Source organism: Lipophrys pholis, assembly GCF_963383615.2.
Source record: "Lipophrys pholis genome assembly, chromosome: 9".
Lineage (NCBI taxonomy): Eukaryota > Metazoa > Chordata > Actinopteri > Blenniiformes > Blenniidae > Lipophrys > Lipophrys pholis.
The window spans coordinates 27821141-27965319 of record NC_137639.1 but is presented as its reverse complement, the minus strand read 5'-3'; the positions used below and the strand labels follow the sequence as shown (position 1 = coordinate 27965319).

General features: G+C 42.3%; 7 protein-coding genes across 10 annotated transcripts; 3 read left to right on the top strand and 4 right to left on the bottom strand.

Annotated features, from left to right (window-relative positions):
* Positions 1-37280: 37280 nt before the first annotated feature.
* On the bottom strand, positions 37281-41469 carry mcl1b (MCL1 apoptosis regulator, BCL2 family member b). The gene is made up of 3 exons (XM_080472584.1): positions 40561-41469; positions 39843-40093; positions 37281-39699 (listed from the first exon to the last, which is right to left on the bottom strand). The coding sequence occupies exons 1-3, from the start codon at positions 41024-41026 to the stop codon at positions 39583-39585; spliced, it is 834 nt and encodes a 277-aa protein (XP_080328710.1). The 5' UTR covers positions 41027-41469; the 3' UTR covers positions 37281-39582.
* Positions 41470-43531: 2062 nt separating this feature from the next.
* ensab (endosulfine alpha b) lies at positions 43532-51297 on the bottom strand. Its single transcript, XM_080472583.1, has 3 exons — positions 51130-51297; positions 48559-48681; positions 43532-46116 (listed from the first exon to the last, which is right to left on the bottom strand). The coding sequence occupies exons 1-3, from the start codon at positions 51184-51186 to the stop codon at positions 45946-45948; spliced, it is 351 nt and encodes a 116-aa protein (XP_080328709.1). The 5' UTR covers positions 51187-51297; the 3' UTR covers positions 43532-45945.
* Positions 51298-51980: 683 nt separating this feature from the next.
* On the top strand, positions 51981-56825 carry LOC308114443 (HORMA domain-containing protein 1-like; the record flags this gene model as incomplete). Its single annotated transcript, XM_080471316.1, has 9 exons — positions 51981-52041; positions 52545-52689; positions 52786-52849; positions 53317-53353; positions 53592-53612; positions 53769-53795; positions 53888-53955; positions 54873-55021; positions 56542-56825. The coding sequence occupies exons 1-9, from the start codon at positions 52009-52011 to the stop codon at positions 56823-56825; spliced, it is 828 nt and encodes a 275-aa protein (XP_080327442.1). The 5' UTR covers positions 51981-52008.
* On the top strand, positions 55584-60128 carry LOC308115188 (uncharacterized protein). The gene is made up of 5 exons (XM_080472582.1): positions 55584-56863; positions 57447-57507; positions 57862-57911; positions 58535-58615; positions 59801-60128. The coding sequence occupies exons 1-5, from the start codon at positions 56825-56827 to the stop codon at positions 59891-59893; spliced, it is 324 nt and encodes a 107-aa protein (XP_080328708.1). The 5' UTR covers positions 55584-56824; the 3' UTR covers positions 59894-60128.
* A 25271-nt stretch (positions 60129-85399) lies between these two features.
* On the top strand, positions 85400-96336 carry onecutl (one cut domain, family member, like). Its single transcript, XM_080471291.1, has 3 exons — positions 85400-85845; positions 86322-87704; positions 95076-96336. Exons 2-3 carry the CDS (start codon positions 86657-86659, stop codon positions 95384-95386), a joined length of 1359 nt encoding a protein of 452 aa, XP_080327417.1. The 5' UTR covers positions 85400-85845; positions 86322-86656; the 3' UTR covers positions 95387-96336.
* A 6610-nt stretch (positions 96337-102946) lies between these two features.
* Positions 102947-117343, bottom strand: ctss2.1 (cathepsin S, ortholog2, tandem duplicate 1). 3 transcript variants are annotated; one of them, XM_080470723.1, is made up of 9 exons: positions 117017-117097; positions 114480-114638; positions 114184-114257; positions 113341-113463; positions 109917-110063; positions 107095-107319; positions 105432-105597; positions 104012-104114; positions 102947-103266 (listed from the first exon to the last, which is right to left on the bottom strand). In XM_080470723.1, exons 3-9 carry the CDS (start codon positions 114253-114255, stop codon positions 103170-103172), a joined length of 933 nt encoding a protein of 310 aa, XP_080326849.1. In that variant the 5' UTR covers positions 114256-114257; positions 114480-114638; positions 117017-117097; the 3' UTR covers positions 102947-103169. The 3 variants fall into 3 exon arrangements, with proteins under 3 accessions (XP_080326849.1, XP_080326848.1, XP_080326850.1); XM_080470722.1 differs by lacking the exon at positions 114480-114638 and having other exon boundaries at positions 114184-114308; positions 117017-117343; XM_080470724.1 differs by lacking the exons at positions 113341-113463; positions 114480-114638 and having other exon boundaries at positions 114184-114308; positions 117017-117104.
* Positions 117344-119811: 2468 nt separating this feature from the next.
* ctsk (cathepsin K) lies at positions 119812-135772 on the bottom strand. 2 transcript variants are annotated; one of them, XM_080470720.1, is made up of 8 exons: positions 135463-135772; positions 133417-133540; positions 129707-129829; positions 127963-128109; positions 123570-123788; positions 122410-122575; positions 121018-121126; positions 119812-120852 (listed from the first exon to the last, which is right to left on the bottom strand). In XM_080470720.1, exons 2-8 carry the CDS (start codon positions 133537-133539, stop codon positions 120753-120755), a joined length of 987 nt encoding a protein of 328 aa, XP_080326846.1. In that variant the 5' UTR covers position 133540; positions 135463-135772; the 3' UTR covers positions 119812-120752. The 2 variants fall into 2 exon arrangements, with proteins under 2 accessions (XP_080326846.1, XP_080326847.1); XM_080470721.1 differs by lacking the exon at positions 135463-135772 and adding an exon at positions 135031-135385.
* Positions 135773-144179: the final 8407 nt, after the last annotated feature.

Here is a 144179-nt window from a genome sequence, read left to right as displayed (position 1 = left end):
TTTGGTTCGTTCAATATCAGCTGGTGCCACAATTTATCACGTCACAATGTCGTTCACAATGCATTAGAATGCATAATTCATGGTCCCCTGTATATATATATATATATATATATATTTATATATGCCGCGAAAATAAAAACAAGGTGAGGCAATATGTATACCTCACCAGGAGTGAGTGGCCCGGCTGTTAGTGTATTTTTCCATATGTGGTCCTTGGTGAAAAACGTTTGGTCCAGATATCCCACCCCAACAAAAAAAAAATATATATATATGTATGGAAAAGAAAAGAAAGAAAGAAAAAAACAACAATATTTTGGTTTCCTTTATGCTTGAAACAGGCAGGGGTCGGTTCAGGTGCACATCTTCCTCACGTCACCTGCAGGAGACAGAAAACTGCATTGTCACTTTACCATTTCTGTCCATTTGTTTATATTGTTATTGACTTAAGTGAAGGAAGACATGGCGATAATTGAATTTTTACCTGTTTAATTTTCTATTCAGTTACACATTTTTTTCATCATGAAATTAGTTGTGAGTGTAGATGGAGAGATGGAGAGAAAAAATATAAACTGAACAAAATCATGAATGTAACCACAGTTGCAGAATATAAAGACCAAACAGCCTTTACCGGAATAAATCAATAAAGTGCCAAACTGTAAAAACAGGAGGCAGATGATTTTCACATGAAGGAGATTTGTATTCTTAATAAACTATTTCATTCAGTTTCCATCCTCACACGTTTTGCATTTACCTTTTTATTTTCTCACAATCTCGTCGATTGTCTGCGCAGCACGTTGAATAAAGAAAGTCTACATTTTTGTCTTTTTCTGCAAGTTGTGACGATGCATCATCATTTTATTTCAAATCAATAAATGATCCATTAACTAATAAAACTAAACCGATCAGATCGTCTATGTGCTGCATGCCGCCTATCAGGCTGGTTATATCGGTAGATAATCCAGGATAAAGCTCCGGCCCTGGCACAGAAACGCTGCTCGGGGACTTTTTTGTTGTCCTGTCAGCATCTCTGTGTCTTTGGGCGTCGCTTCAATCTTTACAGCTCGGCTCATAGATCAGAACAAATGACACCTGGCATGGTCACACTGCTGCCAACCGTTGGACTTTCGGGTGTGTGCAGAGAGGTGTGTGTGTGTGTGTGTGTGCAGATAAATCTGGTTGGTACAGGGAACCGATCCAAACAATGGGATTATACAAATTAAAAATCAAACAAATGCACAATTGATCTCAGAAGTCGTGTCATGTGAACGCTGGGTTTTCACTTCTGCAGTCGTCGTTCGTTTTCATGCTCACACTCTTTCTCATGAGACGTTCCACAGCTGCAGATCATTTAAACACACATCAATGATCTATATTATTATATTGGGTTGAAGTCCACCTGTTTTTTTTTTTTATTTTTTTTTTTTTTAAAGTTAACATTTTTAAGTCTGTGGATGCATGAAGGGTGTTACAGAATAAAGAAGGTCTTGATAAGAGGTTTGTTTTCCTCCTACTGCACTTTAACACACCAGATTATAAAGATCTGCTTCCGGCAAAGACGTTGAAAACATGCAGCACTGTGACAGAAGTATTTATTCTACTCATTTTCTGGCCCATTTGAAGTCTGTTCATGCGGGTCCCGTCTTTCTGTTTTTTGTTCCATCAATACTTCTTTTTTTCCGCCAGTTTTGTGATAGCAATCTGTTTATTTATTTATTATTAGTACAAAAGTAATTGGATTTCAGTCCGATGACTTTTGTGCTTTCAGACCTTCTGATGTGGATTTTTATTTTTAAAGGTTTTCTATTCTCTCTCGTCTATTGTTCCTCACCAGCAACACTTTATTGAGGTCAGACACAAATCCACATCATCTTTTCCATCTTTGACTCGTGTCTGGTTCTACATCCGTCTGATGTTTTCCTGAGGAAATATTTCACTCTATTTAATATCTAATCCCTCGTCTGATGAGTTGATGCAGGTCGTTTGGTCATTCTGACCTTCCTTCTGCACCGATCATTGACAGAAGCTAATCAGTGAAAGAGTTGTCCATTAATTAGATGTACAGTTGTTACACTGATTTTTTTTTTTTTTAAGTGGGCACACAAAGGGCTCATCCAATTTGTCTCGGTTGGGCCGGTTTCTCCAACTAACAGTGGCATTCGGGGACTTTCCAACAACAAAAATGCACAAGCTGTTTTCGAGACTAACCTTTAAAAAGAATCGTTTCCTCACTCCCCCCCCCCCCAACAATTTTCAAAATTCCTTATCTCATGACCCACCTACGTGCTCCAACCAAGGGGAACAGAGTGACTTTGGGTCATGTGTAGAAAACACTAAATAAAGAACACATCATGGGACCCGAGCAATGCTGAGCAGACGGTTTAGGAAAGGTTCAGAATCAGGCTTTGATATTCAGCTCCTGTTGTTCCAGCAGCAGGAGGCTTCAGGAACATGTCGGTGCTGGGACTTTAAATGTCAGGTGTGTGATCTTATAGGGGGCGTGAGGAACCAGCTACAGGTGCGGAACGTTGTCATTAACAAGCTGTTGAAACGCTGAGTATCAAACACTGTGAGGTCAGTTGGCAGTAGCACGATTTAGTGGTGGTTAGAATTATAAACGACATATATTCAGTTCCATGTTTATTGTCCTGATTTCAGAAAAGTCGTGAAGTTTCAAAAAACTTTTTTCACACCGTGTAAAATTGAAAACGTCTTATAATCAGATGTGGTAGTGATTGAAGCCACGTTTACACGTACACGGGTCTTTGAAAAACTGTGATATTTCTCTGCGCTTCTTGCATTTACTCTTAAACGCAGCTACGGGCCTCCATAAATGACGATTCCTGAAAAGGCCGGCCACAGTGGATATTTAGAAAAAATATGTTTCTCTGTTTGCATCCGAAGAGGGGTAGGCGGAGGTTTACACTACAATTTGTGATGTCATGTTTTTTTTTCCAGGATTCTGATTGGCTATCATGCCTTCATGCTTCTCGCTACACTGCCCCCTACAGGTTTGGCTGCTCATAGCAGCTCTGAACCAAGTCTATATGCGAGTCCGTGTCAATGAAAATTCTTGTAAACAGAGAGTAGGAAATATCATTTTTTATAAAAACCCAGGTACGTGTAAACGTGGCCTGAGACCGGTCCAGGTGTCAAGGCCATAGTTTCAAGATCTTGGCCTTGACTCAGCCTTGGCCCCTTAAAGTCCTTGTCTGGACTTGGTCTTGGGTGCTCTGGTCTTGGTCTTGTCTTGGTCTTGTCTTAGTCTTGGGGTACTCTGGTCTTGGTCTTGGCTCCTTAAAGTCTTGGTCTTGTCTTAGTCTTGGGGTACTCTGGTCTTGGTCTTGGTCTCTGCCCCTTAAAGTCTTGGTCTTTGGATGCTCAGGTCGTGGACTTGACTTGGTCTAGGGTCAGGTGGTCTTGACTACAACGCTAGATAACATAAATCAATATTTCTTACCCGCTTTTAGAAATAAACAAGAGTTTATCACCATTGTCATTATCGTTTCCACTAACTAGCACTGTTAGCATGCTAACATGCTAAGGGCAGATTTGCTGCTGCGGCGGCGTCACACTTTGTTTATTCTACTTAAAACAAATTGTGTCCAACGTCTCTGGTTTAGTCTGCGGACGCTGTGTCTTCCTGTAACGTGCAGGAACGGACCGTGTTGTTGCTTCGCCGACTGTTTGCTGAGTGAACCCGAAAAAAGAAATGCCAGGAAGAGGCAGACATACTCAGCAAAAGCCCTGCTGGTCTAAATATAGGTTAAAGGGATATGGGATGACAGGTAATAGTTCTCACAAGTGGTCTTTAACTTGTTGTGCAATCCCTATTACTCACGATGCGCGAGCCTTTTATTTAGAGCGCATGTTGTCATCCGGCTTTCTGGAGCCGAGATCCTCGCTCAGCTGTCTGGCTCTGCTGCAGCGACAGCTGCACCGACACCAAGGGAGCTGAACTGAGCTCTACACATGAAGACAAACGTGGCTTTTCCCCCAATTCTGTGCAAGCAGACGACGTATCTCCTCATCTTCAGCACTGTCGAGTCATTTTCAGGGAAAAATTTGTTCCACAGAATTCTGAAAGAAGACATATTGTGCTTGTTTTCAAATACATATCAATCAAATGAATCTTTATTTATCGCACACTTGCCAAAAGCCAATCTGATTTAGTCCGATCGTATCGTGGTTCATGTTTCGTGTTGTTTTTGAGATTCTGAGGCTCCGTTTACACGACGTGGTTTTAAGTGAAGAGGCATCGTTTTTACATTTTTCGTTTCAGAAAAGTTTCACGTTCAGCAATGTTCTGAAAACGACGTCCATTTACACGGCAAGTGAAAACGATGTAGTTGTCATGTTGGGCCACTAGTGGGTGCTGTTGTTTGTTTTCATAATGAAACCACACACACTGAGAACAGTACGCTCTAAACATTAACAATGGGAGAACGCGGACATTATAGTGGAGAGATGACCAAGTGGGATTGTTATTACGGTGACTGTCAAAATAAAACTACCACGTCCCAGGAGAATATGGACTTCACTTCCCCTCCTCTTGTCTCCTTGCTGCCCCGAGGTGTTTCATCTGTGCTTGAGTGTGTGATTGTCTTCACCTGGTGATGCGATGTATACACAGGGGTTGGCTTCTGTTTCCTGTGAATTTTCTTTGTCTGTGTGTGGAATAAAGACGAGCTGCTGTTGCACCTGCAGCGGTGTCAGATATATTGAGTCGACCTCTGAGGCAAATGCAACAGATCGCTCTGAAAAAATGCCATTTTGTCATTTGAGAAAATTGAAATGTGAAGTGCAGGAATCGAGACATTGATCCAATCACTCAATCAATCAAGATGTCTGACTAGAGAGGACAAATTGCCCCATGTCCCAGTTTTTTATATATATATATATATATATATATATATATATATATATATATATATATATATATTAGCTTTAACAGACTTATGCTGTATTTCTGGGATAAAAGATGAGAGAAGGTTTTGGATTATAACAGCACATTCACCACCAATCTGATTGAGTGTTTGAAATTGTGCAGACCCTTAAAATTATTGCAAAATTGAAAATAAAAATTATCAATTAAATGATTGCCTGATTGCTATGACACACGTACCTCTGAGCTCACCATGTACAGAGTGTCTTAGCTTCTGTGTCTGTCAGATTTCCACCAAATGACTATTTCCTAGATTTTGCAGACTGAATTGCTTATAGGTTTGAATGTATTTTACGGAAAAAATGGATTAATATCATGTATGCATGTAGAATTTCTTCAGGGAATCTGTTTAGCTTTCTGTTTTTATTTTTATATCAGACATGTGGATCATAGTTTACACATTTACATATGTGCATGCATACTCACATTATCATATATCCCTACAGCTATCATGTGTATAAATCCACTTATACCGCCCATGAACACTAACAGTAATCCTGTCTGAAAAGGAAGGAGCAAAGCGTATTTAATGCTACCCCTTCTTCTATACCACTTTTTTATTTTTATTTTCCCAAATCCGTCTGTTTCACCCCTACAACATTCAGTTAAGACATTTAATAGTAGTAATAAGAAATCATTTTATGGTACATCTAGAGTCTTGCATGAAGAGTCCCTTTAACTGTGCTGAGTCTGAGCACATCCAAAAACTACTGCTGGTAATTTGACACCAGCCTCGTTGCAGTTGGCCATATAAGGGAATCTCTAGCAAGTTCAAAGTATTCACAGCAGTCTAGAAATGAGTTGTTCCAACACGTGGGAGTTGTAGACTCTGAGCAGTGGGATCAAGATAATGTTAAAAAAAACACAAAAACAACAACATGCTGGCTCGATCAAAAGATCAAAAGAGAAATCTGGTGGTACTTTTGAAACTTTAAAGCTTGTTACAGCGCAGGAAGCCTCTGTCTGTGATTGGCTGTTATGTTGTGTCGCCTGGGAGTGACCCCCCCCCCCCCCCCCCCCCTCCCCCCCTCCCCACACACACACACAAATGGCAGCAGCTTGGATTAAACTGCCACAGACTCCGTGTCTCTGCAGCGGATCCAATCGGCACATACGCATGTGTGACTGAGCTCAGATGACAAGTGGAGACAACAATTGAGAATAAACGCGGCACAAGAGAGAGAGGCTCCCGTAATTGTAAAGAAATGTCTTTTTGGCTCGCGCTCCCTTTCTTTTCCTTTATTCGAGTTCTATTAACTTACAGGAAGAAACACACCTCCTCAGATAATAACAAGCCCGGACTGCCAAGAAGCCTTTCAGGCTGCAGCTGGAGCCCTCTCGGTTGCATACAGTCAAATGTTTCGGGCAAAGCAAGGTCACGGTGGGTCAAACTAGTTGTCTGGGTTGCACTTTTCTGTTCGCAGGTTTGTATAACCAAAGGCAACATTTAGGTACTTTCCACCAAATTGACGGATATGGGCCAGTAACCAGCGAGGCACTCCACCCCACTCTGAAACAGTCTGACACACCCCAATACAAAGTGAAACTGGCTTGTTGTAGCTTCATGCAAAGGTTCAAAAATCTTCTTCGTCTCCACAGTCAATCATCCACCTCAGATTAATGGTTTTCTACCAATGGGTGTCCAATTCCCACTGGCACTCTGTAATGTTGGTGATCCAGGCCGTCAAAATTCAAAACAACATGAACTTGATCATAATTAATTCACAGAAATTGCGCATCGAACTACTGAGAACATTTTAATCAACTGACAAAGAAAGAGCACATCTATTTAGAAAAACGAACATCATGGCTCATAAACATTAACATCATCTACATAAGTGTTTTTTATAAATCATATCATCATGTCGTTAACCCAGTACTGAACACGCCTAAAATCTTACCAATTTAGTTGTAATTCTATGCACAAAAACCAGAATAGAAAAAACTGAACTACCAATTTATCAGTAATTATTCATTTTTTCAGTCTTGATCAAACTGGACTTGATGTGACAATAGAATTAGTTTGACTCTTGTGGATTAGACGTACTTTCAGGACACAAAGAGAAGTCTGAACCGGGTTTTCGTTGGTGCCCTGCAGGTTTGTTCATGCAACCGGAGCATCAATATTCAAAGGTTGAATTCAGATCTAGGCAAATGTGGGGCTCCGAGAAGGGTGTTTCCCTTTTCCCCTGCTTTGTTTGTCACCTTGTGACAAAGAGAAGAGAGCAGAGCGCACAGTCGTTCACCTCTCATCCAGCCTCTGCACACGTTTGCTGATGATGAAGCTCTCTGTGTATCATTAAACTGAGATCCTCTTTTTAGTCCGACATCAACACTGCTGCTTTATGAGGGCGAGTTTGAACGACTCTCTGCAGATGCATTGCAGGAATTTCTCGACTATTTCACCTTCACCGTATCGTATTTGAAGTCTAAAGGTGTCTCATATCGCTGGAGTGGCACAAGGTTCCTCTTTCTCACACAAATATTGACTCTTCACACGTATTGCCCTCGTTGGCCCTGCTGTTGCATTACACCCACGAGTATCCACCACAAAAGATGCAGCGTTTCCCAGCGAGATGCCGCAGAAATGACGTCAAGCTGAATCAGGAGTGACGCCAAGTGTCATACCCCAACGGTGGCAGTTGATGGGTAAACTCTTAATCTACAGATATGAAGAGCGTTCGACCTCCAGAGGAGATTAGAACGGAGCAATTTAATAGATATGTTTATGCAAGAATCGCTTTAAAACTCTCACTAGAGCACTAAAAGCCCTCTGGATGTTTTTATCTGTGAGTCTGTCACCATGAACAATAACAGCTTATCATCACAACACACAAACACGACTGGAGAGGAACACACTTGTGTTGAAACATTTACAGGCCGAAGTTCCCTTTTCTAAACGGCCCAAAAAAACCCTAAAACGAAAAGCTGCAGACATCATTCGCACGTCTTTTTCCTGGATGACCTTGAGTCAGCATGACGGTGTTTCCTGCGACGGCCACATAACCGCCGCCATGTGTTTAGCGGGTTTATAGGGTGACGAGGCAGAGCGGAGAGGTGCGACTCGCGCCGAGCGGCGTCCTGACGGCGTGAAGAGCAAAAAGAGCTTGATCGATCGTGACACAAATGAGCCTATTGACAACCTGCAGGGCTGGAAACAGGAATTGATTGTTTTGTAATGGCTTGGCCAACGGTCGATGTCAAGAGGTTTTTCTCTGCAATGTTACAATTTGGGCTGAAAGGTCACGTAGTGGCTCGTACGCTCAAACACTGTCAACAGAATAGAGTCACACAATCCTGACTGACAACGGCAATCCTCTGTTTGTGAGCATCAGGTGTCGGTTCACTCTGAGAAAATAAGTATAGCTCCAGACATGAAAACTCCCTTATGCCATTGCTCTGCTCACTAGTGAGTGAATTTATAAGGGCATGTATGAATGTCGTCCAACGTTACCACAGATTGCCGCTCACCGATAATTAAGTTCGTAGGAAGTGTCCCTTCTCTGATTCTGAGCTTCAGGGCCTTTCTATGTGGAGTCTGTATGTTCTCCCTGTGAGTTCGTCGTCATTTACTTCACTATCCAAGGACAGACTTATTAAGTGAATTGGTGATTCATTTTGAAAACGACGCCCACTGACACGGCGACGGCAGAAACGCTGAAAACAATGCAGTCAGCATGCCAGGCCACGAGTTGGCACTGTTGTTACCTTCGCCAACAAAGTTGGCCGAGAAGGTCATGTTTTCATTTGTGTGTATTTATTTATTTATTGGTTTGTATGTATGTATGTATGCATGTATGTAACCAACTTTTCACAAAAACTATTTACCCGAATTCCATCCATCCATCCATCCATCCATCCATCCATCCATCCATCCACCCATCCAGTTAGAAAACCCTCCACAGCTACTGTTGTAAACAAAATATTCCTCAGAGTGCATATCAATCCTCATTATAACAGCTATGATTCATATTTTTGTCAAAACACAACAACAAATAAAAGCATGGACATTTTCACAGTCCAAATGTGCAGCTGCTCCACTTTCTTTGTTTCACTGTTTAGCCAAGAAGCTGACGCCGTCTCATCACATGATGTTTGGACCTCCTCACACAGAAATGATCCAACTGAAGATCGTTCAGTCGACTGTAAACTACCAACTTCACACCCAAACAGCTACTGAGTCGCTCACAAACACGAAAGTGCAATGAAATCTATACTAGTCTGTCAATGTGACAGACTATTGTTGACTGTCGTTAGTAAAGTCAACACTGATTGGTTCTCTTCACTATTGTTCTTTTTTTTTTTGAACAAAGAAGAGCAGTGTGGAAAGACTGCGAACAGACACAACATTACAGTTTGAGGTTTTGAAACGTGCCATGCAGGTTCTCAGAGCAGACTCGCAGTGACCACAGAGCCCAGACTCAGAGATGATGCCAGTCAGATGCCAGTCAGGCATCTGATCGTGAGCACATGGAGTATTTCATGGGCCACATACCTGCTGCTCATCCCACAAATGCACGTGCATTTTAAAGTGAAAATGACTTTCCGACAACATCTATAGCAGCATTGTCAAAACAAAGAAAAAAACAACTGAACACAAATTTCTCTACTTTCTGGGTTGAGTTTATGTGTTAAAGTTTCTGTAACGCAGTTGTTTTCTTTTTCCACAAATGGGCTGAAACTTCAGTTGCTGCTGCAGCATTGGGGACAGATTGTACTTAAAGTATAAAGAGCTAAACGCTGACGTCAACAACAAACTAACGTTCCGCTGATGGCCCTTTAAATGGACTGCATTTACTGTATATAACACCTTTTCACCTGAGGAGCTGAGCAATTCCATTCACATACCAACCAACGACAAAAGCTGCCTCGCAAGGTGCACGGGAGCCGTCGGGGGTAACTTGGAGTTTAGTGTCTTGCCTCAACATATTTGGAAGCAGGAAACCTCCAGATCTCCAATCAAAGAACAATCTGCTCGATTCCCTGAGCCACAGCCTCTCCACACACACACTGCACATAAAACTCTGCACTTCATCTGGAAATGTGTTTGGAGTGAACCTGTAATCTCAATTTAAAAACAAAAGTGTCAGTAAATGTTGTTAAATGCTTTAGAAGTTGAGTTTTTTCCTGTAAGCTTGTGGATGTTGTGCGTCGCTTCAAGCTGTTTGCCTTCAGTCAGCTGAGATTGTTTATCTCTGCGGCGGGAACTCGCTTATGAGGCTTGTTTACCGAGGAAATGCGTGGGAATACCATTCCCTGGAGCCTCACACGCACACACACACACACACACACACACACACACACACACACACACACACACACACACACACACACACACACACACACACACACACACACACACACACACACACACACACACACACACACACACACACACACACACACACACACACACACCTCCCTGTGTACACAAAACAAACGGGAAACTGGAAAAACTGAACTACCTCTAAAGAGAAGAGCAGGTTGGTTCATGACTTTCATGGTAACGACGGTTGCACTGCTGCCAGCTGGGAGTTGGATCATTTTCAGTATTGTGTGTGTGTGTGTGTGTGTGTGTGTGTGTGTGTGTGTGTGTGTGTGTGTGTGTGTGTGTGTGTGTGTGTGTGTGTGTGTGTGTGTGTGTATGTGTGTTCCCAGGTCAGAGCTTCAAAGTCTACCTTACTATTCAAAGCAGGGAACAAAGGCCAAGGCTGAAAAGCTCTCTCGCAGCTGAAGTAAGCATTCGCTATTCCTGTTCCACCATGCAGGGCTGCAAACAAACAAACACACACACACACACACAACACATGATCCATTATTGCTCCCGATCGAGTCGCACTGGACACAAAACCCTCGTGCATTCGAGCTACACTCGCACTCCAATGTTCCCAGGACACATATTTTCCCTTCTCTTTCCTCCCTGGACCAACGCCTGCATGTTTCCAAACCCTCATTCGTTCCATTGCTGCTCAACAACACCCACATTAACCCTTTACTCGTGCAACTGAGTGTATTTGGTCTCTTCTGGAAAAGGTCTGTCCAAACTAATAATAGTAAGTTGTGTTTGAGTTATAGCTATGGCAACATGACAATACAACACTTCCCATAGAAACAATCAGATGAATGTTTTGCCTTTTAGTTACTCCCAGTCATGCTCTTGTCTGAAAAAAGACAAAATGTTCCATCACATGTGTCTTTCCTCCTTTCACTCCTTTCCTGGATCTTCTACATGTTTGATTTGATGCAAGCGTTGAGCTGCCGCCACCGTTTATCCAGGCTTTGGGACCAGACAAACAGGAAGTGCCAATCTGATCATTGTATTTGATCAGGTTGTATTACAGAAGTCGACCGTAATGACAAATATGAGTGTGCAAAACTTTCTTCTTTCTGGATATCCAAATGTACAAGTTCTGCTTATGAGAAGTATGGAAGCCAAATCAGCAGCTGTCAGTTAAAGGGTTAAAACTTTAGAAATGACAGAAATGTCAACATGCAATGTGAAAGAAAAAAAAAAAAAGAAAAAAGCAAACACCATTAAAAAAAAAAAAAGTGACGTTTTGGGACTTGAAACAGACGGGATGAAAGGCTGAGTTGTGGGCTGACATGCATTTACAGGTATATGGCTTTGCCAGAGACAAGCCCGCTCTTGTGCAGCCCAGAGTAAATTTACTTTGGGAGGAAGCAAACAGTCAGCTGACTGAGGCGCTGGGAAAAACAGCCACGTCGAGGACCGAGGCAGCGCGACACTCCACATCCTGGTTTTAGTAGTTCACAGGTGAGACGAGAGGAGAGAGAGCACCATGGCGGAAGCAACACAGTCAGCAATAACGCTGAACAAAGTCTGGGCTGTTGTGCGGAGGGCAGCAGCAGATGGTCCTCGTTGTTGGGGAGAGACGACTGAAAACAGGAAGTGGACCTCGGGCAGCGATAAATAAGCAACATTCATTCATCTGTTTTCTGAGTTTAGCCGGAGAGGAGAAATGAAACTGCATAGATGAGTCAGATGAGTTTAGAAATTTCAAAAAAAAAAAAACAGCTGACGAAGAAGTCAGCTGAGAGCGTAAATGTTCAGACCGGGTGTCATTTAGCCGTGAGGTCATCTGTTTCCCAGAGTGGGCGTCCGAATCCATCGGATAATCTTATATACAGGGGAAGGGAGGGAGAGAAAGTCTGGGCAGTGTTCGGCACCGGCAGCAGCATGAGACTAATCCCAGCGTCTGGCCTGACCACAACACACAGAGGAATGTTAATTACAGTAAGCAGGTTGGAGTTCACATGGGCAGCAGCAGCACCTGACTCATCAAAACCAGAAAGAGAAGGGCAAAGGGTGAATCACAAGGCAGCATGAAAAGGCACAGAATAGACTCCATTCAGAGCCGGTTTAAAGATAGCAGCAAAATGACTGTTTTCACAGAGAACGAATGATATGGTCACTTTCGTAATCACACTGCCTGAAATTGACTCTATTCAAGTCGCAAATGGCGCTCATTCATTCGTCCAATTCAAAAAGATTGGTTTGTCAGGTCCACATAAACATGCGGAAATTGTTCTCCACTCTTGGCACAAACAGTTGTCGGCTCTCTTATTGGTCAGATTCACACAATGAAACAGAGAGGAGAAAACAAAGAAAAAAACCTTTTAGATTCAACACAATTACCTTTAATGTTTCCTTTTTAATGGGGTGATTAGCATGGAAACGCTGTGATCTCCGCGATTTGATGTAGAAACAAACTCAACGCAAACGGTAACGTGATCAGGCGCTACACAGGGACGAGCCTCAAGGCTGAGCTTTTGTTTTTAGAAAACTAATTAATTACAACAGCAGCCAAACAAAGAGCCAGATTTAATTTCTTCAGCTTGCGCCAGACTGCAGTTGGCTGAGAGCCTGGATGGAGGATCTGTGACCACAGGAAAATAAATAAATAAATAAAAACCCAGAAAGACGAGCAGAAGGCGACTCACGTGTCCGACAGGTTGAAGGAATCTGGACTGGCGGAATTTAGCAACAAGTCAGCCAGTTTGAGCCCGCGGGTGAAATTCTACCCCTCAACAAAGAAGGGTTAACAATCAAGAATGATTTGGATTTTCTCCAAAAGAGAATTGGAACGCAGCCCGAATGGAGACACAGACTAACACGAGTTGACTTGTGAATAACTGGAGCTAAAATAGTTGACATGGACTGTCTCAAATTGAGAAAATCAATTGCAACTGCTTCGAAATATAATAAAAAAAGTATTAGGCCTGTATAGGATTTGATCTGTGTAGGAGAGTTGAAGTCGATCCTCCATCCAGATACACCTTGAACAGGTGACCAGTCCAACACACGACAACCAACCAGCCACACACACCTGCAACCAGCTTGGAAACACTAATGAACCAATTGACGTAACAGGCATGTCTTTTAATTGTCAGATGGAGAAAACCAACACAGGTGCAGGAAGAACCGGAATCAAAACAGAGTTTATTTGCAGTGGCAGTGCAAACCACCACCGCACTGTACAGTTCTCATCTTCCTCAAGTCATCATCAGTACCCAGTTTAACCAGGTGAGACTCACGTGAGGATTGAGATGATCTCTGGTGATGATTAACGAAATAAAGCCGGGGAGTCAAACGTTTTTCTTTGTTGTGGCGCGGAGTATATGTGATGAAAATTTTCACAAAACCAAACAAGTGCTACCTAAAATTAATACAGTTTCAGCATACAGCAAATTGTATTGAGAGTTTCTGGGGTAAAATACTGTGAAATATCCAAAACACTGTTGCATTATGGGTGTTTTTACAAACTCACCCCGACTGCATGGCTTTGAGGCTAATGCTAGGCTGCTTGCAATATTCTTGGGAACCGGGTGTTGTGTTGTGTCCATTACTCTCCACAAATTTATTACAAAAATAAATACAGAAAAATAATTGTTTTCTTGGAAATGTTCCTGTTTACTTGGTGGTTTGGCCGGATTGGAGCCTCGTGCGAGCTGGTTTTGGCCCACGGGCCATAGGTTTGACACCCCTACAGATGAAGTTCTTTTGACATTTCACGGCATTGGGTATATGGCATATGGCTTCATGTTGAGATTGTAGTCATTTGTCACAAGTAATTAGTTTTGGTAAAATATCCACATTTTCATCACGTCTACTTTAAAATTGAAATTTAAAGGGGTCATAATATGCTAAATTCAGTTCCCAATGGTTTTCCAACAGTAATATGTGAATAAAGTCTGTCCTCTCTCTCTCTGGCTTGTTTCAGTTTTTAAAAAGTGTGTTGCTCCAACCAGCCAATCAGAAATCAAACCCTATATAGTGTCATCGGGGGTTTAGCCAATCACAAGCAAGGTCGGCCCTCCCTTTGACCCTCACACACTTAGACAGCTCTGCTCTGGCACATGGCACCACGAGAGGAAGTACTTCCTCCTCTCCCCAAAATGGGCATGTGTGGGCGGAGCCAGTCCAGTTCGCACAGACACAGCAGATTCTGAATGCAGCTCCTATGAGCCAATATTCAAATAGAGGAAAATCAAGGAAAAGCTGGATTTGGGGCAACACATTTTGAAAACAATGTTTTTGGACCAATGAGACAATAATATGACTCCTTTAAAGGTTATTTTGGCACTAGTTACCGGTCCGGATCACACAAGATAAAATTGGGCTAAATGTGGCCTCTTAACTAAAATGAGTTTGACACGCCGGAAGCAGACGTGTGTTGGAGCAGACGTCATATAACAACAGTTGTGGACCTTGTTAGTCTTTCTTGTTTGTGTCTTTCAGGATATAACAGTTGCATCTACTGACCAGATTCAAAATGTCTTGAAACATGTGCCGAACCAGAGATTTGTGTTTATTAATGCACCAGTTGAATGTAACCTGTTGTCTCTTTAAGGAGGAGGAAGAAGAAATCTTCTTCGCTGGCTGTTCTTGCTTGTAGGCTAACAAATGTTTTGGAGTTAAAATTGCAAACCATACATGCACTGATGAGTTTTTTCAATTCCATTTTTCACATAGTTTATTTGCCGTGCTCTCAATGTTTAAAGACTGCTGGCTTGAACTGTTTATGACATAAATACAGAATTGGTGCCGCTTCGTTCCATCTGTGATGCTGAAACTTTGAGGAATTGCAGGCAGATGTCTTGTTATTGCAACGAACGTTTCACTTAACACTTCTTTTTTTTCTCATGACGAAACTGAACACTAAAGTTTTAAATGACTTTTCAAGTCCGGGGGGGGGGGGGGTGCTGCCTTCCAGACTGAAAAGATTGATTTTAGCTGCAATATCATTCTGACACAGCTGCTCTTATCACCAAAGGCAAAGACTGAAACTTGTGTAGGAGTGTCGTTCTGCGGTGCTGCAACATGAGACTCAGTCACTGTTTAGCTAAGAGCGTGGGCGAGCGCAGAGAAAGAATGTGGGGAGAGACAGCCAAACAACTTAGCCGTGTAGTTTCCCTGTCCACGCAGACTGAAAGTCAGGACCTTTTCATTAAGTCAGATATGTGCGTGGGATGGAAATGTTGGCCCGTCTTCAATCAAAACACTTTTTTTCCCCCTTTCTTTCAGGTAATGCTGGGAAGTGGTTGCGTGGAGGCAGATATGTATGTATAAAACAAAAACACAGAAGAAGACTCAGAAAAACATTTTTCCTTGAATGTGACTTGAAAGCATGACGAGAACCTGTCTGTGACTTGTAAAGCCCCGCCGTGCCAAAAGGCAACAGAAATGTGTTGAGACGGGTAAACAAATCATGTTAATTGGTTGTATTTACATGTTTGCAGCCCGAGGTGCATGCCATGCATACAGCCTGGGATATTCGGTGGGTGTTATCCATGCAGCCACAAAAATGATCCTTAAAAAAAAAAGAAAAACAGCCAGAGGGAGAAAATGTTCTTTTAGGCCACAATGAGGAATCTTTCCTATTCCTAGGCTGGCTTCAGTGCAAAAAAAAATGTATTTATTTTTTCTTAATTTGCAGCCAGAATCCCTCTTGCTCTTCAAGATTTAGGCCCAAGCCTTTCACATGGACCGATCAGCTTCATGATATCGGACTTGTGCACGAAAGACTAAGCAGAAACACGTTCACAAGCATGATAAATTCATTTGAAGGGGAGAGCAAACTGAAACTCCGACAGAGAAGTGTTGCTGCTCTCCCTGTGTGAGCTGTGGAGCCTCTTAAGGGTCCACTGAGAGGCTCTTTGCATTCCTTTGCGCTAAGCTCTTGTTTTCCTGGACTGAAGGACGGGGGAATTTACTGGACTCACATCAGTGAGCTCATGCACTGGAGTTCACACACACACACACACACACACTTCAAACAGTCCTGCATTCGACCACGTGGGCTTATCAGAGTCCAAGTCCAGGGATGAAGGTTTGATATGATCGCCGGTTGGCCCACCAGTGTCAGGCCGGAGGTCAGATTTGTTTTAGCTTGAGGAGATATGAGAGAGGATTCACACTGGAGTCGCACTGTGTAACAGCTATAGTGTCGTTGTGGAAGCGACTGTCAAGGCGATACACCGAGAGATAGCTCTGCACTAAAGCTCCGTCTACACAACAATGTTTTCAAATGAAACTCCAAATCTTTTGTTGCGTTGTTCGCGTCTGTTTAGACAACAACGGTGCTCAGAGTCACTGAAAGTGGAACTTTTTGGAATCCTCCGACTCCATCTCCGTATAGACAGCGGGAAAGCTGCTACTGTGAGCATGCGCACCACGTACATAGTTAATCTGCACATGCACCGATGCGGATAATAAGAACAATAAGAACAACGTTTCCCCCCAGAGTGTCATGACTCTCAGTCCATGTTCTCCTGGGACTTGGTGGTTTTCTAGTTGAGAGTCATCATAATAACAATCCAACTTGGTCGTCTGTCCACGAGAATGTCCGTGTTCTCGCATTGTTAAAGTGACTCCACCAGAAAAAATATCTTTAAAAACTACTTCCAATAAAAGGAATCCCTTCTGTACAGAGAATAAACCAACACCCCAAAACAAGAACATCACCACTCATTTCCAACCTGCCTAAATCGATCTCACCAAAGTCAAAAAGTTTACAAACAAACACGACTTTGCAGCCATCGAGAATTATCTTTATGTTTCGCTGACTGAGGTATTCTTCGGAAACCTGCCGCAAGGGTTTCTGGGATATCAAAGATGGCATTTCAGCCCAGAAAAAGCCAGACTTTCTCAAAGAAAGAGTCTTGAAGTCACGAGAAAAGTCTTAAATGAAGTCAATCTGACTGTTCATTGTTTTTCCAGTGCGAATCGAGATCTAGGATGTTGACCGCACGATGCCTCGGGACTCTTCGGGGGTTTCCATGAAGGTACGTAGCCAACAAACCCCTGGGAGTTTCCGAGAAATTTAAACGCTGGAAATGCATGTTTGTACAAGTGTAAAGACCAATTTCCTTCAGAAAGATATTGACAACGTATTATAGATGTACATCAACAACTAAAACGAGGTCCTAAATGTTTTCATTTTCCCCGAGTGGATTCTGGAGGAGTAACTTTAATGTTTATAACGTACCGTTCACTGCACACGTGTGCGTGTGGTTTCATTAGGAAAACAACCAACAGCGCCAACTCGTGGCCCGGCATGCCAACTACACAATCTTCAGTGCTTCTGCCTTTTCCGTGAAAACAAACATCTTTGTCAAAATGTTGGCGCGTAAACGCCAAGCCTTTCCAAAACAAAACCTCTAAAACGATGCGTTTTGACTATATTCTGTTTAGAAAAAATATTTTCCATCCATCATTATCCTTTGAGTCTGGGCTGAGACGTACCGTAATCACTTGATGAGGTCATGCTATTTTCTTTGTGTGTAAATAAAGTTGTGAACGTGTGGAAACATGAGGCCATCGGTTCCCACGAGCAGTTCCCACCAGCGCTCCTCCTTGACCTTGTGCGAACGTCCTTGATCACGTGTCGCCGCTGGCCTGAGAGAAGCGCCTCTATTATTAATCGCTGCGTGTTGCACCGAGCGTTCACGTGGAACTGTGGGACTCTCAGGAGAACTCCTTCCCTGTCTCACGCCTATCGCCTTTCAACGCCTGAACGTGACGGAGTCTCACTTAACACCGGTCATACTGTCCGACCTGGGCGCTTTAGCTGGAGGCCGGGGAGGCAGATAGACTTACTGAGCTGTGAAGGGAAGTACAGACGCCCCCCAAAAAAAGTGGATTTCGATGAGAACGGAAACTTAGTAATCGTTTACGGAAATACCGTTTAGTGAGAGTGAGCAAAAATATCATTCATTTGAAATTGCTCTTTGAAGCTCGTTTACTATTCTGGTCAGATTGAAACATTGGTTGGTGCACCAGACTTGAATTCTAAACTCACTCAGGTCATATTGAGGTTAAAAATAACTCGAACTGGCTGATTTCCAAAAGACAGTTTCACTGATGATAGTGTAGAGATGGAAAACCTTCCATTTAGAAGACGTTTTCTGAAAAGACGAAACTGCATCTCGGTATGTGTTTGTCGACATGAAAACAGGAGAAACGCCGTAGCGGTGTCGTAGCGTTGCCGTAGCGTTGCCGTAGCGTTGCCGTAGCGGTGTCGTAGCGTGGCCACAGAAACAAATTACAAGAGAACATTAACATTTTTCCACGAACATAATGGGTTCCAGAGTGGAACATTTTTTAAACACCGTCCTCGGCATCAAGGTGTGGACGGACAAGACGTACTTTTGCGGGAAACGATGATGTCATGGCCCCACCTCTCGACCTGATAACCCTGCGACCCTCTCCGCAACGTCTACAAATAACAACAATGGCGGACTGCCTGCTCCAGATTGAGCTGCAGAAGCTACTGATGCTAGTTGTGAGGCCAGATGAATATGATAAAGCAAAAGAAATACTTGGATTCTATACTATTTAGTCCCAGTCTACACAACAAACTTCCGTTGTGTTTTAGGGGTCTGTTGATATGACAACGTCAAGTGTGACTTTTTTTGAAAACGCTCTGTTGGTGAAGACGGAGGGAAACTAACCTTTTCTGAAACGCTGCTGCTGCGCATGTGGACCGTGGCGAATAGTTCTTCTGCACACGCTCAGTCGATGGACAATAAGAGCAACGTTTCCTCCGTCGTGTCAAGACTCCCAGTCCAGATTCTCCCGGGACTTGGCAGTTTTATAGTATAGTTATTAGTCACCGTAATAACAATCCAACTTGGTCGTCTGTCCACTAGAATGTTTGTGTCGTAATTGGACATCATTTTCATAACGTTGCGGTGTGAACGCAAAACTTTCACATTTTGACTCAAAATGTTGTGTAGATCGGGTCTCAGTTAAATTAGCCAGCCTGCTGTGGTCTAGTGAACGGCATGAACTGATGATGTCAGTTGCTTAAGAGCAAAACATCTTCCGGGACATGCAAACATACAACCACGTCCAGTTGACCCGATTCGGTTCGCATCCAGCCTCCTGTGTGGCCTCAGTGGAAAAGTGTGATGAAGTGAACACCAAAACCCAAGAAAACTACAAAAAAACAACAACCTCCGGTTAATAGTGACCGCACGAGAAAACAAGAGCGTGGTAACACAAAACCCAAACAATTATGAAACATCAGGGGGTTTGAGCACCTGTTTCCGTCGTACATTTTTAAAATGCCAGAGCTGAGTGGAGGGATGACGACAGTGCAGAGCGGGTGTCACATACGGTGAGCAGGACTGTTTACTCACACGCAGCCACGAGTAGGAGGTGTCTCTCTGTTTCCTACCCGGGTGTCAAGTAGGAGTTTGAAGTTTGACACCCGCTAGATGTCTCTCATAACTTTCCAAAACCTTCTACCGCAATTCAAGTCTGCAAAACAACCAGAAATTTAAATACTTTCCAAGTGATGATAGTGTGTTCTAAATCCCCTGCTGCTGAGGTTGATGAACTTAAACTTTAATACTCAATGTTATTTTGGGGGGTTTTCATTATCCTGTGAGAACCATGAATTAGGCTGATTGAGTTTTAGTGAAGGTTAGTAATTGTACTTGTGCTCGTCCTTTAAAAAAACTAGTATCGGTGCTACCATTTATTAGTTCTTCTATTTCTAGGATGACTGCGACTCGGTTGGTAGAGGATCGTCTTTGCATCATAAGGTTGGTGGTTTTTCCTACAACTCCATGTCTCACAAAGTCCTTGGGCAAGAAAGAGAACCCAACAGGTCAGTGTTGAGTGAATACTGTGAAGTTTGATATCGCCGTTTTCCATTCCGATCCGATTCCAAATAAAACCATAAGCAGGTACTGCTGACAACCAAAACGATACTGAAGCAATACCAATACTTTGTTCAAAGGCAAATGAGAAAATATCTACAAACAGACATCCGTGGTATCAGACGTATTAATATTTGTGAATAAATCGGAATACCTGAAGTGAATGGGTGAATGTGTGAGTTAATGAAAAATGTGCTGTATCTGTAAAGTCGAAAAACCATTGATAGATCAGCTGATAATATAGTTTTTTGTTGTAGTACTGAAACCAAACACTGAGAGAAACTACGGCGACTCATGATGAACTGCAAAGACCAGAAAATAAGGCCTCTGGGAGAATTATGGATGTTTTTTTAATAAAGTTTGCAAGTGAAGTACAAACCAGTTCTTCTTTGTTGTGGAAAAAAAAAAAAAGAAAAACCAATGGTGACGCCACAAGGAAACAGTTTTTTCGGTTCGATTTCCCTCCGACGGCTCATTTTCACTGTTTACCTCCCAGTTCCTCCGACCGACATCATTAACTCCCCGACAGCGAATGTGAACAAAACAGAATGTACTCGAACCTGAAGGACTCCATAACAATCCTTCAGCCAGCAGATTAAAGTGGGAAAGCTCCCCTGTTATTGAGCCTCGCCACTCTGCCAAAGTGTTAAAAACACAAATCTAAAGATGCTTGTTTGCAGTTCGGCTGCAGTGGCGGGAGGAACAGGATCGACTGAGTTTGTAGATTTATTTCTGCACAAACACTACGATCGGGTGACACACTGCAGAGCCGACGGTAAACACACACACACACACACACACACTTCGTACGACGGACAGCATCTGACAGTGTTTTCACTAATGTTCAATATGCACACAGGTGAAATGAGCAGCTCAGGTGTTCTCTTGCTTCTGGAAATATCTCGAGTAGCACACAGCTGCTGCTGTGTTTGCATTGACCTTTAAGTCAAGTGAATGATTGACTCCTTCTTTCATTTCAAGATAATCCTATTTCTTTGTTGTGCTCCTCTGATGTGGTGAGCAGTAACGCAACCAATCGATTTCAAAAGAGAAAGTAACCCTGGAGGCCAGCCAGAAACCGTCTTGGAAAGCTTGTGAACATATTTACCAGGAAAATCCCAAATTCAAACAGCCACGCCAGTGATCTGATTAGTCTTTAGCGACACCCACGCTGTAATTTTCCCTTCACGCGGCCAAACGACGCGATTTACAACACTGATAAGCTCGATTTAGCAGAAATGTTCTCACAGCAGATTGAAACTTCCTGCCAAAACAGTTGATTGCTTGACTGAAATGCTAGTCGCTGAGGTGCAAGAACGTTTTTACCGCAAATAAACATTATTCATTATTATCATGACATGACATAACAAAGCATACTATATAAACATGCAAACCCTGTATAACTAAATCCACATAAATGCATAAATCTATATTCGATGTACAAAGTATACAAATATTCATAGAGAATTACACATTTATGAAAAAAAATAAATCAATATATTTGAATAGCAGGAATATTCTCGAGAGCGAGAGCCACTAGTTATAAAGGCTGTTGGAGATTTGATTGGTCGATTGTTTCACACGCGCCTGATTTATTGGATCAGTTTTTAATGATGTCTTTTCCAAAGCAGAGGTCCATGCTGCCTTCCCCCCCTGTGTTGGCAGTGGAATGAATCATTAAACTGCTGGACAATTAACCAATAAAAACATTAAAATGTCAATGTTGAGCCGACGGAGTTAATGGGACTAATTAAAGCGATAAATCAGGCGAAAAACTTCCAATAACCCCAACCACATATGGGAATATGTCTTTAATGTAATTGAGAGTATTTGACTTTTAGATGATGTAATACTTGAAAATGTAAGTTTGGAAGAATAAAGTCAGTGTTTGTCACCACAAAAAGACCAAAAACAACAGCGTATTATTCTGTCTGCGACGCTCCGTCTGTAAACCCATTGTTCTGACAAAATGCTGCAAAGTGACTCATGAATGTATTCGCTTCACGTCTCCAGAAATAAAACCAACAAAAAAAAACTCTGCGACTCCCATCAGAACACTGTAGTTTTTAACAAACGCCAGCCGAGCGGGAGTAAACAAGGCATTAGTGCAGGACTGTTTTTCGGCGGTGGATTAAGACACATTTGGTGTCGCGGCTGTTTGCAGGAGGGCTGGAGTCAAAGTGAACTACTACTTCTGTTTGTTCCTGGTAATGGAAGCACAAAGTCCTCCGGTTCGACAGCGTCGCTCTCTGATGTTTTTAGCACCAATGGAAGCACAAAGGCTCGAGCCAAAAGACAGCTGGCGCTCGCTGGATTAATTCAGTGACAGGTTTTGTTCCGCTAATTGAATTTTACAGTCAGACAAAATAGCGTCAACAGTCCTCACGGAGGAACGTCAGAGATGTTTGTTGGACACATCTGATCTTTGGCTGAACTGCTAAACCTCTTTTTCCTGGTTTAAAGGAACTTTGATTAAATTCAATCACCACCGGATTTGGACACGATACAGTGGATTAATCCACTGGCAGACAGGGCAGAATATTACAAGTATCTATAATTCAGAAATCCTTCAGATCAGCGTTCATGGCAGAATTTAAGTGGATTATCTTTTTAAATTGTGTTTTCTGTAAAACAAAGCGCAACCTTTTCTTTGTCTCGGTGAAATGACAGGCGAGCAACACGAGGATCAACACTTTTTATCAAGCGGATTCCTTTCTGGTAATGTGACGGCGACATGCCGGAGCTGGCAGGCCTCTTTGTGCCGTCGGTTATCAGCTGAGCGCTTATTTTGTCTGTGCGTTAATCCCTCATATCGTCATCTATGGGGGAGGATGAAAGACACCAACCCTGACCCAAATTCACAGAGAGGCCTTGAGACAAAACAATAGCGGCGCTTATCAAAAAGCCCCTAATTATGGTTTTGGTGGGTGCGCAGGTAGGCCGGTAACCGGGGGAGACGAAGCGCTGAAAACATTCATTTGACTGGCTTCATCAAAACCAGGACAACACGTATCATCATGGAGTACAAGATCAACACCGACACACCGAGATGCGAGGTCGTGAATAAAAAGAATATTCTTTACAACTCAAACATGACTGATGTGATTGGTTTTGCAGAAAAGTTTTAAATTTTATATAAATTTTATTTATAAATTTTGAAAACGACGTCCGTTTACATGAAAACAACAGACATGCTGAAAACCTTGTAGTGAGCATGCCAGGCCACACGTTGGAGCTGTCGTTGGCTTTCGGAATGAAACCACACACACATGCATCAGAGAACGATACACTATAAACACTGACAAAAGGAGAAGACGGACGTTCTAGTGGCCAGACGGCCAAGTTGGATTGTTATTACGGCGACTGTCAAAATAAAACTACGAGAGTCGTGACACTCTGGAGGAAACATTGTTCTAATTGTCTCTACTGCACATGTGCAGAAGGACTAGTTTCTACAACCGTGGTGTGCATCTGCAGTAGCAGCGTCTACATGGAGACGGTGTTTTCAAAAAGTTTCGTTTCCCCCCCCCCCGTTTCCACAAAGTCGGAGTGTTGTCAAAAAGTTCCACCTTGGGAACCGTTTTCAAAAAGTTGCGTTTTCAGTGGCACCGTTGTGATGTGATTTCAGCTCCTCCACGAGCCTCAGCCTGGCAGAAACAAATCATTGATACACTAAGAAAAGATCAAGTTCACAAGATCTAACCAGCACTTTAAAAAAATGTTGTAACCTTTCACCACATATATTGGTAATCAGTCTCCTCTCACCGAAAGTAATTAAATATTTACAACAGAGCCGGGGAGATTGGAAGTGTCATTTATAGAATGTGATTTGTGAAATTAAAAGGGGGAATAAACTCCTTTACGAGTAACATGGAAATTATTAACCTGACCAAAAGTACCGATATTTCACAATCTTTTAAAAGTCCTCCAACGTGGACAAATACATTTTTGTGGGATCCATCGTCACTGTCGTACTTTATAATGTATTATCTGATGCAGATATGACTTATCATGGGCATGAAGTGCATCAGTTGAACGAGAAATATGGTGGCAAGGGTTAAAGTACGTGTATTTATGTTGACAATCAACATCAAGCAGATGGAATAATTTCATTTTTACTTCTTTAAGAAAGTTTTTCCACTTGTTTTTCTTTTGTTTCCCTTTAAAGGGTTTACTAGGGAGTTCTTTGAACCGGTGACCTGTAAACTGAATAAATCATACCTGCATTTCTCTGAGTGACTCACAGATAAAATGCCAATGAAAACAAAAATAAAAACTTTTGGTGACTTTTCTCATGCCAGTCGATGACACAGTCACAAGAACAACAACATCTCCGAAGTGAGAATCGCTGTGAAGCAGCAAACTGGACCGATGTTCAGGTTACATTTATTCCAACAAAGTAACAGGAGGGATTGACTATAATCAACTCTGCTTTTGTGAGTCCGACTTCTTACACCGAAACAACTGGGGGGGGGGGGGCTGGAATCTGGCCTTCGCCTGATTCGCACTCTTCTAAAGTTACATTTGTCCTCTCGCTGAAACTCCACGTCCTTGTCCTTTTTAAATGTTGCAGTGAAGCCGCTAGTGTCGTGCGAAGCGCGGCGGGGATTAAAGGTGAGGGATCGGCCTCACCGGTGTCGACGTCCGCTGCTTTTTGATGATGGCAGGTGTGAAAATGAAAGAAGGTTTTTTTGGCGGAGCTCTGTAATAGTCCCATCATCGCTGCTCGAGGCTACAGAGGCTCCACACACACACACACACACACACACACACACACACACACACACACACACACACACACACACACACACACACACACACACACACACACACACACACACACACACACACACACACACACACACACACACACACACACACACACACACACACACACACACACACACACACACACACACACACACACACACACACACACCCTGAACTATGACGTGATCCAAGTCGAGATTTCGATTTAACAAAACAAGGTATGTATGGAATCGTAAACAAGCTCTGCAAGCTCTAAAATAAAGTCCTCACGAGGAATTGTTCAGGGAAAACATCCGACAACTTGCAAATATAGTAAAACGGGACTATTGTCCGGTAAAAAAACCTTCATCTCCATCCAGCTTCACTATCGATCCTCTAATCTGTGAATCCATCCATCCCTCCTCTGCAAATGTAGTGCTACTGCGATACAAATATGCACTATATACACAAAAGACGGGTCTGAATTGAAATGAACTTCATTCCTACACAGGGCGTGCATTCACGCCTATAGAGTTTCAAATATGGAATTAAAGTTCAATCAATCGTGAAAATTAGAACTGATTATAAATGATAAGTCAGCTGTAGTTATTTCATACCTGATGGTCACATTGCACGGAAATTTAGAAAAAAAAATAAACGGCTCAGTTTTTCTTTAACGACATTAACGTCATCTTCTCAGCGTTTTATCCAAATCACGTAGTTACTGCAATACTCAACAACATTACTGCAGTTGTGCGGTTGGTAAAGTGGTCGTCTTTCAATTGGAAGGTTGCAGGTTCGATTCCCCATCTGTCTACGTGGCAAAGGTGTCCTCGAGCAAGACAGTGAAAAGAAGATTGCTCCCAATGGATGGATTGAACGCCTTGCATGGCGGCCGCCTCCACCTTTCATATGGATCCATCCATAGAGATAGACACGTAACTACAATTCTGTTATAAACAAAAAAGATCAGAACCCAGTTCATACTGGCAAAAACCTCAAATTAAAGCCAACCTTGATGAGTCACCGGTGCCGTACAGCCAAATCGACTTTTCATTTCTTTTTTTTCATCTCTGTGGTTTAAAAGTGTCATTTTGGAATTTTCTGGAGTAAACACAAAGCTCAACAGAGGTCGCACACTCGAGACCCAGAAAAAACCCACAAGCTGCACCAGAGCGTGACAATCCTTTTAATGCCTGCATGTGGCCGTGATGAGGTTCAGGTTAAAATGAGGTTAACACCACAGCAAAGTGTGAACACACTTTGTCCTGCTGAAGCATGTAACTAAGTGTACGTGAGTAAATGTTAGGACATCGGCAAGAGCTTGGAAAATTGGTTTATATTGGGCTTAGGACTTGATTTAATCGACCTATGACTCCAAATGGCATAAAGCTATTTTAAAGGTACATTTAAAGTGCTTTTAAGGTTTATATTTGAAATCACATTCTTGACCAACATCAGTTTTGTATTTTGTATTTTGTAATTCTCTGGAGCTGAACACGTTTCTGAGAGCAGAACTGGACAAAAGTGACATTAAAAAATTGTAATGGTTAAAATCATCTTACTAAATATAAAGTACATTTGTTTTGGCGTCGCGCCAACAACATTTCGGTTCACTTACTTCATTTAGGACACAAAGAAAAGTACATGAAAATGAACGCTGACCCCACCTGGTTATTAATCCTATTCTCTTAAATGACTGGCGAAGGATCGGCTCAGTCTCATTAAAGAATAAACGAAGATAATCGAATATTTTTTTTAAATAACTCCAGCAATTATTTTATTCCAGTCACATGGTTTATTAGTGTGTGCTCTTTAAATGGCAGATTTAATGTATTGTGTACATTTAAATGTACATTAAAAACTATTGCAGGCCATTTTATATGTTGTCACATGGGATAAATGTATGACTTTCTCTCTTGTTTAATATACCTGTATTGCCTCTTTTTTGTATATTTCCGGGCTTCTCTGGTGTAAGGAAATCCCACAAAGTGACCGGTGGCAAACCAACACAACTTAGATCGATGATTTATGTGATAATCAATGGCAGAATGTAGTTAAGTGAACATAACAGTAAAACAAATAGAGAACATTTTGTAGACTTTGTAGATTAACTAAATGCTTGTGGCAATAAAACTGGCTGGAGCAGAAATTTTGGGGAAAGAAACATCGAATTGTGATTCTTATGACAGATATTGCAATTTCACTTGTGATTATTTATTTATTTTCAAAAAGTTAACCTTTTAAATTTTGTACAACTTTTCCAGTAAATTGTAAAGTTCAGAGATCAAATCTTTGACCTTTGACCTCCATCTTCTCTCCAGGTATTGCACTGTGGCCGCCAACCACGCCAAGCTTGTACAGTTACAGTTAACAATGGATAGGAGGGGGTAAACGCAGAGAAATGATTTCCCACAATGAAGCATTCTTTGAAAATATTAATGCAAGTAACAGTGAAAAAACATCAATTCACTCAGTTTAACGGCACCAGAGTTCAACTGATTTTGAACTCACGTCGAACATATAAATAACAATAAATAAATACTTCAATAAATACTAACCATAAGTGAAAATGGAAAACTTCGGTAGGGTTTGGGTGTCCAGTTTCCACGACAACAGCACTCGGAGTCATTGAAAACACAACTTTTTGAAAACTTTTCTCAAACGAAAACGCAAAACCGACACAGGGTCCGAGGTAACGCCGAGGGGACTGAACACCACTTTGTAAAACCATTTGATTAAGAGAGAGTTTGATTGATTTTTCATTGCCTTTTCCGTCAGTAAATCTCCAAATAGCGACGTCCCACATCGCACTTTGACTTCACATTGGATTAATCGACCAGAACTGGTTCCCACCATCGCAATCAAGGCCAGGCAAACACAATGTGGTAATGCTTCTCAGTAATCCAGCTGGAATGCGTGCTTGCACACACACGTCTTCTCACTCAGCCTCTTAGCAGACGACGGCGTGTTATAAAGTGGTAAAAGATGAGCTGGGCTGTTGCGTGGGTTTTGTCGGTTCCTTAGTCTCCACCGTGACATGATCACAGACCTGACTCATCGTGTTTGTTCGCTCGGGAAGCAGTGATACAGATCATGCCCACCTGAAATTTGTGGTTTTTTTCTTTTGATCCCTCGAAGCTCCGCGATTCATTACCGAGGGTTCAGAGGGCTTTTTTTTTCCTTTTTCTGCTGACCGGGTGCTGATCTCAGCCTGAGAGAGGAGAACACAGGGCGCGTTATTATCATGCTGACAGTGAGGTCATCGCTTGAACTCCTCTCCCGATTCACCCGCTTAAAGCTGAATTTCAACACCCCCCCCCCCCCCCTTTGGCGAACGCCATTGCGAGGAGCATGTGATCCCAAAATGTCATGACTACACATTCGCCGTGGCGAAATTTTAAACGGTCATATGAATATTGGGGAGCCATATGTAGAACTTCCCCAAATGACTTCACAGAAGGATGACTATCAGCTGCACTGTTGTGTGTGTTTTTCTGCTTTTTAGCACAAAGACACCCATTCATGTGGTCTCTTGACCTCTGAACCTCTGTTGCGTTGGAAGTGAGTCTCCATCCAAACAAAAGGTGAAGAATGGCAGCGGCGGCGGCGGCGGGGGGGGTTTAAGCTGTAACTGACACTGACCATTTGACCCACCTGAGAGTTCCTCCAGACATAACAACATCACACCTTGGAGCACTCAAGTCAGACAAGCCCGGGCCTGCAGCAGCTTGACCCTGAAAATACCACGAGTCAACGTAAAGAGATGCCGCGCAGTAAAAGTCACAAAGTTTCTGCAAACACGGCGTGAGGGGGGGGGGGGGGGGGGGGGGGGTCCACAGCCAATGACACGGTTACGGCAGGTTCAGGCACTAAACCAGGAAGTGGATGACCTACTTCTCAGATGTTTGCCACCTAGTTTCATGTTTCCCTGACATCTGTGTCATCAACACAATAAAGGCTAAATGTATATATGTGGGAGGAATCCTGAATCGTTTGCATGTTTTGAAGATAAACAGATTGGTAGAAATCAAACCAATCAACAGGAAATCGGAGGTAGCGGTCGGGGTTAACTCTGTGGCTGATGAGTGTCGCAATGCAGCTGATTTGGAGATCGCGTTCTGATCAAATCACATTTTTATGTGGCGCCAGTCGCAAAGCACAACAAGCTTCGTGCTGCAAAACGTGTCCCAGTTTCAATCAGGACTGGAAAACCCACAACTCGTAGCTGAATTATGTTCATTTCGTCGTTCTTAAAACATATACTATAGAGTCTTTTGTAACGACAGAGTCTATAATCTAACCCACAACCAGGCTGTGACACTGGAGGTGATCAGATCATCCAATCAGCATCCTGCGACAAAAAGACGATCCGACCGCGCGTGAAGTAAACATTCAAGCCCCTTGAAAGTTTAAGACCCCATTTTATATTTCAATACGCCTGAAGACTGATGACACACTCACTTCTTCTAAATCAGGACTTAAACATTCTTATTTGCACAGGCTTCTGAATAAAAAATAGATTTTACTTACTTTATTAAACTTGTCTTAACAAATCTCTTACCTTATTTATTTAACTTTTCTTCATGATTTATTTTAATGCATTTCTTCGAAAGCTTTAATGTATTTCTTTCATTCTGTATTTTTTTAATTTCTTTGTAAAGCACTGTGAATTGCCTTTTGTTTGAATGGTGCTCTATAGATAAATTTGCCTTGCCTTGCCTTGAAGTGAAAACGCATCGTTTTTGTATTTTCATCTGGGAAAGGTTTTGCGTTTACATGGCAACGTTTTGAAAATGATGTCCACTTCCATGTAAATGGCAGAAATGCTGAAAACAATGTAGTTTTCATGTTGAGCCACTAGTGGGTGCTGTTGTTTGTTTATGTGATGAAACCACTCACACATGCAGCAGAGAACAATACGCTATAAACATTAACAATGGGAGAACAAGGACTTTCTTATGGACAGACGACTAAATTGGTTTTATTTTGACAGTCACCGTAATAATAATCCGAGTCCCAGGAGAATATGGACTGGGAGTCATGACACGATGGCGGAAACATTGTTCTGATTGTCCTTCTACTGAGCGTGTGCAGAAGCGCTATTTACTCTTCACTGAAGACCCCTCCCACCCCCTCATGCTGCTGTCATCAACGCCACTGGCCTGGAAAAACATCTACAAGAAATCATTCATCCCCTCTGCAGTAACTGTTCTAAAACGGCACAAAATAGGCTTCACCGTTTTTATCTGTTGTGTTTGTAAGTGTGTCGGGTTTTTTTTTTGTGATAAACTGTCAAAGAAAAATTTGTGGTTTTACTAAAGAGTCAAAACAGTTTTCTCACATTTACATGAATACAAAGTCGGTCTGTTTTCGAAAGGTTCCAGTTTCTGAGCCATTTTCAAAAGGTTGCTTTCAGTGGCTCAGAGCAATGTTGTTGCGTAAACAGATCTCCAAAACGCAACAAAGATTTTGTGTTTTCCCTTGAAAGCGTCATGCAAACGGGGCCTGATACAAATTGGGTGCGATCGAGCAGGAAAAGGCTAAACGCCCCTCCTTCACAGGTAACAACAATCGATTTATCTTTAATTTAATAGAACAAACGGAGGCGCCGCATCTTCACTGTCATCAACAGAGAAGTTAAAATTTTGTGACTAACTACTTTATAGAGTAATCTTTTGATCGCCCATTTCACTAAATGAAGACGAAACAACCATCAACAGAGACAATGTCCATTGACAATGACAATTTCAATCCGACCCCTGACTGTGTTCTATAAACTGTGGCAACTAGCAGAAGTTGCCACAATTTGCCAGGAAACACTTGTAAAAGAGATTATTAATCTCAATGTGGCTCTCCTCGCTATATAAAGGCTAATACATTACAAGTACAGCTCATTTGTGAATCCAGGACACTGAAACAGGTTAATCCCCGATTTGCATACACAGGTCTCCTTTTAAGAACACAAATAAAAAATGGGTTACTACAGAAGCTAATCTGTTTACTTAAATGTGTATTTAAACACAGACTTGGGAGCATATATGCTAACAAAGCCTCAAGGTGTACTTTTAGTGCTGTTTCCATGTCCAGAATATAGATTTAGCCCAATTTCTTCTGGAGATGTTTTGTGCATTTAAAATCAGAGAAAAAGAGAAATATTAGAACTCTGAAGAGGTTTTAATGGAATAATAACGGGTTCCGAGTGAGGAGAGGCACGACTGCGCCGCCGAGGCCCGCGAGCGTTTATTCTTAGACCCAACGTCCGGCGACTTCCTTCCTGTTGCTAACAAGCCGGGAATTTCTCTCCCTGAGAACATCCCGTCCTGTTCTCGCAGAGAATGACGGCTTTGTTGCTGAAATACTCCCTCCGCTGCGTATAAAACAAAACGTGGAAAGCCTGGAGTGACCTAATCCGGGGTCGGCGACCTGCCGCAGTCTGAGAACACGGTGTACCGAGACGGAGCGTCTGCTGCAGCCAACAAATCAGACGCAGTCAGCCGTCGCACGGCAACCTGATTGCCCTGATAGGAGCAGCGCTGGAACATCCTGATATGTATTTAATATTTCACAGCCGACATCACATCACGCCGGGGGAGGAAAAACACAGACGCACGCTGGATTTTCAGTGCAGCAGATGTCTTTCACCGTATTTTTAGAAGTGTGAAAATTGGATTTCTTTGAATAAAAAGCACCTGTTTCCATAGAAATGTGGGATTAAATGCGGTTATCTGAACATTTACTGGGATAAAATGCCAGGTCCGTTATAAAGTACACCTAAATAACTGCATCAACAGGATTTTTCTTGATGTTTTTAAGTAGCAGCCTTCATACTGATTTCAATGTTTCAACTTTGTTTGAAACTCTGATGGAAACATTTCACTCTTCAAAGGCTTCAAACATCTTTTCAACTACCATGTTTAATTTTTCTTGCTTTGTCAAAAGATATACAGAATACCGATACGTACAAAAAGAAACAGATCTCTTGATACTAATAGCTATATGCGTGTGTGCGTGTATGATTGTATACACACCTTGTAAATAATCTAAATCCAAGTATACGTACTCGTATTACATATCTAATTCAACATGTCTGAAAACTGATTTAATTCTACCCCTTCTTCAATATTCAATAATCAAATTCTATAATTTTCCTGCTTCCTGAATCCAATCGATTAAAAGAAATATAGTTATATATAGTAATGAAGAACGTCATCTAATATATATTTTATCGTTTTACAGTCACACCCTCATTGTTTTAGTTCTTGGCCTTAAATTAAAGTCTCTCTCTCTCACACACACACACACACACACACACACACACACACACACACACACACACACACACACACACACACACACACACACACACACACACACACACACACACACACACACACACACACACACACACACACACACACACACACACACACACACACCCTCCCTCCCTCCCTCCCTCAAACCGGACTCATACAGGGGATCCCACCGCTGTGAGGCAGCTCTAACCACTACACCACTGAGCAGCAGCTTCATGCTATTGGTAGTTTGTGTTACGCAGCACAAAGTGTCCAGATCAAATATACAAATACGCTTAATATTTGTTATATAAACTAGAACAGACACAGAAACATCTAAAACCTGAACTTGTATATATTGTGCTATTATTTGCATGTGTTTACTTACATGCTGGAACTTGACTGAACCGCTCGATTCATTACAACAATAATAGTGGGTGATGTTTATGTATGAAAAAAAAACAGATTGTAAAGAAAGTAATATGGTACATTTTGTACTAGTAGAATAAGCAGATGATGTTTGAACAAATCAAAACTTAACGTTTGTACAGTTTTTACTATATTGAATGTTAAGAAAAAGCGCAGTAGTGCTTTGTGCGTCTTGCCAGAAGAGAGTTCGTCCATTAAAATGCTTCAAATAGGTTTTTGAAACGGGAAGGAAATCTCCTCTTATAGTTTGCGGTTTTGCTTTTAGGATTTAAAATCAGCAATCCATGAAATTGGGACTCATTTTAATACATGAATGTGTCTTTTAGTACAACACGAATACTGAGGTGACCGTCCAACGAGACGGCAGCGCCAGCAAATCGCTGTTTTATTGAGTTTGGTGTTAATTTAAAGTCGAGGATCCAATAAGATTAATCTATGATAAATCATGTCGAACAGTACGTTTCCAAGTGAAAACTTTCATTGTGCTTTGTCCATCGGTTCACATGAAAACGGTGCTCGCAGTCACTGAAACCGCAAACTTTTTGAAAACTGCTCAGAAGGTGCAACTCTTTTAAAACGCTATGACTCTGTCTCCGTGGAAACCTACTGAAAACAACCCCTAAGGTGTAACTTTTTTTTAAAAGCGATCTGACCCCATGAGAACAAAAGAAAACACAAATTATGAGAATGTCCAATCTCCATGGAAACGGGGAAAAATGCAACATTTGGTAACTTTGTATTACAAAAACTATCAACGCCGGCGACTTGTGGCCCGGCACGCTAACTACCCTGTTTGCAGTATTTCTGCCATTTCCGTGTAAACGGACGTCGTTAAACTCAAAAATTCTTTTAAAATAAAAATGCTAAAAATACACGTTTTTACTTGAACCGTCGTGAGGAAGAAGGCATTCAAAAGAAGGCATTATGAAAATTTGTATTCATTTTTAGATGAATGTGTTACACTGTGCACATTATCTAAAAGCACCTATTTACATAGTATATCGCCAACTAGAGGCCTGGCATGCAAACTGCAGTGTTGTGAAAATGCTGCCCTTTACTTGTGCAACTTTTCTGAAACACAGAGAACTGATGCTGCTTCCAGCTGATTGTTCCGGTGTAAACAGGCTCTAATCAAGACATGAGCTGTGATGACAACACTGTTCCCAGCAGTGAGGAACGATCGCGGCCTGCCAGATCATCACAACTCCCCACAAGGATAAGCAGCCTATTAATACTCCGCTATGGTCATCGGTCGGAGAATAAAGTTTCAAAAGACGGGATGACACCGCTCAGAAAAGAACACAACATGCCACATCACCCAGAGGATCGGATTTGATCCACGATGAGTATCGACTTAAAAAAAAAAAAGAACAAAAAAAAGAGTTCAGACGAAGCCACTGATGAATGGCAGCCATTTAACCTCCGATCTCGTGTTCAAAAGGTGTTTTTCTGCTCCGAGTTCAGTGACAATGCGAGGCATTGTTCACCGACTGTGAGCTCATGAAAGCTGGAGAAAATGCACGAGGCTGTGGTACACCATTGTGTTAACAGTCTCCAACAAAGGAGGCACAGAATCCCCCAGAGTCGGGGCAAAATAACTGCCGGGGTTTAAGTGGTACCGAGCAATGGCGATATTTTATTACCATCTGTCAATGGTTTTGGAAAAAAAACATTCGATTAGCTTTTCACCAACTGCCAAGCGAGCCAATCCAGCCGCCGCTTGTGTGAATGTTTGATTTTGTTTTTTGCCTCAAGACGCGACGGTACGTACCAAGCACTCCGGGTGAAGTTTGTCATTGTGTTTGTCGCCAGGTACTCATATCATGTGAGTGCATGAGATTGACTTATCTCTTTGTGTTTGCCCGAGTTTTTTTTTTTTTTTTAATCGTTATATATAGCAACACGTTTATTTTTATATGTGAATCCTCAATTGGTTCGGTGCAAATGTACATGGAGTTCTCTGCGCACAAGGACAAGCAACAGATCCACGTCAACAAGAGCGCCGAGGAAGAGACATCAACAACCCTGGGCGATGCAACTGTGCAGGTCGCAAGACGTCTTTTTTTAATCCAACTTTCCACCAGATTAGATTTCACAGCCACAAAAGTGAAGATAACACAGCTCATACACTTTTAAATATATTTTTATACACTTATTAAAACATTGACGTTTCAGAACTAACTACTAAATTTTTAGTAGAACGCTGCTTTACCTATTTTAGCAATCTTAGCTGGGTTCTTTATTGTTTAGTAATTTTTAGCAAATTCCGAGCAGCCGTAGGCCTTGTTTTACACGTTTTCAGGTGAAAACGGAAAAACTTTTTGTTGCTCGTTTACACGTCAACGGTGCTCGGAGCCAATGAAATAGCAACTTTTTGAAAACGGCTCCTAAGGTGAAACTTTTCGGTAAAAAAAAACTCTGGCAGTGTCTCCATGGTAACGGGAAAAATGCAACTTAAGTGAAAACACTTCGATTCTGCACCGACTAATGGCCCTGAATGAAAACGACATCATTTTCAGCGTTTCTGCTGTTTCCTTGTAAACGGACATTGCTTTTCAAAACGTTATCGTGGAAGCGTGAAGCATTTCTGAAAATGTTTTCACTTTAAACATTGAACAGGGCCTCGGTTGGTTTTCTTATGATTTCTGGCTATTTTAGCCGTTTCACTTTCTGTTTTACCGGTGGATTGGGGCATTTTTGAAAGATAGTCTGGTGTGCAAATGAAATATAACTGATAATGACAATGTTTATTTATGTCACATTTTCTGAAAGCTTCAGGAAGCTGCCATGGGGGCCGTAAAGACCTGCAAAGATATTTGAAGCAGCTTAATGCATCAAGTGTTATTTTTGCAGGCAGATCAGTACACGTCTGCATACTGTAATACCACGTGACGACTGTGGGGAAAAATGCTGGAAAAATATTTGACAACCTTGTGGAACTTTGTGGAATTATTGCAATTACAAGATTGTAATTTTGTGATCACGTGTATGAAAGGTCAGAATGGCTACGAGCATGAACACATTTTAAGGTTACCTCGTTTTAATGTGTTTGAGATGGATTTGTGTCTTTTTCTGTACGAAGGGCTGGATGTTTTTCAGTATAATGTATGCTTTTTGTTCACCTGTGTGCCATTTAATGTTATGTAGGAAATGCATTATTCCACCTTCATATTCTTGCATCAAATGCAGTTTCCTTTGGGGACAATAAAGCACATTTTATGGTATCTTTGTACCAATCATTGTTTCTTTGATTGCATTACTGCTACGGGTTTTGCCGATTACTGCAATTTTGCAGGATTCTTTTGGATTAAAGTTTGATGAGTTACGCACTTCCGAGTGCTTTCATCAGCCGAACGATTCTGACATGTGCAAACATCAATGTTTAATCTGGCAGTGAGTGTTTGTACTCGCATGTCACATGTACCTCATTTGCATTTAATGAATCAATTGGATGTGTGCGATCAGAACTGACTGGTATGCAGAGAAGAAAGAAAAACAGGATAACGTCTACAACGCAGTTGAAGGCTTGAGAGTATCTAAATAGAGCAGCCATAACAAGGAACAAGACGTTTTCTTTTTTAATCAAGGTTGAAGTATTTTCTGCTTTTTGGATGAATCATTGTGGCCGTCTGGCCTGCCAACAGGTGCTTCCAGGGGAAAAACACTGCAGACGATCCCCAGCCGCTCAGACCAAATAATGAAAGAATAAAAAACCCAGACGGTTTAGCCTACAAAGTGGCAGTTATTATAGTTTCACTAACACTCGGAAGAGTAAAAGCTTAATTACGCCAAAGATATTGGCTTCTTTTGACTGATAAGTGACTTCCGAAGACACCCTCAGGGCCACGCAGCTTTTTAAATAAAAGGAGCATGTTTGCATATTTGTGCAGACCAAAAGGCTTCGCTTGTAATTAAAGACTTCCTCTGGAGCTCAAGAGTCACACAGCAGGCCTGTAATTCTGCACCAAGCAGAAACTTCTGCTCCCCGCAGCAAACATGCACACACGTTTACCACTTGCAGTTCGTTCACACTTCGGGGCTTCTTCTCGCACAGTGATGCTGCAAAAAGCACAAGCTCTCACTATCTCTGCACGTCAGCGCCTCAATTCTGAGTATCCGCCGCTTCTGGCGAGTAACTGCGACAAGTATTACCCCTGTTACAGATTAACCCGTGCGTCAGCTGACTTCCCAGAAACTGTTGCTTTTTTTGAAATAAGGGGGCGGGCTGTTGCTACGGGGAAGTGGAGAGGCTCGCGGCCAATAACCCGCACTGTGGCTGTTCCCCAAAGCTCAAGTTACCGAACTGCAAAGGGCCAGTTTAGGTGACTGACACACACACAGTTTATTTAGTCCTGAACCTTAACCCGGTTTACTTTTTTTGTTTCCTAATTGTTTGTTATGGCTGACTTCTTTCACAGGAGCAGTCAGAGAACAACTACTATTTTGGAAATTTGATGGTTTCATTTTGTTTCCTCCCCTTTATATATAAAATCTTCCTGTCTGTGAAACTGCCAAAGTACTTGAGTCATCAAGAAATCCAGTTTTTTTCTAGGCTGGGCAGTTCCCTGGCTGGTTATCTATTCTTAACATAATCAATGGCAACTCTTAAGTTACTGAATGTTCAGTATGCATTCATCAAGACACTCCTTAGAACTAACCCACTGAAGGTATTCAGGTAAGGTGCTGCAGTGCAGAGGTCACACTGCAGGAATCACTTTATTCACAACAGGTAATTTACACTTTGGAAATCAAACCGCAGCATCTAGAAAAACAAAACAAAACAAATCAGAAGTAGTTTTTAAGATATCCACTACTGTTGTGTAGTATTCTTGAAAAACAGTTGGTGATTCAGATGGTGTCGAAGTTGCAAAAACAACTTTTCAGGAAGCAAGATCTAATCTGACAGGTTCAGTCCAGTCCCTGAATAAACATTTTAATCAACCTGAATTTGTTTTAATTGTCTTTCATCTATTTTATAAGGATACACGTGAGCTTTCTGTATGTGTTCAGCTACTACACCACGTTTATATACTGGCTGTTTGCAAGAGACATGAAAACAATGATGACGAGTGAAGAAATAAACATCTTCCTCCAGATATCCCCCCCCCCTGCAACGCACACACATAAATTATGGATCTCTCTAATAACCCGCTTATCAACGGCAGGGTTGTTCAAAGACTTTGTGCGCTCTGCAGATTCAGCCCCGAGACACTGTGCTGCTACGTGTTTGCTGCTCTCCCAATCCACTTGTGGATTGTGCAAACGGCTGTGTGAGATTGCCTCAGCCTCAATTCCCGGTTGTCTCAACAGTCTGTTCTTCACAATGAACTGTGTGGGGGGGGGGGGGGGTAACCACACTGGAGGCTAGCATCGTTAGCGAGCCGCGAGCGTGGCTATGGGGAGGTCTGCTGTGGACCGTCGCCATGGAGAGGCGCGACTCCATTTCCTCCCAAGACCTGGATGAGTGTTGTGTTTGTTCTGTAACCCGAGACGACAGGAGGGATCCGTACAAACAAGGGTGCAGCATCACCAAGGATTCCCCTATTCTGGGTTTGATATTGTCTACATGGAGATCTGGGGTTTTTAGACGACACAACGGACTGGGTGTCAATTAGAAAACTCAAAAATATGCATATGGCCAGGACACAGAATGATTCAAAGTTTGCATGACTGAGGAGCAAACGTTAAATTCAGATGACCCCTTTCAAAAATATGAGACTTTGAGCTTCGAAGCAGCTAAGATTGTAAAAACCAGGAAGCAAGCGTCATTATGCAATGTGAAAACAGTTTTTGCCCTAGTTTCACAGTCTGGCTGCTGGTGGTTGCATTCAGCTGCTGTGCACCGCGTTTCTGCACATATCAGCTTTTGCAATTTGCAAAACTGCGGAAGCAGCTGAGGGATCGGCGAGAGAGACGCAGTTTAATTTAACTTCTAGGAAACTGCAGCGATTACTCCGTCTTTGGGTTGTGGTGAGAATAAACATCAAAGGCCAATGAGTGCAGAGGCGTCAGAGCGCCACTTCAACTCAACACAACTGGTATGGGTGGAGATAGATGGTATCTCCGACTTCTGCAAAGCTCCACAAGCAGAAAACAAAAAGTATCAGAAGGCCAGACGCTGTAAATCAAGTCTCACTTTGTTTATTCTTCTATACAGATGAGTTTAGCTTACAACTGGATCTGTACTATTGATCATTGTCCGTTTTTTCACTCTTGTGATGCCTACGTTCCATTCCCAGTGACTGTGAGCTTTGGTGGAGTCATTTAGTCCAGCCTGCTTTGTTTTTCCAACTCTCAGTCCTCGTGACTTTTTCTCCCCCAAACAGACTCGGAGCCGTCCAGGATCTTGTACAGTCAACAGTCCAGCGTGTGGTCGGCCTCATTTCCTAATGTAGATCCAACTCTCTTTGCAAACAAGGAAGTACAGCTACGCTCATGCAAATCCCCCCCCTCTGCTCCTCGCTTGAAGGAGAAGTCCAGAAAGAGGATCCGAGGGTGATTAAAGGGCTTCATGGCTGCACAACAAGGATGAATGCAGCTCGCTCTTCCTGCTTTGGCCTGGGACTCACTTGCAAACCTTTACCACTACAATTGTGATAGAAATTTCAAAGAAAATTCAATATAATTAAGCAAAAAATATAGCAAAGATCAGGTCAACTGACTCCCGATAACCATTTCAATTTCTATAGAACATATTTTACACTTATTACAAAAATAAATTTATTTGTAAATTAAATAAAGCCTAATTAAGGGGTTGAATGGTGGAAGCAAAGTCTGTTTTTCATGCATCTTTGACCAAAAAAACTGGACAGTTGATGCAGGTGTGGCTGTGGGGTTGGGGGCCAGAAGAAAATGAAAGGAACTACTAAGTATGACAATAGCAGTCAATGCTTTCATTTCCATCTTCTGAAGTCCAACATGAAGCAGTGGAGCTGCTCGAATGAAGAGTCCAAAACAAAAAGTTCTGAGTGTCCAAATTCACCTGATCAGCAAGGCCAGAGTTGCCCCGATGCCTGCAAATCCTGCAAAAGCCATGAGCGTGTTCCTGACTGTAGACTCAGGGTCTGCTACTCGGAAGAACTCTACAAAGCCATCCTGGAGACCAGAAAAAAACAAACAAAAAACACATCAGATTGCAATCTGGGGGTGAAATGGGTGCAAACGCTGGACATGTTGCACAATGGAGGCAGTTATGCAACCAGCTACATCCGGTCCTTCAGCCATTGGTCACAACTTACCCAGGAGTTGTTCTTGATCAGCCAGTCTCTCTGTTCACTCAGCAGGTATGTGGAAATCTCTTGTCCCACCAGCTCTACACAGTTCGTCCTGCCTTGCTCCTTCATGTGCTGACACACAACCGCCCCGAAGGCCACCAGGCTGGCGATGCGACCCCAGTTGGTTGTCCCGTCTCCAAAGAGGCTCTTGGCTACAGATTGGATGAAGCTCACATCCCCCCCTCTCTCTTCCATGGAGAGTTTGTTGATCATACCTGTTGGCAATAAATGTGTAAGAACATGCTTGTAGCTTCATATACAACTTACTTCCTCAGATAGGAGCCATAAGTGGCTGAGATAACTTTAACAACAGTATCGTTTCCTCGTTGAGAGAGAAAAGGCTCATAATGTGTAAAAACCCGCACACCCAGACTGATGGAGGAATTAGCCGTTAGCAGGCCGATGCTAACCCTGCGTTTCGGGTTAAGTGGTAACCCACTTCCTTTAGCGTCCCCTACTGCTGCTAGTAGCAGCATATGTTTAAAGAAATCCGCATCTGTCCCGTTTAACCGCATTTAAAATAACGTTAATAAATTTATATTTTGCGAGTCTCACTTTAACGTCTGCTTTTACCAGCAAACGAAAGCTAAAGGAAGTCGATCACCAGTTAACAGGGAAACCAGTTAATCCGAAACACCGGGCAGCCTTTGTGTGAAGTCCCCACACTGCGGAGGCTACGTACCATTGTATGCGTATCTGTGCTTCGCCAGGATGTCCTCCACAACCCTCCTCATTGTGGATAAGGGTTTACTTTCGCCCCTCTGATTCTGTGAAAGTCCAGTAAATTCCGAGAAGAAGCGGACGAGGAGCTGCCTCGTGTCGCTCTCCAGCACTTGACTCCCCGCCTCGCAGTACGACACGTCGGCTTCACTGTCCGACTGCAGCTCCGGGGTGCACGGCAGAGACCCGTCGTCCACGTCCTGGCTGTCGTCCCGGAGGTTTTTCGACGCGTACCCGTTCACCGCAGGCACGGCGAGATTCTTCGGCCGCTTCGGGGTCTCTCCGTGGCCGTGAAGAGAGTCTAAACTAGCGCCCATCGCGAGCTGGTGGGTGGGATCCTCTGATCCGTAGTGCCCGACTCCATTTTGAGGAAAAATGAGGCAGCTCATTAACCCGGCCCTCTTCGTGTTCTTCGAAATAATATTCATTTTTGATAGTTGGCTTAGAAAGTTACGTTTTTGTTTTAGAAGAAAAGCAGTTGCGTAAAAGACTGAATTAACTAAAAGAAAAAAATCTAGGATAGGCCCTTACGTCTGCTCTTCTACATGGTAGAGACGCAGAGGAACGGAAACACTGCGACGTTCCACCCTGCTTATATCAACTCCTGACGGGGCGTGCGTCAACGTGACGTCACCGCGTATATTTCATACGCTTTTGTTTATTGTTTCCCGTGGAAGATTTCCGAAAATGAATCCGAAAAAAAACCCAACCACGAGAACTCGAAAATATTGAGGATTCTGAATCTAAATATATAAATTTGAAAAAAAAAAAATCCAAGCGTGGAATAAATTTTTTGTAATTTTCCACAACCACGTACTGGACATGAATCACACACACACACGCACGCACACACACACAAAAGAACATGAATGGAAATAGTTTAAAGACAATGACACACATAAATGGTATCCTAGCATCAATATTAAAAATTTTTTTTTTGACATATTTGATGTTTTTAGCACCATAATATACTTCACTGTACTCAATTTGTTCATATAGTTTTGATAAAAGAATAAGAATCAGGTCAGTCCTGTGACTCCCTTAGTGGCAATGCACAACGATTCAGACTACTATCCGAGGTGGCCTTATCATTTTATCATTATTATTAATATTATTATTTTTTCTGCCACTTTTTCTCACAGTAACTCGTCCTGCACTGTTGGGAGCATGGACACAAAAAGCACATCGAAACGTGCGGAAAGTTCGAGAATACCTCAGGATTTGGCTCACCGTTTGGGAAAAATATGTCCCATGCAAAGCGGATAGGAGAGGCACCTCATTGCGGAGATTAAACGGGATCAAAGGTGATCAGATCTGTTGCCTTGGAGATGCTGAAATCAGAGGAGAATTCTCTGGAATTCTCTAGTTTATACCTGCTGCTGTTAAGCTGCAAACACAGAAACCGAACATGTGTCAAAACCAACGTCCTAGCACAGCTGAACACTGAACAAAGTAATTATTGTACATATTACTGCGAGTGTGTGTATTTTCCCTCCAGCTGGGTTTCCTGTACTTTATGTATATGCATACATATATTTATCTAATTATTTAATGATATGTACATATTCTATTCTCGTGTCCGACTATTCCATCTTTAATTGTGCAATTGCTGCTGTGATGACCGAATTTCCCCATGTGGGATTAATAGTGTGATCTAATGTAATCCCAATTTTATATAAGTGGAATAAAGTGTGCAACTAATCAGTAAATCATCAAAAAAGCAACCGTTTCCACCAAATAAAGAAGGAACTGTGTGTAAGACGGTTAAGAAAGGAAGAGGACTCCTTTCATTCCACCTTTTTAACTTTCTTTATGTAAATATATATATATATATATACATATATAAAATTACCGTTTTATGTAACGTTAACTTTCGGTTCCTCATTGCCATGTATGACAATAATACACGATTAGGCTGCCCCCTGGTGGTGAAATGGAGCTTGTGCTCCCCTCATAGTAAATTCTAGATTTTATCTGAAGTCTCTGGGATTTTCCATGGTCTATAAAAATCACAAAACTATACTAATTGGTGTTCTCATACAAAGTTTTCAAGCATTTCTCACATTTTCATTGTGACGGTCAAAGAAAATAAAGTCGGTCAACATCAAATCTCATGGCATATTCAAATATTTTGAGACTGTATTGTCGAAGATCTAGAAACCTATGTTGTTTAGACGTACCAGCAACAGAGGTGTCAAAAAGTTCTTCACTTATGTCGAATTAAAGATATTCGTGTCAATAAAAAAAATGATATATTTGTGTTGAAATAGGGGGAGCAAACAGAAAAAAAATACCTTAAAATACATAAAAAAAGTACAAATTTGATCATTTTTATCTAATCACATCTCTTAATATCTACCAACCATAATAGACCCAGAAGTCTTACACACACACAAAAAAAAAGACATTTGAGTCTTATTAATGTAAAAGTTTATTTCAAATACTGACAAAAATCTTCTCCCCTACTCCCACACAACTGAAACATTCCAAGTACCCTCGTACTTTCTGAAGTCTTAAAATCATTCCTGTGTTTTCCAGTCATTCTTTTATCATGTAAACCCTTTTATTTATTTATTTATTTTGGAAGCAAGGGTGCCTCTGATTTCCCTGCAGTTATCTCGGGCCAGGATGAAGATAGTAATTATACAACAAGAGAACACAAGAAAAAAGAAAAAGAAGAAATATTTACTTGCAAAACAAGAAAACAGATCAGATAAAAGCAGCACAAGAAGTACTCGAGAGCACACAGCCTGTCATTTGTTTTATACATTCTGGCACGTGTTTAGAAGAGCTGAGCGAGAGACACCCTGCGTGTCGGGGCTGAGACGTTGACCCCCGACACTTCCTCCCGTCCAATTCCCCGTGCAAAAGCCAAAGTAGCATCCGAGAACTCCTGTTCTGTCGTTTCGCCAGACATCAAGCATATTCACACGTTTCTTTTTGCAGGAAAATGATGGCTTGTACACACAATACAATGCTGAATCGACAGGTTTTTTTTTTTTGTTTGCTTTTTTTTCCCCTTCTCAATCGTAAAGCTTGAGACTTTAGTCGGACTGGACGCCGGGTGCGAACCTGTGGAATCTCCAGCAAAGCACTTTGAGACCTGCGGTCAAAAACCGAGCTGCAAAAGAAGCCAGAGGACTTGGGAGATCGGAGACGGGCCTTCTCTCTTTACAGGGTATCATCGCTTTAAGATTTGTCTTGGAATCAGCAGCATTTACGCATATTTTCATATGATACAGATTCACATAGCCTCCGCGAGAAGATGCGGCAGAAGTAGTGTTGAAACTGAAAGGAGAGAGGGGAACCGTGAAATCAGAAAAGAGGGGAAAAAAAGAAACCATTTCCTGTCGAGGTCTATGTACAACAGCTGGAACGGACAGAAAGCGGCGCATTCATCCGACACCATCACAGGCACGTACGTCCACATCGAGGTCTCTTTCACTCACTTGAAATTTGACACATTTTTAAAGTCTCAACGAGAGAAAGAGACGGAAAGGAAAAGACCGGAGAGGTTAAGGATGTGATGGTGCATGCACCCTGTCAGCGAGCCTACGAGGCGGAGTGTGTGTGTTTGTGTGTGTGTGTGTGTGTGTTGGTGAAGGTTCCCTGAAGCTGCTTCTCAGTTCAGAGTCTGGAGACGTGGTGATCTGCTTCAGAGCGGGTGGAATCCGAGCGCAGAGCACATCGATGTCCCCTCCCCCGTCGGGTTATCAAATCTCTCCGGCGTCCCGGGTCGCCCGCCGTTTACCCTCCGACAAACCCCGAGATCAAAGATCGGTGTGCGTCGCTTGTCGGCTTAAAAGAAACTAAGTACTTCTCTCTATGCTGGTAGCAGACGGAGGATAAAGTAGAATTAGTGTTTTATGATGCAAACTGTCATGGAGGTAAAGAGAACCGGCGTTCTGATTGGGACGTGGAACATCACGGTGAAAACGATCTCAGAAGACGTCATTCGTTTGGTCGGTTACAAACTCGCCAACTCTGAAGGCTCAATAGGACTTTTATGTTAAAGCCCCGTTTGGCTCCTGGTCGGGGGGGGTTAAGATATGTGGACGGTCACGTCACTCCTCCACTCTGCGTCATGACACGGCGATGTAGGCCAGGCGATTACACCGCAACGGTCACACTGAAAGGCCGAGCGCATCCGCAGACACCGAGTGAGGCTCCGATGTAAAAGTGGAGAAATCCCAGAATGTAATCCCGAAGAGAGCGGAGGCGTGGTTAGGCAAGGTCGCCGGTACGGTCTGATGTGTGACGAGCTTGATGAGTATTATTTACAGGAGCAGTTCGCTTCTATTTCCCCACGCGGAGTAAACACACATCTTGAGACTGAGCTCACACACCGACGAAGCTCTGAGCTTTTAACCAGAATACAACTACAGACTCTGCTGAGCGTGTGTGCGTGTGTGTGTGTGTGTGTGTGTGTGTGTGTGCGTGGATTGTCAGAACAGCAATAAGCAAAAGCGAGGAGGGGGCGGGGAAGCATTTCAGGGCTTCTTATATCGATAAGCAAATGTTGATTTCTCTGTCGTGTCACGTTAGTGTTCTCGTCATGCGGCACATCGAGAGCGAGCGGGAACAAAAAGGGAGTTTGAAAGCAGACGGAGGAGAAATGCGCTTCACGTCGCCGGCGGGCTGATGATGCTCAAGTTATATTTAATGAAAAGTGACCGGAGCGCGACGCAAAACCCTCCGTTCGTTTACTCAAAGCGGGGGTGTCGAATGCGCGCTAAACTAAGCAAGCGCCCCTCACAGATTTGGTATGCAAGCAACTATTCACACAACTTCGTCCAACTTCACTGAAGCCAGCCACTAACATGGGAAGGGAAGGACAGAAAGATCAGATGAGATGTTACGGTTCCCGACTCCCTCACACACATCATTTGGTGTCATTCAGGATGCAAAAAAAAAAAAAAAAAAACCCCAACAGAAAAAAAAGATGAAAACATACTATACAGAATACAAAGTGCATTATCTCACCCATCCAACCCTCTGCACGGTGACGCACAACCTACTGTGATGCATCTTGGAACACTGAAAACCCAAGATATAAGGGAGGCGGCAGAGCGGCGTGCGCAGGAGAGGCAGAGCTGTGCGCGGTGGGAAGGAAGGCAGAACCAAAAGGCAGCGAGATGCCTGAACCTCCACCCTGCCCACCCCACCCCACCCCACCCCACCCCACCCAACAAGCAAATGGGAGTTTGAACCTTACAACTCTGCCCGATATGTTAAAGCCAGTGGTGCCTGGGGATGAAGAGGGACGAGCGGGGGAAGGAGTGGACGTACTGGGGACGCGGGCGAAGTGCGACGGGGACGAGTCCCGGTGCTGCCGAGATGACGGAGGCTAGCCCACTAGCTTGCTGGTCACCAAGGAGGACTTCCTCTGGGGCAGATCCTGCGGCGTGGGGATGTGGTCTCCCGTCACCAGGTTCTTGTCGGCTCCCGCCGTGGGAAGCTGCTTGTTCTTCATCTTCGCCTTGGCCATGTTGTAGTCGCCCGAGTCGAAGTACTTTTGCTGCAGAGACAAGGAGGCGTTCCCACGTTTAGATTCGACTCATTCAGACCCGAGATAATGTGGCCGTGTCTCTGTGACGACTCTGAGTTTGTCCATGTGGACTTTCTACCCACTCATATGACAATCAATCAATTATAAAGAGGTTCTCATCTGGCAGAATTCAAGAAAAATAACAGCGCACACACCCAAACATAATGCAAACTATAGTAGGTGCCATGATCATCAAAATTGGGTGATAAGCTGGGAAAGATTAAAGAAAAATTTAAACAAAATCAATAAATAACAAAAAAATAATAACCAAATTTTTAAAAAGCTACAAAGTTCTGCTGAAATGAAGTAATAAATCATTAATTACTGAAAGTCAAAGAGAATGTATAAAATTCAATTCAGTCAAAATAAGAAATTCTACAAAAATAAAAAAAAATTAAATTCCATTGACATTAAAAAATATAATAAAAGTCAGAAACAAGAAAATCTACTAAATAAAAACCCCATAAAAACGTTACATTATGTAAAAAAATGTTAAAAACGTTCAATTAAAATCGAAGAAAACATAGAATTTGATTCAGTAAAGAAGAAATTTAACAAAACATACAAAATATGAAAGACTCAATTAAAAATACATAAAATTATTTTAGAAACCAAAAAAAACTATAGAAAATCTAACACAAGATGTCAAAAGAAATCTGTAAAATTCCATTAAAATCCCAAAACTTAATACTAAAAGGTTAAAAGAAATTCTGCTGTAAATAAAAGGATTAAAAAAAAATTTAAATCCCCAAAATAAAATAAGAAAAAGTCAAATCCAAGAAACCCTACAAAAAAAACATGTAAAATAATGTATGCAGAAAAAAAATGTAAAAAAGAAAAATAAATAAAATTAAATAAAATAAAGCCTAAATTTCTATAAAAACAGATCCCACACGTAAAATGATTTCAAGCAAAAACAAGAAAAGCCTTTTTAAAGCATTAAAAGTATAAACTCGGGTTTCCATACAGACGTCGGCTCACTGTTGGTTTTCTTCGACCTTTAGGTGAAATTAAACGTCTGTTATTCAAAGACGTGAAGGTTCAAACTGTGATCGATCTGATGAATGGATAATAGACTGGAAGAATGACATGAAAACAAGTGTGCGATTTACAAATTCAAGATCATTAAGGCAAGTTTGAGTTTAGTTTAGTTGCACTTTTAGCACATTTTGACAAACGTATTGATTATGTGGGAACATGTAGTGAATCTCAGAAGATCCTGCTCCTCTCAGCTGTTTTCTTTGCTCACTTTAGTTTCAACGTGGAGAAAAAAATAGCAGCTCCAACCTTCAGCTCTACTCCTACAGATACGTAATAATTAGCGTGGACCCAGCTGGAACATCAGTGGAGGAGAAGGTGAGTGGGAAGGCAGCGGCTGCTCCGCCATTTATCTTTAGCTCTTTAACGTAAGAACAGCGAAAACGAGCAGAAAGAACAATTGTACCATTTCGTATAAAGATATATTGGAAGGGAACTTGAAGAAATCTATGGTTCAGTGCTTTTTAACCTGTTAATGAAATATTTACTGATTCACTCAAAATCAAAGCCGTAAACTGCTCTCCCCAGACCCTCCGGCCGTCCCCGTATCATAAGTCTCTGATGATGATGTTCATTAACTTAAGATGAAGTGCTGCAATTTCTTTTTTGGCTTCCCCCTCTTTAAGTCCGCCTCGGCAGAGATTTCCCACGATGACTTTAAACAACCTCCAGAGGTGGAGGTCCTCCGTCGCATGGTGGGGAGAGCGACTGATTCTATTGGCTTATAGGTCTCTGCCATGCTGCTCACGATATTGAGGTTCAGGGTACATTTCATACCGACAGCCCGTTTACATGGCAACAAATTTTCAAGTGAAAATAGAAAACTTTCATCGCGTTGTGTGTCTATTTACAAGACAATTACAACGATCAGCCCAAATTGGATGCTAAAAGAAGATCTGTTTGATCATGTCTGGTAGACCAACTACATAATTGTGTGTGTGTGTGTGTGTGTGTGTGTGTGTGTGTGTGTGTGTGTGTGTGTGTGTGTGTGTGTGTGTGTGTGTGTGTGTGTGTGTGTGGGGGGGGCTCCTAGATTTCTCCGTCCACTAAACAGAGATTAACTGGCTCGTCTAAAAAAGGGAAGTGCTCATAATTTTTAGCAGCAGTGATTCGTTCCTGCAGGCCGCCACCTGGGTTTCAGGTTTTGGCTGAATTCTCCCACGGCCTCAGGGAGTGGGACTGCTGTCTAAATACTGACAGTTAAATGGTGTAACTAACCAGCGAGGGCACACGTCCATAGAACACAAACTTTGAGAGCCCGACATGCCGGCTGTAGCTGCTTCATAGTGTTTTTCAGTCACACTGGTGCTCACATTCTCTGTCGGTATCAACTCAGTGAAGAGACAAACAGTTCCGATGGCATTGGTCACCTACCCCTCTCGTTAATCTCTTCATCAGGAGGTCGGAGCCTCCGGGCTTCTGGCCCAGGCCGGGGTACTTGGCCTTCAGCTTGGCCTCCTCTGCTTTCACCGGGTTTGCATTCTTCTCCTGAGAGTCCTGTTCACACAAGAAGAAAATCAATTCAACACTTTTGTTTAGAAGAAAACATCGAGCCCTCAAAGTGTCGGCTGACACAGTTTCGGGAACAGCGATCCCACATTTCCCAAACCTTGACGGCTTCTACAAAAATACCACTAATTGTGCAGCATCGGAGCCACTTTAACCAAATGTGCGACACTAAGTTTATTTGAACTCTCCTCACAGCTGAAAGTGAGAAGGCTAAAGACAAACGATGTCTAAAAGCATATACTTCAAGCTTTGATTGAAAATGAACACAAACATCACGCATGAATCATGGAACTCGTCGTTCGAGAAATATCTCTGACAAGCCCTAACATGTTGTTTCAGCAAATGTCAAGTTAAGACACGAAAGATACCACTTTAGAGAACTTCAAGCATTTTGAAACTTTCCTGTTTTCTACTTCCGTGAATACACTATGTGCTGCTTTTAGTAAAATGTGGGAAACACGTTTCAACACTAAACTGACTGACAGCGCTTGCCAAATACTTACACCAGTCGGCGCCCATTACAAAAGCTTGAGGTGGTAGTTACTGTAGACAATATGAATATTTGTGTTGTTGCCTCTGAACACTGGCCGAACTGGTCCGACACGCCATAAAGCTCTCCTGCCAGTTAGCGTTTGAGGACACTTAATTGGGTCACCGCCTTGTGTACATAGTGTGAACAAGGTGCTTTTACAGCACGTTAAATCCATCTGGCTTCACAAGTGTTGTGAAACGCACCTGAGAGCAGAAAGGGCAAACTCCAAAGCCCATGGATAAACTCCTTGTACACACACCTGGATGGAGCTTCCTCTATTCTGACACGTTAGGGCCCTCGCTCTGTGTGGGGAGAAAAATTTGACTGTGGACACAGATTCCCTCAGGAGGAGGGGGAACGAGCGGCACACAGTGTGCTTATTCACTTGGGGCCACGAGGAGAAATTTATGAGCTACTATATTTGCTCCCAATGCAGGGAAACTGCGGAGTCTTAACAACACAATCCGAGTGCTGCTTGGATAAAACTCGCAAACACAATGTTTGCAACTGCAGACGTGAAGCAATGATTTCAGAAAGCTCCAACTATTCCTGACTGAAGCAAGAGTTCGTACAGAGTTAGAGCAATACTGAAACATCTAATGTTTGTTAAACCAAAATGTAAACTATTACATGCATCATTTAACTAAGCCATCAACATTCTACACGACGGTTTGGTAGAGAAGTTACACATTTTGCTGAATCAACTCAAGTTGATCGTATCCATCCTATTTCTAAGATATGGAGGGCTTCAACATTAGAGTGCTTCGAGGAGCTGATGGGGTCAAAGGTCTTGATTAGTGACGCTGAGGATCTGCAAACTCCCGATTCCAAGTCTGCTTTTCTAGCCTACCTAAACAACTAACACCTAGTTACAATAAATTGCTCCCTTGTTTGTTTCTTTTGCCTTTTTGAGAATAAGAAGTTCTGTCTAAAACATGTAAATACATTTTTTTTTTAACTGGATTTAATTTAAGTGAATCAGTTTCGGGGTAACTTTTAAGGTCTCCAATTCCTTATATAAACCTTAACAATATTAGCTTTTATGAGTTTGGTTAAGAATGTAACATAAGAGCCATATGAATGTACCATAAACATGATCTTTGTCTGACCAATACACACAATCTCTAGTCAGTCTTTGCTCATTTTTGACGAATTAGTGCATGCAGGTGGGATTTATGGTTTCAAGTTAGTTTGTTGCTGCTTGTAAGCAACTGTATTTCTAGTTGATGCACCATGATCTGCAAAGCATTAAATGTTAGGATATCTATAACAACAAGGATCCATTTATTTATATTAATAATAACTCAAACCTGCTTTATTTGCCATTATCTCACGCCCTGTTGATATGTAAACAAACTAGGCAGGTACATGCATGCTGCCAACGGTCAAATCTGACATTAATGTGTTAATGTGACATCAGATCTGCGTTAATATGAAAAATTGTTTAATTAAAGTGTTTAACTTTCACATGATTGAGGCATATTAGGAAAAAATGAGGAAGCCTACTGCAGTTACATGTTTTTGTCGGGACAACACATAAATCACACAGTAATAACGTTAGAGTGCATTTGTCTCTTGTTGATTTAAGAGCAGATTAAAGGTAAAATTGTAGGTTTTATTGGAGGCTGCAGGCCGTTCGTGACACCCTTTTAGACCCGCCATGCAAACCAATGAGGCCCGAGCTGCGGTGGAACCGTCAGCCAATGACACACGACAGGGGACAAAAGACAGTGGAGGTCTGGATGCAGTGACAGCTTCAGGAAACTGTTTTTTTTGTTTTGTTTTCAACCACACAGGGCAGCTAGTTGTCGGACTGTCCGTCCTCCTGCTTCAGCCTCAGTACAAACACTTCACCTGAGCTAGCTGCTGTTAGCCACCTCTCGCTAACAGCCTTACAGACCCACCTGCTTTTCGTCCTCGTAGTCCACCTGAGTGTCGGGGTCCAGGTTTTCTGTCGACATGGTGTCCCGTTAAGCCAGACAACTCAAAGAGTTGAATGTACCGTTTAGTGTTGTGAACCTGCTCCCGCTTTTCTCAACACGACTGCTGCCTAACAAAAATGGCGTAACGAGATGTGACATCACCATTGGGAGGAGGGAGGGACCGACTTGCGACTGACATATACAGTAGCCAATAGAGGCACGATACCGCTCGAGTCTGAGCCAATGGGATGCTGCACACTGCGCAGATCGCTTTGATTGACAAGGCAACTGGCCAATAGAATCACAGAATGAAAAGTGGGGGCGATGCGGGGGCCGCAGTGCATCAACACAAATCTCCAGAATATTAGAAGAGGTACTCGGTGGTTGTTCATTTAATATTATACACTTTAGAAAACAATCACACTAAAACGAGATTATCTACAGTCACTAAAGTAATGATTTGATGCCTTCTAGTACGCTTTGGAAGGAGTCTGGTCTGATCTGATCGGTTGGACCGCCTGTCAATCAAACAATTAGCGGGCTTTTCGGCTCACTCCCAGAGAAAGGTTAGCATTAAAATCTTTATTTACGAAAAAACAACACCGAAATCTGTTATTGAAAATACTTCTATAGCTATTATGTAAGTACAGATAACTATCACCAATGTAGCCTGGGGATAGCTCAGTCTTACTGTTGGGGAAAAAATGGTAATCAAGCTTGCAGGTAGCATTTAAAAGCTAACCTCTTAAAAGAGCCGATTTAAACAACGTGAAAGCTTAAATATGACAAAAAAAACAAATAATGTTATGGTTCCCACTCTCTTTTAGTGTTTATATCTGGTGTTTCTTCCCCCCCAGAGAAATGATGACTGCACAACAAACGAGGACTTCACAGGTAAAAATAGGTTGAATTGTGGAATAAATAAAATGCTATTTTATTAACAAACATTTTAAAGAAATTTTTAGTTCAATAAAAATTCTGAGTGACATTAAAGGTATTCAGTATGGTTATAGATAGATGGATGGATGGCTAGGTTTCTCAGGCATGTTGGTATCTCCAAACAGGGTAGTGTCAACATGTATTTCAACTTACAAACCTGAATATCGCCACTTTCACAATATGAATTGATATTAAAACTTGCGCCAAAAGAATTGTAACTATAAATAATAATAAAGGTAAGCATATCCATACTAGCAAAATATGTTGAGATGAATCTTGGCGGATTGTTGATTAGTTAACCTTAGAATAAACATATGCTGCTTAAAAGCACTCATTGTGGTCTCAAACAAATCCTAGAAAAGTATAGTAAACCCATAATTAAGCATATTTTAACTGAAATCTTTTAACTGTGTCTCTGTATTGAGATTTGAGCTCTTGTTATCTGTTTTCCTGTGCAGGATACTCAGCTGGCTCCGAACCAGGTGGTGACGGAGCAGCAGTCCTTGGTCGTCATAAAGAAGCTTCTGGCCATCGCCGTGTCCGGCATAACATACCTGCGAGGTATTTTCCCAGGAAGGGCTTACGGGAAGAAATATGTCGAAGGTTAGATCACGTCTCACTCTGCTCATGACATTGACTGTCAGGTTAGCGATGTTTACAACGACGGGTTCTTACCTCTCTTTGATTTTCTTCTACCAGATCAAAAAGTGATGATCCTCCGAGAGGAGCACAGCTGCCCCGGTGCCATTCAGATTCTTCAGTGGTGAGGAAGAGTTACTGTCGCCCATTTGTGGGCGAAACGTGGCAAAAGTTCATTCTCGTTTCCACGATTTTTTCTTGTGAAAACGCTAAACTTACTTTGCGTTTTGGTTTTCTGTTTACACAACAGCGGTGCTCCGAGCCACTGATCATTTTTTTAAAGTGGAGTGTGTGGTTTCATTTCAGAAACACCCAAGAGCCCCCACTAGTGGCACCAACATGAAAACCATTTATTTGCAAATGGACATCATTTTAAAGATGTTGCTATGTAAACACAAAACTTTTCTGGAATAAAAAATGATGCGTTTTCACTTGAAACGTCATGTCAATGGGGCCTATTGGTCATACATGTTCATCTAATTTTGATTCAAGGCCGGCGAAAAAACTGAACCATAACTGTGTAATCAGGGTGGAAACACATATGATATTTTGTGTACTAAATCTTTAATAAACTTTTATTCATCTTCCCAGGATGCAGGGCTGCTTCGAGGCCATCCAGAAGAAATATGTGAGCGGCGTTCAGTCTTTTTTATTCTCCAAAACATTTGTAATATTTCCATATTCTGCCATTTAAAAACAAGAAAATTTTGTGACATTACACGTAAACTTAAACATGAAAATCTCGGCTATATGTATTAAAGAATCAGCTCAATTTTAAAGGATTAAGGGTTTTGTGAACAAATAATGTATATCTTTAGTTCCATTTTCTTTTGCGTCTTCATGTGTGACTATTTCTTTCTTTCAAGCTGCGGAAAGTCATCATGTCTGTGAGTACTTTACTTATGTTTTATTACCTCTCTTCTTATCTTGAATATTCAACACGAATCGAGATGTTTCACAACATGTAGGTTTCTCTCTGCTGTTCTCAGTGTTCCACACACATTTATCATGCTAATATTCTTCATTTTGGACATATTTTTCAGATTTCTGCCGACCCCGATAATCCCCAGGTGATCCTCACTTTGTGTTTGTCAGTGCTGAGATGTTAAACAAACACACACAGGCGTTCTGCATACAACTCTTGTCTTTGCTTCTCTTTCAGAAAGTGACGGAGTTTTACCAATTCAAGATCCAATATTTTGCTGGAGTGGCGCTCATGGACTTTGAAAGGTAGCTAATTATTATAATTATAATTATAATTATTATTATTATTGTTATTCAATTTGTCAGTCAAAGCTTGAGCGAATGTTTTGATTTCTTTATTTTTCAAATTGCAAACCTGAAATACAAACTCCATGAAACAAAGAGGTGAACCAAACCTGGAGTGACACTTATTTACACAGTTTCGCAAAAATCCATTTTAGGCCATTTTGACATTTCAAGTGAAATTGCACACCTTTTAGGCTTTCGTTCCAGAAAGGTTTTACATTTACGTGGCAACTTTTTGAAAACGATGTCCGTTTACACAGAAATGCTGAAAACGATGTAGTTAGCATGTTTTGCCACTAGTGGGTGCTGTTTTTTGTTTGTTTTTGCAATTAAACTACACACACTCCCAGCTCTAAACAACAATGGGAGTAGCCGGACATTCTAGTGGACAGGCGACCACCTTTTTATTGTTATTAAGGTGACTATAAAACTACCAAGTCCCAGGAGAATATGTACGAGGAGTCATGACACTCTGGAGGAAACATTGTTGTTATTATTCATCCACTCGTGCACGTGCAGGAGAATTATTTACTATGGCCATGGTGCTCATGATCAGTCGCAGCATTTCAGAAAAGTTGTCTTTTAATGAATATATCACCATATTTTGATATTTTAAACCTGTACTATCTTTAAATAATCTCACCGTAATGCATGCTGTTGATAACAGTTTGTCTCAACTGTTGTATTGCATGTATTTACTGCAGAATAGTTACAAAGCTGCAGCACGACTGAATGTAGCGGTGGAATTGTAAATGTCCCAGCAGGAAAATAATGCACACATCAGCATGAACACCTGCTTCACCTCAGAGAGATTTAAAACACTTTTAAAGTGGTTTTCTTGCTGTATTTATTTTTGTTGTTGTTGTTGTTAATACCAGTAACAGCAACAGCAAAGTGTCGATGTCCAGTGGAAACACAAAGAAAGCCAGCATCCTGCTGGTCAGAAAACTCTACACACTGATGCAGAATCTGGGTCCGCTGCCAGATAGTGTCTGTCTCAACATGAAGCTGGCTTACTACGATGATGGTGAGGCACACACACACACACACACACACACACACACACACACACACACACACACACACACACACACACACACACGCGCATGTTTTTTTCTCCTCCTTTTACTCCTTGTCAAGTCTCTGTTTTTAATTTCTCTCCCATCCCAAACTACTCGATAAAATCAATTATTATTACGAGACCTGGCGTTACAGGGATCGCAATGTGAATAATCAATAGCTGCATTAGTTTGGCCACATTAGATGTGAAGGGAGAAAAAAAAAAGAAAGAAGATGAACCCATAAAGGATTATAATATCGGTACAAATTAACATTTGTGTGAACTCTCCATATTGACGCACACGGCGTGAGGCAACCCGAGTGAGGTGTTATCCTGGTTTCACTGGGTAAATATGGATGATCTGTCTCATCTGATCTGTTATGCAACATTAAAAAAAATAATGATTGAAATGATGCAAAATTAGCTTTTCTGGTCTTTTTTTATTTTTTTATTTTCCCAACTTCAAAATGCTTTAAATGAACACAAATCAACAAACATGTCCATGAATAAACATGTTGTCCATCTGCAGTTGTCATAAAGCAGGAAGTGAAAGCAGTGACCTGGTTTCAGGGGCAAGGGGACCAAGAGAGCTTCTGTCGCTCTCGCTGCTGCAGACTTTACTGCTGGATCTGATAGAAAAGCTCGTGGAGCTCACGCCTCGATGGATCGGCCATGTTAAAGACATATTCTGTCTGTTTTGCTGTGAAGACATCTTGAGGCTTTCCCCCGATCCACATAAGGATTGTTTTGAGTGAATCTGCCTTGACGAACACTGTTAAAGATGTCAAGCTTTCAAAACAAGCCACTTTGTGTTATTAATGTCTGTTTACGGATATGTCCATAATGAGCTTCGGTGTTTACATCCAGTGCTGTACGCAGAGATACAAACCACAAAAACAAACTCTTATCAACTCTTTTTTTTGTAAAAGCAGACATGAAATTGATTAGAGAGCATATTTGTTTACAGCAGTTGTGTCAGACATAAGGTCCGGGGGACCAAAACCGGCTCCGATCCGGCCGCCAAACCACTGAAAATAATGTAAACATTTCAAAGAAAACTGATTTTTTTTTTTTTAAACAAATTTCTTAGAGCAGAAGACACAACACAACACTGAGACCCGAGCTGAGATATCGGTGATGCTGCTTTGAAAAATAGCAACCTCGTTTCTATCAAACACCCAGAATGCAACAGCTGAAGAAGTTATTTAGACTTTTCACTGTATTTTGGACCGGAAGGTTTCATTGTAATTGGCTTTATTTTGAGATTGTACTCATTTTCTCTTGTAATTGTTTGGTTTTGTGAAAATATAGACATTTTCATCAAATATACTCTGCACCACAACAAAGAGAAACTTTAAAGTTTAGATTTAAAGGTTATTATGACACCATTCTACCAGTCCAGGCCACTTAAGAGGAGAAATTATGCTGAATGTGGCCCCTGAGTGAAAAGTCTGGTCCATTTCTGTCTTTTTTGTGTCTATTTTCAGTGACTCCTCGGGACTACCAGCCGCCAGGCTTTAAGGAAGCCGAAAGTGGGACTATGGAGTTTGAGTTGGAGCCACTCAGAATGGCCATGGGTGAGGTGGTGACTCCGTTCCACTCCCTGAAGCTGGACATGACCACCGAGAGGCACAGACTGGACCAGGTGGATGTGCCGGAGTGGCGGCAGTTAAAGCTCACGCACTCTTTAATCCTTCCCGAAGTCAGAAGGCTCGACTCGCTTAATGTTTGCAGGTCAACAACGGCGTCGGTCCGACAGGCCAGTGGGTGATGGAGGTGGGAGAGGAAGAAGAAGAAGACTTCATGCAGGTCGTTACACAAACAGCTCACACAGAAAGCTTTTTATTCTCCTCAGCAGCGTGATCATGGGGTCACTCATACAGTACGCACTCTCTCGTCATTTCACACAAGAAATGTCTCAAAACTACATGAAACGGTGTCAGACGGGGATTTTCTTCAATTTACAGTCAAAAAACGTCAAAATAGAAAAGGCCCACAGAGAGATGAATGTACAATCCTATTGATTACGTGTGGAATTTGACACCAGCTTTACAGGATGAAAGAAGAGTGGTGGGAAAAAATAAATAAAGAACAAAAATGACGAAGACCAGAAGCTAAATGAACAGTAGGAGAATAGATTGAAGTTAAAAAGCTTTGATGAAAAAATGCTTGAAATGGACTGACTAGTTTTTGAATTTGAGGATGGGGCTCAGGGTCCAGTCCCGTGTCAGATACACTTCATCAACACCATCCAATGAAACGTCCTGCGAATGCAGACGCGGCTGCAGGTCACGTGTCCTGAGTCATTGTGTGTTATCAGCGGCAGTTTGTTGTTGTGTGTCGACATCTTCCAATCCTGTTGTCCAGATAAGACGTTTGAACCTTTTTTTAGAGTCACGCGCCTGAAGCTGTGGGGGAGGCTGATAATGCGAAGACTGACGTCGATAACACCGGTAAGTTTTCCCTTGTAACTTCTTCAAAGTCCACTTCGGCGTCAGCGTTCGTGTCGTGGTGTTTTGCGGTTGGGGGGGTGGGAGGGGGGGGGGCAGATCCCAGCGGACTGTCTCCACTCCGGTCCATCGCAGTGCAAACACACAGAGACACTTACTATGTTTACTCTGATTACCCTTCAGCCACCTTTGAGCTGTTTTAAAAGAAAACATTGCTTTCTTCCGACCCACATTAACCAATTCACAATTCAAAACTTCTGCATGCACAGGGAGAACATGCAAACTGCACACCGACAGGTTTGAGCGCTGGCTGAATTTAATGAAAGTCAATAAGTACATGTTTTCTTTTTCTCTTAGAAATTCAAGAAGTCCAGATGAGAAGCAAAACCCAGATGATGTACGCAGAGGTAAGTGCGACTCGGCGCCCCATTTCCACGACGACGTCTCAAGTGGAAAAAAAATTCATTTCGGAAAAGTTTCGCGTTTCCACGGCAACACTTTGAAGACAATGTCCGTTTCCGTGGAAACAACAGAAAGGCTGAAAATGGTGTAGTTAGCATTTCATCCTACATGTTAGCGCTGTTGGTTGTTTTTTAATTGAAACCACACACATGCAGTAGGAAACAATTTGCTATAAACATTAACTAGAGCTACACTCGGTAGAGCGCAGACCTTCACCAACGCCACATTTGTTCGCGAAACTGAGTTAGCATCGCTAGCATGATAGCCGTTAGCTCATATCGACGCTAACTAGGTAGGTCAGGTAGCTACATCACTGTGTGAAGCACTGAGCAGGCAGCGTCTCCATGGTAACAGACGTTGATCTCCTTCGATCTCCATGAAATGCCTCTCCCATCTGCACATTGGTTCACAATTTTTGGGGATTTATTCGGAAACGGTTAGCCGTTAACGTCCCAAAATCTAATCGATTGGTCCTTAGATGATGACAAATCTTCTCTGAAAATTTCATGCAGTTTCATGAGAGTTTTTCATTGATTCCCGGCGTTATGGACCATCTGTCCCCCCTCAGATTAAGGCGGCGGTGACGACAACCTCCGACGAGGGGCTGGACGTGAAGAGGACCCGGAGTGGACGCATCATCAAGTCCACGGTGGCCAGTCACACACTCCACACTGTCGTCTTTTTATTACTCCTGTTTCCAGTGGCTTGCGGCAATTGCGCAGCCCCTCATACCTACAATAGGATTTGGTACAAAGAAAAATGAATTCCCATGTGGAATTCGTAGCCAAAACGTGGGACGAAAACAAAAGACAATAAAGTCACGAGTATACCAGTAATAAAGTTGCAGAGGCAACATAAACAGATGTTGTTACCTTCATCAGCTCATTATGTTGAAATAAAACGAGCAACAGTGACGACAACAAATATAACAAAATGAAAATGACAGTAATCAGAATAAAACAACAGCAAAGGAGAGTTTAAAAACGGGATGTTTACAGTAGGGATGCACGATAACCGATCATTATCGGCGGAATATTTGAAGAAAACGGCGTCACACAGAGAAATCTGGTAATATAATTGTTGACTGATAACGAGATCCAATAATAAATAGCCATCATTGCCTTGATTCTGCTCATTTTCAGTTTGTTTGTTTGCTCTGTGACGCTGCTGTCTTCTGTTGTCGTGTGCATTGACACGCCACCTGGAATATCACCGCCGTGGGCGTTCTCCACTGTTTCCGAAAAAGACGACGGGATTAAACAGCAAATAATCTTCATCCGAGACGCAGTAAAAAGTCGACCAGTTTCAAAAAAGTCCACCTTCATCTTTGTCTTTCTTTACCTCAGGTGTGTTTTTATAAACTATTAAAAATGTCATCAGTTATCGGCGGCAGGTTGGGGAACCATCGGTTATCGTTTCATTGGGGGGGGGGGGGATTATCGTGCATCCATAGTTTATAGGGTATTCCATGTGTGGTTTCATTATGAAATAAATGAAGTAAGAGCGCCAGCTAGTGGCCAGGCATGCCAACTACATCTTCTCTGCTGTCGTGAAAACAAAAAACTTTTTCTGTAACAAAAAGGCAAAAACGATGCATTTTCACTTGAAACGTTGCCGTAAATGTGAAATTATAATGTCGAAATAGGTTTTGTGCTCCTTAATTACACAACAGCTTTAAAAACAGACGGTTGATGATGAGACAGATGTTTGTGCTTCTGAGGATAACATGCGTAGGAGCCTGTTTGTTGGCGCAGATGAGTCAGCGCTGATCGTCGTGGTCTGCCAGAGTGGGACGAGGCTCTGAAAAATACCGCGCTTCCATCCTTCTCTTCAGGTTTCTGGATTTAACGTTCCCAACAGCCAGGAGACGAACGTCCCCGCGTCCAAGAAACGCAAACTGAGCGAGCCCAAAAAACGTCACGAGTGACGGCCAGACGATGTCACATCAAGACTCTGTTCATGATTTACATTCCTCGTTGAGTTTTAAGCTTTTTGTTACTGACATACGGTCGTGTAAGAGTGTCGTTACGGTTCAGTGTTTTTTTACTGCGGTATATGAAGAAAAGTGTGTTTTGTTGTTGAGTCTGAGTTCATTTTAAGATCAACTGTTTGTTGTACATTTAAACGTGATTTCAAACGTGAATAAAACGTGAAAGTTCGTCCAGCGTGTGTCATCTGTTGAAGTCACGATCGGAGCAGATCCCAGCGTTGGGTGGAGGATAAAGATCGTTAACAATATAATGGGGGCGCTGTTGAGGCAAACGCTGAGGATGATACGCTGATGCTATTTAATAAAATTGTGCGTTACGATTAGATGTTAAATGTCTTTTGTCAGAGTTGCACTTGCATTTTTAAATATTAGTGTTTAAAGTAAATTTACTTCAGCTCAGTTTGATCCCAAGTGTTAAATAATAGCATTACAATATAAAAAAAAAACACACCTGGCACCGTAGATGTATGTCTTTGTGTGAGTATTAACAATAGAACTTGGTCGTCTGTTCATACGAATGTCCGTGTTCTATCATCAGTGTATTGTTCAGGTGTGTGGGATTTATTTCGCCATTTCTTTTATTCTTTTAAATATATATTTATTGTTTTGTTTGCAATTTACAGCAAAGCAAACGCTAAGATATTATTACATGCAGTAAAGCAACCCCCTTCCCTTCCCCAATTAAATGTAAGCAATCTTTTTAGAACTATATAAATGAGATCAACAAAACAAATTTAAAAAAAATAATAATAGTGATGCTTGATGACAATAAGACCCTGGATATGGTATACACACTACGCATGAAAACTACATCATTTTCTGCATTTCTGCCATTTCCGTGTAAACGTGAAACTTTTCTGAAACTAAAAACAAAGCGTTTTCATTTATAACGTTATGATGTCAATGTGGCCTTAAAGATCACAGTGTTTGTTTTTTTTAATACTATATATGTCTTCAAACGCATAAAACATTTGGCCACAAGAAGCTAGAGCTCAGCAATACAGTCACCGAGTTCATATCACGATCACATCACCTGAATCGATTCAAATACAGACTAAAATGCGCCCCCGGTGGTCAAACAAATATACTGCAGTTACTGCCACAATTTCTAAAAAATGTCATCTTTTGGGCCGGATTGGACTCCAGCAGGCCGGTTCTTTCTGTACGCTCGACCCCCCCAGTGGTAAAGTGACGCACAGCAGCTGCTGATCGTCACTAAAGCTAAATGCTAAAGCTGAAGCTAAATGCTCGTCTGCCTGACTTTAAAGATTAAACCAATCCACTTCCAATCTGTAGCGATAGTTTCAGGAAGAAGATAGAACCCCCCCCCCCCCCAGAAAAAAACAACAACCTTCGCCGTCATCTTTGAATAGACCCCGAAATGCCACTATTTGCATGCGAGGTGCCTTAAATGAAGCTGTTAAGTGAAAGTGGATTATATCTGTACACAGTGACCTTTGGGCCCAGATAAAGGCCCATCAGCAGCCTCCCGCCCGGCAAGCTGTGTGTTTTTAATCTCCCATTGTTTTTCCCAGAGAGAGGGACATTTGCTGATAGACTGCCTTAACCCACTGCCGATCAATACTGCAGGAAGCCTTTGTGATGCATATCCAAGCAGCCCCCCCACCCCCACCCTCCAACCGCCTCCCCACGTCTGCAGCAGGCCAGAGGGAGGCAGAGACAGAGAGACTCCATCAAATCAGACGCTCGCTTCCTTAACGCCGCCATTGTCTTTGTCATCACATTTATTTCATAGTCTCTTGTGTTTTTATGGGCATTTCTGAAAACGGAGACGCGTAAAAGCCAAGTGGACAGGGGGAAATCCATGGTGGACAATACCCACTCACCGATGTGCTGCCGCTCTTTATGAGCTGTGAAATGAATCAGGGTTTAACCTAACCCTCCTTCCCGCCTGGCTCCACCAGCATTTTACAACACTTTTCTTTTTTTTTTTTTTCCTTTTAATAGCAGAGGGTTCTCTAGATATCGATGTGATCAAATTTAGTGACGGTAAAGACTCCTTCGCAGGTGTATTCATGCAGTGGAGAGAACCCGACGTTATAGAGACGCTACAGCTGCGCCGTATCGCAAAAAATGAAAATGATAAAGTGTGCCCAAAGGACAAAAATGTGCCCAATGGCTTGGAAAAAAAAATAAGTGTACATTGAAAAACGTACGCGTTGAGGCATTGTCTTGTATGGCACCCGGAGGAGTTCGACCTCTGGAGATTAAGATGAGAATATAGAGCGCATGCTATCACATTATAGCAGAAAATGAAAAGGAAAAAAGCAGTTTGAAGTGTACTTGTGTGGTACGATCCAAAAATCTAAAGATAAAGGGGGGAGAGAGCCAGAGAGGGAGAAAGAAAAAAAAGAAAATCTAAATTGCAATTATACTTGGCCTCGGTCGTCAATCCTTCACTCGGATCCCGGGACTCTACATCATTTCTGTACACACACGTCTGCCCAGAAATGAATTCTGAAATTAAATTCAGGGACACACGTCCAGCGGCCAGTGTTAACAGATCAATCAGCTGGTCAAACAGCGGGAGGGGCCCACCGGACGCCTCCGCGGGCCAATCACAGACCCGGGTCCGGTCTCCCCGAGTCGATAGCCGAGGTCCGAGACCGCCGGTGTGCACGGTCAAGGCAAGACACACCGACAGGCTGATGGACAGACAGCCGCAGTCCATCCCAGGGCTCCGCGTAGATTAAAGAGAGCTGCTGTGAGCCTATAGTCGCGCTGCGGTGATTGTGCCTGCAGGGCCTATAGGCCCCAAAGGGGGGCTGGGCTTTACAGCGGGGGAGGGGCGAGGGGTGGACTGGACATACAGCCCAGGGACCGTGACCCCGCTGACCTTGCCAGAAGGGCAGCAAATGCTTCCGAGCTGATTAGCGCTTCCCCAGCAGTGCACCCTGCTCAGCGTTAGCCCTCTAGGAATCTATAAAACACCCCATCTGAATATGTTTTGGGGTCAGAAACAATAAAAAAAAGAAAGAAAGAAAACAATCAAGTTGAAACAAGCATAAAATCAATCAGAGGACATTTTCATGCTGTTTAACAGATAAAACATCAATGCTGTGGCGGGCCACGAGGTCAAACGAAACATGTACACTCATTTTATTTCATCCTCACACACGTTTAATGTACTTTTTGATTGTTAAATTTGTTGTTAAGCCTGTTTCGATGTGGTTTGTGAACCATCCTGTAGTAACAGTAACAAAATTCTTCATTACATCAAATATTTACTACATATGACACAGCATTTGAAAAAAAATATAATACTTTATAACTATAATCTGCACTTGTAAAGTAGATTTTTCGAAGGTCAATCAGCATTTTACACTTTTTTTAATATTATTTTGTGACATATAAAAACTCAGGAGTATTTTTCAATAAATTAATGAAGGTCAGTGCTTGTGCATTACTCGCGCATTACCATGTTTACATACATTTTTTATTCTTTTTTCCCTGTATGGAGTAACTGCTTAAATAAGCAGGGATAGAATATACTGAACGGCCACAAGAGGGCGATAAGCAGCCGTGCTTTCGTCTGCCGGCGCGAGGCCTCCATAAATAACTCCTGGTACCTCGTGTCATGACAGCAAGGCATCTTCCCTCTCATGCACGCCTTAATCAGCTCGTACAGTTGGCCTCCACTCGGCGCACAATTTAAAAAGCATGCGATCCTCCTGAACAGCCAGCACAAGGCTATTCAACTTGTCTTTTGAGAGATACCGCAGTGGAGTCAACGGTATTGATCCGAATGGGGAATGATAAAAAGGAGGGGAGGCCGAGAGCAGGTGGTGGTGGGATTTAGTCGCACACCGTGCATGTATGGTCAGCGCTGCCGAGCGGCGAGGGGACCAATACCTACTCCAAGCAGATGCTCAAAGCAATGGGATGTACCCCCATTGTGATCAGAGTGGACAGCTGAATTGTTTACCACCAAAGGGCCCTTTTCTTCAGTGGCAGGCCCACGCACAATGGGACCCCCGCCGCACTGACACACTGAGGGTTTCTGCAAGGGGGGAGCGGGGGGGGGGGGGGGGGTGGAGTAGTGCGTGTGCGGCGTGTACTAGGGGGTTTGTAGTGTGAGTCTTGTGTTCGGACTCCCTGTTTTTTCTTCTTTTTTCTTTTTCTGTGCTCATATGGACCTTACTGCCCCCCCCCTCCACAAAGCCCCCCTAAAGCTACCGCAGGGCAGGGGTTTAAATGTCACGCTTGGCCATCAGAGCGCCCAGCCCCCGGCTCGTGTCTCCAGGGGGAAGCACGCCAAGAGACAGGGTGAGGGAGAGAGGAAAGCTGAGGGGAGGGAGACACTTGCCCTTGCCCCATTGTCCATTACGATAGGCATGAGCTGCTAACTGACTCCAAATCAAGTGTATCCTCTCACCACGCGCCCGAGCCTTGTCCTGCTCCTGCTCAAACACAAAGGCCCCTCTGTGTTTTTACGTTTTTCAGCCATCCATAGGTGAATAGCGGCTTTGGTCATGGTATGTTTGACAGAGCGGCTTAAAGGAGGCTGCCGGGTCTAAATTCAGCTGGCCACCGGGCCGAATGATAAACACAGTTTGTCATCCCGAGACGCTCGGGATCCGTCCGCACTGCACTCCGGCGAGCTCTTACGTGACCAAAATCAATGCAAACTTTTTTGCGTGGGGTCACATAGGAGGGACTTGGAGCCCTTAAAGCGAGCGGAGGGGGAAGACGCAGGCGGGACGAGGCGTCGGGTGGGGGGACAGAGCGCCGGGCTTGAAATACAAGTACGGGACAGAATATACGAGCGGCCGGCCAACTTTATCCCAGCCCAAGGTCTCGGCCCATACTTTACCCACACACACAAAGATTGAGTGTTTTATGTATCTATTTGTTCAAAATAGTGGCACACTTGACCTTGAGGCAAGATGTGTGTGCTTTGCCGCTCGGCCCGGGAATCATCCCTCCTGTCAGGGACGGGAGGGAGTGACCTTGAACCGCCGAGGCGCAGGCGTAGCTGAGTGCACAAACTCATTTAACTCTGGGGTTTGTTATCGACATGCTGTAATCGTTAACATTATGGATGATGAATAACTACTGACGGCCGTATACCTGTGCAATACGTCGCCGTGCCACGCGGGCTCGGGGCCCGACGGTGGCAGAGCTGACGGTCAGGTGACTGGAAGGCCACATTACTTAAGACTTGTTTTTCCACCCAGTCACAGCGACAACTCATCAAGAGCGCCAGCAAAGCACAGCGAGGTGCTTAAGGACATAGATCACTTCTGTGCTTTATGCGCCCCCCCCCCCTTTTTTTTTTTTAAGCACTCATACCTCTATGTGTACTCAGGAACACTTAACCTCTAGCATCAGCTGTTCAGGCATCTGCACTGGGTTTTTTTTTTTTTTTTTTACTCTGACTTTCTATTGATTGCTCTTAAATGGGTGAGTTTACTGTAGTTTCTGAAAAACACAGAAAATAGACAAAGCAAAGCCTATGGACAAACGCTGCCCCAGCTGGAGGCATGAATTTGGGATTTTAGGATTTTCAAGGAGGAAACAAGTGAATTAGGGAGAAAGTGACCGGAATGAAGTGATACTGTTGTAACCTGACAGTGAATCAAACGTTTTCTCACATTTATCTTCGTGATGACATTATTTCCAGTTGCTAATCTAAAAACTACATTACTTAAACTTTTATATTTGTCAGATTTTAGCCCAGATAAATAGCAATGTATTTTAATCCGATTTAATTGTTGAAAACTTTCACAATATTGTCAATTCTATAACTTTATAGACTGATAGCACCTATATTTTTATAATAATAATGTATCTGTTGTTTCTATTTTCCAGAAAAACACTAATCGGTTGTTCATTTTCTCCTATTTCTGTCAGCCAGAAACTTTTTAATGTCTGGTGAATTTATTATTCACTTAAGTGCAGTCAAATTTCCAAATGGAACTTACTATATTTATTTAAAAAGCGTTTCCACACAACCATGGCGGAAAACAAGTGAGATTTAAAACATATAGGATAAAAAAAAAACTAAAATCGGAGATAAAACTATAAAAATGCAGCTGAAACAGGAATAAAAAGACTAAAAGAGAATTCAAAAAACCATATAAGCAATAAAACAATTCAAACCTTATTACTTTGTGGGTTGAAATCCGGTGAGTAAAAGTAGATTTTAAAATGTGTTTTAACAACTAAATACAATTTACTTCGAAATAGTTTCAATTGATCATAATCCTGCATCAACTTTTTAAAAGGTTTTTGCAGTAAAACAAATGACCTTCATGCTTCTGTAACTTTTTTAGAGGGTAAATGTTGAAGACACATTAAATATAAAGCAGTTGACGGGTGTGGTTGTATTAGATTTATTTGGTGTATGTGGTGTCTTTTGTAGCTTTGTAAATTTGCTTGAAAAATTCGTTTTTATCAATTAAAAAAAAGGCTTTATTAAAAGTATTAGTGCAAGTTAACAGTCTGGATTTATTTTATATTTTATGGTTGTAGAGAGAGAGAGAGAGAGAGAGAGCTTGAATATAACAGTTTATTTTTCTCTTCTTGATAGTACTACTGTGAAACTCGTGTGACATGCTGGTTCATCTAGTCTGTGATCAGTCTGCTAAAGTCCTGGCAGGAAGCATAATGTGTGCAAAGCAGAAACGCTCTAATTCGCTGCTTTCATGTAATTTCTTTTTTAATTTATTTAGTTTCTAGCTATCATTAATGGTTATGAGAAGTATGCATGCCAGATCCTGTCAGTTCTGACAGGATGGGGAATATACGGCCCCGGGTTAATGAGGCTGTGTCTTACATTACTCATGTCGCTTTATATAAGTACACATTATTATGTATTAAGTCTCACTTGACTAAACAGTGAAGGTGAAAGCTTTTTTTAAACAGGCACCGATCCATTAAGAGGACGTTAAATTGCTGCATTTGTTAATGATTGTCTTGTCCACCTCTGAAAGCTTCTTTTTGGAACTGACGTTGAATTAAAAAAGTACTTCACGGAGTAACGCCGCAGGCAAATAAAAAAAAAAAACTGTGGAGAAAATTCTCAGGAAATGTATCTGTCAAACTTGACGTGCGGTAAAAAAAACTTTAAAAAAACCAAAACAACAACAACAACAACAACAGTGAATACAAAACCAGGTCACTGCAGTCTGGCAACATTTCACAAGTTGCCCAGAAGTTTGAATGTACATTTCGTATACAATAATTCAGTTTTCACACACCAGGTCCACAGTTTGACCACATACACAATGTGCCGGAGGGGAGAAGTAAAAAGTTTGGTAGTTTTTCCCTCCCGTTCTCACTCTCTCTCTCTCTCTCTCTCTCTCTCTCTCTCTCTCTCTCTCTCTCTCTCTCTCTCTCTCTCTCTCGCTCTCGCTCTCTCTCTCCGACAGCCTCGGGACTTTGACTTCTGCCCTGCCAGTGTTTTCCTCCTCTCCAGGCTTTGAGGGCTTTTCATCTCACCAAGGTGCAAGGGCAGCCACTTCTCTCCTCTCCCAGCCATTTTCCTCCCGTCCGCCATGCACATACACATGTGGATTTCCAATTCAGCTATAGCGTGAGATTAGCAAACCCCCACTCCTCGCCCCCCCCAAGGCTGGCTTAAGACGGCAGGGCAGGCATCCAGCAGTGTTGGTGGGATGCATGCGGGGGAGATTCTCCCCCAAGACTTATTTGAGGCCACTGCGGATTCTGTGGACGGATCCTGGAAACACACATGTGCTTGTTTTTGGATGAGCTGCGTTGTGAAGTGTCAATTTGCAGTCGGCTTGATGGCCACACATATAGATCTCTGTGCGCCGCGTGAAGAGAATGGAATTTCAAAAAGCTAGTTTGTTTACACGCCACGGTGCCATATTCTTCATTTCTAATTAGTGAGAGAATGAAATGAAACAGTAAAACATTGGCTCTGTCATCTTTTTCGCCGATGATGAAGTTTGACCTGCTGAACTTGAGTTGACCTGAAGAGCTTCTCTTTACATACCCAATGCAGAGTTGGGATTTAACAGCAAAAACGAAATGGAACGTGAGTTTTGATTAATTTATTTCAGTTGAAATATTGTTTCTCACGTTTCACTTTACTCTTTAGACAAACACACTTTAGTTCAGGGGCCAGATGCAGCCGAATTTAATCTTTAGTGGGCCGGACCAGTAAACTAGAGCCATAATAACTTTAAATTTAAACTTTAAAGTTTTTCTTTGTTGTGGTGCCGAGTATACGTGATGAAAATGTCAATATTTTCACAAAACCAAATAGTTTTGATCAAATATGATTACAATCTCAACATAAAGACAATTGTAATGAAATACAGTGAAAAGTCCCCAAAACTGTTGCATTATGGGTGTTTTTTACAAACCCACCCTGAAAGCAGATATTTCAGGCTAATGCTAGTTTGCCGTGTTTCATGGAAGCATCACTGATATCTCGGCTCGGGTCCTAAGCGACGCTGAGGAAATTAGTTTTTAAAAAAGAATCAGTGCCTTCGTTTAAATTTTTACAATTTGCTTGGTGGTTTGTCTGAATCGAAGCCTCTTGCGGTTCAGTTTTATGATATGACTTATGTTAGACATCCCTGATTTAGACAAACATATTGGATTAGTGTTGCTGGAAACTGAAAACGTACAAAAAAAACCCCACCTCATTTAAGATAAGGGTCCTCATTCAGCAAACAGTTTCACTAATTTCAGGACCAGAGCAGAATTATTTTCCCCCAAATACATTAAATATATAGGATTATCTATAGTACAATGGACAATAAAAGGTTTTCACAACACTTTGGACATCTCCCATTCCAAATTGCAGCTGAAAGTTGCAGGAAAGAAAACCTTTCCTTCCTCTTACAGACACACTCGTTTGAATACGTTACTCCAGTCTAACGCATACGCCGTAATCTACGGCGATACATTATTCAGCAAAGCTCAACAGGCTTTCGTGTGGCTCCACATTAGTCAGGCTACAATGGAAGGACATTCAAGCCATTTGGCCACAAACCACCGACAAGCCCATCAGACAGTAGCGCCCGTTACAACTGACCCGTAACATGTGGCCCAACTACAACTAAATTGTGGCTGAATTATTGATACAGTGGCGTCGGCCGCTTTGCAAGTGGGGGCATGAAAGGGAGCCAACTTGGGAATGGTCTGCTAATTTTATATGGGAGCCTCAGGGCACATTCCTCCCAGTGAAGACCAAACATATTGACATATGTGTGTAGGGGGAGAGACTGTATATAATATCGGCCTGTGCTGAAGGAGAAAAATGGACAATGCGACTCTCCTTATAGACTCACGCTCAGTCTACGTGTGTTCTGTCCTTCATTTTTCTGTAAATATGGCGATAAAATCTCCGAATCTGAGCGGCGAAGTGATGCATGCATGGAGAACTTGGCAGCTCGGAGTAAAAATGTATGCAATATCCTCTAGTGTTTTTGCTCCCCTCTCCTTTAGATTGCTCCTCTGAAATCATTACAGCTAAACCGTCTGTTTCACATTCATTTGTCAGTGTAATATCAATACTGTACGGAGAAACGGTGAGATGAATTGTGATGTACGAGATCAAGTCGTTTAGAAGAGGGTCTACCAGGGGGGGTGTGGGCGGTTTGTAGCTAAGCCAAGGTTGTTGACCGTCAGCGAGCCGCCCGGCTAATTTCTCCAGAAGTGTCCAAAAGCCTTTGTGTCCTCAGTGCACTTTTATTTCCACCTCTCTTGGAATTGTGATGACCGTGCCTCGGGGCGACAGAGACACCTTGAGGAGTGCCCACCTTTAAATCCGCTGCTCCATGACTTCAACCATGACCCCTCGCTGGAGGGATCCCTCAGGCGAGATTTAAACGAGCTCCCCCAGGTCCGCAGCGGCTCCTCTATTCATCGTCACGTTTTTAAAGACATGAATCGGCCCTCTCTGACGGTTAATTGTAAATTGTACTTGAATTAAAATTTTTTTTTTAAAAAAGACAGAGATTTAAAGTATCTGATATCAAGGAAAGACTCGGGCAAATCTGAAACGACGTGCGCATAAAGGACAGGAGGAAAAGGAACATTTTGAAGTGATTGTGATAGAAAGACGAAGGAAAGCTGATGGCCACGTTTATTTCTCTCCCTCCGTTTATTTATAAGAGGTAAAAACAAAACAAGCATCTTTACTGCATTTACATGTCATCCGATGAGAGACGTTTTTTTTCCCCCATTTTTTTTGTCTTTTTTCTGTAAATACTATCACTTACATTTTTACAATACCTCTCTCTCTTTCTCTCTCTCTATCGCTCCCTCTCTCTTTCACTATTATGGAGGACGAATGGCGAGAAAAGCATACAATATACAGGCTATTGATCCACGCCCGTCACTGCAGAAAAAAAGTCGGTACAGGGGGCGGGGGGTGCGGGTGGGGGTGGGGAGGGGGGGACGGAGGGGGACTGGACACAGCGATCGATAACCTACTCTATCAGCCGTTTCCATGGCAACCGGTCGAGCAAGGACAGAGGGCTGCCATGCATTTTGCACCTGTCTATTTCATATACCTATCGTGATAATGAAAGTGTCAAGGAAATGAATGCAAAGGTGACGTTAGGCTCCAACCCAGTGTCGACTCCCACAATTAAAGAAATTACATAGAGGTTAATAGCTCGCTGGAAATAAGAGGTGAAAAATGAGAGGCCGGGCAGAGGACTGGCGTCGGACTTTGGTGACCTCCTTCGCTTTGCGATGCTGGTTGAAGGACGCTGAGAAAACTAGGCTGGGTATCCTCGTGTCTGGCTTGTTTTGTTTTTTCAGGGGGGAAGGATTTCTTTGGCAGGGATGACAGTTGAATTCAGTTTTCTGACATGGGAGTCAGGGCCTCTTTTGTGGTTGACCCCAATTTGGAGGTCGAGCAAACATGATCAATGTGCTCGCCATTAGCCCACCATGAGGAGCAAGAGTGGTGAAATATCGCAGGGTAGATCCAGAAAGAGACGAGGGGAGAGAGGAGGCAGACAAGGAGGGTGGGAGTGGTGGTGTGGTCTGGGCTCGCCGGGGCTTTCCTCTGCTCAAAACCCAACAGGCTGAGCCAGACAGACTGTCAGGGGAACTTGACACCCAGACGATCGTCGGCTCTCCGTCTGTCTGACTGTGGTGGGCATTGAACTTCCAACCCCCTTTGAACGGGAGGCTCTTTGGCTCCAGAGCCGCGGAGCTGATATGGGTCGGCCCTAAGTGAGGAGGATGGATATCATGATCTGGGCCCCGTGTTGATCATGTGCCGTATTGATCTCCAATCGAAACTACTGCTGAAAACGCAGGATTGAGAGTGAGAGAGAGCAGCAGAAGAGAGTGGGAGGGAAGGCAATCAGCTGTGGCTTCTCGCCACGGTCAGCGCCCCTGTATCGGGCTGTTGTGGTTGCCGACGTTGCTGCAGAAGAGGAAGCGGCGGGTTTTTCTCACATCGCCGAACGCAGCAAAACCAAAACATGAGTGTTGCATGCATTTTCTATGTTCCTCTCAGGGTATTTTCATTGAAGCGACAGTCATGAATGACAAATTCGCAAACCGCTGTGGATTTGCTTGAGTGACGGCAGAGTGAAATCCAAGCGTGGACACAGCATGTCGGCGTGTGCAAGCTGCACCGCCGTGGACACAGCAGTTGTCCTCCAGCACCAGAGGCATTCTGTGTTTTGTGAGCTGTGACAGTGAGCTATTGACAGGCACGTGGCTCTACAATGTTGTTCAGGGGCCACTGGCCACTGCGCTGACCTTTGACACCCCATCTATATACTGGCCTCCATTGTTAAGGGAGGAGCAGGAAGAAATGAGAGCAGGAGGATCAGGGAGTAGAAGGAGGAATAGATGACCCCTGGGCTCCTTGCGTTTGGATTCTCCCTCCCCCACATCCTCACCCCTCCCATCCCAACACAACCCATCCCTCCCCCCTTACCCCCCCCCTCCCCTTCACACACACACACACACACACACACACACACACACACACACACACACACACACACACACACACACACACACACACACACACACACACACCCCACCTTATGCCGATCAATGACAGTTTCATGTGGCTTCTCTGGGCCTGCAGTGACGTGTGTCCTATTGATTTATCGACATTACTCCAGGCGAGCAAACCCAGAAGCCCCTTCTCTCAGTAGGCAGCCGGGCTCCAGCTCAGCAGAGGTGTACCCCTCCCACCCTCCACCCCCCCCACCCCCCCATGTCGGGTGGGCCCATGCCAAGTCATCCAACTGTACCAGTCTGTGGAGGCAGCTGCACACAGCTGAACTGTATCTCTGTGTGGATGCATGTGTCACTGAAAATGCTTTTAGGCATGACCCCCTCCCACACTCCCCTCATGCACTCCATGAGACATGTAATGGGGACAATGAATGGGGCACCCTGGCACTCACAAACACATTTGCTGTCGCCTCTGATTTCCAGAGGCGACTATACCACTTTTATGGTTAAAAGGTTCTTTTCTTTGGTTCGTGTCAATGTCATGCCTGTGTGGCCATGGCTCGTCCTCGTGGCTATTGCCCTCGTCTGCCCCTCTTCCTCTCGTTTACTCTGGGTGTGTGTGTGTGTGTGTGTGTGTGGGGGGGGGGGGGGGGGGTCAGACTGAGCCACACTTTTAGGCTCAGCTCCCACCCCTGCGGGGTCTCCTGTGTCCAGTGAAAGGCCAGTGGCTGCAGAGGGGTGGGGGGCAGCTGGACACTCCCCATGGCCTGGCTCGCCAATGATATGGGGTTGTGGAGGGAGGTGGAGGGGTGGGGGTGGGGGTGGGTGGGCAATCCAACACCATTAGGATTGGACTGTGGCGATGGCAGCTGGCCCTAAAAAGGAGAAGGAGGAGGGGGGTCAAGGGAGGCCCAGAGATCAGTGACCTGGCCACAGTGTCCAGCTGGGGGGTCATTTCACAGCCCACCTCCAGCCACGTGCTGATGACCATCTGGGGATCTGGCAAACCCCACAACAGAAGATGAGTCATCCCCTTAGTTGCCGAGATGAACAACAACAAAAGTCAAGAAATCTGTCAGCCTAATCTGGAGTGAGGTGGGGTGGGGGGGTGAGGGGGGGCATGGCAGCTGCCTTTTGTTTGGTTGTGAATATCAACTGTTTAATGCATACAGTGCAGTGTTCCTATCTGATAATGTGCTTTTGAATAAAATCAAGTGTTAACCCCACCAACGTTCTCTCTATCGCAGATTGTATTATTCATTCACAAAAACAACACACGCTTTGTTCCACCAGCCTTCAAAGATGTTTTACTCTGACCTAAAATGAAGAGAAGTACCCAACCTATATGTTATGAAGTGATACCAGAGCGTGTTTTGGTGTAGTTCATGAAGACATAATCAAAACTAGTTTGGGTATTCTTCCGACTGTACAACTGAATCGATATCCTGAGGATGATTTTAGATAGAGTTTCTCCTCTAAAGTGCCGAAGATCACAGCAGGGTCACTCCGCAGTCCAGATGGACCACCAGATTCTCTTTTAGCTGAGCCGTTCATTTTAATGACTCTGATCGCAGGACAGATTAGCACTGGTTTGTTCAGTTCAAACCTCACCCCTCCTCTTTCCCCACCCCTTTTTCCTTTTTTTCCTCTTCCTCCTCCACCCGCTGTCCTCCCCCAATTCTTTCATCATCCCTTCATTCTCCCGGAGCCTTCTGTCTTAAACTGTTTAAGGTGATCGAATTTTGCCCATCCTCCCAATGTGGTCGGAGGGGATCAAAGGTTGCTGACCCCGGCCGATTGTAAAGGTCGACATGAGGAACCTCCGTAATAAAAAGAGGTCCTGCTAAACGGATCTGACCTTCGAGATGCTTTATGAGCTTTGAAGAATTGCATCTCTTTTTTGGAGGTTCCTTTAATCCCTTTAACATTTATCATAGTTCTGCTAATGAAAGTGATCTTTGCGTTCGTGTCTGATAGATTTCTAATTAGATTCACATAGACCCGTGTGGAAATGATCCAAGAGATGAGCTAAGGGAGGATTGGAGTGGTGAAGTTATTGCTCTCAGAAACACCAGTGTGCTCCAATGTGCTGAAAGAAATTCATAAAAGTGGTGGAGGAGGGGGGGGTGGATGGGGGGAGTTGCGGGGTTGCAATTGTGCACCAGTGTAATCTTTGGTCAGCACTTCTTCATGGCCGATACTGTGATGGGAAAGAAATCCTCTTCTGAAATTTGATTAATTGCTGTCTCTCCGCCTCTCAATCCAAACATTGGTGGAAATGGAGGCCGGTTGACAGGACAGATACATCAGCCCCGAGAGCCGCGAGCCCCTGGCAAGCAGAGGCATTTCTTATCCTGTAACAGGATATCCACATACAGCGAGGTGTGGAAAAGTGAGAACTGCATCGTCTTCATTTGGCCATAACAAGGGAGGCGGGGGGTTGGAGGGGCGAAGAGGAGTGGGGGAGTCAGCCAGCCAGCCAGGCAGCTCTCTAGGTTGGGCTGAGGCGTATCGATTGATTTCCCAATAGCCTCTGGTCCATGAGCGGCGAACCCTGGCCCCGGTTGCTAGGTGACCACACCATCCAAGATGGAGAGCGGGGTGATGAAGGGTGACAGCAGCTCTGAGGGTCACCGGGGCCACTGGTCATTCTGCAGCCCCTCTGGGACGCTCCGGACATGCAGATAATGCAATGAAACTGGACCTCGGTTCGCAGAGAGGCAGAAATATAGAAAGGCAATATCGGGGTGGAGAGCGCCGGCCGACATATTCGTTCTGCTCGGCTGTGATTGGTGCAGTCGGCAGACTGCGCCGCGGCTATGCGTCTGTTTACCACTTACATCACGGCAGAATAAAATTGCAAAGCAGTTGTTTGATCAGTTTTTATGTGGGCTTTCAGGTCTCACGTCACAGAATCTTTCGCACAAGAAAGATTCCCTGAAAATTATTTATGGCACCCGAGAGACATCAAAAGGCCCGTTGAACATATATGAAGATATTGATTCGACAAACAAAGAGCCATTCGAATAGTCATTGTGCAAAACATATTGCCTAAATTTGGAGATGGAGGCTATTGTCTTTTCACAATTACTGTAAAAACGCATCGTCGGGCAAACCAATTTACTCAAATGCACAATTTACTAGATCGCAGCGGAGGCCGAGAAATTTATTGTCACAGTTCTGACAACATAAATATGTGACGCAGAGGTCGTCAGGTCACTGCAAGGAGGGAAATCTTGCTCTTCATGCAGTCACACTGTAAATAAAGTGCTCCTGTTAACTGATCGCAGGCCTTCGTGTTGAATATTTTCCAGCTTTTTCTTCAGGTTTGACTTCTGACAAGGCATTGAAAAAAACAACAACTAATATTACTCATGCAGGGTTCTGTTTTAAATAATCAATCACAGAGGCCCTTCAATCCAAAAGAAGAATAAATCGTCGGTAAATGTGGGCTACGCACAAAACAGCAACCAGCACAAAAGAAAAATACTGTAAACATGAAGTGGCCATAATCTATATCACATATTCTGCAATGATACATGATACCATCGCGCTTTTCTACATATCGATTGTTCCAGTTCGCAAGTGAAAAATGATACGGAGGGCAAAAGAGAAGAAGAAGAAGAAGAAGCAGGATGAGGAGGAGGAGGAGGAATAGAAGAAAAAGGAGGGCGGGTGGATATAAACTGGGAGACAAATGTAAAAAGATCTACATGTAAGCTCTGCACTGAGAGAGAAGTTACCAGAAGGCAGGAAAGCAGCACAAGAAGGGGTGCGTGTGTGTGTGTGTGTGTGTGTGTGTGTGTGTGTGTGTGTGTGTGTGTGTGTGTGTGTGTGTGTGTGTGTGTGTGTGTGTGTGTGTGTGTGTGTGTGTGTGGGTGTGTGTGTGTGTGTCGGGGTGAGGGTCATGGGGAGAAACCCATTCAGTCGGCCCTGAAAGGCCACCTTGCATTCCGGCTGCTGCCTGTGTTGTTCCTGTATGAAGGATTTCCCTTCATCCTGTGCCATGCCTCTCATGTCCTCCTCAGAAGGAGCTCGAGCGTTTTCATGTCTGTTGGAGTTCCATATCCTGAGGAGGGAGGACTTTCGTGTCTCTGTGTGTGCGCCTGTGTATTTTCCTCCCTCCTATCTATTAATAATATTGGGGAGAGAGACGGGGAGATAGAAGTGGATGTTTGCTTTGGTACAAGGCGAGATGTTTCTCTGTTTGCAGCCCTAAGCTGTGCGAGTATTCAGCTCTTAAATATTCCCTTCCCTTGTGATTTCAAACTATCTTATGCCCTAAAGGGCTTCATGGACCTCCCTGGCCAAATATCCACATACCTTTAACTGCAACTGGCAACTGAAAATGTTAAATGGAAGGATTTAGGGCCTGGGTGGCTGGAGAAGGAGTGGAAGAGGAGAGAAAGGGGAAGAGGTGCAGACCGAATCCAGTGCCAATGGTCATTTATTACCACAGATAGTTATCTCCCACCCTCAAGACTCAAAATTGCCGTAACTGAAGGTGCTGACAAGTTGGCCGAGTATTTTGAAAGCTCTGCCAAATCTCCCGGTGCCATTTTTGATACCGATCTCAGCTTGAAGAAGCAAAGTTTTACCGTTGGATCGAGTTAACGGAGGAATGTTCGCTTCATGCAGTGTAATCTAGTTTGTAATTCCTTGTCATCGTTTTCAAATTTTTTCACATTTGTGATAATATTCATAGCTCATGCTCGCTGACTCTTCGAGGTATTTTGGGCGAACGGTGCCAGCGGGTTTTTTTTAAGTTTTCTTCCAGAAATTGTTAAAAATAACCAGATCCTTCGCAATTATGACAAAAAATCTGCTTTGCTTTTAACCCCAAATGACCCACGTGTATCTGTCTCCCACTGGAGGAACAGCATCTGCTGAAAGTGATTCATACGCCTGACTCTTTCTGTTCGCTAAACACAGGATTCTCACTCAAACAGCTCACATCCAGAACCGGGCGTCGAGGCTCCGACCCCACCACTCCCTGCAGGATTTAATTTGCGCAGAGATATTGGAGAGTGATGAGTAAATATCTGACCCCTCGCTGTGTTTGAGGCTGTACCGGGCAGACAGCCGCACAGCGGCGGAGAGGAGAAACGAGAGCTTTCTCTCTCAAACGAACCGACGCATTGTTACAATGCATTTGGTAGTTGGCGTGCAGAGAAAAAAAACCAAACAAAACAATTGCGGGTGAATGCTGAATGTACAGCAGAGCAGCTGGAAATCAATGCCTGAACTACCCTGGTAGTCAACAAATAACAAATACTGACTAATTATTCCCATAATAGTTCAAAGACACCACTTGTGTGGGAAATATACGGTGTAAACAGCCACCTCATGCTTCCACACGGTCTGAATTTCTCCCTCCAATCTGTATCCGAGTAAAATGACTAGTATACCAACGGGAGGGCCTTGTCTGCTCTGCATCTTTTTAGGAATTTATACTGACAAAACCAAGCTGTCGTTGTTTATCGTCGCTGCAAAGAAACTGTAATATAGAGCTTTCTGTCATGGATCAACCTGTGGAAAGGCTTTGCTTTTAATACTACAAATATCTACATCAATGAAAAAAAATTAATCCAACTTCAATACCATTTGATCAGTTATATTTCATAGTTAGTGAACTTGAATCACGTTCACAGTTTCAAATTCGACCTGGTTGCACAAGAGAAGCACATCGATTCACCAGATTCTCATTTTAACTTTTTGTTTTTTTTCAAGCGTGCTTTGTAAATGAAGGAACATTGCGAAGGGCTTTTGCAACCACAACCACAACCGTGTGTGTGTGTGTGTGTGTGTGTGTGTGTGTGTGTGTGTGTGTGTGTGTGTGTGTGTGTGTGTGTGTGTGTGTGTGTGTGTGTGTGTGTGTGTGTGTGTGTGCACACAGGCAAGGGGGAGGTGGATGGAGATCGTATCAATCGCCAAGCCAGGCCATTGAATGTATTGATTAGTTACCTTTCTTATTAACATGCTGATTAAAGAGAGAAGGCAGAGTGAGAGAGAGAGAGAGGGAGAGGGAGTGAAAGAGAGGGCTGCACACACTCGCCTCGCCTCGGACGGACGGAGAGGAAGCAGCAGCAGCCGCCATCGAGGAAGGATGCAGAGTGGATTTAACAGCCAAGCAGGCGAAGGAAAATCAGGGAAGAAGGAGGAGAGAGGGAAGCCAAGAGCGGATGCAAAGAGAGGAGAAGAGGAAGAGGAAGAGGAGGTGGTGAGGGTGGCGAGGGGGGGTGGTGAAGGCAAAGGGGTGGGTGAGGGAGGGAGGGGATGGATGGAGGGAGGGCGGGAGGGAGGGAGGGAGGGAGGGAGAGAGGGGGGCAACCCGACTGGAAAACCATAGATGGAAAAAGAGAGAAGCCCTGCTGCCTTTGATCCCCCACCGAGTTACACTGACTGGAGAGACTGACACACACTTTTCAGCTGTGAGACACACACACACACACACACACACACACACACACACACACACACACACACACACACACACACACACACACACACACACACACACACACACACACACACACACAAACATACACACACACACACACCTGCTGAGACTGACAGGCCCGGGCGAGAGTGTGCATTATCGTAGCAGAAAATAGCTGCGAGTGTTTGCGTGATCAATATGTAGATGCTTTTTAAAAGGGTATTTTTATCAGTGAGTGACCATGTTAAGCAGCGTGCGGTGTGGGATTTCTCAAGATGAACGCCAAGGTTTTCTCAGAAAGGCTTTTCTTTATTCCGAGAGGGACCAGAAGGTGTGGAGGGCAAGATGGAGGGAGGGGAGGGAGGGAAAGAGAAGATGCAGACTTGTTTATTTGTATGTTTGTGTTGAAGCGGTTGAGTGGGAGTGTCGGCACGTTTGTCAGTGGGTTGTTGTTGTTTTTTTTTCCTTCTTCTTTGAGCTGGAATGAGCGTGCATGCAGAATTACGTTGGGGCACAAGATGCACGATGTGTTGTCATCTGAATATTTGTTTGTCATTTTGCTGCAGCTGCACTTGACGCCTGCTGCGTTTAACGTGGAGGGTGACGCTGCCCGCCGTGATAATGCTGCAGGCCTGCGGATGCATGTGTGTGGCGTAGGCCTCATGTTGTGCCTGTCCTTCATTATCTGTGATCTGTGGGTTCAACTCCACTGCTTGTTTTTTTAGTTGTTTTTTTTTGCAAGACAGAGGACAGTAACAAAAATGACTACAGTTTATTTGCATATATAAAGAAAATCTGGATTTAATATAATTAATATTTACCTATTTATATTCATAAATGAAACGTGAAATAATAAAATGTCAATATTAAGTGGAGCTATATTGGAAATGATCAGCAATCCAAGAAAAAAACATGAATGAAATGTTTTCTAATAAATGTATTAATAACAATATATTGACTAAACTTGCAGGGAAGAAAAAGTGTCACGCTGTGCAGCCACAAATTTTTTTAATAAAACCTAAACTGCTCTGTGATTCCTAATGAGCATCACTAATTGTTTAACTTTCAAAAACTTACAATGAGCCCTGACTCAGACGGAGAGAGAGAGAGAAAGACAGGGGAAAAGAAATAAACTCAGACAACTCCCAACTTATCGACCTTTGCGCCCCCTTGAGCTCCATTTTGCATAAATTAAACACTTTTCTGTTCTCCCAGCTCGACTCGGGTCACCACATAATTTCATTTGCATAAAGAGTGCGAAGCCAATTACTGAGGGATGCATTTGCATTTTATATGAAAAATAGTTGTAGGGCAAATGGGAGGCTGTTTAAAAATGCGCGGATCGATACATGGCTCTTGCGCGCTCCTGCCCGGAGCGCGCGCACACGCTCACTAACCCACAGCCCCCTTTAATTTATCTGTTATAGTTTGGGTTTTATTTTAACAATAATTTTCTTAAAATTCAAAAGAGTTATTTTCCATAGAAGCGTTTGATATAAGTTTAGAATAAAACCACCTCGTTGTGCCAAAACGCGCAACAGCTCCAAAACGCGCACTGCAATATTCAAAACAACTTTCTCTCATTTATTGTCTGATTTTTAGAACTTGAATTAGTCCCAGTGTGTTTTCTTTCTTTCTCTCTCTCTCTCTCTCTCTCTCTCTCTCTCTCTCTCTCTCTCTCTCTCTCTCTCTCTCTCTCTCTCTCTCTCTCTCTCTCTCTCTCTCTCTCTCTCTCTCTCTCTATCTGGCTGCTGCTGCGCGCAGGAGCTGAAAGAAAGCAGTGAATTAAAGGAGTAAATTTGCATTAATCCAGATATGATCGATAATAACATTATTCACGCTGCGAAGTCAAGTTCCACATCACGGAGTACACGATCATTACTGCAAGCAAAACCTGCAAATAATGGCAGAAAATAATGTGATTATCATTCACACTAAGTTTCCAGCAGCAGCTCCATTATTTCACATTTTCGAGCTGATGAAGGCAGGTGGAGTCTGTAGAGAGCCAGAAAAGCTCATTTACACTCCATTTCTCACACTTTTATCAAAGAAGCGACTCATAATTAATCTTCAATGTTGTATCTGGCTTGTCAGTTTCCCAAAATACTGAGATGTCAGACACAAATGGAATATAGTTTCTTGTTAAATAGTGTGAATCTCAAAGAGGTGATCAGTTTTTAATTGTGATCATTCTTGAATATGGTGTGAAGTCAATCAGTAATCTGGAATATAATCAAATGAAAGGCTTGAAATAGACTTTAGTATTTAATATTCTAAAATATTGTTTATATTAAGCTTTTTCTATTCTTTTTAAAATAAATTGTCTCTTTTGAAATTGAGTTAAATTGAATCTTTCTTGGATAAAGTGGCTGATTATAGGTGATAATATAATCTAGTTTAAATATATAATATTGTGTGTTTATATTCAGGTTTGTTCCCTTTTATCAAAGAAGCAACCAGATATCAAATAATTATCGTTATTGAATATGAAATCTGTCATATTGTGATAATAAAATGGCTCCAAATACACTTTACTGTTATATAATGTGTGTGTGTGTGTGTGTGTGTGTGTGTGTGTGTGTGTGTGTGTGTGTGTGTGTGTGTGTGTGTGTGTGTGTGTGTGTGTGTGTGTGCGTAGGCCTGCAGCTACACGTTTGTTGATTTGTGTTAAATTAAAGACATTTTGAAGAAAGAAAAAAAACCCTATAAAAGCAAATTTTGCATCATTTTAATGGTTTTATTTTTACTATTCGATAACAGATCATTTGAAACTGATCAAAGTCCGTTTTAAGTCTCCGAATCGTCCATATTTATAATTTTACGCACAGTGCGTCACTCAGGTTACCTCACGCTGTGTGCGTCAATATGGAGAGTTCACATCAATGATGATTTCTACCATTATTATAATAATTTCTAAGTTCTAGTTTTTTCTCTCTTCACATCTAATCTCACCAAATTAATGCATTATTGATTATTCACATTGTGATCTGTGTAACGCCAAGTCTCTATCGATTTTATCGATTAGTTAGGGGATGGGAGAGAAATTAAAAAAAGGAGTTGACAACAAGAAAAAGGAGGAGAAACACAGAAAGGAAAATTATCATATGATGCTGTGAATGGAAGTTTTAATCTGAGATTACAGGATGAGGTATACAAACTCATCAGACGCCTACATTTCTATAAATATAATTTATTAATTTCAAATCCCATTGCACCTACTTTTATTAATTAATTTGGAACCCTACAGCCTTTTCTGCAAAATGTCTATTATAATTTTCTTGTTTTTAAATCAATTCAAGCAAATTTGCGTCTCTGGGCAGCCAAAGAGAAAATCTCGTTTTAAAAAACAATTCTGATAATAATAAGAAATGTGATATTGTACAGAAATAAGACGTGTAATTTAAATCAACATATAGTTTACAATTTTGCAGAAAATATAAACGAAATGAAAGTTATATGTGTAACAGTTTGGCTTATTTTGTTTTCTGGGTGTCATACAGACGTTGCGCACTCCTGCTGCACAAACTCGTATTTTTAATTAAATTTAAAGACTTTGTCGAATTAGAAATTGTTTTAGTTGACTTTGAACACCCAACTGTTACACAAGCTCTAATATCACATGTTATAAATAATTAAACCTTTAATGATTAGGACGCTTTATGCACCAGGTGAAGGAAGTTTAAAGCACATCTGCTAGTTTGGGAGGCAGATTAAATTTTTTTATACTATATTCATTAATTATTTAAAAGCTGGTTTAAACAAAAGAGTTATTTACAACAACAGATCACAATTTATTGGAAACTGTTGCTTAAATAGTGTGTATCGTCATAAATCTCATTATTCATTCATATAACATTCCTGTTCTTTTCTTTAAATGTGATTTAATTTGCATGACGTATATTGGACGTGCAGTGGTGCATTGGTTGCCCAGAAACAAATAACCATAATGAAGAATTGAGAGAAAAAATATATTAATTTCAGATGGAAATCATTCGTTTTCTTCATAACTGTAAAAGGTTTTCTCTGTGTGTTTTACAGTATTCTCAAGTTGGTCATCTTCAACTTATTATGCTGTTTATATTTGTTATCCAGTTTTTTTTTTGTTTTTTTTTTAAATGCACAAACTTTTGAAAATGTTTTCGAAGCTCAGTGTGTATTTGATGACACGTGACAATAAATAACTTGGAAAAACAACTTGGGTTTCTGTATTGTGTGTGTTGATCTAGATAGGTGTGATTTAGTCATTTAAAGCCTAAAAAGCCATAATATAAATATATATTGGGCTATAATATAATATATATATATATATGCTAGTGCGTTTGTGTGTGTGTGTGTCAATTAAGCCTCTCAATAATATTCATCATATATATATATATATATGATGAATGTTATTGAGAGGCTATATATATATATATATATATATATATATATATATATAGTGTGTGTGTGTGTGTGTGTGTGTGTGTGTGTGTGTGTGTGTGTGTGTGTGTGTGTGTGTGTGTGTGTGTGAATCAAGCCTTTCAATAGCATTCTCATTCATCCTGTATATTTAAATATTACCTCTCTTAATTCCTATCTTAATCTTAATAAACATTAGAACCTTTGGATTTATTTATTTATTCATCCTCAATCTACAGAATCAGAAATATTCTCTTTTGGCTCTTTTAATTCGTCTTCACTGCGTAAAAATCTTCATTTAATGTTTTGTTTTTTTCCTCCTCTTTCTCTTTTCCCTGCAAACAGAGAGTCGATATCTCATTCAGAACTGCGCTCTGCGCGTGCGCTCCATCCATTATCATTTACCAATAAGTGATCACGTTTACCCGGTGATTAAACGGAGGATTTGGGGGGCGAGTGTAAAGTACAGCATGAAAAATGTCGCTGTGTTTTCCTCCTGTTGCTGCGTGGAGTGTTTGCAGGCCTTCGGGTCCCGCATTCGCAGCACGTCCGCACTGTTTTCTCCTCCAATAAAATATGAATTTATGAATCTTAACAAGGCTCCCTTTTTCATTTCTCCCATTTCCCAAATCAGTGCAACACCTGGATGGAAATATAATGTATGTCCAAACACATGCATGGTCATCTTAAGGTCACAGCGATGCACCCCCACCCCCCCACCCCTCCCCTTGACCCTGCTTGTAATATTGGACATGCTGTGAACGCATCAGCTGAATGCTTCCAATCTAAACACGCTGCTGGTTTCAGATTAAAAGCTGGAGTCACTTTGGATAAGAGCTGCGGTTTAATGGGCAGATTCCTCAGTATATTTATTGGTAATGGAGGAATTGAAGCTTCCACTGTTTCTCCCACAGCAGGTCCCAGTGAGAGCATCAGCTAAATGGCTGAAATGTAAATGCTTTGGCTGTAATGTTGCTGATCCTGCTGCTGCTGCTGTGAGGAGAGTGACTCGGAGGGCATCAGCTAAATGCTCGAAATGGAAATCACCTTATTACTGGTGATCAAAAGATTTAAAATCTCAAACTCATCAGCTAAGCAGATGAGATGTGCAGTGTTTTCATATTTATGCATGTGCAGTAATAAATGGTGATGGCTGCATGCGGCCGCGCGCCCTGAATACCCATCCACCTATCCATCCATCCCTCCCTCCCACCGGGTGTGAGTTTCTCTGCCGGCCCGCAGTGCTCGGAGTTGGGGCGCCGCGCAGCTCGGGTGTCGGCCTGCCTTCTCGGGTTTTCCAGCCACAGAAGGTGAACTTTCACCCCCCGACCTTCGAGAGGACCTTTTATTTTCGCTCTGAGGCCGTTGACCAGTTTTACCTCCAGCTACTCGCCATCCATGCACGCATCCCTCAGTCCTGGCTGCATGCGCGCGGGGCGGATCGATAGGGCAGCATCTGCTCCGGGAAGCCGGCGGTCCCACACCGCGCACCGCTTCGCTGTTTCCAAACGCCAGAACTGCTCATCTCTGAAAATTAAACTGACAGACAGATATGATTAGTATGCGCTCTGCCTCCCTGCTTCTGTCTGCTTCTGTGTTTCTCTGAGGCCGACGCGCGCGCAAACACGCACGCACAACAACACCCCCCCCCCCACCCCTCCCCTCCCTCGTGCACCATGCAGACGAGATGGTACGCTCATACGCACGTAGGCGGAAATACGGCCCCTGTAAACAAGCGTGCACGCGCTTTACGCAGAAATGCACAACGAAAACACGACGTCGTGTGCACGCAGGTAATACTTGAACACTATTATTATCCTTGCGTAATTGCTAACTTCTCAAGTGGAATGAGGTGGGCACTTTTGCGCACTCACGCACGCGCGCTCTTGCCGCAGCAGCAGGTCGAGGGTCTTCTCTGGAAAAAAAAAAAGGGGGTCACATTGATTCTGCTGTGGGACTTTCCAGACTGAAGTGTTAGTGAGTGCGGATTAAGAGGACATAAAGGCCACTTGACTGCATTTATATCCTGAAAGGTGCAATTTAACATGAGTTTTAATCCAACATGATGCGTAAAACTGAAAAAAAGCGCACAACTGGATTGTTATTTTTTTAAGAGGTTAGATGGTGCACAGCAGTTTAAATTTGCTTTTTTTCTGCAGTCAATAACTTAGTGAGGCGATTCCCATAATTACATACTCATACCTAATTCTGTTTTTTATCATCATGTATGGAAATTAAAAATAAGCAGTCAAATCCAGCATATGACGAAAAAAAAAATCTAAAGACAAACATGCGATGCTCCTGTACTATCCCTTTCCGTCTTCGTGATGTGGATAATGTTTTCACAGCAGTGGCCGCGTCACTTGTTACATAAACAGGACAAAATGACATTAAAGTCCATTGATCAGGCGCGCGCTGCGGGATGTGCGCGCATCATTCAGAAGTTGTGCATGCAATCAGCTGAAGGAGGCTTAACCTGTGGGGTTGTGAGAAGAAGAAGAAAATAAATAAATAAATAAGAGGAGCATCTCCACCTCCACACCTCACCCGCCCAGTCACCCTCCATCCCGCCCCACCCTCCCCCCGGAGAGAAAGGGTTAATTGGAGTAGGAATTTCATCGCACATCTGTCAGATTTTTAAGGCCGTGACGCACTGAAAGCAGAGAGTCAATGTGAGCAAAGGGGGAGGAGGAGGAGGAGGAAGAGCAGGAGGAGGAGGAGGAGAAGGAGAAAGAGTTGGTGGTGAGATCGATGAAGTGGCAGGCAGAGGGAAGAGGAGGAGGAGGAGGAAAATCTCACGAGATAATGAAAGAAAAAGAGGAGAGCTGCTAGTGTAGAAGCAAAAAAAAAAAGAGGCTAGACCTGGAGATTTTTTGGAGTGGGAAAACAAAGAGGGGGAAAAAAAAGGGGGAACGAAGAGCGAGGGAGACGTTTTGGTTTGTAACCGCAGATGTGTTTTTTTTTTTTTTTTCGCTCGCTGGTTTTGGTTGAATGTAGCACCCCAGGGCGCAGCGGACCAATTGTGTGAATCTGCAGCGCTGCTCGGCGACACAATCGGAGAGATGCACAGGACGGACAACAGCCGCGGAGGCGCTCTGAGAAGTGGATAATAAAGGTAGGACTTTGGATTTCCTCCACGAATCCACAGACGTTGGCTTCTTTTTTTTTTTTTTTTCCATCTTCTCCTCTTTTTATCCGCGAATAGCCATCGTACTTCGTCAGCGCATCGTGCGCACGGGGTAAATATGCAAACGCACCGGTAATTTGCACCCGATTCATACGCGCGTTACTTCTCTATTTTTTTAACTTTGCATGGAAAGGGTGATCTCGTTTCTCGACGTGTGATTAAATCGGAGTGATCTCAACACTGATATCGTTGTGTTTTCGCGTGCGTCCAGCAGGATGTGTGACGCTCCAAAAACACTCCATCTGCTTCCGACGCTGTTATTGTTTGGGATGCTGGTGGAGTAGATTGGCGATAAAGATTGGATTCTTAGGTGTGTGTGTGTTGTTTTTTTTTTCTTCTGTTTCTCTGTGTCGATGAAAGTTGAAATACTAGTACAATAACAGCACCTGTCTTGTCTCACGCAGGCACAAAAGCGAGGAACACAGCTGAAGCACCAAAGACCCAAGCTGAGTGCTGATGCACAAGTGAGAATAAAATCTCAGCTAAAACCTTCCCCATGCGCTTGTAAACTCGTTTTCTGGGAGTTTGAGGGAGTTTGAAGACAGTACTTAACGTTATCAGATAATTAATTAGACACCCCATAAGCCCGGAAATCAATTAATTCACAAATCAATAAATCCATAGTCTGGTGTAACAAGAGACCTTCCAGACTGTTGGCCTGGCTGTTGAACAACAATAACAAGAGCAGAGCAACAACGCAGCGGAAGAAGAGATCGAGGTTTATTTGGCGAGATTGAAGATGGATGGGGGTCTTGGGGAGATGTCCCTCCACAGCCACTCGGAGCTGGCTCACAGCCAGGACGGCCGGGCCATGCTGCACTCGCGGGACCTTTCAGCTGCTTTCCCCAGGCCTTCCCTCGGGGGCTCGTCCATGTCTCTGGAGCCGGAGCCCCGTCCGCCGGGCTTCGACCACTCCATGTCGGCGCTGGGCTACAGCGGCGACTCCCCGTCCAGCTCAGGCAGCACCTACACCACCCTGACCCCCCTGCAGCCCTTTGACGACAAGTTCCACCACCACCACCACCACCACCACCCCTGCCTCCCCGTCAGCAATGTCATCGGCAGCTTCACCCTCATGCGTGAGGATCGAGGCCTCGGCACCAACTTCTACAACCCGTATGGGAAGGAGCTGGCCATGTCTCAAAGTCTGACGCCCCCTACCACCAGCTCAGGCCTCGGTTCCTCCATGCACGGCTACGGCAGCCTGGGTAACAGCCCCAATGGCAACGGCAGTCAGATGCTCCATGGCGGCTACGATGTCCACGGAGGGAGCATCTTCTGCCGGGCATCGGATTTCGGCCGGGAGATGTCGCCTCCGGGCATCGGAGCGGGCGAAGTGTCGGTGGGGCACCAGTTGAATAAGATGGAGGCTCACCAGCACGCCCCCAGCCACCACCCACACATCTACAGCCAGCACTACCAGACCCATCACCACCCGAGCCAGCAGGCCGCCAAGATGGGCGAGCACCTGCACTCCTCATCGTCCGCCTCGTCCTCGCCCGGCGAGGGCATGCTGCCAGGCTCGCAGGGCAGCGGAGGCGGCTCCGGAGAGGAGATCAACACCAGGGACGTGGCCCAGAGGATCATCACCGAGCTGAAGAGGTACAGCATCCCCCAGGCCATCTTCGCCGAGAGGGTTCTGTGTAGGTCACAGGGCACGCTGTCTGACCTCCTGAGGAACCCCAAGCCCTGGGGCAAGCTCAAGTCCGGCCGCGAGACCTTTAAGAGGATGTCCCGCTGGCTCCAGGAACCCGAGTTTCAAAGAATGGCTTCTCTCCGGCTGGAGGGTAAGATCTGGCTTTACTCTCTATTTGCCTCACACACACACACACACACACACACACACACACACACACACACACACACACACACACACACACACACACACACACACACACACACACACACACACACACACACACAGAAAAACACAACAGACACGCTCTCTCTCTCTCTCTCTCTCTCTCTCTCTCTCTCTCTCTCTCTCTCTCTCTCGCTCGCTCCTTGTTTTCCCCAAACACCTTCTTTCTCCATGTCTTCCAAAAAAATTCTCCTCTCCAGCAATCAGTATGCTGCTCAGGTTGAAACATGAGGAAAAGCAAAAGCATCACACTGATGCTTCTCTTCTCCACGCCAGTGTGAGTGCACCACTGGTCCACCTATTGTTTCATCAGCCAGTACAATAAGAACTTCGCAGCACATTGTGGACAGTTTGAGCGAGAAAAGAGGCCATATGTGCCGTTCCTTTGTTTACTTAGCTCCCAAACAGCTCCTATTGATTTGTACAGTAGCTACACTAAAAAAAAAAAAAAAAGCCACAGACATTTGCCCTCCTCTTAAATGAACCATGAAGATCAGCGTGAGCAGCGGTTGGCAATCTAATCGCTTTTGAGCCACACAAAATAATTTGTGCAGATATGCCATTCTGGGAGCGATTGATTAATGTGAGCAGTGATTTATATCTGCTCAGCGCCTGACTGAAGTCGAGCTGGCAAAAGGTAGCTGATGCAAATGAGACTTGAGCGTTTGCCAGACGTCTTTTATCAACGTCGTCACCGAGGCAATTACCGCGAGGCTAAATACAAATGTTGCTTTGGCTCGGAGGCGAGCACCTTTGCAGGTTTGTGGGCTTGTCCACATGTGAGAAGGGGAAAAAAAATAGGAGGTTGATGCTGGATTGATAAGTCAACTAAAAATTTTACCCATTTGTGAAATGTGAAGATTTTTCTGCTTTTGTGTTTTTGTTTTTTTTATTTTTCCACTTTTTTCCCCACTCAGTTTGGAATCGCATGACACAAGTATTGTGGATATTTTCTTGAAATTTAACCCTCAAAAATCTAATTGTTGTAGGCCCTTATGCCTTCATGGGTGAAAGATCTTTTTCTTTTTTTTTTCTGAAAGGCACATTGTAATCTGCCACTTGACATTTAATATTCTTTGGGGATGAGGATTGAAGACGCGACAGCACGCCGTACAGTGCCGTGTTACAGTGTTGTCCCTCCACAGGGACCGAGGGCCCATCTGATACAGAAAGAGATCCAAGTGAACACAGTAATATGAGACGAGCACAGGCGACGTGGAGTGTGTGTGTGTGTGTGTGTGTGTGTGTGTGTGTGTGTGTGTGTGTGTGTGTGTGTGTGTGTGTGTGTGTGTGTGTGTGTGTGTGTGCGCGAGTGGCCTGCCCGCTCACTGCGGGGGTCTGCGAGCTGTACGTGTGTGTGAGCCTGCACAGTTGATCACTGCTCCTTCGCTCTCTGTCAGCAACTCGACTGATTAAGCCCAACAACACAATAGGGTTCATAGGTAATGATTGTGCACTCTTGCAATCCCTTCACAATTATTGATCTTTGATTGTTCAACTCTGAGAGCACATGTGTACATCCTCCATTCAGCAAAACGTTACAGCAATCACCACCAAAAAAAAAAAAACCCTTATCTAAAGACGAGCTATCTCCAAGGCTTGTTTGTTTTTCTTCCCCGTTGATTGTGGGGTTAATCTCATCCCGAGGATGTGTGAGTGTTTTAAACACGCCGACACCTTTTTTCCCCTTCCTCACACAGGCCAAAAATCTCCGCGATTAAAGTGCCCTTTGTTCTGGTTTTAAACCGATTCCCACTCATTAATTATTCCCTCTTTCTTCCGCGGCATCTTTGTTTATTCATCTTTACTAACGCAAACATTATTTTTAACGAGTCAGTCTGCCAAGTCCGAGCAGCCGATCAATCAGACTCATAAAAAATTGAAGTCCCTACACAGAGAAGTGTGCTAATGTTTGACAATGCTCTTCTCGCTCCGCTCCCACACACTCCGAAATTGCATATTTAGTTCTTGGCAAAGCCACAATTTGGACAGCTCGGCACTTTTCTACATAACCTACTTTCCGAAGGGGGTTGTTGTGTGTGTGTGTGTGTGTGTGTGTGTGTGTGTGTGTGTGTGTGTGTGTGTGTGTGTGTGTGTGTGTGTGTGTGTGTGTGTGTGTGTGTGTGTTTTTCCCCCCCTGGCCAACCCCCTTTTGTTTAATTACAAGCCTCTATTGATTTCCATGGGAAAGAGCAGCACGCTTTGCCCACACACACCTCGGCCGCATCGGCAAATCGAGACTGGAATTAGAATGCGCGGTGCCCTGTGCTCCCCAGTCTGAAGATAGCTCAAGTGCTCTCTGCTTCACGCCTCAAGTTTTAAGATGATCCTCCTTAATGCAGCACTCCCTTAAATACATAGAAGGCCCTTTAGTGTCGTTCAAAAGCACCCCCCCAACCCCCCCGTTGTATTTCCATAACTGTGTCTCCTCCACACCATAATTATGAAACGAGCTGCTGCCATTTTGTCTTTTCAAGTAACTGTCTTTCTGCAGAGACATTTTGCTAAACATGGAGGAGGTGATCCCTCGGATTTATCTGCAGTATCTCGCTTGTATGTGTGTGTATGCTCTATGGATTACTGCACTGTATATGAGATGCATCTCGAGCCCAACCTCGGGCTGTGGAGGAGGCAATCAGGATTTATCCGGAGAAGAAGGCGGGATAAAGACCACACAGCCGCGCTCCGACACTTAAAGTCGAGGAGGAGGGGTGGGGGGTGGGGAGGGGTATAAGAGACTATAACTTTAAAGATGATGGCCGAAGCCCTTGACTAAAGGTCTAAATGAATAAGAAAGGTCAATGCGGTTTACGTGTCGGCTCCAGTGCCTGCACCACCCCCACAGTAATGAAAGCCACAAAGCCTCGTCCACCTCTCGCCGCGTACAGTCCACAATCGGCGAGCCGAGGCGCAAAAGGTCACCGCTGATTCCATTTGCATGTCGGGAGTTGCGAGCCGAGGCCCGACGTCGCCGTATCAAACAAACGGGGAAATGGGGGGTGGGGGGGCATTGTTTTTGTTGTTGTTGGTTTTTTTTTATCTGACTCCTGCAGCTCCCCCCACTCTGGCGCTGAAGGGGTTAACCAGCCTCTGTGGGTCGAGGAGTCTGAGCTGCACAGATTTAATCAATAATTTCTATCAGCCCCTGGCCCAAGAAATCAGCAGGGGGTGGGCTGGGGCTGGGGTGGTGGTGGTGGTGGAGGGGGAGGACACAGAGGGAGGGGAAGGGTGGGTGTCGGCGGGGTGGGGTGGGGTGAGGATCTGGCTGGGAGGGGGGGTGTAGGTTGAGACGCCGGGGGGTAGGGAAAGGGCTTTCGATCACGTTTCAGCAACACGAGACAGGGGCATACATCATGATTAGGGGCTGTTCCCACGATCATAAGAAGCCTATAGGGGAATATTTATGTCTCGGGGAGTCGCCCCGCTGCCTCGGATTTATAGCATGGTAATTGTGAGCCTTTTACACATGATTACAGCATAAGGAAGCATTTACTTAATGGCGGGCGTTATGATCGTCAGTGAGGGAAGAGAGCCGAGGACGAGGAGGAGGCGAGCGGCAGGACACGGCGACTCCTTTCTCCAAACGGCCATAAATCCACGCTACAAGCAAGCTAGCCGGCACTATCATGTCATTTCTTTCATTACCACACGAGCTGAGAGTGCACCACTGTATACACCGTCTGTAGCTTCACCCCACCCCCCCCTCCACCCAGAAATATTGATGGTCGGGATGGTGTAACACGCGTGAAAAATGAAGCATTTGGGAGAGGAGAAGGAGAGAGAGAGAGAGAGAAAAAAAAAATTATTTCACTTGTGGTGATATTGACACGGCGCTGACATCTCGGCCTGTTCAGATTTTAATGAGACGTCGTTCGATAACTCTCAGAAATGCAAACGAGATCTGGATGCCTAAAAGCTAACAGGCCCTTGTAATCTCTAGTTGACAAGAGTGCATCCCCGAGTCAAAACATTTCCTTTCAGATAATGAGTTTGGAGGAGAGCGATTGCCGGGGAGATTTATTCACGTCCACTTTTGAGTACTTGAGTTTTGAGAAACTCGGCGGGACGTCGCAGCGGTTCCGAGTAGCCGGGCGGCTCTCGGACCCGGGCCCCACGTTTCCCGCTGCATGGAAGACACAGCGGTTAAGGTCGCCGTTATTTCTCAGCTAATGAGAGAGATTTGAAGAGTGGAGAGCCGGTCATACAGTAAACATCAACGGCAGTGCTCGCCGTGTGAGAGGTTTCTCAATGGGAATCTGTAAGCCAATCAATTGAATGTGTCAGCGCTGTTGTGAGAGCAAAAGGCAGCCTCTGTGGTTTATATAATGTATGTTTGGAGCGCGTGTGAGATGGATTGTGTCTTTGTCTGCGTGTTAGGCTCTGAAATATGGGATTTCAAGGTTATTGTGAGCTGATAGCTCCATTTAATCAAGTCATTTTTGTCAATAACAAGAGCTCCACAGTGTTTTGTTTTTTTTCTGCTTTCTTAACACAAGTGGAAAGAATCTGCCAGAGCAGAAATATCATTTCAACCAGTTTACAATTATTATTTATCTTTTTAGTCAGAAATAGTCTTTAAGAAGTTGGATTCAAGTTCAGAGCAATTTAGAGTTTTTTTTTTTTTTCTTTTAATGGGAAAATTTGTTTTGCAAAATAAAAAGAATCATGTTACTTTGCAGTAAATTATGTTTTAAGTGGATGTAGCTTGGCTCGGTTGGTAAAGTGGTCGTCACCCAGTCAGAAAGTTGCAGGTTCAATTCCCCATCTCCCCTTGTCTGCATGTTAAAGTGTCTTTGGGCAAGACTGAGAACCTCAAACTGCTCCCATTGACTGGATTGAGCATCTTGCATTGGTGTGTGAATGTGTGTGTGAATGGGTGAATGTGATTTACAGTATAAATCACGTTTTCGGTAAGCTACGCAGTGGAAAAGCACTATAGAAGTGAAATCCATTCACCATTTGAAAACTACTTGAACGCATATTTATCTTTTCTTTCAGAAATAGTCTGGGGGAAAAAGTTAGATTAAAGTTGAAAGAAATTCTTGCAATTTGGACTTTGTTTTAATTAGTGAGAATCTGTTGTGTACGATTAAAAAAAAAAAAGAATGTTAAAATACAGTAAATGGTGTTTTAACTGTGAAAAGAAACTTGATTATAGCTTTAATAGTGGAAAAGCCACTCAATCTGAATGTCTAATACAATTTTAACACCATAATGATCAAATGTTTAGTTTTGACAACCACTTGTGATGACATAAGAAAAAATAATGAAAAAAAAGTAGGAAAAAAATGTCCAGTTTGAGCTTCAATTCCCTGGCTTCACCTCAGTGCTAGTGTGTGCGTGCCTGTATGTGTGTGTTGCGTTGTGTGCACAGTGCTTACACTTAGAAAGGCATTTGATACCATCAGCAAAACAGTCGCCCAACAACCGCGCGGCGCTGATTGAAACCTCTTAAAAGTGTGCATTTAGGTAATTGCAACGACTCCCCTCCCCAAATATGTTTTAGTCCACTTAAGGCTTCTAAACACCCGGGGCAATGCCGACTCTGCTTGTTTCACTCACCCCTGACGTAACCCGCCTTTAATAGAAAATAAATTAGTTCCCCCTAAAGTGATTATTACTCACTCACTGCCGCCACATGTAAATGACTTTTATGAGAAACTAATGATGTTGAAGTGTCCACTAAGGGAAAGAGAAGAGAGGATGTGGAGGGAGATGGATGGGGGGGGGGGGGTGTGTGTTGCTGTGTTGGTGGAGGGGAGTTGGCTCGGTACACAAAGGCAGAGGTTGGTGTTGTGTTTCCTGTAAATACAGAATTACAGCGTGTTGGAGGTGAAGGGTTCAGCGATGGATATGCAGAGGAAAACATGCGGCCTGCATTCAAAACGCTCGTCTGATTCTCAAAATGGATCTGAGCTCAGCCCACACACATCAGCCTATTTCTCCTCCTCACGCAGCACCACTCGCCTTTTTTCTTATATATTTGCAGGGTAATTTTTAAATTTGAGACTTTTTTTTCACGAGCGAATATTGATTATATAATTGGGCGGGCTGCCACAGCTACAGTGGTGTTTAACCCAGACCCCGAGATTTCAAAATATCTGTTATTTTGTCGTTGGTGTACTAAAGTCCGACGTATACAAGAAGGAAAAAATAGGAAACATTACCTAATAACCTGTGAAACAGCTTAGACATTTAAATAAACGGTTGACAACTAAGAAATTGATAAATATAATTGCTATAAAATGTTGCTGAAATGTAGATTGCAGTTTAAAACATGAATCTAGTGCAGTAGGACTAATTAACCCTTGAAAGGACTCTCTAAAGTATCTACAAGCTGAGGACTCCAGAGTGTTATTGGAGGGTAATTCCAGACTTTGTAGTCAGTATAAATATTCACCACTATATACATGGCAATTACACAATCACATCTCTTGCAAGGTAAAAATGATCATTACTTAATAATGCATTATTGAGTTGTACTGTCCTGCACTGCTATGTGTTATTTACAAAGAAAGTACATTAAATATGACTTACTGTGGTTGTTTTTGAACCTGGAGTTGACTCTTGCAGTCGCGTTCTGTGTTCAAGCAGTTTTCTTTTCACAGTTTTAAGATAAGTGCGTCGATTAGACGCACAAACTGGGAACATGAGATGCCAAACGAGACTGTAAAAAATTACTTCAGATAATAACTCATCCATTTCCTTCCATTGACCATTAATAGTTTATAAGAAAGCGTAAAGAGACACAAGATACTCTTTATGATTACTTGGCCAATAAAGAGTTAAGTGAAGAAACGGTCAAACTCAGGTTTGATGAAATATTTGATTGTTATTCTTGTTAAAGGACTTGGCTCAGCATCTGTTTTCGTGTTTGACTGTAATGAAAGACTCGTCCATCATCAGTGGTTGACGACCACAGACGTTAACAGACCCGTGGACAAACTGTTTTCCAAAAAGTAATTAAGCACACTAATGAAAAGCGTCAAGGAAACCGTTCTCCGGGACGCCGCTGTGCATTTCTCCTCCACAGCCGCCTGCAGCAGCTCACTGGCAACAGGATGTGATAGGTTGAACATCTTGATTCCTTTACTGCACAATGAAGCAAGTTGCTGATTCATCTCTTTTAACTAATCAAAGTTGCTTAGCTAATCTGTTTTCTTTCAACAAATCCACTTTCGCTCCGCTTAATCCATTTGTCCTAGTTAGCCAGCCAGTCTGTTAGCTAACCTGTTTCCCCTTCCCTTTTTAAAATAAATAAATAAATAAATTTTATCTCTCGCCCGTCTGCCCGCAGCCTGCAAGCGCAAGGAGCAGGAGCAGAGCAAGCTGGAGCGCAACCAGGGCCCGAAGCGCACCCGGCTGGTGTTCACGGACCTGCAGCGCCGCACCCTCATGGCCATCTTCAGGGAGAACCACCGCCCCACCAAGGAGCTGCAGGTCACCATCTCCCAGCAGCTGGGCCTGGAGCTGTCCACCGTCAGCAACTTCTTCATGAACGCCCGCCGGCGCAACCTCAACAAGTGGGCAGACGAGGGCCGCCCGTCCTCCACGGGCTCCTCGGGCTCCAGCGTCTCCTCCTCCGCGGTGTCCTGCAGCACGGCGTGATGACGCGGCGGGAGAGGGCGCCGAGGGAGGCAAGGGGGGCACATAAGACTGGTCTAGGCAGAGATCGGCCGTCATAAATGTCCTCCTCGTTATCAGAAGGAGCGACGGAGCCAGCTGTTGTAGATGATTTTATGAAGATGAAGCATTTTTCCCAAACCAAAGTCGATCGCTCCCTTGAAATGGAAGGGGAGCGATGCCTCGAGTGATACGACCGCGGGACGCGAGGTTCCCGCTTGTATAGTCAAGGGTGCAGAAATTATTTGACTCGACGGAGAGTCGCGCCCTCACATAGACGCCATCTCATTGCATTATTTTGATTATGTAGATTAGAGATAATGAGGGTATTGCAAATCAGGAGGAAGCATATTATTTTTTTGGTGTACCTTCAGATCTATTCCCATCTCTCCAAACGTGAAGAATCAAGAGGTGCCGTTGGCCCACAGCTGGAGAGCTCCATCGTGTTACTTCTTAATCAAACGTGGTCACCGTTCATCCAAAGACGTTAAGACCTCCCCAGATCTTCCCTAAGTCCTGTTTTTCCTCGAGAATCAAGGTGAAAGAGGAAGAACAGGCTTTGTTTTTATTTTTTTCTTCTTCTGAAGAACCTAATTACTCCCTTTCTTAGCATGGTTTCCAGGACAGTACGGCGTTGTTCCGAGGTTCGGAGCCTGGAATTATCAGGAGAGTTCTGTTGCGTCCGCGATCCTCAGCTGTCAATCATTTACCATCAACCGGAGCCTTTTACTACGTCTCGTCAAGGGTCTCGCCTCGAATGAATCAGAGTTTTCAAGGGGGAACCGCATTGCATCTCGCCGTATGCCAGGACTGAATCAATAAACACAAGTAGGACGCAGAAAACAGACTTGTTTGGTGCAGCCGTCTAGCTTTGAGACTCTCACCGAGCTTCCCAAACGAAAGCTCCACAGCCATTTTTGACGCAAAATCAAGCCAAAAAAAAAAAAAAAGATCGAAGAACAAAAAAAAACGGCTCCACGGAGGAGAGGTACACCCGACACAATGTATAGTGACATTGTAGTATTTTTTTTCCAAGTCATTTCCAAATAAGTGTACACACCTCTGCTCCATTATGAAATCTTTTTTTACAGATGTCTAGAGAAATGGAGGAATGTGATTCGTTCCGCCCTTTTTGTACAGATTTCAAGCACATCGCTCTATTTATAGAAACACGTTGGAAGTGTGGGGCAGTTTGTTTCAGCCCTGCTGACGTACAAGGTCATTTTTTTGGTCCACAAAGGAACGGCTTTAACATGCCTCCTTATAGCCAATAGTTCAAATCAAACCAAGAACGTTTCAAATGCAATTATCTGATCTGATCAACGTATTTATTACTGCATTTGTGTATTTATTGTTTTTCCTTTTCCTTTCCTCTCTATTTATTTGGTTATTTATTTATGCTATCTATATACTGTAAGTATTTATTTAACAATGCTCTGTATGTCTGTGTGGAACTGAAGACTTTTTCTGATGGGCACTTTTAGCTGTAGAATCCCATCGTAATACCAAAGATTACCATTGCCTCCCTGAATGTACGGCCTGAATCCCTACACCCAGAACCCAATCCCGTCCCAATCCCACCCAGTGATGTTATGTATCTCTCTATCTTCAAGGCCTGGCCTCTTTTTGTTTCTTTTCTTTTTTTTTTGTTGGTTTCTTTGTTTATTTTTTTTGTAGGATAATGGGGAATTCTTTACTCTTGCAAATGTCTCTGCTGTCAGCTCTTAATGCCAAGGCCAAAGCTTGTTTGAATGTTGTGATAATATTTATAATTAATGATACTAGGAATAATAAGAAGAACAAAGATGATGTGGCATCCCATAGGTTCACAAGTTGCTTGTAAAAGTTGTGTTCAGACCAATGCCATCTGGTGGAGTGTGTCAAGTGTCTGGGGACCCACGCGAGTCTGTCAGGGGTCACATGTCGTACAGTGCATCTGCCTGGGGGAAATCCATCGCTGTGACCCCCCCCCCCCCCCCCCCCTCCTCTCTGTACCTCACCCTGTCCCGTGTCCTTCACCCCGTCCCCAGTGCAGTGCAGACACTCTTGTCTACGTCCAACTCCGTGTGATCTCACCGTCCTCCACATGCCAAGCCCTTCTGCCAGTTGTCTCAGTTCCAAGAGAGTACCGTACTCTTCTGTGGTTCCTCAAACCTTTCCCTCCTCTTCTGAGATTCTTGGGGGTTTGTTGTCTGGAGGTCTAGGAATTTTTACGGGTGTTCCGTCATCTTTTGTTGCGGCCTGATTGTTTGGGATTTTAGGGGTATCCCCAGGGCTTAGTTAGCTGTAATTTGTTCTCAAGACCTTAGACGTTTGTATTGTTTTGGGGTTTTCTTCCCGAGTTTGTCAGGTTTGTACCTGGCCCTACAAGAGCTTTAGGAACAATTTCTGGTTCTTGGAGTTTCCTCAACATCCTTGAGGGTTCCCCTGTGAACCTTGCACAGCACAAGCGGTTTGATTTTCCAGCGTACTGTGCGGTGGCTGCCTAAATCAGGAGAAAATCAACCAAAGATCTCATTTCCTGACCTCCTGTGTAAATGCTGCCAAAGAGTGGCAAGGCCAGCTTGGCTGTTTTCCACCCTCTCTCTCTCTCTCTCTCTTTCTCTCTCTCTCTCTCTCTCTCTCTTGCTGTCTCATTTTCTCTCTCTTTCTCTGTCTTTAACGTTGGAAGGGGCGGATTGCCGGGGCCCCTTTCACAGCGTGCACTTGAAAGACGGGCGGTCATGAAAGAGGCCATCGACTTTTTCGCAGACTTCAAAGGCCAGGCTTTTTTCATCCCGTCTCCTCTCTGGGTATCTGGTCTGGGGTCCGCTCTTGGCCAGACCTGTGGGCTTTAGGGGCATTCAGAGGGGGCGGGAGGAGATCAGAGGGGAGGCTGAATCATCCAGAATGAGGACGGCGGTAGTAGTGTGTGTGTGTGTGTGTATGTGTGTGTGTGTGTGTGGTGGTGGTGGGGGGGGGGGGGGGGGGGGGGGGGTTGTTTGAGGAACAGGAGGTGTTGGAGTAGTGGGGCATGGAGCTGAATTAAACTTTAATGAGCAACAATTGTAAGCATGCTGAGAGCGAAGGGAGGGAGGTGCTGGAGATGTGCAGTGGAGTCTGTGCCGGGGCGGAAAAATATAAAAAATAGAAGAGCTGGAAGGCGCTAGTGCCGACCTCTGCTCGCTGCTGTCATGGTATCAAAGCGGAGGTGACACCTTTCAGCTTCCTCTTTGTCTCGCCGACTGGGAGCCTAAAATGGAGACTTTTTTTGCATGGAGCCACCTTCTGCTTCATGTCAAACGGGGGGAAGCTCCTCTTCATCAGGCTGCTGCAGGTGATCCGCGTTGCCATTTTAGCCTGCGGCACCCCCTAGTGACTTTTCTAGAAACCTGACCCTGAGAGAGACGAGACCTGCACAGCCGAGGCCGCTGCAACTCTGAGGAAAATACTTAAATAGCAGAACTGAGAGCTAACGTACACTTTCAGAAGTAAAAAAGAAGAAAAAAAAAAAGAAAATTAAAAGACAAAAAAAAAGAATGTTTTTTTGATGTGTAAACCAAAAAAAAAAAAAAAAAACAACAACAAAATTCAACCAAAGATTGATGGGTAACTGCTGAATCATGATGTAATGTAGGTAGTTTTAGCAGTTCCCTGTCAGAACCACCGTAGCACTCAGAGGATTCAAAAGAGCACTCGTGCTGATTATTTATGTTGTATAAAACAGTATTATGTTGAGCTGGAACTGAGAAACTGACACGAGGCAAGTGTCTTCAGATGGAAGTCTTTTGACTCTGTAACCCTTCCTTCCCTCCCTTCCTCCCTTTCCCAGTGTCTCCCTGTCTGCCCCCCCCATGTGTACATGAAGACTTTACCCATCTACCTCAACTGTGTGAAATGTTGTGTGGCAAAGATATTCCTTAACCAAAGAATCCATCCTGTCAGGGTGTCTGTCCTATCTATCTATCAATCTATTTTGTCTGTCCATCCATCCATCCGTCTCTTCTTCATGCCTTTTACTCAAAACCAAATGTGCTGGAATCAATCCCGAACAGGAGCCCTCGCCCGGGGCCCCCGTCCAGCCAAAGCTGACGTCCAGTATGCTAGAGAGTCCCATTGATCCATGTTCTGTATATAGAAATAAAATCATTCTCAAGACCAAAAAAAAGAAAGAAGAAGGAGGTGACAATCCAAGCAAGGAGGATCTTGCTGTAATCAACGTTGCCTGTTCCTTGTTTTCCAAATACTAGAATTATGAGACTTGCTGTTATAGAGAAAGCCCAAAAAATAAAAATAATCGAGCACCCAAAATAATAATTAAAAAAAAAAAGGTCAGAGGAGACAGAAGCTATTTTTCCACATTTGTAAGCCACCCCCTCCCACCCCTGGTTTTCTTTCTTTCGATTTTTTTTTATTTTCTTTTGCCAAAATGTTTAGTGTAGTTGAAATACTGTTCGATCCCACTGTTGTAAGTAGGAATTAATGAATCCATACAAAAAGCTTTAAACGGGGACGAGCCGAGGGAGATATTTGACTTGAGTCTGGGTTTCCTCGGCTCGGACTCGACCCCCACCATGCTTTATCGTGCCATTCTTGTCCATGTGTTAGACTTACTAATGAATGTGGCTAACCAACCAAAGGCTTTAAAAGATACACAACACTTTAAACGTCAATCATGGTGGGACATTTTGTATCAACAACTAAAGAAAAATCCCTTTGAATACCTCATGTGAAAATTGTTTGTTGTGATGTTGCACTAAAAAAAAATAAAATAAAAATGACTCATTTGTAACCCAACGCTGTTCTCCGTCCACTTTATTCTGACCTTGTTGGAGGAGTTAGCGCTGAATCTCTCCAGGATTTTAAAGGCTAACGCGGGCATTTTTTTTTTTTTTGCTTGCGGTTATCTAAGACTTGCAGACAGTTCTCACATCGTTACTCGATTTCTCTCAGATCCATTTCTTTCCTTTGAAGGTTTTTACATAGAAATATATAAAATGCCCCGATTTCAGTTCTTCCACGGCTTCGTTCACTTTCATCTTCTTCTCATTAAATGTAGATATTTTTCACTGATGGAAACTTTAAGAACATTTCTGAGACTAGATTTAAACTGAGAGTCATAATATTAATTTTCAAATATTTTACATTGGTTGGAAAATAAAGATTTTGCCTGCTACGCTAGTTATTAATGCTAGTTTTTGCGGTGGAGAAAAAGCTTTAAAATCAACAGATAAACTCGAGAATTAACTTTACTCACATATTTAATGTTGATTTTTCTTCCCCTTTAGAGCAATGTACTAAATTATTCTAAACACAGAAACAACTATTGACATCTTCACCGGAGCTTTTGTTCTCTGACTTAGCATTAGCTTTATCCACTGTAACCACATTTACATCATTGTTTAGTTTCCCCCCAGTTTTTACATCAAAACTCTCACCTAAAAACTGTTTGCTGGATTATTTATTCTGATATGAAAAGGTGCGTTTTAACAATTTCACATTTAACATAATCTGACTTCAATTAGCATGTAAAAGTTAGCATACCTGTTTTCCACGTGGCTCCATGAAGCTTAGCAGTTTTGTTTTGTTTTTATTATTATTACTGTTTTCTTGCAGCTTTTTAAATCATTGTAGTGCCAGTAAATCTAATCATGGGTGAATTTTCTCTAAATAGTTTATAACCTGGCCTTACAGTGAGCAACACAAGCCACAAGCAGCTTGTGCAGCTCAGTGAGGTAATTATATGCATGTAGGTAAAACACGAGCACACACACACACACACACACACACACACACACACACACACACACACACACACACACACACACACACAAATATATATATATTATGTCATTGTTACAAAAATTTTATTAAGATGGCAAGCTATTAAATGTTGACTTATTCCTTTGAATTGACTGATTTGAATTTATGTGAAAACTTTGATGTTTTTATGAGTTGAAAAAGCCTTTCTCTGACCATGTTACACACACGCCAGCATGGCCTCACATCAGCATGTTCACAGGATATTTACCAGAGACACAAGTATTGATTTTTAGCCTCACTTCTGTCCTAACATGTAGAAGCTAAATTGACCAACAAGCCAATTTCCCAAAGAGTCAATGGGATCCTTTCAGACAGTTTTTATGGTGAGTTTAACATCCAAACCTGAAACCAGCGGTCCCATTGTACTTAGACACTGACATTACATTGATTTTAGCCAGGCTCTCTTCCTGCTTAGGAATAACAACTCACTTTTTGCCTCTCATCTAGTGCTTTAAGTGCTTAATGTTAACATTAATAAATGTTGATACTAGTGTTTATTTAGAGTTTTTGCAACATGAAAAGGACTGACAAGGATTCATTTTAACCATTAAAATATAGACACAATTGTATGTTTATGCAGAACAATATACAATATTCCATTAATGAATCACTTATTATTTAGTGCAGCATTTCTTATGGTAAAATTATATCTCTACCAAAAAACAAAAAGGAACATTAATCAAATTTTGGGGAAATTAAAACTACTTAAATGACCCAATTTTTAGGATATGGACAAGATTTTTTGTTTTTTTTTTGTCAGTATAAAATACACTCTGCATTGAGTGCTGAATATTAACATATTAAAGGTTAATATCATTGTGTACTTTTATTGTTTTTGCGATATTAAAATGGCTTCTCTCTGACGGGTTCATTTCAACCTTTAAAAATGTACAGAATTGTATGTTTATACATGATATAGAATTGTTCTCTGCCTGCTTTCAATTAATCACTTATTTAGTGCCAAATGTTATGAGTGAAATCAAAAAATAAAATAAAATAAAACTACTAAATTGATACATTTGGAATACATTTTGAGAATAAGGAGATTTTATTGCTTTTTGTCAGTAAGAATTCTTTTTAGAAATTGATGAGTGACTAATATCTTCAGCCATTCCATGCAGTGAGTATTGGCATGCGTCCTACATAGTTTTCAGTGTTTCTTTGTAAACAGACATCGCTTTTAAAATGCTTCCGTGTACACAACAAGCTTTTCTGGAACAAAAAGGTAAAAACGCTGCGTTTTCACTTTGTGTAAATTTGCCCTGAGGTGACAGATCAACTTTCTGGCCTCGTCTCACGAAGAAAGAAAAAAGTCTTTCCAAACAGTTGCTCATTTTCCTTTAATCCCTCAGGCTCCCGATTGGCCGACCAGGAGCTCTGATCATGTTCACAGGTGAAATCAATCTCCCTTCCAATGGAGCTGAGGAAGACTCAACTGTTAAGCAGGCAAAAATATTCCTGGTGTCGGTATTAGTGGAAATACACAACTATATTTAAAGTATTTCAATAAAAATGTGATATAATCTGATCTAAAAATAACTTTTTCTACTATATGTCTCAAAAAAGCAAATATGGAAAGCTTAGAAAATGTCATAATATCAGTAGAAATATAATAATTCTGGAAAATATCTTGTCTTAAGAGATAAACACGACAACATATTGATTTTAGCCAAAATCTAAAAGAATTGATTGAGGCTTTTCAGGCTGTTTTATTTAATTATTAAAGTCCTTATATATTGACACTGAGAGTAAATCTTCCTCTTTATTACAGAATCAAAAACACAATAAAGCACACGCAACCACACGAGGTCATTAAAAGTAGGGAGAAACCCCGAGCTGCTGCTCGAGCCATGTTTATCAAAAAAGAAAATCACCCAAAAGCAGATTTTTAGTATTTCCAGACTAGAATTTCCAGACTTGGCACCGAAGCGTCACCTCCTGTGTTTTTCAGCAGGTTGAGGTTCATCTAAACGGGGTAGACGCAGTACTGGGCAATGCCACACTGGTCGCCTTTGTTTCGAGCCATTAGGACGTAGCCGTCTTCCCCGTAACTCGTCCCCCAACTGCATGAAGAGAAAAGATCAAAACATGAATAGAAAACAGCGATGAGATGATGTATTATCAGTGAAAAAAACCAGAGTAAATAGGAAAATCCATACACGTAATGGGATTTCTGCCTTCCTCAGATTAATGACTCACTTGCTATTATTCAGTACAGTGAGGATTAGTATGTGTTAAAGATCAGATTTTTCTCAACAAATATGACTATTCTAAAGATTTTCTTTTAAAGGAAAATGTAAGCAGATGATGTGTAAGATTTGTTTTAGGCAGAAAGATCAGACACCTTGAATGGAAATTCTGATTTTTTGTGAGAATAGTTGAGGTTTATTAAGATTTCAATTTTCTTTATTTTCTATTAATAAAAATGTCAAAAACTTTCTTGTTATGTTTTTTCAGTTCTTTGAATTGAAAATGTTACAAAACGAAACTTCCCAGCATCACTTCTCTGTCTGATTCTTGGAATTCGAAGCAAACCACAACTTATTTTCATCAGCAAAAACAGAAAATCACCAAAGTCTGAACAGAATGTTTTTGTCTTGTGGCTACGGTGTGTTTTCTTTCCCTGTTTCACTTCTTGTTTGTCCTCCAGAGCTCCCACAATGCACCAGGAGCAGGGCGAACACACACTCACACACACTCGCACACACTCGCACACACTCGCACACACTCGCACACACTCGCACACACTCGCACACAGCCTGGAAGCAGAGCGGTGGAGCGTTGTGAGGGGAGGGCGGACCGTCTCACCTGTTCTTTATCAGCCAGTAGTCTTGTCCGCCCAGAGTCCCGTAGCCCACGGCTAACACGCCGTGGTTCACGTTCTGGCTGCAGCCGGGGTCCACGTACACTCCTGAGGAGAGGCGGTGAAACAACACGCCGAATTATTCACACGGTGGTTCGGAATCTGGACAGAGATTTTTTTTTTTTTTTACTCGGCCTTCCTCAGCTTGAGCTGATATCCCCCAAAATTCTTTACATCCAGATGGAAGCAGCGTTGTTTTTAGTTTCAGTAGGCACAGAAATGCTGTAGTTTGCGTGCCAGCCCACTAGTTGGTGCCGATATTCAGCCACACATGCAGAAAAAAAGCAGGACAGAAACTCTCAAGCTTCTTCAAACAGCCTTTCGTCCTTGTATAGGTGCACTCAGGCCTCGTTTATGTGACAATGCTTCAAGTGAAAAGTGCATAATTTTAGCTTTTTCCATTTCAGAAATGTTTTGCATTTACATGGTAATGTTTTGAAAATGTCTATTTACATGGAAACGGCGGAAACGGTGACTGTCAACTATAAAACCACCAAGTCCCGGGAGAACATGGACTGGGAGTCATGACACTCCCGAGGAAACGTTCTTCTTATTGTTGGGTTTCTCTGTTAAAAGCACCTAGAAATGACTGTGTTGTATGTGGTGCCATTTAAATAAAGTTGAATTGAATTGAAAATTCTTATTGTCTATCTACTGAGCATGTGCAGAACAACTGTTCACTACGGCCGTGCTGCGCATGCGCAGTAGCTGCGCTTCAGAAAAGTTTCCCTCGTTTCCACGGAGATAAGAGTCAGAACCGTTTTAAAAAAGTTGCATTGTCAGTGGCTCTGACCGCTGTTGTCGTCTGAAAACAGAGCAGAAGTTTTCCATTTTCATTTGAAAACGTTACCGTGTAAACGGGACCTAAAACAGAAAAAGTTAAAAAGGAAAGCACAGCCAAAATGGCTTAAAGTGTTAAAATTGCTGAAACCGGTAAAGTGGCCAAAGCAGGTAAAACAACAGAAGTTGCAAAACAAAAAAAAATCTAAAAGAAACAAGAAAAGGCTAAAAGCCATCTGGAATTGCTCAACAGCAAAAAAAAAAAAGAAAAAAAGAAAAAAAAGAAATTAAAAAAAACATCTAAAAAGGGGAAAAAAACTAAATGGCTAAAGTCATTTAAAAAAAAAAAAAAAAAAGCCAAAATTGCTACAATTGTTAGAAATAGCTGAAAATGGCCATAATGTTGAAAAGAATTAAAACAAACAAAAAAAAATCACTCACATTTAATAAAAATGGCCAAAAAGGTAAAATCGCTTCAGAAGCTAAAATAACTTAAAATGGAGAGTAAGTAAATATATAAGTGTACGTTTTGTGCCGGTAAATAAACCTACATCGACACGGCAGTGTATCTGAAGTGTGACTCACCGCTCTTGTAGAGCAGGAACTGCTGCCGTGAGGCGTCGATGGCGACCGAGATGGGCCCGACGGTGGCCAGCGCCGCCTGCAGAGCCGCTTCGTCGCCTTCGGGGAGAACCTCGTATCGGGAGCAGTTAGCGGCGCTGTAGGCCGGGTCGTAGTGACACTGCTGCACCTGGAGGTCAGAGTGCAGAGCCAGCGGGGTCAAAGGTCAAAGGTCAAAGGATCTGGACCAGAGGTGTCACGCTCGCCTCAGCTCAGAGGCTTTAGAGGAGGGAGTAGAGATACAACAACTGCTAATTAAGCTTTGACTGAGCATGAAGCTGACGGAAAATCTAACGTTCACCACAAACACTGAAAATGCATCTTCACATTTCCGATGTGTGAGTGAAAACTGTAAAATCTTTGATGTGTGTGTGTGTGTGTGTGTGTGTGTGTGTGTGTGTGTGTGTGTGTGTGTGTGTGTGTGTGTGTGTGTGTGTGTGTGTGTGTGTGTGTGTGTGTGTGGTTCAACCAGCAGCCACGGAGGTTATTCAGAGAATCTTCCACTTCATTACAGTTGGAAGGTTTTTTTGGGGGGTGATTTTTTTGTTTTTCGTGGAATTAAAAGCGAGACACCTCCGCAGTCTGTGAGACGGCTCAGAAGTGCCCTCCTCTTCCTCCTCCTCCTCTTCCTCCTCCTCCACACCAGCAGCAGCGAACCGCACGAAGCCCGCAGGACAAACATGTTGTCCGCTCACATTAATTTATTGTTGCTCCAAAGAGACATTAACAGCTGACCACAGACAAGATAGGAGAGTGTTTGTGTCTGCCGCCCGGAGCGCCGGACTGAACTTCTCGCTGCTGCTCGTACACCCACACCGGCGTGTGTTCACTGTAAACCTGTGTTTAGGCGAGATTACTGCCTCCGCGCTCTCGAAAGGAGCGACGGGTCTGATCTACTGAAGGTTTGCACGCGCAAAGAAACGTGTGGAAGCGGCAAAGTAGTGTGTGCATGCGTGGCAGCGTGTGCATGCGTGGCAGCGAGAGAATTCCAGGTTCTAATCCGTTTGAGTTTCAGAGGCCCGACTGCGGAAGCTACATGTTTGAGTGTGAGGCTGTTTCCACGACGTTTCAAGTGAAAAAAGCATTTTTTTTTTTGCTTCCGAAAAGTTTCACGTTTTGAAAACGACGTCTGTCTCCATGGCAACGGAGGAAATGCTGAAAACGGAAGTGGGCACCGTTGGTTGTTTCTGTTATGAAAGCACACGCATGAAGCAGAGAACCATACGCTATAAGCATTAACAATAGGAGTACGCGGTCATTCTAGGGGACAGACGACCAAGTTGGATCGTTATTACAGTGACTGTCAAAATAAAAGTACCACGTCCCAGGAGAATATGGACTGGGAGTCATGACTCTCTGGAGGAAACATAGTTCTTATTTTTAAGTTTTCTGTTTCCACTGTAAACAGGGCCATATACTGTATATATATGTGTGTGTTCAACTTCTTTTAATCACATAGTATCTTTTACTTTATCAAGTACTAAAGCAGTAAGCCATTTAAAGTCCTAATTTGAAATCCTTTTTTTCCTGCAAAATGCACAAAACACTGAATCTGTTTGTGTTATCGTTGATTTTAGACTTCCACAACAGTTTCTAACACTATTTCTGTATAAGAAAAGTCACTCACCTCCCCCAAATAGGGGTAAAAAGCGTCCGAGTCGATGCCCTGGTTGTCGATGACGTAGTTGAAGGCCTTTGTCATGAATCCCCCGTTGCAGCCGCGGTTGCCGTACTTCCCGGAACAGTCCACCAGGTTCTGGGGACTGAGGTCCACCAGCTTCCCCGTCGTCTTGGCCAGCAGGCCCTCCAGGGCCCCCGCAGCACTGAAGGCCCAGCAGGAGCCACAGGAACCCTGGATCACAAACACGTCATGTAAACAAGACTTCGCTCACATCATTTAGTCACATTCACCCGTTCATGCACAGACCGTGCCATGCAAAGTGATTGACCTGCTTTAAAAACAACCCCAGGTTATTTGTCTGGTCCAAACAACAGAACTGTTCAAATCAGGGGCGACATTCGGACCAATTTCCTCTTGGGAAGGCTGAACTGGTAAAATAGTGCCATAATAACCTTTAAATCAAACTTTAGGATTTATGTATGAGACAAACCTGTTATTAATATAGCCATTATTGTTTATCTTTAGTTCTATTATATATATATTTGTATTTGTATTTATTACGATGGCTTTTATTATTAATGCAAGTTGGGATATTTGCACACAGGATAGGATTAGATTATTTTTACTTGTTGTTTATTCATTTCACTTTTTAATTCTATTTCCTTTAGCTGAGTGTTAAAGACTGGTGACACAAGCACAAAATTGTGAGCATCTTGTATAACCTATGGTGATTTTTCTTTTGTTTGTTTTTTTTCAGTTCGAAAAACTTTAAAGTATAATTTTTTTTAATTTATTTATTTATTTAATTATCCCACAAAATCAAACAATTACTACCAAAAATGACTACAATCTCAATATAAAGCCAGTTTTAATGAAAACCTTCTGGTGCAACAATGCAGTGAAATGTCCCAAACACTTCTCCTTTAGCTGTTAAGGTTTAAATTTCAAGGTTATTATGACGTTATTTTACCGGTCCGAGCCCCACTCGAGATGAAATATTTGTAAGTGTTTTAGAAACTTGATAGAAACTTGGTGTTACCTGAAGACACTGACGGGTGGCGATGAAGATGGGTTTGTTATTAAAAGTCTCCGCCTCCCTACAGAGTTCTGACTTCACCTCCTCTCTCTCTCTCTCTCTCTCTCTCTCTCTCTCTCTCTCTCTCTCTCTCTCTCTCTCTCTCTCTCTCTCTCTCTCTCTTCACTACTTGAATGGCTCAAAGAAAAAATCTGATAAATGCTGCAGCATCCCATATTGCAATGCATTGATGCTATAAATTCCCTGTGAACTGAAATGTTTCTGTATCCGCTGCAGCAGCAGGGCATCAAATGGAAACGGTCTAATTGTCTCGCGCTTCATTTCATACACATTTCCATGTTTGGCAGCACAACATGAGCGTGTAAAGTCGGAGCCAGCGGAGGGTCCAGGAGAGTTTAAGAGGTTAAAGAACTCCACCGACTCTTTAAGGAAACGTTTTGTTTGTCAATTACATCTCACATGTTGCTGTGAATAGAAGGACTGCCAAAATCAATACGGCCGTCTCTAGTTGAATGATGCTCTCATGCACGGAACAAGTTTATAATGTGTTTGGCCTTAAAAATTCCTTTTTAAAAAATTTTTTTTTAGATTCCTCTCGCTTCATCATCAATCTACACAAGATATGTTTTCTCTCTACTTATGCGTGACACGGTGCAACTTTACATTCAAGACAAGTTCGACTCCTCATGAGAAATTCTTGAAGTTTTGAGAGGTTGTAAAGATGGATAAACAAGATATTTGGCATAAATGAACCAGGAAGGGCTCGACAGTAACACTGGGTGCCGTATACACAACAACGTTTTCAGCTCGGAGCCACTGAAAACACGACCTACCTGAGAACCTTTCCCAAGGTGGAACCTTCAGAACTCCGTCTCCGTGGGAACGGGGAGAAAACACAACTTTCTAAAAATGTTGAGTCGAGTGGAAAAGGGTGGAAACGCACCTTTTCGAGAATGCTCCGACTCCTTCTACATATAGATGGACGAAAATGCAACTTTCTGAAAACATTTGGGCTCTGTCTCCATGTAGATGAAGAAAATAGCTACTTTTTGAATACACTGATTCTCTCTACTTGTAAACAGAGAAAACAAAACTTTTGGAAAACGCCCCGATTCCATTTCCATGTAGATGGAGGAAAGCACAACTTTAGGAAAGATCGACTCCATCTCAGTGTAAATATGGGAAAACACAGCTTTTTAAAACATTTGGGTTTTGTCTCAATGCAGATGGATGAAAATGCAACTTTTGAAAAAATCTCCCAACTCTGTCTTTGTAGAAATGTTGGAAAACGCAACTTATAACAACTCCAAATGTTTGTATCGTATTGCCAGAACAACCAACAGCACACACTTGTGGCCAAACATGCTAACTACATCCTTTTACTGTTTCCGTGGAAACATACATCGTCTTCAAGACGTTGCGGCATAAACGCCAGACTTTCCAAAAACGAAAGCATAAAAACGATGCGTTTTTACTTGAAATGTTGAAGGTTGAAACACGCAGGAGCTGTAATATTCAACAATCTGTGACTTTCAACATGACACACGCCTGAGGTCTTAACGCGTGCGAGGCGACGTGTGGCTTTTCCCCTCGGCTGCGTGCTGAACGAAGAGGATGTGGCTTGAACACTCATCAAACTGGTCGAGGTGGTGGAAACAAACATGAAGCGATTTACAGGACAAAGAAGAAGATGAATGAGGGAAGTGAGACGCAGAATGATGACACGATGTGTTTCAGTGTGTGTGTGTGTGTGTGTGTGTGTGTGTGTGTGTGTGTGTGTGTGCGTGTATACCTGCGTCTTCACACTGGTGACCAGGCCCTTCTGCCTCCAGTCAACAGTGTCTGGTAGATTCGAGATCCCTTGGAAGGATGCTGGCGCCCTCTGGAGGTCAGTGGGAGGAGTTAGCAGACCAAAAGAGTGCCCGAACTCCTCTGGAGTCTATAATGGGTATAAGAAAGAAAATAAACTATTATATGTTGCCAAAAATACAGATACTTCTGTAAAAAAAAAAAAAATAGATGTTTGTAAAAGTACATTTCCAAAGAATTTACTCTATTGTACTCAAATATAAAGTCAAAATATACTAGAATTCAAGTATTTGTTAGCTCATTGTTAAATGTTTTTAATGTTCTGGAAGGAGCTTTCAGCCAGTTCTCATTTCATGTGATTGTGTCTTTATGTATGTGTATACATTAGTCCAGTTTGATTTCTTGAGTTAGTTAATTTGGATGCACGTTAGAGTTCATCGTCCATATTTTAATTACAAGTCACTGTGAAATGATATCCAAATAAATTTTTGATTGATTGAGACCCTGTTTGCACAACAATGTTTTTAAGTAAAAACTGAAAATATTATCTGTATTTCGGGCGTCTGTTTAACTGACAAATGCAACTTTTCTGAAACGCTGCTACTGTCCGTGCGCACCACATCAAGGCTAAATAGTTGTTCTGCACATGCTCAGTAGCTGGACAATCAGAACAATGTTCCCTCCGTCGTGTCATGACTCCCAGTCCATGTTCTCCTGGGACTTGGTAGTTTTATTTTGACAGTCACCGTGATAACAATCTAACTTGGTCGTCTGTCCACCAGAATGTCCGTGTTCTCCCATTGTTAATATTTCTAGCGTGTTGTTCTGTTCTCCATGTGTGTGTCATTTCATTACAAAACAAACAACAGCACCCACTAGTGGCCTGGCATGCAAACTACATCATTATCATGCCACCGCGACACTTTCCTGAAATGACAACAGAGAAACGATGTGTGTTCAATGTCAAATAAACGGGGCCTAATTTAGAATTTGCAGAGAATCAATGGAAACATTATTCACTATATACACACACAAACATGTATAAGCTGCCTGTCATGACGACAAATCTTAACGCCGCTGTAGCATCGTTAGCTCATGCTCTTCTCCGCTTCATCCCGTGCTTCAGCTCCGCCGTGCTCACCGGGAACGTTTCGAGCTGATTGGACACAAAATCCTGCCTGACAAGAGTGCGAGCGACGCATATTGAAATGACATTCATCGGCTGGCCACAAACACAATCCGCAGCTTGCGTTCACTTCCATCCGCTGCAGTAGCTCGTTTTTATCTGTGCTTGCTAACACGCTCGCTGCAAGAACTTTAAAAGCCCCCATGTGGCCCCCCAAAAAATACATTTGAATAAATTAATGAGCGGTTGAATGCGATGTCAGCGTAGTTTTTTTTCCCTCTCAGCACGTCACGGTAATGATGAGTCTGCTCATGATATTCTTCCTCTGGACATCAGCGGCCTTTGTGATGCTAACAGGGGGCGTTAAGGTCTTTATTGTTGATGCTATCACCGCCTTTTATGAGCACTATTCTTTTTTTTGTTTTTAACGACCCAGATAAAACCCCGCGGAGTGAAAGCGGATAAAGTGGAGCGGATGAACAGGTTTCACTCGACACTTTGCATACAGTGTCACCTCTGAGGCCTCCGAGCTTCCACTTCTGCTCCCAGGAATCAGCCGCGCTTCTTGTGGTCGATAAATCAGCCGAGCGGATTGAAAATGTGACTGAAATCACTCGCTGACACGGACCGAGGATGAGGTGAGGCAGGTTTAAGGAGCACAGACCAGCCTCACTCACTCTCTCACTCATTAAGGTGGGCTCTGAATGAACTGCAGGCACTGTGAGTGTGTGTGTGGTCAAGCTGAGAGCAGAAATAATTTCATTACCACAAGAGCCGAGAGACGGCGGCTTCCTCTGGAAAAGTAAAGTTTGAGCAGCCGGAGGGTGAAGCGAGCAGCGGCGGAAGCTCATTTACATCCAGGTCAGAGAAAAGTCTCTGTAATTTGTTCTCTCATCATTTCTCATGTATGTTTTTCTTGTCAAATGAAAGCCTCGTATTTTAATCCAACAGATGAAAGCCTTTGACAGAAAACACATCGCTGTCATAATATTTTTTTTTTATAAAAATCCTTTCAAAATCTCAGGAAAAGATTTAAACTTACATAATTCATATTTTCGCCCTTTGATTGCCTGATGTTTGGCTTTAATCATTGTGTTTTGGACTTTTTCCTGTCAGGAGTTTCTAAGGATGCACCGATACCGACACATGTATCAGGTTCGACGCTGCACTGAGTTCTCGTGCTACTAAAAAAACAAAAAACAAAACCCGGAGAGTATTATGTGATGTCATACGCAGGTAGGCAAGCGAGCACGAGCGACATCCACCGTTTGGAGATTCTTTAGTATGAACTGACAAAAGTGAAGCCGACTGTAAATTATATGTTCGTCATCGAGTAAACGGCTCTCTGTCCTACTTTCTCTTCCTGATTCCAAACTCCCACATCTCAGCCTGCTTCCTTCTCTTATCATAGGTCACTGTGTCATCGGCAAACACTGAGATCCTCGTGATCTCCTGACCTCACCGATTAGTCCCTCTGTCGCCACCGCAGCGCCGAAGGAGCTTCATCCTGAAGCCTCGGTCTGTCACATAATTCTGTCATTTTTAAAGAAAATGTGTCTATTTTTCAATCACCTCTGCCATCTTATAACACATTGATAGCTTTAAACAATAACCCTCCGGCTCTGAAGATAATGTTACAGCCCACAGGTGTGTGTGTGTGTGTGTGTGTGTGTGTGTGTGTGTGTGTGTGTGTGTGTGTGTGTGTGTGTGTTAACGTATGCTGTTTGACAGGAGGTACCCTCACCGACTTCCTCTATTGGAGGATGACTGCTGATTGGCTCAGCTCCGCCCACCAGCTGATGCCATTTAACAGCTCCACCAGACTCCTTGTGGCGGCTGATGTGGGAGGCTTCCGCTCCGGCTGCCTCGAGAAACCTTGGTGTATGTTTGAAGTAGTTTGTGTGACCTTTTAACCTCGGCTCCACTCTGATCTTTGAGTGTTCGAGGTTTTCGGTTAAGACGTTAGTCAAGCAGTTTGGTGGAGGTACCAGCTGTTTGTTTAGAGTTAATTGGGTGTTTTTGTTTGTTTCAGGTTTGCCACTTGTGTTTAGTAAATTTGTGTTGTTTGAAACTTTAGTTAACAGCCTTCTAGAGAAGAACCTGCCTTTTTTGTTATAATAAATCCCTCACTGTATAGTTTGCCATCAGCCCCCCCACCCCCGTTGTCCTTTTATGTTGGCCAGTACCTGTTTAGCCCTCCTTTTTTTGTACGTGTCTTGGGTCTATATGAGTATTGTAAACCAATAAAACTCTAACTTCTGAGGAAATGTGATGATTTCACCAGGTCTCCCATGTGGTTCATTCCCAGCTCGTAGGTGTGAAGCCCCATCGAGGCCTCCAGGTTGTGCATGGCAATCAGCTTCAGGTTCTTCTCCCACAGCTCCCGGCGGCGCCCATCCTCCACCTTTTAATGCACCGCTCCGATTAGATTAATACTGTAAAACACACGTGACCCGCATGCAGCTCGCATTTCCTGCGGCACATGAGCCAATTTAAAACACTAATGCTTTGTAGGAAAGTCACTTTAACCACGTTCGAAGCGGATGTGCGCTGGCCCGGGGCACATTTCACATCGGGAGGCGGACTGGTGAAATAGTGACACATTAACCTTCAAATTAAAAGTCTTTCTTGGTTGTGGTTTCAGCGTTTACAAGATGAAAAGGTCTTTATTTTTAGGACACCAAACGATTACTCTCGACAATGAAGTCAAAATGAAGTCGGATTTAATGAAAATTTCTGGTGTAAAATAGTGAAATATCCACAAAACTTCTCGTCTCTGTTGCATTATGCATGTTTTTACCAACTCACCTTGACAGCATGGTTCATTCTGATATCTCAGAAATTTGTTCGAAAATCTGTTTTCTTTGAAAAAAAATTTTGGGGTGAATTTGCTTGGCGGTTTTGCGGGTCTGATTGGAGAATCTTGCGGGCCGGTTGTGGCCTCATGTTTGACACCCCTGATGACTTCTGAAGACGAATCTTCCATTCATCCTCAGAGTTCACGTGCTTGGTTTATCGCCTAATCATCAAAGTTGTCATCTCTGCAGTGAAAACCTACACTTGTATGTTGTGAACACAGATAAAAAAAATGTTTTTATCTCTTCAATATTTAGAGCTTTTATACCTCATTTTGATACTTCTTGTTGTGCGTCTTCTTCCACAGCTGCCAGTGGAGATCCAGCCCACTGTCAAACATGGCTGCAGCCTCCACACACACACAGATGAGCAGCAGGCTCCCCAACATCAGGCCTGCGCACGCACACACACACACACACACACACACACACACACACACACACACACACACACACACACACACACACACACACACACACACACACACACACACACACACACACACACACACACACACACACACACACACACACACACACACAAGGAGACAGGATGTCGTCTGACCTTTGACGAGGAGGCTGCTGGTTAACGTGCAGAGGAAACAATCCGCCCGACAGAGATCGAGGCTCCATCAGAAACACACGGACGTTTCTCACTTCACACACACTCAGACTATCAGGCACTCGGGGAATCAGACGGGAGCAGCAAATCTTTTCAAAGACTCTTTAAATGTTGCCAGAACGAGGAAAACAATGAAGATAAAGGGGGGAAAAAACCAACTGAATTTGAGAGTTAAAATATACACAAACATATCAAATGTTGGTTAAAGCCACAAATTCTCATTATTATGCCTATTCTCAGTCTTATATTTCTATTATCATTCCCCTCTTCCGTTTCATTAATATTTTTATTGTTGTTATTCCCATTCTGATACTTGTTCAGAATCAGAATGAGCTTTATTGGTCAGGTGTGTTTAACACACAAGGAATTGGCTTCGGTCGGCTGCGCTCTCTTTGTACAGAAGTAACAATAAACCAAAAATATAAGCATATATTTAAAAACTAATAAATAAGATAATAGTGCAGTGGTGAATAGTGCAAATAGTTCTTATTCTCATTATTTTCAATTATTATCATTAGTGTTCGTCCCATTACTATTCTCATCATCCTTATTGTCATTCTTGTTTTTTTTCATTCTTACTTTCATCAGTAAACAACAAAAATAGGAAACAATGAGTCAATCTGTGTCTAATCTAATAATTCAATCACTAATAATTCAATAACCATTTCTTTTGATACATTTTGTGTGAATTTTCTGCTTTTAAAACATGTAACCAGTCCTCATGTTTGTTTTTGCACAGTAAGAAATATCAGCTGGCTGAATTTATTGAACGACTTCTGCTGTTTTTCAAAGACTCACAAAGACAAAATCAAAGCGAACTTTATTCGAGACCATTCGAGAGAAAAACCCGCAATGAAGAAAACAATTTCTGCAAGAGTTGTTGTGTAAACAGGAAGTGCCAATTTTCCAACTGTGCCAGTAAGTTAACTCATCATATAATAAGATTGAAACCTTCATGTCACTCTTTTCCTCTTTTTGTTTTGAAATTGAACTTTTTTCTTTCTTTCTGTTCTCATGTCCAAAAACTCCTTTGTCGATCAAATATTTGCACCCAAGTTGTCCCGTCCATTTATACTGAAATACCACTAATATTACATTATTTGAATTGTACTAAGAAAGGAAAAGTACTTTTGTTAAAAAAAACTACTCACAATGCTGAAAAACTGAGTAAAAGTGATTTTTGAACTGTTGGGTGTATTAGTGCGGGGGTGTCAGTGGCTCTAATCAGACCAAAGACCAAGAAAACGATCAAAATTGCAAAGAAAATAAAGATTATTTTTGGACAAATTTCTTAAGAGTAGTAGAAACAACACTGCACCGAGATCTGAGCCGAGATATCGGTGATGCTGCGATGTCGGGGTGTAAAAACACCCATAATGCAGCAGTTTCAGGGGAAGTTTGTTTCGGGACTTTGCACCAGAAGGTTTCATTAGAATTAGCTTTAAGTTGAGATTATTATCATTTTCTGGAGTAATTGTAAAAGATTTTGCAAAACCATACACTTTTTTCCCCCCCAAAACATAATAAACGATACAATAAAGAAAAAGAATTAAAGTTTGAATTTAAAGGTCATTATGGCACAGTTTCAGCGGGGTGAAGTTCTGTATGCGGCTTCTGAACGAGAACATCTTTGACACCCCTGGTTTAGTGTGTCTGCCTTGTGAGGAATTGACAAACTGTACAGCCTGCTTTCACTCATTGTCTGCTGTTCTTTTCAAAACAAAGTTGTAACGTTTGAATAAGATTTTAATCATTTTCAGTGTGTTTACCACTGAAGAACAGTTCTCTCTCGACAAACCATTTGTGTATAACATGAAGCGCTTTAAAAATAACGAGTAATTCACATTATCAGGTAAACCTGCCATGTATGGAGGACTGTGAGTACTGCTTCTTTTTTCTTTTTTAATTTATAGTTTTCATCATTTGTGTTTTATGAGCAGAACACTTTCGTGATTCTGTTACTTTCTTTACCAGATATAAAATATTTGTACTCTAAAACAGTTAAATCGAGGTGAATTTTAATTCACAAAGCATGATTGCACAGTGCACAAAACCAGCATTTATCACAGTTCACTCAGTCCTCTGCAATATTTATATTACACACGTTAATATCAAGAGGGAAAAAAACTAAATGCACTGTACAGCCCTAAAAACAATATAATTCTAATTGCAAGGAAGGAGTACGGACACATATACAAGCACAACGTGTCTAAATATGTCAGATTTAATCAGTTTAAAACTATATAGTTTTCACAATGAATAAATGATAAACAGCCGGGTGATTGTATAATAATCGAGAAATGCTTTCTCACAGTTGCCTCTTGAGCACAAAAGAAACCTTAAATAAATCACAGAAGTGAAAGTAAAACCAAAATCAGGTTACATGTTTACTTTTTAAAGGATCTATTCTATTTAAAAAGATTTTATTAGATTAAAAGATTCTAACTGATAGATATAGATTGATAATAGACACTACTTGCCCGTTTTGGTGGAAGTAATGGTGGATTCTGAGTTGACGCTCCTCCGAAGTTCTTCCTGGTTGCTGTTTATAAAGAAAGAGTCACATGATGTGTCGCAACTCTTCCTCTTCATCACTTCACCTCAAATACGTGTCAAAACAGGAACTGTGATGAAAGTGAGAGAAACGCAGGTCTTCCGGACCCCCTGGTGGCCACTAACCAAACTGTAATGATAATATTGATTCAATAAAGAGCTTTTTAAAACTTGTTTTTAATGTTAAATCAACCATATGATGCAGATGTCGGAATCAAAAGCAACATTTGCTTCATCTTCATTTCTTTAAAGTCGGTGAGGCAATTTAGGGGAATTCCTGACATCTTTTCACTGCTGCACACAGTTTCTAGAGCAGGGATATAAAACTTGTTTTAATTCAGCGGCCACATGCAGCCCAACGGTAACTTCAGTGTGCCGGGGCGGTAAAGTAGTGCCATAATAACTTTAAAATTTTACACTTTAAAGTTTTTCTGTCTTGTGGTGGTAATTATAAGCATAAAAAAAAATCTATGATCTCGAAGAATTTTGCACCGAATTTGGCGACAGTTTCAACTGAACAACCTAAGAGCCTGTTTACACTCGCTGTTTTAGTATTTCTATTTCAGGAATGTTTCATGTTTCCACGGCGAACTTTCTGAAAACACGGACGTTTCCGGTGAGAAGGGAGCGAGCGCCATAGTACGGAAAACCCAGCGTTAATCCTTGAAGTTATCTCCATAAGAGAAAATCCAGGCTCGTAGTCCAGGCCACTGGTCTCTGTGTCGTGTTGTGTCTCTTTAAAAAAAAAAAAAAAAAAAAAATATATTTTTTCAATTTCCTTGGTGATTTGATCCAATTGGAGCCTCTTGTCGACCGGTTCGGGTCCATGGACCTTATGTTTGACATCCCTGGTCTAAAGGTTTAATATCATATTATCACTGATGTTGATCAGCGTCTCTCTGTTACATTAGACGGTTTCCCACCGGATCAGTTAGTATTTATGTTATATTAAATTAGCAATTCTTTAAAAACTCAACATTTTCCAAAAGTCATGATGTATTTTATGTCATCTTGTCCAACAGCTATAAACACTCTGATGTTGAAACCATTAAATTATCCTGTGAGCAAAAAACAAAACCAAACAAAAACATGTTTTTAGGCTGCAAAACAAAATGCAAATGTGCATCGTTCCCTCCGTCCTCGGGGGGGGAAGAGAATATTGTGGCGTTCGGCTCGTTGCATCTCGATGTTCATCGTGCAGAGATGAACATTTTGGCGCCATGCAATGGAGAGAGGTCAGGGAGGTTGCCGGGGGAAACAGAAATGCTTTGGGATGGATATCCAATCTGGATAATGTAGTTCTGGACCGAAGAGGAGGTCAAGATGAATATTTGACCTGGCGAGAGCTCTGGAGGAAAGGTCGGGGGGTCGCCGTGTTCCCTGCGAATCACAATCCATTCAAATCGTATATGGAGGCCTTACACAATGTGTAGGGTGCTGGAGTGCACACACACATGCATGCACACGCAGACACACACACACACACACACACACACACACACACACACGCACGCCGGGAATGTATTGAAATCTACTGTCTCTCAGGTCGGCTAACATTTTCTTCCTTTTCTCCAACTTCTGGTTTAACTTTCTCGTGGATTAAATTCTTTTTTGTCGTCATCGTTTTAACATGGGTGTGTGTGTGTGTGTGTGTGTGTGTGTGTGTGTGTGTGTGTGTGTGTGTGTGTGTGTCTGCGTGTGCTCCTCTGCTGTGTGTCGTCCTTCTCTCCATCCATGAATCGGCGGGACCTCAGAGACACGGAGAGCAAAAGACAACGTCGCTCATATACATTTTTATACACGAGCGAGACGGAACCAGACACACAGAAGATTTCAGAATCTTTATGAGAAAAAAGATCCTGTACAATGTACTTTTACATATTTTTCATATCTAGTATATGTCCATATATATTTAGTACAGTATCCTGTAGCTTTGCTTCTCTTGAGAATTGCTCAAATTTAGATGATCACACCTCCACTGGCTGGTCACACCTCAGATCGAAGCCTAACCCTAAAGACGGCTTCATAATGAAATATACATCTTGTGTTTTTGTGTCAAATACACTTAATAATCCTTCCACATGTGTCAAATATACTTTGAAATCCTTCAAATCAATAATGCTGAAAAAAAGATGTCTGGAACCACATGGACGAGATGTCGTTGCAACTCATGAAAACAGAACGAGTCCTGTCGTGAGTGTCCAGGCTGGAGACGAGGACGAGACTGAGGGACTGACGAGACACTGACTCTCGACATGAAGCTCATTTTAATGAAACCTTCTGGTGCCAAATGCAGTGAAATGTAAGAAAAAATAAAAATATAAAAGCTTCTCCTATAGCTGTTGCATTCTGGGTGTTTTCACAAACTCCCTCGGGTGTGCTCTGCAGCGCCCCCTAGGACAGCCAAAGCACCCCCAAGAAATTAAATATTTTTAAAGTTATTTATTCCGATTTTTTTTTTTTTATGTGTGAAAATCATAATTTGTTGCCTGGTAAATTAATAAATACATTTTTTTAAAAACTAAAAAGCAGTGTAATGTGATTCAGCCAATCGCTGCATTAACCTTTGGCGATGTGCAAAACCGCTGTAAACCACAACAGCCGACGTATCGTTCTATTATGACGTCCCATGGTTGATGCATGATTATTTCCTATTTAGTGTTGGAGACCCGAACTCTGACTCCTGGCCAACAAAATGTCAACAAAAACCCAAAACAAGGCATTCAACTTCAAAAAAGAAACTTTTATTCAATTTCCTACAAAACATTACAGTTTTAATCATTAGAAAAGTGCCGAACAAGAACAAGAACAAGAACAAGAAGATTTCCAGGAGGTGACTAGGTGGTCAGGAAAGGAGGAGCTCCCATCGCCCAGCAATGCTTCCTGTCACACCGAACGTCATTAAAAAGTGACTGAAACTATCAGCGGCTCCCCGACCGGCCCCGTCACGTCCTGAGATGTAACTCGCCTCACACGTGGTTCCGGGTTCGGGGTTTCTGGAGGAAAACCCTCCAGGAACCACGTCTTTCTCTGCGGATCAGAGCAGCGCGGAGGCCTGCCGCCGCCGCGGAGATAGACTGAGATTCAAAGTGCTTCGTCTGACTCCACTCCTCCATTTCTCTCTTTTTTTTTTTTTAAAAAAACCAACCCGAAACACATTAACTTTAGTCCCTTTCATCATTTGGTGATTAAAAAGCAGTTTGTAGTGGTTGTTGACGTGAAGAAATGAGCTCTGTGAAAGGTTGTGTGCTTTGTGGTAATGGCTGGAACAACCAGTAATGTCAGATTTTGAACATTTTCCAATGTAATAAAGCTCATAATCTAAAAATGTAACAGGATAATTAGACCATTATCTTAAGTTTTGCCAATAATCTATTTGATTGAAGTCAAATTTAAAAAATCTGAATGTTAGAATACATAAACAAGGCTGCATTTCTTTGGAAAAAAATATCTTTTTTTATGGTTAAGAGGATGATATGTTCCTCAAATTCATTAATTCAAACACACTTTGCGACATTCCTATAACTTTGTGACACTGTGATCGAGGTTTTCACATTATCGGCTTTGCGACAATCAGAATTATTACATTATTTGCCCAAAATGACATTATCGGTCGCTGCAATGTCCCCTTCATCCGTCCACGTCCTCCTCCGACCGGCTCCTTCACATGACGGGGTAGCTGGCCAGGTTGGCGATGCCGCAGGCGTTGCCACGGTTGCGCGCCATCATGATGTAGCCCTTGTTTCCCCAGTCCTCGCTCCAGCTGCCAGAGAAAGACAAAGTGATGGAGAGACGGAAAGAGATGAGTGTGATCCGAGCATCGCCTGCAGTTAAAGGAAAAACATTTCAACTCATCAGCGTGTCCCAGACAGACGGCAGCCCCGTCACGCCGTCGCTTCATTTCGTGGGCCACCTGATGCCGTCCCACCTGTTCTTGATGATCCAGAACTTCTTCCCCTTGCTGTTCACGCCGTATCCGACCGCCAGCACGGCGTGATTGATGTCGTCTTTGTTGCACTGGGGGTCGTAGTAAATACCTGGCCACACAACAGAAACACACGGCGAGAGACTCAGTGCACCGCACAAAAAAAACTGAACTCAATCAGAAGATAAACATTTCTACACCTAGAACTTAGTTTGGATCAGACATTAGCAGCCCGAGACTTTTAAGATCCTCTGCAGTGGATCCGGGATCCAGGAAGCGCTCAGAAATGGATTTTTATGTATTTTTTATATTTGTTTACTTTGACTTATTTTGCATAAAGAAACAGCTAAAACAACCAAAATGGCTAAAATTGCTCAAAAAAGAGGTTAAAACTGCTCAAACAACCAATATAGCAAAGAAAAAGAAAGCTTAATAAAAAGGCTAAAAAAAAAAAATATTTAAAATGGCTAGAATATTTTTGAAGAGGCTGTAAAAAAATCTACGAAATCCCTTCAAAAGGTTTAAAAGAAACTAAAACACTTGGAAATCTTAACGCCGCTAAAATTGCTCATAAAGAGGCCCTTAAAATACCTAATAATTATCTAACACAGGTAGAATTTGCTGAATTTGCTTGAATTAGATATAATTAGATAAAACAGTTGCACTTTTATTAAAAATATCTAAAAGCAGCTATGTTAAATATCTAAAATGACTGAAACAACTATAACTGCAAAGATTGCTTAAAAAAGAGGCCAAAAAATACAGAGAAGGCATCTGAAAACAGCCAAAAAACCTAAAACAGCTAAATTATGCTAAATAAAATGACCCCGCCAAATAAAAACAGTTAAAATCAATATCTAAAATGGAAACTAAAATCTAAAAAATTGTTTAAAAAGAGCCTAAAAATGCAAACAATAATCTAAAATAGCTGAAATAACTGTAACTGCAACAGCTAAAATAAATATCCAAAACAGGCAAAATTTGCAAAAACAAAATCTAAAAACTGCTAAAACAACTAAAAATGTAAAAAAAATATTTTTAAAAAGAAGCTAAAAACAGCTAAAGTGAACATCTAAATCAGCTAAAATTACTTCAAAAAGACTTGAAAAAATGCTTAAAAATGGCTTAAACAATAATATATAAAAAAAAATATTGGAAGAAAAAGGAAAACAAAACAAACAACCTCTGCATTAAATGGCTACAAAAACTCAAACAGCAAAAGAAAAAAAGAAGTTCTAAAGTGTTTCCTGTTGCATTTTGTGGCTGTGAAACTTTAAGTGACGTGTTTGGAGACATTTGGGCGTTTTGGTTGTTAAGACCAACACGTGTTCTTCATTCCCTGGCGTGAGGCTTCGAGACGCAGGAAGTCAGAAGGAGAGGAGGAGTGGAACCGACCTCTCTGGTAGAACTGGAAGCTGCTCAGCGCCGCGTCGATGCCCACGGACACCGGGCCCACTTTGAAGAGCGCCACGGCCAGCGAGTGCTCGCTGCCCTCGGGGATCTCCTTGTAGCCTTTGCACTGAGCCGCCATGCCCGACATGTTGTAGCGGCACGGCTGGTTCTGCAGGAAACACAAGAAGAAGAAGACGTCAGAGTCCATTTAGCATCCAAAGGTACTTTAATCTCACTTCCCGTGACACAATCCATTCTTCGATTCAAACTGGTTTTCATGAAGCTGCTTCCTCATTTCACAGATAAATGACTCTTTGTTTTGTGTTTGAGTTTCTGCCGCCACTCTTCCTGCCGCTGCAGCTCACTCTCTTTATCTCATGTTTGTTGAAAACACTGACGTCATTTCCAGGAGCGACCGGAGTCTTTTGGGAGGTAAAACTTTTTTGAGAAGGCAAACGGCTCAGGTCAGAGGGCAAATACAGAACGACAAGATTTTAATTGTACATATTGTGATGTGAAAGCATGTAATGACCTGCTGAAAATCAGCCATTAGTTTTCTTTTTTTTAAACAAACTCCCTCTCAGCTGTTCTTCTTTGTTATTGTTATTACACCATGGAATTTTTTTATTTCTTTTTTTTTTTAGGAAACCTTAAAGAGCTGTTAGAAATGGTCAAATTGATTTCACTTATATAGAAGGTAGATTATAGAGTCTTGAGGGTAAATAAAAGGGTCAAAGCAGTGACGGCCAAATGAAGCTTCGTGAACCACTTTCATTATTTTCTGACTCCCACCAGATGGCGCTATTGGTTTTAAGATGGTGGCTGAGAGACTGGCAATGAGGCTCCCTTTCAAACGTTTGTCGAGCAGACAGCGCCATCTAGTGGCTTCAGAAAATGAAGACTGGTTCACGAAGCTTCATTTGGCCGCCGCGAGGTCGAAGGTGATGATTTTCAGCAGTAAAACAGTTGGAACACTGGATAACTGGTGCAAAATATTCACAAGCAAATCTTCTATATCCTGATAAGATTATAATCTAATCTGAGAACTGCACGTGAGCCACCGACGTCTGCATTTAAAATGTTTCTCTCCCCGAACAGCAGGCAGAAGAGTTGGCTGATCCGTGTGAAGGTACGTTTACGGTCTAGACGATCGGCCTCCTCACCTCTCCGACGTACGGGTAGGCATCCTCCGAGTCGATGCCGCCGTTGTCCCTCACGTAGGCGAAGGCGTTGGTCATGTAGCCGCCGCCGCAGCCGTCGTTCTCGGTGACGCAGTCCACCAGGTTCTGAGGGCTGAGGTCGACCAGCTGACCCGTCTTCTTGGCCAGCTGGCCCTCCAGGGCCCCGGCGGAGCTGAAGGCCCAGCAGGAGCCGCAGGCGCCCTGAGGAACGCCACACAAACACTGTCAAGGCGTGTAGCGGTTTGCACTGTCGTCTCACAGAGGGACGGTCCTCGGTTTGAGTCCGGGGATCGTGTGGGTGTGGTGGCGGTGACATGCATTTCTCCAGGGGGGCGCTCACAGTTCCAAAACGTGCATGTGAGGATTAACGGCGACAGTAAATGACATGTTGTGTGTCCTAATACCTTCGCTTCACTTCCCTGCAACCCCGAATTTAGAAAAGATTCTAGAAGGAGAGTGACTGCGTGCATTTCCCCTGTTAGTGTGCTGTGATACAGGGATTTAAAGAAAGAACAAACACAAACACGTCTAGAGTAAATACCTCAGAATTTGGACTGAAGAGGCGATAAAATACACATGAATGTCAATATTGCATTGCGTCTCCTTACTTTAGAAAATTTCCAAGAAAAACAACTTTTTTTTTATTAAAGTTTGCTTTTCATTGTCTTCCCAGATATGAACTAATATTGCTCACACTAAATAATCCTGATATAATGATGGCAGTAGGAGGTCAATTAAAAAGACCAAAACAAGCCAGGATATTACAATTAAACTTTTAAGACAAAACTTTAAATAAAATGGTGAAATCTTGAAAATGTTCAATTATATGTACATAAAAACACAAGTGCATGTAGTCCGTCTATATTGTCTCACCTTAGAACTGTTGTTTTACAGATAAAGGTTTAACTTTGAGTGTGTGTGTGTGTGTGTGTCTGAGAGAGAATCTAGATTTAGTGTTTTAGAGGGTAGACTTGTCATCAATTCAGATGATCTAGATTATTGGATTATGTTTTCACATAAAGAGAATAGACATGTTCAGTAAGTTCCAGCAACATTCTGCTAAAATGAGCAGCCACAAACAGACTTTTAACGTTTTCTGTCACATACTTTAGCGAAGAAATAAAGACATTTTCTTACATGCACCTCTGTGTGCATTCTCCACTACGTCCACTAGGTGGCAGAAATTGACCGTCTCAACGATGTCAGATTAATGAGACCTGACGGTGAAATATGTTTCCATCTATTTCAGTATTAATTTAACTCACAGTTATTGGGATTATGGAATGAGAATTTTAGAGCAAGGTTGCAGATTTTAGAGTTAGTTTTTTTTAATCTGTAATGCAGGGTTTTTTTTTGTTATTTTTTCTTGAGAATTTCACCCAATCCTGGATGTGCTCTTGAGATTTTCTTGCCATGAGGCGAGCGTGCGAACCACTACACACTCCAGGCTTAAATCTCCCTCTGTCCCAGAATAGTAAAATTAATTTAGCATCCATTCTGACTACACAGCTGTGAGGTGAAACATCTGTTTGACCTCCCCCGGCGGCTCTGCGCGGTGGAAACAGTAAATGTGTGAAACGATCGGATCATCGGGGGAGAAACTGAATAATCTGCTTCAAACCAACACAACATGGCTGTGGGAGAAGCAGCAGACTTGTTGGTATGCAGAGAGAGCAGACATTCATGAATAATCCATGGAAACAGGAAGCCAAGGAGCTCATGAATCCACTGTGCAGCTGCAGGTTGTAATCTGTCCAGCAGATGGCGACAGAGTCAAACGATGAGATGAAAACAGAGTTTTAAAGCTGTTTTCATCTCAGTTTCATCTCAGGATTTACAGCTTCAAGGCTTTTTATTAAACTTTTTTCACTTATAAATTAAATTAGATAAATTATATCATGTATCGCATCATATACAAGCATCAATATTTCTATTCTTGTTTGAATCTTAAGGACATTTGTTTGAATTTTCTAAAGATTTCAGCAGTTTCACTTGGGTCAACTTTCTGTCTGTTCAGCTTTTTAAAGGATGTTTGAAATGGTTTTTATTGTTTTAGACATTTTTAGTGTTTTACATGTTTGTTTAAGCAGGACTTTGCAATTTATTCATAAATTAAAACAGATAAATGATGCCAAAGCATCTCTATATCATAATTTAATGAGACATAGTCCATATATTTGAGATTTGTTCCACATAAATTGAGATATTTTCCTCTTTTTTTTGTTGCATTCTTTGTTATTTTTGCTTGTAAGTCATAAAATTCAATTCTACATTATCTCAAAATATCATAATAAAACTAAAATAATCATGCTCTGGGACTCACAATGGTGATTTGTCCACTGTGGGATTTGATCCTGGCAATAACACTTCTCTAATTTTTCAAAGATATCAAAAGCTTTAATTACAGCTAAAACTTTAAGAAAATGCAATTTAAAGAAAACAAATTGTGTTCTATTAACAGACAATCTTACATGTTTTGCATATTGACTGTTTAGCGTTCAGATTTTTGTGCGCAGGGTTTATAGAATTGGTTCAGCAAAGAAAAACATTGAACTGAAACTGATTGAAAACATGAGAATTTCACGGCTGAGCACTTCTCAATCGGCTCCGACGCTGGTTAGATAACGTCCCTCCTCCCTGTGAGGATCTGCCTCTCAGCACACGGCACAGATGCATGCCATATTTTCCATCCGCAGACTTCCTGCTCTTGTTTCCACACTCGACGCCAAGCTGTTCAGCACTCGCGAGGACTAATTACATCGGAAAATCAAAGCCTTTGCTTTGTCTTCAGAGTCCGGGAGCAGAGAGGACGGGCTCCTCCGGCATGTTCCTACTGTGGGTCTTCTGCAAACATGGACATTTTCCAGGTTTTACAACTGGAACTGATGATTAGTTTCATGGCTGCAGGAGTTAAAACACGTATGAATCTCATGCGGCCCTCCTGAGATGACCCTATGAAGACTTTCCCCTCATGTAAACAGGAGGTTTTGGCATATTTTCATGTGCAGTTAAAAAGATTTTTGAGCCAATCTCAAACTATGACAATTGGTTTTTACGTGTGTTGAGCAAATATCATCATTAATGTAGTTTTCATGAAAGATTTGGCGCTGGCGTTTACATTTAACTAACTTTACTGGCACATCTGAGTCCAATTCTCCCACAGAGATCAATCGACTTGCGTTTCTCTTTTAGACTTTTGCCTGCGGACATGACATCCCGACACTCCTGTCTGCTGGTGTGTCTAAGTTTTCCTTCACAAAGGTGTAAACGGTCCGAGCGTGCGGCTCCTGCTCTACAGCACAGCTTGACGACGGCTTCAGTTTTCAGTCCGAGTGGACGCTGATTGAAGATTTCTACAGTTGACCTCCATCGTTTTTGATTAAGTGCATCAGTAAAAACAGTCATATAGAGGTGGTGGGTTTTGTTACACAAAACACTGCAACGCTTTACAGCCTGCGACCTTCTAGATTAAAACATGTTAGAACATAAAAACATGTTAGGGTTCAGGTTAGCTCATAATGTCGTATATCTAGTTTTGTTTTAAGTAATATTTGACCTGTTTGAGGTCCCGTTTACACAACGTTTCTCGTGAAAACGCATCGTGCTGTTTTTACTCTTTTGGACATTGCTGTTTTATCCATTTTGACTCAGCTAAGTTGCTTGTTTTTTTCCAATTACTCTAATTCTTGTGGTTTCAACAGTTGCAGCTGTTTCAACCACTTTAGCATTTTATTGATTTTGGCTGTCTTAACAGTTTTATAAGAATGTTTTTTTTTTTTTAAAGATCTTTTCTGTATTTTCTGACTATTTTATATGTTTTTTCCCCCATTTATTCCTTTTTAAAATTTGTCGTGGTTTAATCAAATTAAATTCTCCTTTTATTTATTTATTTAATTTATTTATTATTTATTTATTGCGAATGATGGAACGATTCAAATTAGATTAAACAAATGAAAAAAAAATTTAAAATTTAAAAATTACATAAAAATAAATAAAAAGCCAATTTCAATATAATACACACTTGACTCCTTCCAAAATGGATTCTCTTTTTTATCCAGCTTTAGCAAATGTAGCCATTTAAATGCCTCTATCACCCATTTAGAGACTCTTTAAAAGCATGAAATAAGTGAATTTGGTCAACTTTTCATCAAATACAATCAGCATATCAATCAGCTTATTGTTTTGCAGATTCTAAAAGGAAAAAAAAGAAAGTGAAGTTTTCCACAATAAGAATTTTGAAGAATTTCAATAAATCGATCATTTATAGGTTTCGTTTTCTTGGATTCAACAGAAAATCTGAAATTTTTTTTTTCTTCTTCCAAGCCTGTGTCAAACATAAAGTTTGCTGAGATTCTGAGATGAGTGTTTTCCCCACCTGGTTCTTGACGGCGGTCACCATGTTCTTCTTGCGGTAGTCGATGGATTTGGGGAGCCTGACCAGCTTCTCCTCCAGCTCCACGGTGAAGTTGCGGTTCATCGGGATCTGCAGGCCGGTCATCTTCTCCACCACCTCCTCTGAGGTCTGATCAGAAACCAGAGCGAGAGAGAGAGAGATCAGCATTTATCTCCAGAATACATTTTTAAGTTTACTCCAAAGTGAAATGACATTTTTCCACTTTTTGATGCAGAGATGTCAAAAAGCCAGGAAAAGCTGATTTCAAGCAGAAAATGATTGATGGTCTTTTTCTTTTTTCCCCCGTCACGTCAGGTCGGCAGGTTATGTGATATTTAGATATTTAATTAAAAGAAACACAATTTTTTCATTAGCCCTTCACTTCCATTAATGCTCATTATAAATAGAAAGATCATTAAAGTAAGAATTACAGGCCATCTGTTATTTTCTCTCATTCCACTTAAGTGCTTCCAGTCAAAATGAAAATGGCGAGCCATCCTTCATCTCCGACCACCTGTGTCTGCAGAAACACCAAATTGGCTCCTTATCCAGAGTCTTCTGTCACTTATAAACGAGCCCGAGCTTCCTGCGCGCCGTGACAACCCGCCTCCCTCCGGGGTCTGATCTCCGCTCCGAGCCGCCAAGCATCGGTCAAGCTCCAACACGTCCCCGTCAACAGCCGATTTAAAAGACGCCGAACCCATTTAGTTTACTTTCTAATGGGTTTAGCCAGTGACGACCAAATGAAGCTTCACGAACCACTGTCTTCGTTTCCTGAAGCCACTAGATGGCGCTGTCTGCTCAACAAATGTTTGAAAGCACGCTTCATTAGAAGTCTTTCAGCCTCCATCTTAAAACCAAGAGCGCCATCTGGTGGGAATAAGAAAATAAAGAAAGTAGTTCACGAAGCTTCATGACGCTTCATTTGGCCATAGCTGCTTTTAGCTGTTGTAGCTATTTAAACCGTTTTAGCATTTAGTAATTTCAGCTGTTTTAACCATTTAAATTTATTTTAAAAAGGCATTAAAAAAGGTTTTTTGTTGTTTCATTTCAGAAAACATTTGCGTTTACATGGTAATGTTTTGAAAACATTGTCCGTTTCCACGGAAATGGCATAGGCTATTGTATATTGTATATATTACTTGTATATATCCCTTGTATCTTTGCATAGTTTAATGTATAGGTTTATATTCCTATTGCATAAGTTTATTATAGTTTTGACATTTTTTTTAAATTTATGTGGCGTTCAGTGTGGGCAGCAAAGTAAGAATTTCATTGTTCAGGGAAACACGTTTCCTTACTCTGCATATGACAATAAACACTTCGAATCCTTGAAACACTGAAAATGAATCATTTTAATGGAAATTTTTAAAGTTAATGATTTTAACGATTATTTTACTGTTTTAGTTATTTTATCCAAGTTAGCCAGATCAACTCTCAGATATTATTTTCAAAACCCCTTTTAGTGATTATAACTGGTTTATCCATTTGAGCAGTTTTGCTATTTTAAAATGTTTTAAACTGTTTTTTAAAGCTGATGTCAGGAGAATCTGTTTCTCTGTTTGAAGTATGTGACACATCAGCATGCATGTGAATCATTCTGTCCCATTTGTTTTTGCATAGAAATAAAAAATAAGGAAAAAGAGATGGATGTCTTCCAGTATCCTGCAGGTAAAAGCAACATGTCTGCTGTTGTCACGGCGACACGAGGCCGACTCAGACTCACCATGTCTCCCAGGTGGTTCATCCCCATCTCGTACGAGTGGATTCCCAGAGCCGCCTCCTCGTTGTGAGCCGCGATCATCCGCATGTTCTTCTCCCAGATGGCCCGGCGGATCCCCTCTTCATCCTGAGGAGTCAAAGGGTCAAAGGTCAGCTCAGCTTCATCGATGTCTGCCGTAACAGAGAGATGACTAGAGATGATTTCATCATGTAGAGTATACTCTTCACAACGAACAAAGTAGGTTTAAAGTTTAAAGGGGGATTATGCAACATTCTCTTTCAAAAGGTTTTCCAACAGAAATAATGGTCCCCATACCCAGTAATGTTGACCAGAAGTGAAGGAAGTCTGTCCTCTCTCTCCCTGGCTTGTTTCAGTTTTTAAAAAGTGTGTTGCTCCAGCCAGCCAATCAGAAATCAAACCCAATATAGTGTCATCGGGGGTTCACCCAATCCCAATCAAGAAAGGCCCTCCCTTTGGCTCCTCCCAAAATTAGGCAGCTCTGCTCTGGCACCACGACAGGAAGTACTTCTTCCTCCTCCCAAAATGGGCATGTATGGGCGGAGCCAGTCCAGCTCACACAGACACAGCAGATTCTGAATGCAGCTCCTATGATCCAATATTCAAATGGAGGAAAATCAAGGAAAAGAAATAAACTTTGATTATTGGACCAATGAGTCCATGTGAAAGTGTTGACGAACCATTAAAGGTTATTTTGGCAGTTGTCTCTCCCACTCCAGATTAAAATGGGTCTTTCATGGCCTCTGAACTAAAATGTGTTTGAAACCGTCCGTCAAAACCAACTTACAAGGAATTTAATGTCGAACAATCATGAATAGAGATCCTGTCTTCTCAATAGGAAACCTGGATCCGGCCCCTCCGTTAGCTCCAGCTAATGAATTCAACTGACATTTCATTTCACCTGACATGAATGGGCGTCATAATGAGGCCATAACGTACAGAAAAAAGAAAAAACTGAAAAACTACCAGCTTCATTTTCATCTTAATGTTTCCTTCTGTTCCTCCCTGCACACGCTCACACCTGACAGCTGAAGGAAACCAATCTGGGCAAATTAGCATTATAATTAGCAAAATTAAATTAATTTAAAAAAAATAAAAGAAACCTCCGCCTGTGTTATTGTCCCATTTCATTAATTGGGTCAATTAAAGCAGTGAGCATTTACGCTCCAGTCTTTCAAAAGAGACGAGTGTTTCATAAAACGGCCCAGAGATCTGCTGTGAGATCCGGACGTCAAGCGGCGGAGCTTCAAAACACAACTCAGGATTATGGGAGTGAGTAAATGTTTAGATGGAGAAAAAAAATACATTTAAAATCATCATCTGCTTAGTATTCGTGGTCTTAACAACTATAATCATTACTTCCATCTTGACATCCACTCCAGTAATGGAAAATGCAAATGCTGCGAGAAGACTTTGATTCTATTACGACGACGTCGGTTCAAGGAGGGTTGAATCAGAGGAACACTGATTAAAATCAGAGAGAGAGAGAGAGAGAGAGAGAGAGAGAGAGAGAGAGAGAGAGAGAGAGAGAGAGAGAGAGGTTTTTCTGCTGACTGTGCAGGAATGTTAAAACACACGACATATTAAACACACACACACATCGACGCAGGGATACAACATGCAAGTTCACACTGAACCCAGTCACATGCAAAACTACACACACACACACACACACACACACACACACACACACACACACACACACACACACACACACACACACACACACACACACACACACACACACACACACACAGCTGTGGTGTGGCACCGTGGCCTCTCGCTGGAAGTGAAGAATGAAAGGATAACAGACGCTCGACACGCATTCAGGAAGTAAACTCGGGTTTACCAACGACTAAAATCCTGCAGGTGCATTTCCTTTACCACAAACCGAGGAAAGGAACAAAAAAGACAGAAAGAAAATACAACTCTAGAAATTACAGAAAGGTGGGTTGAATTTCCTCTGCAGCTCTATAAGTAATGAAAAAGGATGGAGGACGTTTGACCTTAGTTTCGTGCTCCAAATGACGACTTCTGCAAGGTTATCTTATCAAACAGCTCAAGTTTCACGTCTGTCTGTAAAGCAAGACTATAAATACCATTAAAAGTTCAAATGACAGGGAAGTTTTCTGAAACAAAAAATGCCAAAAAGGTGCGTCTTGGCCGAAGCCTCGCTCGGCGTTGTGAAGGTTTCGAGTGATGCACGGTGGGAAGTGACTTCTGGAGACGAGGATGAGAAATATGAAGACTCATTGTGCTTGTCCTGCTTTACTTTTGCTTCCTTGTCCTCCATCTGTCTCGCTTCCACTCCGGGTCAAGACAAGGAAGTAGAGCAACCAGTGCTGGCCTCACACTTGGAGTTTTTCCAGTCCGTACTTACAGTAACCAGCCTCATTATGTGTGTCAGTTTAAAAAACCATCATGTTTGAAGGTACAACATGACTCGTAGAAGGCTTAGTGGACAATATAGAGCCTGAAACAATGAGAAACTGCCTTTTTTACTGTATTAAGAACAAAACACATAAGAAACAAATTCTGGACCCGTGTGATTAAAGGGCATTCTGAGACCGCAAAGTGTATATAAATGCCCCATTAGGCCCCTATTTATTGAAGCATTAAACTGAACAAAATGGCACACAAGTCACTACTTTAAAACCGAAATATTCTCTAAATTGGATAAATTAGGTTCTGCTACAAGCCATTAAATGCCCTAACGAATAACCGTATATGGCTTGGATGCAGGTTAAAAAGGGGATTTTCTCTTTGAGATTTTTTTTTGCATTAAATGCATCAATCAAATGGACTGAAGGGAGGAAATCATAATAAGCCAAAACATAACAGGAGCATCTTTCTTGCGGTTTTACAATACAAACAATGTGATCCTGTCTTCTCTGATTATCGTGCAATTAATGGGATTATTTTAGAGAAGAAAACCTAAAGAAAGTTACCAAATGTGCTCATTTGTCTGATAAAGGATTAAAGTATATATATATATATATATATATATACACACACAGACGGTGAGTCAAAGGCACAGACGTGATCACACTGAGAAACTCAAACGAGACAGACTGAAAGATGTAAAGCAAAAAAAAAATCCACAACACCAAGAAGAAGTGACAGCAAAGGAATAAATACACATGGACCCTCCAATAAAATAGCTTTGTATATAAGACTACAGAGAGACTATTAATACGCTATAATACATTCCTTAGAAATCACATGTATTCCCTTTAAGTTCACTGGGATGTTTCTGTCTGTCGCTCTGCTGCTCTTGCTCTTGTGGAACTTCATCAAAAGCAGACGAGCGCTCGATGTTTTGATTTTGTTCTCTGTGAATCTGCCGCCCTGCAGTTCTTGTCTAATAAGCAAACGAGTCGGAACGAGGTAACGGGGTTTTCCCAACTTTCTCGGAAGGGGTCGGATTGTCTCACAAACATTTCCGTCCTTGGATCTGATGTAGTAGACTGTGGTGCGTTAATAAAGCATGAGGCTTCACCACTGATGCACACGGCTTTACTCGGGTATTAATGAATCACAACAGTTTGCACTTTTGACCGTCGAGCACAAAGTTATGTAATCGCATTTGACCCAGCTGAATAAAACATCCAGAAGCCCGACAGTCGGGGGAGGGTTAGTGAATTTTGTAGCAGCAGATAATAAGGAGTCGTCTGCATACGATGGCGTCCACTGACCATGCCGTTGTATTCTCTCCTGTGGGTCATCTTCCACTGCTCCCAGTGGGAATCCAGGAAGGATTCATCCAGGTGAGCCAGAGCCGAGGCCGCCAGCAGCAACAGACACACGCACGACAACATCCTGCCAACAAAGATAAAGACACAAATCCGAGGTTATAGAAATGACGGCATACAGTCCACAAATACTTGAGTGCAAGATACCGAAAGTCGACCGAGAACATACGCTCTTCAAACAAACGTTTCTTTCTCGCAGTTTATTCTACTGAGGTTTCTCACAAACACACTCTAAGAATTCACCACTGAATAAGGTACCTATGAGTAATCAGAGTACTTCCCCAAATATTTTGATCAAAACAATTGGATGTTCCTCTCGTTGCTGTCAGACCCTCTTGAGGCTCTTTATTCCTCCATCAGATGATTTCATTTGTCTCGTGTAACTTCATTAATAACACAGATCAGGTCGGAAGTGACCTGCTGTGCTGCTTCATGTTTAATCTGAGAACTTCCTTTTTTTTTTACATCAAACTCATTAAATATAACATATTTCCCCCCTGTAGTGCTTCAACTGTTTCCTAAAAAAATTTAAATAAAAGAGTAAAAAAAGTAATTATCTCCACCAAAGAGGTTATAAAATCATCTGCTTTTATTTGTCTGTCTGTTAACAAGATATCTCAAAAACCAATGAGCGGATCTTCATTAAAACAATTTTAAAACAGGTGCATTTTGATGAAAGAAAGAACCCAATACATTTTGGTGTAATTGTTAAAATAGAAAATTTAAATTGTGCAATATATTGTCTGATCTTGTGTTCTTTCAAATTATGAAATAAAATCACATGATCACCAAACTAGTTCAATGATTAAAGGCAGTTGATCTAGAATACGTGTCATTTCCCTGTGTCCAGCGGAGGTCAGAAATCTCTGATCTCTGAAATCGTACCTTTTGTACAAAGATTCTCTAACAGGTGATTTCGTTTTGAGAACATGCAGCCAACGGAGGAATCTGTGGTTCATTTTACAGCAACCGGTTTAAAGCATGAAAGGAATGATGTCGTTCTTGTTTTCTGCTTTATTTCACTATATATATATATATATATATATATATGCGCCTTCTGTGTTTCCTCTGTCTTGACCAAGGTCGAACTGCAGTCTTCACAGCCAACAAGCAACATCCAACACAGTTAAACACAATCAGAGTCTGAAGTCAGTAAAGTGAGGAAAAAAAAAGTTCCCTGGCTCTAAAATTCAAATGTTTTCTTACCGTATTTATTTTTTTTAAATCTGAGCTTTAGAATAATGCACATCAGTTGGTTCTCTCCCTGCACCTTCTCAGCTTTGTGCTTTTCTGCCATCTGCCACTGATCAACCTATTATTACTCTTTGTTCCAAATCTGCTTCCATAAAAGGTCGCTGACCTGCTCGGTTTACTCAGAGAAAAGAAAAACCACAAAGCACAAGCTGGTCTGTCTCCCCTCAGCTTTGCATCGTCTGCTTCCCACACACATTGATTGTGCCGCGACACGACTTCACCTTTTACGGGAAAGTCTCTCGGTTTATGCAAATAGTTTACAGTACGAGCGCAATGTTCTGTCCCTGTGTGAGTCACATGAACTTTCCTGGTTGCCGTCCTTCTGCTTAACGTGTGAATTTGTGGATCAGATCGGTGATCGGATCCTCATGAGGTCGTCGAGGTTTCCGACGGTAAACATCTAGGTTCATCCAGAAAAAGGTCGGGTTGATTCAGATAAAGCATCGGCATTGTTGTTGACGTTGTGGAGCTCAGTTTAGGCAGCAGAAACTTTTCAGAATCCCTCCATTAAGGTAGGAAATACAAAGCACTCTAATCACAGTCCCTTTAGTGAGGCTGGCAGAGTCTCCAAATCGTCGGTTTCTGTGCTGAACTGTAAACTTTGGTTAACAAAAAGTTGCTTTGCCTTCGAATACTAATAAATCTGCTCTAGAAAACTGGATCTGGAACCGGTCCGACCGACAAAACAGAAAGTAAAAACCCTGCAGCTTTAAATCAGCTGACAAACAAACTCACCTAAAAGCTGAGGACGGGAAGAGTTTGGTGAATTCCTGGGAGTCGGACGCCTGCTTCCTCTGCTGTGAAGTAGGTCAGGGGGACGTTTATATTCGCTTGGATTTTGAGGAAGTACAAGTGGGAGCACCAGGTCTGGGGAGGAGTTTTTAGTTTTCTTTTTTTTTTTTCTTTCCATAGAGGGAAATGACATGTGGTTTCACTCTAACAGCAAAATATCCCCAAACCAGATGATGTCAGGTGTCGGATTACACCTCTGCAAACTGCTGCAGCCCAGGCTGCTGTCTGAACCGGGGCAGGAATCTTCAATGGAAATGACTTGAACCTTGGACTTTGTTCTTATTCTGATTGGAAGTTTGGGGTTTATTATTTATGAGGCTGTTGTAAAATGAAAGCGCTTCTTTGTTCTTGTTTATTGTGCACAAGAATCTAATTATCAGGGAAGAGAAGAACTCAACTTTTAACAATAGTCTATTTCCTCTGCGAGTGCAGTGTCATCCACCACTGAGTCTTTGTTACTCAGAGCGGCCGTCTCCCAATAGGAAGGTTGCCAGTTTGATTCTGATCTCCACGTGTCGGAGTGTCCCTGAGCAAGACACTGAACTCCCACAGTGCCTTGCATGGTAGCCACCTGTGAATGTGTGTGTGTGTGAACGGGTGAACGTGATTAGCAGTAGCAAAGCGCTTTAGGGACTGCTTGCGTGGTGGAAAAGTTTATAAAAGTGAAATCCATTTACAAAAAGACAATCAGCTTGTTTACACGCGGACAATTTCAAGTGAAAGGTGCAACACTTTCATAACGTTTTGTGTGTCTTTATACACGACAATGGAGTTTGGGGCCACCGAAAACACAATTTTTGGAAAATGGCTCCCGAGGTGGAACTTTTCGAAAATGCTCGGCCTCCGTCGATGTGTAAACGGTTGAAAACAAGACTTTCCCGAAACACCTGGGGCCCGCTGCTACTGCACATCACAGCTGACGTGACTTAGTTCTTCTACACATGCTCAGTAGACGGACAATCAGAGCAACGTTTCCTCCGCCGTGTCACGACTCTCAGTCAAGATTCCCTTGAGCGTTGGTACTTTTATAAATGACAGTCACCGTAATAACGATCCAACTTGGTCGTCTGTCCACTAGAATGTCCGAGTTATTGTTTATCATTCTCTGCATTTGCAGTTTCATTACAAAAACAAACAACAACCGACTAGTGGCCCAACATTAGAAAACGACATGACTTTCAGTGTTTCTGCCGTTGCCGTGCACATGGACATTGTGTTCAGAACATTGGCAAGTAAATGTGAAACTTTCCTGAAACCAAAACGTAAAAAAAAAAAAAAGATGCGTTTTCACGTTGTGTAAACGAGGCCTCAGTCATAAGTAGCATCCGTGCAAAATCAAGTTCCCATGACGGCCGAAATAGACCTCGACCATATTTATTCTGGTCGGTGGGTACTTCCTCGTCCTGCCGGTCATGAGTGTCTACATGAACATGTCGTGTGACTCCCGTAGTCATCCAGCAGTCTAGTTCATGGAGTCACTGACCTAAATTTAAGAGCGTGGCGTGTCGCTCGTGTCCGGTGAGACATGCTCCATGTGTCGCTGCAGGTTTACTCAGACGCGTCTCCTCTGAACAACAGCAACGGGCTGAATGGAGAAGAGCACAAGGAAAACTGATTATCAAATCATCTTTTGACTTTTCCAATGCAGCCCATCATAATCGACGCATCAATCCATCCATCCGTGTTAACTTTTTATACATCGCAGTCATCCGTTGTTAAGGAAAATTTTAAGACACTAATCTTCCCGAGGGGCCACATGAAATGATTAGCTCTACTATCAAGGACTAACTCTTCAGTTTTGCTCTGTAAGAAAATGATCTCCCGATGTTGCTGTTCCAGTCTTTCTTCTTGTAATCTGGATTCAGCAAACGAGTGAATACAAACTGTATTTTTTCACAGTGAAACACCAAATTTTTGTTCTGCCAGAAAAGTTCTGAGACACCAAGCAGCAATGCATCAATGGCCAATAACGTTTAAATGGAAAAAATAAATAAATAAAAAAAAGTACTACATGCAACACTTTTATGTGATTTACAATTTCCCAGTGACATTCAAAAGGCTTTATGATACCCAGATCTGCTTTAAGAACTACATCTGTGACTTTTCAGAGTTAAGAAAACAACAACAAAACATTTTTTTTATCTATTTGAAAAATATTTTCTGGGAAAAATTATATATAATTTGCAATAAGTCACATTTATTGTTTTCATGCTCAGAGAAACTGCATGTTGATACTAGCAGCTGCTCCAGATACGGTTTAAAGTCAAAACTTCCTTTATTCTATCAAGAAAGGTCCTTAAACCCATACAAATAAATATGTGAAATATTTTTTTCAATGTAAATTTCATGACGGTTTCGTTAGATTTACTTTTTAGTTGAATCAGGATCCATGTCATCGGTAACATGTTTAACGTGTGTGTGTGTGTGTGTTTGTGTGTGTGTGTGTGTGTGTGTGTGTGTGTGTGTGTGTGTGTGTGTGTGTGTGTGTGTGTGTGTGTGTGTGTGTGTGTGTGTGTGTGTGTGTATGTTGGCTTTAAAAAGATATGTACTTTTACTGAAATATCTGTACTTTTCCCACCTTTTTCTACATGAATTATGCTTCAGACTGTAAATCGAGCCAGCTTTGACTACTTCTATTAAAAATCATAAAAAAAAATATAACCAAGCAAATATCCTTTTAATTTATTCATTCAGTTTTTAACTCGCACAACTTTTTGTGAAACCTTCACACCAAGATTTAAATTAGTCTGCACACTATAAACAGCTGAAACTACAAAAGGATATTTCACAACAATGGTCCCCCCCCCCCCCCCCCCCCCCAAAAAAAAAAAAAAACTCAGTCAAACAGATGTTAAGTAAAGAACTACATACTCGGCAAAATGACTCACATATCTTCATATAATGTTTACAAAAAGAAAAACCTTGTGACTCGTGAATGGATCTGTGGGTTTGCCTTTGTGTGTTTAGCAGGAAATAACAGAAAAGTGAGCTTGTTATTCACAAAACAAAGTTTAATTAAGGAAGATTTGATGTGATGGAGACTGATGCTTGTTTTTCTATAACTGTCTTTATTTTTGCTTTTTTTTTATTCAGACATTTATTACATAATAATAAACCTCACGGTAAAATGCCTCCAAACAACATTGTTTTATGAGAACATCATAAAACGCAGCTATTTCTGTGGATTCGTCTCCTGTTTGCGGCTTCATTGCGTCTCAAGGTCAAGGACGACGGAGCTCAGGTGCGTTAAGTGGCGGCGGGCTTCGGCTTTCATCACTGGCGGCTCACTACCAAGCTGATCAATGCTTCTTCTTTTTTTTTTTTTCTCTTTTCTCATGTCTGCTCATCGAATGTCATCAGGCTGGAAAGTGCATCTCTGAGTCTTTTAAGACTCTTTGCCCTGGTTCCTCTTAGGGCCACTTTAGTTAATGAGACTCACGGGTGGTTGGCGTCTCCATTGATCCATCATCCGGCTCCGCGTCCACGAACGCACCATCAGGCTTTCGGGTCACGACCTGTGTGTTAATGCACGTGTATGTGTAGATGGATTTATGATCCAATATTCCTTCCAGAGGTGCTTTAGCAAGCGGCCTGTGCAGCTCCATTCTCTTGAGTATTGAATAAATCCAAACATAGTACAGCTGTCTGTGGCTCTTCCTCGTTGGTAAATATGTAAATTGATAAAAATTCATCTTTCAACTTTAATCATTCAGCCACTCAACCAAGAGTAAAAAGCAGAATACGCTGTTTGAGATTAGCAGGAAAGATGTGGCAACATTTACATTGGTGCAATACAAATACTCAGGTCTGCTGCTCATGCCACAAATGCATTTATCGGATAAATGTTATAACAAAAGCACAAATGAAGCTTTCAAAGGGACACTGTCTGATTAAATAGCGATGCTAAGAGTAGAGATTTTATTGTTTTGCGCCGTAGAGATTTTATTGTTTTGCGCCCGTTAAGGCCCAAATATGTTCTAAATACACATATAGATACGGATTCTGTCTAACCGCTGCATTTCTTATGGACGGAACAGCTGCATAGCTAAATGAGTAATACCACTGATGGCCTGTGGGGGCAGAGTTTTTCAGTATAGCTCATGTACAAAGAGTGTAAAGAACAAATAAGATGACGGAAACGACTGAGTGAACATACAAGCAAATCTACGACCTTATCTCACCTGGGCGTCAGGTCAAAAGAGCTTCAGGGGAACTTTTTATATTTTCATCTTTTCTAGTGGAGACATTTATGTAAAGCAAAAAATTATTCACCCAGGCTCATACTACCAGGTACAGAAATACTTCTTTCATTCATTTTTATATTTGTCTCATAGAAGTTTGACTTAGAACCATCGTCCGACATGAAACCAACTGGATGTACTGATTAACAACCATAACAATGTTTGAAATTACTTACATGAAGCACATCTGGGCCTTCAAGCTGCTCATGATTCCGCTGAACACCAAAGAACCAGATGTAATTAAAGAAACAGCTAACTTACTAACTAACTAACTAACTTGGGGAAATCACTTTTTCAGCATTTTGGCCACGGGCAGACCGGGGTCAAGGGTCGTGCTCAGGAAGCCACGGTGGTGACCTGTGGGAATTGAACCCGCAAACTCCCGACCTGTTTCTCCAGACACGTGCACGCACACGTGCACGCACACGTGCACGCGCACGCGCACACACACACACACACACACACACACACACACACACACACACACACACACACACACACACACACACACACACACACACACCTTCAGGTTATTTTGAGTCATCTGGACGGAGGAAGCCGGGAGGAAAAACAAACTCAACAGAGAATCAAACCCAACTGGGAAAGTCCTGCTGACCACAAAGGGACATGTGGCCTGGTCTCCAGCGTTCTCTGTATCTTATATTCGACAGTATGTTTTTAACTTTAGAGATGATTTATTAACCTTCCTTGGAGAATAAGAACCCATCTTATTCATAGTTAACCTTCTGCTATTCATAGGAGTGTTGATCTGCAGCTGCAGCTGCCGGGGGTCAAGGGTCATGCTCACTTAGCCAGAGTCTTAACCTGTCCGCATCTTCTTTTTTAAAACTCACTTTACTGATATTTCCACTCAAAGGCCAACTGTTTCCAAATAGATTGTAAAAAACTGTGGAGAAATAAAGTCCCATACAAAGCGGATGGGAGAGGCACCTCATAGGAGATGAAAGGAGAAGCAGACACACAAATTCTCCTCTGGAATTTTCTAGTTTGAATAAACACTCTGTCAAGATCAATGTCTCAACACCAGAATTGACACTCTACTGCACATCGGGTATCGGAAGTATCAATACTTTCAGATGGATTTGTGTTTCGCTATCGAATACTAACGTTTGCACATGGCGGAGCTCATTGTGTTGTTCTCAGTTGATCGCTCACCAAACGAATGCAGTCTGAGAGCACGGTCTCTTTGAATGAGCAACTTTATGCAGAGTCAATGCTGCACACCTGCAATACAAATTTCTCGGGAATTGAAACTCTGGCGGCCTTTTATTTCTTCTTCTTCTTTATGTCTTCTTCTGTCATGATCTGGCTTTTTGTTGTGCAAACTGAAAACTAATCCAACAGCTCACATTCTTCTCGTCTCTCGTCTTCTTCCTCCTTCTGCCAGGCCACATCTGTTTTTTTAGCCCGTACCATCAAAACCCACAGCAAGACTGGAAATGTCCCGACTCCCAGAATCCTCTACTCCCATCACATGATCAATGCACTGATTCACAACATCACGGGACGCCGGCTTCTCTCTCAGCGGCTCTGCAATAGGGAGAAGTGGTCTTACATCACTGTGGTGAGGCACTGCAGAGGAACCCGGGTGACATCCCATTTTCTATATGCATCCATAAGAGTCTCTCTGGGGACAGATTACGTAACCCTAATGTTGTTCTCCACTGAAATTAATTGTGTTTGAGCATTAGAAAGCCCCAGACCTAGTCTGGATCGGCCTCTTCTGCCAATCTGAACCCAGGAGCTTTAAATCCTGGTCTGAACTGTGTGCACTTTTCACTGACCAGTTCAGAGATTAGCGCCGCAGACACCAAAGAGGTTTTAAAGGCTTGTTTTGATGCCAGCAGATTAGACTGTGTTGTCTTTTTTTTTTTTTTTCCTTTTTTTTTTTTCCACTCCGCCCTCAAATTGTTCGTCAGAGGGGGGAAAACATGACCACCGCTCACGGCGCTGAAAAACGTCTCTGTCCTCTGAGACATGTTTGTCCTGATTTTTCTTGTGCGTCTGGACATGATCACAAACTGTTGTGTTTTTTCACCCAGTTGTAAAGATATATGAAGAAAAGTTTCAGATTAAACCTGAAAATAGTCATTTTTTTGTTGTTGATGGATTATCTGATTCACCACTGCCCACTGCTGGAGGAAACAACTCAAAAAAAAAAAAAAAAGACTCTTCTTTTAACCGTGTCAGACCTGTGAACCTGACCCATGATGACCCATGATTTAAAATCAAATTAAATTAAATTAAATTAAATTAAATTGAATTGAATTGAATTGAATTGAATTGAATTGAATTAAATTAAATCAAATTAAATTAAATCAAATTAAATTGTGTATTTTTAGCATCTTTGATATGGCACACATATTTCCACAACATAACTCAGATATGGAAGAATGAGGGAGTTATATAATAAGTTGAGTGAATTTTGACATAATACTGATCTGATTTTACACAATATGCCAACATTGTTTTTTTTGCTAATTTTGACTTCAGGATGTTTAAATGCTGCTTCTAACTGAGCTTTTCATCAAAAGTAATTCCTAATAATGTATTTACATGCACTTGTTCAATTTGTTTACCATTAAGAGAATGGTAAACAAAGAGAAACAAAGCCATATGACATTATACTAAATATATATGGGCATATACTGGATATATGAAAAATATATAAAATATCAATTAGAAATAACAATATGTAAAAATACGTTGTGCAGGATAGATTTTCTCCGAAAAAATCTGAAATCTCATCCATGGACGAGTTTTTCAGGGTTGCAGTTTTGTGGCCGAGTTGTCCTACAATCCACTGCGCTATGCGTACTGTGTTGGAGGCGACGCAGACGCTGTGCAGAGGTGGTTAATGGCAACGCATAGCCTTAGTGTTTGGGTATAAACGAGGCTTCATGGCATTTTATAAGTACTCGTATAAGTACTTTGTATCAGCAAGTAGCTAAAGAACTCATACTTTAAAAACGGGTATCGGTGCCTCCCTCTCAAACTGATCAACACGTTGTGACTTGATGAAGATCCAAACATTGAAGCTGTGGCCGGTACCAGTGTGTTCAGTCGTCCTTTCACAGAAATACAAAGTTCCTGCCGCTGAATTCATGAGGGGATGAGACATCCAGCCCCGGAGACGAGCTGACACGTCACCGTCTGAACTCGGGAGGTGTTGGTGGCCTTATTTTCCAGCCTTCATGCTCAGACTTCCTGCTGCTTTCCCTGCTTTTCTTGTTCCTATTCTATGGTAAGATGAGTCCCTGCAGGCTGAATGAACAGATATGAGAGTGGTATTGATCTCGTCGTCTTGAGAGAACAAATAAATACGGGGCTTCTCAAATTGAGCAATTTCTTTTGGTGCTCATAAGAGAACAGCTGGAGGAGCTCTCTTTTGAACGACGCTCGAACCCTCGGTGATGCTCCATTGATTGTGTGGAAAATGCTGCATGCGCGCAAAGATTCATCCAAATCTCACGCTCTGTGTTCAATGAAATCAGGTCAGAGGAGCAGAGAAGAGTTTTCTGATACCAACAATGGAAATTACGAGGGGCACAAAAGCTGTACGGCGAATTCTTTATGTCGCCCGTCAATGAGTTTGTTCACAGTCACACTCAACACATTCATACAGGACATGACATATTGATGGTAGCCAAGCAACTTACTGAATTATAAAAGTTATTTCAGTGGAATCAGAGATCAAGCAGGAGCCCCTGGGGATCATGATGTTTGCAGATGGCCTTGCGATATAAGATAAGATAATCCATCCATATTTATAAGTCACTTTAAAACAACCACTAAAATGTAAATCGAGTACAAAGAATTCAGAAAGATTTGACTTAAAAAGAGATAAAGCAGCAGTCGGCTTAATGTGCAACTGCAAGTTGTTCCATATTCTAGGAGCTGAAGATAAGATAAGACTTTATTCATCCCACATTGGCTAAGTCGCTCGTCTCAGCAGCTTCACACGATATTAAAATGAGCATATCAAAGATTTATTAAACAAAAAAATATTTTGAATATTACTGAACAAATGGAGACGATAATAAATGGCTTAAAAAGACAAAGGACAGCGTGTACAACATGACAGATGAAGAACATTAGAATCTTTATGAGAAGAGAAATACAAACATTGTTGGACTGCTGGTGTCACACGTGGAACTGCAGTATTTCTTCCTGGATGTGGAGGCTGCAGCAGTTTGACCCCTCTGGAGCTGGTTTGAGCTCCAGAGGGGTCGTGGAGAAGGTCAGAGATGTGATGGATCTTCATACTCTTCCTGTTTCAATGTTTAATCTTCTCCTTCACTGCAGTTGCTTTCTTTTCTTGTTTACTTACTTGTTTATGTTGGTTTCACCACTGAGTTGCAGAAACATTTAAAAGGAGTAAGCATATAAATGAATGAA

Coding starts and splice junctions, on each gene's coding strand:
- mcl1b (XM_080472584.1), bottom strand. CDS start 41,026: ATGAATATTATTTCGAAGAACACGAAGAGGGCCGGGTTAATGAGCTGC. Junction 40,094..40,560: donor GCACAGATACGCATACAATG/GTACGTAGCCTC, acceptor TATTGCCAACAG/GTATGATCAACAAACTCTCC. Junction 39,700..39,842: donor TGATCAAGAACAACTCCTGG/GTAAGTTGTGAC, acceptor TCTGGTCTCCAG/GATGGCTTTGTAGAGTTCTT.
- ensab (XM_080472583.1), bottom strand. CDS start 51,186: ATGTCGACAGAAAACCTGGACCCCGACACTCAGGTGGACTACGAGGAC. Junction 48,682..51,129: donor ACTACGAGGACGAAAAGCAG/GTGGGTCTGTAA, acceptor TTGTGTGAACAG/GACTCTCAGGAGAAGAATGC. Junction 46,117..48,558: donor TGAAGAGATTAACGAGAGGG/GTAGGTGACCAA, acceptor TTGTCTCTGCAG/CAAAAGTACTTCGACTCGGG.
- LOC308115188 (XM_080472582.1), top strand. CDS start 56,825: ATGGAGGTGGGAGAGGAAGAAGAAGAAGACTTCATGCAG. Junction 57,912..58,534: donor CCCAGATGATGTACGCAGAG/GTAAGTGCGACT, acceptor GTCCCCCCTCAG/ATTAAGGCGGCGGTGACGAC. Junction 58,616..59,800: donor GACGCATCATCAAGTCCACG/GTGGCCAGTCAC, acceptor CCTTCTCTTCAG/GTTTCTGGATTTAACGTTCC.
- onecutl (XM_080471291.1), top strand. CDS start 86,657: ATGGATGGGGGTCTTGGGGAGATGTCCCTCCACAGCCACTCGGAGCTG. Junction 87,705..95,075: donor GGCTTCTCTCCGGCTGGAGG/GTAAGATCTGGC, acceptor GTCTGCCCGCAG/CCTGCAAGCGCAAGGAGCAG.
- ctss2.1 (XM_080470722.1), bottom strand. CDS start 117,128: ATGAAGAGGAAGAGTTGCGACACATCATGTGACTCTTTCTTTATAAAC. Junction 110,064..113,340: donor TGAACCACATGGGAGACCTG/GTGAAATCATCA, acceptor TACCCATTATAG/ACTCCAGAGGAGTTCGGGCA. Junction 104,115..105,431: donor GTTCCTGCTCTACAAGAGCG/GTGAGTCACACT, acceptor GCCTCTCCTCAG/GAGTGTACGTGGACCCCGGC.
- ctsk (XM_080470720.1), bottom strand. CDS start 133,539: ATGTTGTCGTGCGTGTGTCTGTTGCTGCTGGCGGCCTCGGCTCTGGCT. Junction 129,830..133,416: donor GGAGAGAATACAACGGCATG/GTCAGTGGACGC, acceptor TTGACTCCTCAG/GATGAAGAGGGGATCCGCCG. Junction 122,576..123,569: donor CCTACCCGTACGTCGGAGAG/GTGAGGAGGCCG, acceptor TGTTTCCTGCAG/AACCAGCCGTGCCGCTACAA.